This window comes from Melitaea cinxia, chromosome 8 (assembly GCF_905220565.1).
Source record: "Melitaea cinxia chromosome 8, ilMelCinx1.1, whole genome shotgun sequence".
NCBI classification, from domain to species: domain Eukaryota; kingdom Metazoa; phylum Arthropoda; class Insecta; order Lepidoptera; family Nymphalidae; genus Melitaea; species Melitaea cinxia.
The window spans coordinates 15,701,829-15,822,827 of record NC_059401.1 but is presented as its reverse complement, the minus strand read 5'-3'; the positions used below and the strand labels follow the sequence as shown (position 1 = coordinate 15,822,827).

The 120,999-nt window shown below is 35.5% G+C and overlaps 4 protein-coding genes and 1 long non-coding RNA gene across 5 annotated transcripts; 2 read left to right on the top strand and 3 right to left on the bottom strand.

Moving 5' to 3' along the window:
* The first annotated feature begins 4,387 nt into the window (after positions 1-4,387).
* Positions 4,388-44,832, top strand: LOC123656077. The gene is made up of 28 exons (XM_045591801.1): positions 4,388-4,752; positions 4,832-5,019; positions 5,626-5,822; positions 6,577-6,697; positions 6,810-8,632; positions 8,709-8,779; positions 9,181-9,383; positions 10,032-10,182; positions 12,015-12,113; positions 12,764-12,921; positions 13,260-13,434; positions 14,040-14,149; positions 19,133-19,252; positions 20,378-20,499; positions 20,782-20,891; positions 21,317-21,419; positions 22,109-22,280; positions 24,918-25,161; positions 30,896-30,977; positions 31,660-31,739; positions 31,967-32,010; positions 32,177-32,485; positions 33,620-33,753; positions 35,714-36,165; positions 36,600-36,794; positions 36,876-38,528; positions 39,745-39,916; positions 41,582-44,832. Exons 1-28 carry the CDS (start codon positions 4,608-4,610, stop codon positions 44,553-44,555), a joined length of 10,407 nt encoding a protein of 3,468 aa, XP_045447757.1. The 5' UTR covers positions 4,388-4,607; the 3' UTR covers positions 44,556-44,832.
* Positions 44,833-44,909: 77 nt separating this feature from the next.
* LOC123655913 (retinoblastoma-binding protein 5 homolog) lies at positions 44,910-58,040 on the bottom strand. The gene is made up of 11 exons (XM_045591657.1): positions 58,022-58,040; positions 57,927-57,952; positions 57,656-57,850; positions 56,769-56,975; positions 56,215-56,396; positions 50,967-51,086; positions 47,760-47,953; positions 46,761-46,936; positions 46,279-46,392; positions 45,084-45,204; positions 44,910-45,002 (listed from the first exon to the last, which is right to left on the bottom strand). The coding sequence occupies exons 1-11, from the start codon at positions 58,038-58,040 to the stop codon at positions 44,926-44,928; spliced, it is 1,431 nt and encodes a 476-aa protein (XP_045447613.1). The 3' UTR covers positions 44,910-44,925.
* On the top strand, positions 50,474-59,686 carry LOC123655914. The gene is made up of 3 exons (XR_006743467.1): positions 50,474-50,867; positions 57,384-57,389; positions 59,675-59,686. It is a non-coding gene; the product is annotated as an uncharacterized LOC123655914 (long non-coding RNA).
* A 6,877-nt stretch (positions 59,687-66,563) lies between these two features.
* LOC123656076 (phospholipid-transporting ATPase IF-like) lies at positions 66,564-96,907 on the bottom strand. Its single transcript, XM_045591799.1, has 17 exons — positions 96,899-96,907; positions 96,557-96,755; positions 95,094-95,219; positions 92,057-92,278; positions 90,207-90,386; positions 89,215-89,520; positions 88,635-88,882; positions 79,224-79,640; positions 78,389-78,560; positions 75,276-75,466; positions 73,147-73,428; positions 72,863-72,999; positions 69,949-70,084; positions 69,336-69,481; positions 68,775-68,942; positions 67,833-67,991; positions 66,564-66,756 (listed from the first exon to the last, which is right to left on the bottom strand). The coding sequence occupies exons 1-17, from the start codon at positions 96,905-96,907 to the stop codon at positions 66,564-66,566; spliced, it is 3,291 nt and encodes a 1,096-aa protein (XP_045447755.1).
* A 22,131-nt stretch (positions 96,908-119,038) lies between these two features.
* LOC123655659 (ubiquitin-like-conjugating enzyme ATG10) lies at positions 119,039-119,988 on the bottom strand. The gene is made up of 2 exons (XM_045591418.1): positions 119,448-119,988; positions 119,039-119,266 (listed from the first exon to the last, which is right to left on the bottom strand). The coding sequence occupies exons 1-2, from the start codon at positions 119,750-119,752 to the stop codon at positions 119,065-119,067; spliced, it is 507 nt and encodes a 168-aa protein (XP_045447374.1). The 5' UTR covers positions 119,753-119,988; the 3' UTR covers positions 119,039-119,064.
* Between the last annotated feature and the right edge of the window lie 1,011 nt (positions 119,989-120,999).

Genomic DNA, 120,999 nt, shown 5'->3' with positions numbered 1-120,999 from the left:
TATTTCCGAAAAGTCACTGTCGCCGAGCGATAGTGTTATTACCGGTTTGTTTGTAGATAGTTATCGATAAAAACGGCAAAGGCAAAAGAGGTGACAGACATTTTTGAGATTTTGATTTATTTAAAATATTATATTGCTAGCTTTTTTTAATAAACATAGTTATATAATAAAATTGCATTAAATTAAATATAATACAATACTCACGAGTATTAACACATTTTACTAGAATTACTTAATGTGAACTTCGACCATAATGTTTTATATAAAAATTTGGCAGGTTTTCTAGAAATCCAAATTTAAGGGATACATGGAAAAAAAATGTAATAACAGATTAACCTGGAGGCCCAAAAAAAAATAGTTTAATTTGTTCAGATATATCAATACCACTAACTTTCAAGTGTTGGCGAACAATAGAAGGATTAGTCGAGGGCACCAAATCAACACTAACGCCACACTGTTTTTGTCCCGTAAGATTTTTTTGGTCTCATGTACAAGGTAATCAAGATATGGTTCACCTTAGTCATAGTAGTGAAATGAAGCTTAGATTTATCAACTTGGAAAATTCACAATGTCCATCCTTTCAGAGTCATCAACAAATCATTCAATCTAGCAGATGACAAGCTATCATCTTATGATGCCATTAGTACTACGCTCCCTATTTCCGATCCGTTGACATCACCGTGTACATCGTCAACTCCTCAAAATGTATGTTAACTTTAAATCATTTATTGTAGACTGTCATTGTTTGGCACAACAACGTTGCACCAAACGTATTGTGACATAATTATAATAGTTACACATATGCTGTCGCGACACTTTTTAACCGACTTCCAAAAAGGGAGGAGGTTCTCAATTCGACTGTGTTTTTTTATAATGTGACTTCAGAACTTTTGACTGGGTGGACCGATTTTAAAGATTTTTAATTTCATAGAAAGCTGATGTTTATCATCTTGTCGTGTTCAAATTTCATCGAGATCTGATAATAGCTTTTTGAGTAACCTTTGATAACGCGTATATATTACGTATATTGTATTACTTGTCGATGTAATTGAAGGCAGTTTTTTTTTCGTTTGCAAGCAAATACAATAATTGTAGATAGTATTAGTTATTGCAGCGCACGCAATGTAAGGAATTTTTTAAGTTATTTTTTTATCCCTTGGGTTACATTATTGGAGTTTTAGTAAGGATCTCTAATATTTTTGAAAATATAGTATAACCAATGTCGCTCAAGGATGGTGTAGCTTCTCAATGGTGACATATTTTTTAAATCGGTCCAGTAGTTTCGGAGCCTATTCAATGCTAATAAACAAACAATCAAATCTTTACTCTTTATAATCGTTTATTTTACATGAAGATGTTTGATTTGTAGTATATAATAAATTAAGTCTATTTTTATAATAACATCTTACCTTTGTATCACTTTAAAAACGTTATTGCCCTAACCAAGTACTTGAATTTATCGATAATGCATATCGACAGTTGGTACAACCACGGCTGTAAGCAACTTGTCAGTGTAGTTGCGGCGTGTCATTATACTGTAATGACACAGAATGTATCTATGTGTGTGTGAAAAATTTAAATGTGATTTTAATTTAGTATGTGTGAGTTTCGTAGTGACAGACGATTATTTTTGTGTGGGAATTAGATAAAGTGTGCATGTGTGTAATTTCCCCCCGCAAAAAATGACAGACAGTTTTGTATCGGTTACAAACGCAATAGCTACTCCCCTCCGTGTTGCTCTATGGTCATAAATTGGCATGAAAATTTTTAAATTGTTAAATTAAAAGCTTCAAAATTTTATATATAATATTTATTTCAAAATTTTACAATATAATACATATTTACAACTCACAACATAAGAACTAAATAAAATCCGCGTGGAATGGTGCCAAGAATGCTAGCAGCATTTCCTCGTTCAATCGATATACCGATTCTCTGGGCAAAATGCAAAAAATGCACCAGCCCTCTTGGCTCTTGTCACCAGTGGAGGCAGCATGGAGCACAGATGCTCCATGGGAGGCAGTAAGACGAGGAGTTAATAAAAAAAATTGCACTACTTCTCCAAGGTCCATGTGTTTCGACTATAACGACACAAAGATAAAATTTAGAATTAATGACAAATATTTGTCTCGTTATTCGTTTAGTCATTTCAGCTTTTTCCACCGTGGCTACCACTGTTTCCCTGACATGGAACGGAGCAAGTATGTCAGTGCAGGTTGCGTCCCACAAAAATATTATTTAATATACAAATTATTTAACGACAATTACACGAACATATACCGTAAAATTATTTTGGTTACATATTATTACTTTTTGTTTGAACTTGTTTCTTTGAAAACATTATTAGTAGCTTGTTTGTAGCTTACTTTCGCCGACGAACTTTCAAAAAAAGAGGAGCTTCTCAATTCGATTGTATTTTTTTATGTATGTTATAAAACTTTGGATTGACTGATCAAATCTACCTCGAAAGGTGGTGTGTGTCTTGTGGTGACTATTTGACTATTTTTTCGTCGACCTATGTATATTTTTTATTGCACTTAAAAAAAAAGAAACAAGTAAAAATCATATTTACAAAGAAATTTGCCAAGGACGAACTTATATCTAGAGGAAATCTCTACCAGTCTACCCATTGTGGTTAGAATTACTGTTATCGCGGGGCACAGAAGTGCAAGAGTGATTGATAATAATGATTATAAATCTATAAACTTATTCAGAATTAATAATATATAATTGTGTTTGCAGACAAACGAAGGAAAACCGACTTCAATTATATCGACAAGTAACACAACGTAGGTAGATGAAAAAATAGTCAAGTAAATACGCAATATCAAAGATTACTCCAAAAGTTGTAATCAGATCTCCAATAAAAAGTTATGCGGTATAATACAACTTAGGTCGAGGAAAAAATAGTTAAGTGAAAACGCATTATTAGATATAACTCGAAGAGTAGTTGTTAGATCTCAGATAAATTTAAATGGGACTAAATGACACGCACCAATTTTCGAGAATTTTTTTTTTTTGTCGAAAGTGGTCCATCCAGTCAAAAGTTTTTAAATAAATTACATCAAAAAAAAAAACAGTCGATTTGAAAACCTCCTCCTCCTTTTTTGGAAATCGGTTAAAAAACCTCCAGATCTTTTTCTCTATGATTTTGCGATAAAAAATTCTTGTTGTGTGATACTCAGAATAATGGTCCGAATTAATAATTTCAATTAAAGGTTAGCTGTCCCTTAGATCTTGTATGTAATAGAAGTTATTCTCACTAAATATTAATCATAAACGGGGAATTCCCACAAGTAAAGACGTTGCCAGTGGCTACAAAATATCATTCAAAGAAAAGCGATTCCTCGATTTCGCTATAAAATAAGTAAATAAAAATTCCGTGCTCCTTTCAATTGGTTCGAATTTGTAGTTGCGATAAAAATAATATAACATGGTTCAAAAATGTACAAAATATTTTTATTTTTTAAGTATAGTTAAATTTTGCCGCCACCTAAAAAGTGCCACCCGGAACGAGCCGCCCCCGCCGCCCCCGCTACGCTACGCCACTGATGAGAGGTTCCTGATTTCGGAGAAAAGATAATTTCTTAGCTTGTCCTTAAAAGCATAAATTGAAGTGCTTCTTGGATCACTTTGGTAAACGATTCCAAAGCGTTGCAGCACATATAGTGAAGGAATTGAGTAAGAAGTTGGTGTTATGTCTGGGGACTTCGAGCATCGATGTGATGTAAGACCTCCTAGAACGTGTTGGGGTAGGAAGAAGATGGAAACGGGACCGAAGATAGGAGGGATAATTTTGATCATGGAGTATGTTATAGAGAAAATAAACCATGTGCATATCACGGCGACGGTGAATTGGGAGCCACCTAAGTTGACTACGAAATTGAGAGATCTCTGTGTCACATCTAAATAGCATACATCTGCATAGTCGAGAATAGGTAAAAGAAGGGTTTGCGCAAGCAGAATTTTAGTTTTATGTGCATGTACCTAGTATTATATAGGTGGATAATTAATGGGAAATTACATCACGTAACAATTACTTTACGTGCTCTGTGAGGCATTGTGGTAAGACCCACAGACATTAGTGATATATATATATATATATATATATATATATATATATATATATATATATGTATATATATATCTTAATTGAGAGCCTAATAAGCGACCACAAGCGTATAAACGGTTACACACCACTACATCAAAACGGTTGCTAGATTATTGATGATTGATTCATGACAGATAATTTACTAAGTTCTTTAGCGAATAAATTTCAAAAACATAATAGTATTTATTAATTAGATAATATGCTTACTTACAAAGTTATACAGTATAGACAATAAGTTGGATAAGTGGCAGCTTTTGATTTAGTTTGCTTAGTTTGAAAAAAAAAATCTTGTCTATGTGGCGATGGCTGTCATCGAGTTTTATTTTATTATTTTAGGAAAATAGTAAAGAAGCTTTCAGTGATCGTAGAATGATGATATTTTCGTGAATCATGTACATGTTTTCTAATAATCTAATAGTTGTAAGTGAAATTGTTATATACCGGTAGTGAAAAACAGTTAGCGATGATAAGTAAAAAAGCTTAATAATTGACGACGATGGCGTCTGATGGAGAAATTTCTTGTACGAATGATCCAAATTTCGCCGTTATTTACTCGTTCTTAAAAGTTTTCGGTGAACTGTACAGTATAGAAGTACCTACGATAGCTAAATTACAAGAATCGATTGAAAACACGCAGGAAGGTGAGCTAACGGTGTCATTTTGTCACGTAAAATATAAACAAACTAGGCAAACATGTTGGTGATTGTTTTGTACTTTTAGTGTTGGATCCGTTAAAAGAGCTCCACTTGAGATTGTTGCGTCGTGCTCTCAAGTCCGTACAAAGCAATAGATGGGAGAGGTGCTTGATTAAATTTTGTCATCAGCAATCACATCATCAGGAGGCTTGGGAAATAGAAAGGTTTTCGTATAAAAAAGCTAGTACTCAAGTTAAGTTGCGAATATTGAAAGTAAGTGACCCAGTGATTCTTGGTATTATTGATTATTTCTTGGTGCATTTCTTTTAAGTGGTGACACATTTTGATAAGTATCTAATAATTAGTTGTAATATTTAATCTTTACATGTTTAGTTTTTCACAAATGGTTTTTTTGTTTATATTTTTATGATACCATTCTATTTAAATTAAAGTAACTCTTACTCATAAATTAGTTATTATTAAATATTAAAAGTACATATGTCAGAAGTGAAACTTCAAACTAATTTATAAGTCTGACAAAAACGTTGCCCTTTTGTCAAAACATTGCTGTTTCATGTGTAAATATTTTATCCTCATGTGCCTAAAGAACTTTTACTTCAATAATGTTCAAATTTATTTTGTAGTTTTTTAACACTTCACTTCACAAATGTTTTTCTTATAAATAAAGTCATAATGACTCATACTAAGATACTTCTAATATTTCTGATAATTTGGATTAGCTGTTATAAACTGTACCTATATTAAGTAATCTATCAAATTTTTAATAAAAATTCTAACAGAGGTATGAAAGCTTAAATATAAAAAAAAAAAACACATTTTGCAAAGCTAAATATTAATAAGTTTTTGTTATTCTTTCAGTTATTATTAGAATATCAGTTTACATGTCATCCTAAATTCAAATCAGCGGTAAATGCTATATCATGCAAGGATTTGAGATTAGACCCCATTGGACGGGACAAGAACGGGTGTGTGTACTGGCTTCAAGTAGACCATGAGGCCAATCTGTGTCTGTACAAGGAAGATCAAGATGAAGAGACTTGGCAGCTAATAGCGAGGTACATGTTAATACATAAATGAACAATGTAATATGTTGTGTTATATTAATCATTGTAATAGTTGTGCAAACTAATTACTGTTAGTAAAGTGTCTGGACTGGAAACAATTCAAAGTTAACAAACCACCCTGGCTCCTCACAGCAAAGAATAAGACAGTTGAAAAGAAAAAGGGCAAGTTTAAAATTATCATTGATCTTTGAAAAAGACGTTAGCCAGTTTTTTTGTTAGGTTATAATGCAAAAACTACTGAACCAATCAGAATAATACTTATATCATAAGATGCAGCATGTTACGGATGTAGTATACGATATGTTGATGAATACTTATTGTGTAAATAAATATGGATGGACAGAGGTAGTTAGTAAAGTCATAATTGCTTTGTTCCATGTCATTAATGATAACTTGGCTTACCCTAAATTTCTGACTTTACTGGTTATTATTAAAGTTTATGGAATAATTTTTGCTACATGATCACTACCCCTAGACTATATGTATATGAGTCTATGTGTGTCTTCTTAAAACAGTCTGAAAAAAAATAGGTAACCTAATTAACTAACTGACTTTGTTTTTATAACTTATTTAATTTTATTTTATTGTACATGATATGGAAACTATTATAAAAGAAATAATATCTATACAGCCTCGATGGAAACAATACTGTCTAAATCTCTGCATGTGTTAGGTTGAAGATTTTCATAAACTAAAGTTGTAATATATAGAAAACATATGTACAGGTTATTTATTACAATTTTAGCAATCGAGAAGAACTAGTGAAAATTATAGGACAACTGAAAAGTGGTGAAGAGATTACTTCATCTGTTGTTTCAAATAACAATGAAGATTCCAGTAGTACAGAAATACCACCGCAGGCAAAGGTAAAAGCAACTGTAAGATCCAAAATATTTTTGTTGTGTTTGCATTATATTTAATATTTTATTGTATTATTATTACTATTACTATACCAATGTGTATATTTCAAAATTTCAGCCCGATAAATCATCAGGTGCAGATGATGAAAATGAAGAAGAGTTCCTAAGTCCAGAGTCTGAATCTGAACATGATAGTGATGATCAAAAAGAACAAAACAAATCAGTAAAGTCTCCTGATAGTGTTTTAAATAAACTAGAAGAAGTATTGGACGAAAATGTAAATAATGTAGATAATAATGATAATGTAGAAACCACTGAAATTGATGAAGATGTAAAAACTACTAATACTAGTAATGACGTAGAAAGTAAAACGGACGAAGGCGTAGAAAGTTCTAAACATTGTGAAAATGTAGATAAAAATGAAAACGACTTAGACCATACTGAAACTGGATCTAATAAAGACCTAGACGAAACACAAACTGTTAAACACATAGAAACTGGTAATAGTGTAGACCATTCAGAAGTCAGTAATGCAAATGACTCAAAAGATGGTAATGTAGATAAGACAGAAGAAGGTAATGATTTGGATAATATTGAACCCACTACTAGTACTGAAGTTAGTAAGGATTTAGGTGATAAGAGTAAGAAAAAAGACATTGGATTAAATTGGATGGATAGTAAAAGCGTTAAAGATGAAAATACGGAAACAACTGAAAACAATACCAAGAGTACACAAGAATTTGAATCTGCAACTGAAATCATCGAAGAAAAAGATGGAGAAGCAGTAAAAGAAATAACCGAAGAATCAATAGAAGAAGCAGTTGGAGAAGCAATCGAAGAACCATTAATGATTGTAACAGGTGAAGGAAATGGTGCAGATTGTGAGAGTTCTTATTTTATAGGGGAAGAAATATGTGAACCAGTCATGTATTTTTACGGAGAAGGTTGGGGGGCCGATAACGATACTGGTAATCCAGATGCATTACAATCAAATAGTAATAAGAGTAACGAGGAAAATCCTCCTGGAGAATGCAATGGTGAGAATCACGATGTGTCAAATACTACCCAAAAAACCAAAACAAGTAAAAGTATTAAGTTAAAAAATAAATCAATAATAAAGAGATCATTCAAAAAACAATCAAATGACAGTACAGACAATCTGAAATCAGATTGCAAGAAGCATTGCATAAGAGAGTTAGATAAATCAAATGGATCAAACTCTAATTCTTTTACTGAAAGTGACACACGAAGAGAAAGCATTGTTAATGATAAAAGCGCAACTGACTGTGAAAATTTAAAAAAGGTCGGTAAAAAGAAAATTAGAAGTAAAGTGAAAAAGAAACAGCTGTTACGAAAAGTTAAAAAGGACGATAAGAAAGAGGCAATCAATTCTGTATCAGAACCAGAAAATTGCCAAAGTAACAAAACCAGTATTATAGAGAAGAGAAAAAGTAGTCTCTCTTCCGACCAGAGCGAAGACAACGGTGAAGAAGACGAAGGCAAGGTTTCTGACGAGGAAGTTAAGGCGGAAAATGATTTACCTCCTAAGAAAATACGTTTAGAGACACCTGAACCAGAAACAGTATCACATTCCAATGAAATGGGTGACAATAAAGATGAAACAATATCAAATGAAAATAACGAAAACGATAATTCGAATACAAACGTACAAAACGATTCTATAACTGGTAGGAAAAAAATTAAAGCAAGGAAAGGCAAATTGAAAGCAAAGAAAGTTTCGCAGAAGCCTTTAGAAGAAGAGAGTAAAGATGACAAGGTCAATAATGATAAGAAGGAAAGTAAAGGACTTAAAAGGTCGCTGTTAAATGCAAATGCAAGTGATAAAAATAATGAATCTCAGAGTGAAAGTGAGGAAGACGAACCTGCAACCCTTGGGAAGAGATTGAAAATAAAACCTAAAAAGATAAATACATCAACTAGGTACTATTTTTTAGTACTCTTTAAGTAGAATCGATTTGTATTTAGAATAATAATAAAATTGTTTTTTTTTTTTTAGGAAAAAAGTGGAGGCAAAACACATGACCAAAAGTTCTAGTGAATCTGAAGAAGAAACTCTCTATAGTATTGGTATGTGCCTAAATCATTTACATAGTACTACTAATACATACTATACATAGTATACATACATGTTATAATTTTCTTTATATACACTATTTTAGTTCAATTTATGATTTAGGATAATGTAGGTAAGTAAAATTCTAGAAGAAATAATTCATCAAATCGATATATTTAATAATTGAAATCTCATTAAGTAGTAATTAATTTCAATATTAAGTTTCCTTTTTATGTGTGGGATGTCTGGAAGAAATGGCTAATTAGCCATAAGTCTGCCCATTGTCTCTTCTGTCTGTAACTATCTTTATGCTTTGTTTGTAATGTATTAGTCTACTGAAATAATAAGTAAAAGCACAACTCCTAAAATACATTGCCATAACAAAATAAAATATTTTTTATTTTATTCTTAACAGGTAAGAAATCAACAAAGAAAGTATTAAAAAAGAAAACAAAAAGCAAAGAAAAGCAGAAAATACAGTCACAGACCGAAGACCCCGACATTACGCCCGTGCGACAGTCGCGTCGCATCGCTCAAATGAAGATTAAAGAAGAAGCCGAGAGGAGGCATATGGAAGAAGTGGCTCTGCGGGAAATGAAAATGATACATAAGAAAAAAGTAATTATATTTTTCTATTCTTCGATTGTTCGTTATAAGCGTATTTGAGAACAAATTAAAATAATTGTAAACAAATCGCTAAACGTATCGCTAAGTTCATGAGTTGAGAATTGCTGAACCAACTCCGCTAGTTTCTTAGTTTCACCTTTGTTTTTTTTATACATTTTTACTCGAAATATGTTATGTAATAATATTTAGGTTCGATTGTTACTAACATCGAAAATATCAGTATTTTTACCCGTCCCCATCATGTGGAATACCCTTTACGAAATTGAGTGTAGAGCTAAATAATTTGACAACCGAAGAGATGTATAAACAGTCGTTCGGGCGCCGCCAACGGCAGCTCGCAGGAGCGCAATCTAGCTATGATATCGACACCAACAATTTATACTACGCCAATTTGACTTTTCGATAAGTTTGTTTTTTTAATGCGAACTTGATAAAATGTGTTTTTATATGTAATAAAAAAAAGTGAAATTGCAATGAATAAATTAACTATTAAAGATATCAAATTTCAAAAAAGGTTTCTTAATTGATATAAAAGGTATCACGTTTTTCCCTTTTATAAGGCTCTATTGTAAAGTTCACTTTTAAGAGTTAGCTTAGTGTAAATTGCTGGTGTCGCTATGTCCTGCCCAGGGCGCGGAGGAGGCGGAGGATGAGGACGAGGAGTGGGCGGCCAGCGGCAGCAGCGAAGGCCCACCTCGCCGCCGCCCCGCCACCTGGCGCGCCGCCGACTCCACCGGGCCCGAGGACTCCGACTCCGACGAGCCGCTCTTCGAGCCCGACGAGCCCGACCGTGAGTACCGTCCTGGCATCATCACCTCTGGCAACCCTCGACCGCTGTTCACTTGACGACTGCTATGACTCCCACTTTCAATCTTGCATATTCCTTGACCACTGTTAACTTGACGAGTGCTATGACTCCCACTTTCATTCTTGCATATTCCTCGACCGCTGTTCACTTGACGACTGCTATGACTCCCACTTTCAATCTTGCATATTCCTCGACCGCTGTTCACTTGACGACTGCTATGACTCCCACTTTCAATCTTGCATATTCCTTGACCGCTGTTAACTTGACGACTGCTATGACTCCCACTTTCAATCTTGCATATTCCTTGACCGCTGTTAACTTGACGACTGCTGTGACTCCCACTTTCAATCTCACATATTCCACACATAAAGAGTCCATTATTCTCTTCCGACGAGCGTGACTGAGTCTTTATTTATTCGCATTCAAAAAAGTATTCTATCATTGCCATCTAAACCATTTTCATCAAGTTTACCGACCACATAACTGCTGTTTGAGCGTGATGAGCCTGACGGTGAGTTTACTGTTAGACACACTAAAAGATTTATTGTTGTATCCATTTCATTAACACCACAAATTGGATACTTTACCAATCTTACAGCCAGCATAAGTCTAATTGTATTAATCGTAATGGAGTGTTTAATTATGCAATACCCAGAAGTGTAAGAGTTCTATAATTTTCTTCACAAATTACCAACTTTACCAACCCTATACCTTGTACCTTACCAACCCGAAGGCTATGGCTTGATTGGGTTCTAATGTTATACAAATAAAAAAAAAAAATTGAATTCCTTTTATTTATTTCTTGTACACTACAAATTAGCAACTCTACCAACCATATAGTTAACATAATTCTAATTATCTTGAATGAGTCTCTCGAGGAGTCTTAAAGTTCCATCCATTTGTTCTACTTCACAAATTACTCACTTCACTAATATATATGTAGAAGCCAAAAGTATCTGTGTTCCAACTTTTTCTTCAATACAATATACCAACTTTACCTTAATCGCTGTTCTATATATCTGTTGTTTTGTTGTTGTTGAGTCTTGTATTCTTAAAATAGGATTATATTGTAAAAGTAGTAAGTATTCACACCTCTACATCTAAAGAATCAGTGTTTTATTCATTCCTTCTTTACAAACAGAATTTCTACATTATTTCCTCAACACCACAAATAACTCGCTAATCAACTTAACTTCTTCAACCTTTTTCCTGCATGCAGAACGAGATCTGTGTGTAGCAGTGAGATGTTACAGGCTGAATCAGTCAATCAAAAAAACCAACCTTTTTTTTTGAAACGTGGGGAAAATCCTCATGGAAACCTTCCGGCGAGGGGGCACCGGAGGGGAGTCAGATTCTTAGTGAATAAAAACCATTCACGTGTGAGCAGACCTCCGCCAAAGTAGGGCGAGATGGGGTCGCGCTAGCATGCACCACCATGCATGCATGAATGAAAACATCCGGGCCCAGGCACCCAGAGAGGGGCGGCACCCACAAGACCACCCCTCCCGACGACGCGAGAGGACTCAAGCCAGCTGAAGGTCCCCCAACCCCTCAGCCGGCCACCCCACGTAAAAACCAACCCAACTTAACCCTCCACCCTAAAGTGTCTTCGTCCCAATATTTTCTTCGCCACGAATTAGCCACTTAACCGCTGTTCGAGTCTGAGTGCTAGTCTTTAGTTTCCAATAAGCATCCTTATATTGTAATATAAAATTAATTGAAAATTAAATTTAGAATTTATTTTACAATTGTTTTCTTTATTTTGATTGATATTCTATTCAAAAAAAAAAATGCAAATAATAATTTGTTTACAGTGGATTTCAATAAATCCGATCACGAATTTTCACCGGAATCCGATTTGGAGACCGGCGAACCCGTGGAGCCTCTGAAGCGAGCAAGGACTTTACAAGAAGGTAGTACTTAATTGTTTTCCTAAGTCATAAATTCAAGGTAATTAAAGTTATTAACTAGATGTCATGACATAAATATTTTGTTTCAGTAGGATGTTTTATTGTAATATGCTTATCAAATAGCTACAACGCAATTCTTATGGCACTACGTCTTAGAACTAAATAGATATTTACATAAAATTATATTACATTTTTTTGTTAGCAATAACAAGCTCTAATTGGATTAAGGTCCATCTACATAGAGAAAAAAGTCTACGTCCAGCATTGGGATTTTAAAATCTGAGTCAACCCATCAAAAACTATCCTATAACAATTTACATAACACTTTAATTTACCAATTGCTCAAAAACATTAAATTTTTTTAGTTTAATCTTTAATTGTTAAATTAAGATCTGATCTTTGTCCTACGTTGGGAAAGAGGCCAATGCTCGGTGTATAAGTCTATTCAAAATTTGCAACTCTATAGCTTGACTTGAATTATAAGGAAAAGACGTTATATAAGTTATATATATATATATATATATATATATATATATATATTTTTTTTTTTTTTTTTTTTTTTTTTTCTAGGTAAATCTACCTTTTTAGACAAAGAATATAATAATATGTATACAATTACAAAATGTCACATGTTACTCATATATCTTTTCCAGGCAAAGACGAGGGCTTCTGCAAACGTTGTGGTAGTGGCGAGCAGCCGGAGTGGATTCTGTTATGTGACTCTTGCGACTCCGGATACCACGCGAGTTGCCTCAAACCCATGCTGTTCTTGGTGCCCGAGGGGGACTGGTTCTGTCCGCCTTGTAACCATGTGAGTCCTTTAAATATTGCTGTGTGCATTGGCGCTGTCAGCGCTCGCGGTCGGGAAATCAATTTCCACAAATAGCAAGTTTTTGTATTTGGGGTCGACCCTTAATCATGTGATGTTTTTTTTTTTTTTATAAACTTTCTAATCACCGGTGATAAGTGGTGAGATTTTGGAGTAAACCCCATACCTAGAAAACACAAGTATTTTTTTGTGCAAAGTATATTAAAATTATCATAATCCTTAAAGCCCTTGAGTGTAAGGCGTTTTATTTTTTGATGTGTGCGATTAAATGCGCTTACGTATATGTACTTGCTACTATCAAAAAAAAAATTTTTTTACAGGAAATGCTTATAACCGCTCTGGAGAAAGAACTGACTAAGTATGACGAGCTCTTAGCTAGTGTGGAAGCTGAAAGAGCTCGTAGAAAGCTTGAGGAGCCAGAACCAGTTAGTGAAGAAGAAGAAAAACCTTCCACTGAGGAGAAGCAGGAGGAGGAAAATTCAGAAGACAATTCAGGTTAGAATTACATATAAGTGTATAAAGGAGATTTTATTTTTTAAATAATTAGTCAATAATTGCGTTTATTTAATTATCTTATAAAAATGTTATGTCGCAATATTTGTAACCGAACTGCTCCGAAATGGTTTTAACAGATTTTCATAAAAATTTTCGTGTACATCTTGGAGGTCTATGTAGAAGGTAGTAGGCTATTTTTTATACTCCTAGGTGGTAAGGATGTACGTATCCAGATGATAATCTTGTTTTTAAAAATGATTAGTTTAACACATTCAACAAGGTTTCAACGATTATTATTAATAGTTGATGCTGTTGAATTTGGAACAAGTCTTTTTCGAAATTTAACGGTTCGTAAGCAAAACGGTTGTTATTATTAAACGGTTCCGGTTGTTATCGTGTACACCTGATATCGCTATCAGGTGTCGTCACTCATAGTAGGGAATATATCCGCCGACCCGCATCGGAGCAACGTGGTGGATTAAGCTCTGATCCTTCTCCTACATGGGGAAAGAGGCCTATGCCCAGTAGTGGGATATTACAGGCTGAAGCGTAAAAGTAAAACGGAACCGTTTTCTGATGATAATAGGCATAACCCCCCCCCCCAGGCTCTGGCTGGTCGTCGGAGGGCGCGGTGTACCGCCTGCGCGCGCGCCGCCAGCTGCCCGTGTCGTACCGCGCGCGCGAGTTCGACCGCCTCATCAGCTCCGCCATCAAGGTCACTGTCTACTTGGACACGCGGCCTCTTCCTTGACTCGAGTGACCTAAGGAAGAACGCTTCACCAAACCACACAAGTTAAATGACAAAACTTCCTCCAAAACCCTCTGCTCGCCAACTGCACGACCACCTGACACACTTGACTTAAGTGACCCCCGTTGAGCCAAGTTACCCCCTAAGGAAGAACACCGAAAGACACCACACAAGTTTAATGACAAAACTTAGGCCGAATAACGTCGTAATAACATTTCACAGACTGTACTTTGGGAAGTGTGCCCTCCAGCTGCACGAGCTCATACCCCCATCTCCTTTCTTCCATCGGACTTCCAGACGTACTGCAGACTTTCATCCCTACCAGATTAATATACCCCTCATACGTACAAAGCGCTTCGAATCATCTTTTTAAATGCACACAGCCAAGGAATGGAATTCCCTGCCTGCGTCTGTATTTCCGAGTTCATACAACCCGAACATGTTTAAAGCGCGAGTGAACAGGCTTCTTCTAGGCGAGCTCGCTCCATCTTGGACTTCGTCTCTGCTCTAGAGCTAGACTGGGGTCAAGAGTAAGCCCATTATATAATATTTAAAAAAAAAACAAAAAACAACCCCCGAGTGGAAAATGCTACAGCAAAACATAACACTTTCCGATTCAAGTCTAGGACATTGGGAATTTCGGATGCTATTGTCTGTTAAGTTATCTTTCACTGTGGAAAAATTCTTATTGTACAGAATATTTTCGTATTCACAAAATCGTGTCTACTTATGAACTTGTTTCTAATATGTATCATCGTAATTTCAAGTTTAAAAAGTTAAAAACCCTAAAAAAACAAGTAATACTGGCCAGTATTACTTGTTTTTTAGGGTTCCGTACCTCAAAAGGAAAAAACGGAACCCTTATAAGAACACTTTGTTGTCCGCCTGTCTGTCACCCTTTTTCTTAGGAACGCGTGAAGGTATCGAGCTGAAATTCATATCAAATACTTAAGTCTACTGTCCCTTGGAGTTGAGAAATAATCAAATTTCTAAACCAAAGCAAACAAAACATTTTGTCGCAAAATTAATTTTTGATGAATTTTGGTATAAAGATAGATATTGAGAAGATAATAAGCCACTCGAAGTACTTACTAATCCTGCGCAGACGAAGTCGCGGTTACCAGCTAGTTCATGTATAAATTTCAAATTATTCATACGATTTACGAAGCTCAATATTGCTAAAATCAAATTCGTTCACACATTCGTAACACAATGGTTTAAAAACATATATATCGCACCCTTAATAAAACAAAGATGTAACTCAAAAATCGCAATTTGTGGGAATTGGCGTTTGAAGTTTAGCACTTTTTCCGCATTGTGTTTGATTAAAAATTACCAATTATTTGTAATGCTTTTAATGACTTTTATTATTGATATCAGTAGTTTAAAGTACAGAGATTAATAGAATAATAGAAAAACAACTGTGTTAAAATCTATAATAGCTGTAAAATGGAGATGAAAAAAAAGTTCCGACTTAAATCTCTTTATGCCAAAAATTACTTAATATTTTAGGTAGTATTTCAAAAAAATTCTCTTTAGTATTAAAACATAACAAAAAGTTTTAAAAATAAATCACAATGTTTCGTTTTATGATTATTTAATTGTAATTATGATGTTGTATGTACTAATGCATCATTTTTTTATAAAACGAAAACTGAAATTTATCACCTTTTTTTTAAATTAAACAAATTTTTATTAATCTTTCGATATTTATATATCTCTTTATGGCTACAAATATTGTTTTTTAAACAAAACAAAAACTATACACTATTATAAGAATTAGGTACAATTAGTCTCTAGTACTGTGTGGCTACGGGTACTGTGTGGCTACGGTACCAAAGAATATAGCCACCCCCTCTCTTCCCGTAGGTGTCGTAAGAGGCGACTAAGGGATAACACAGTTCCACTACCACCTTGGAACTTAAAAAGCCGACCGGTGGCGGGATAACCACCCAACTGCTGGCTTTGAAATACACAGGCCGAAGACGGGCAGCAGCGTCTTCGGTGCGACAAAGCCAGTACTGCGGTCACCAACCCGCCTGCCCAGCGTGGTGACTATGGGCAAAACACATAAGTTCACGCTATTTTTGGCGAAAGCTTATGGAGGCCTATGTCCAGCAGTGGACTGTATAGGTTGTAATGATACACTATTATGTTTATCTTATAACTTTTACGCTCGATACGCTGAAACTTAACAAAAATTGTCCAGGACCAGAGAACAAGACCTATTTCCTTGCGGCGTGGGGTAAGACAGCAAGATGTAATATCACCGAAACTGTTTACCACTGCGCTGGAAGATATCTTTAAGACTTTGAACAAGGCATCAATGTCAACGGTGAATACATCTCACCTTCATTTCGCCGACGATATCGTCATCTTTGCGGACACGCTAGATGAGTTAGGCCAAATGCTAGCCGGTCTAAACGAGTCCTCCCGACGTGTCGTTCTCTGTATGAACTTGGACAAAACGAAAGTTATGTCTAACAACCAAGTCATACCGAGACAGGTATCGGTCGATGGTACCCTTCTCTAAGTTGTTCAGGATTATATTTACTTAGGCCATACTATTAAACTAGGCCGCAACAACTTTGACAAGGAGGCCGATAGGAGAATTCGGTGGGGCTGGGCGGCATTTGGCAGGCTTCGTCGAGTCTTCACTTCGAAGATTCCGCAATGCTTGAAGACAAAAGTTTTCGAGCAATACGTCCTGCCTGTGTTAACATTACCGAGCCGAGACATGGACACTGACGAAGGGACTGGTCCACAAATATAAAGTCCCTCAACGTGCAATGGAACTGGCCATGCTTGGGGTTTCCCTCAAAGATAGGATTAGAAACGAGACTACCGCGAGAGAATGAAAGTAACCGATATAGCCCACAGAATTAGCAAGTTGAAGTGGCAGTGGGCTGGTCATCTGTGGCGCAGGACCGGTGGCTGTTGGAGCAGACGCGTCCTGGAGAAGAGATCGCGTCTTGGCAAACACAGTGTGTGACGTCCTCTGGCCCGTTGGACCGACGATCTACCTAAAATTGCCGGTGTAAGCTGGATGAGGATTGCGGAAAACCGGGATGTCTAGCGCGAACTTGGGGAGGCCTATGTCCAGCAGTGCATTGCAATAGTCAGCCTACTGACTGACAAATATTTGGTTTATTATTGCAGTCAGAGTCAGAAGAACTTTGATTTTCAAACATAAAATTTCTTCTGTTGACAGGCTTATTAAACAACGTATTAAAATCTACAGTGCATCGTCGTCACTCAGGTCGACGTCACTTAGATCTGTGTATTATACTGAAGAAATATTGTAACTGGCCACACTATTGTAATTTCGTCGCTCTCTCAGCTGAATTTGCTCATATTTTGCTCAGTATTTTGTGGTGAATTGGTGTAAGACGTCTTTTCTTCACAATCCGTTTTAAAGTTTTGTGGGGCAGGGTTTTGGGTAGGCATTGAACTATTGGAGCTTGAAAAACTGGATGAAGATGAGCTAGAAGAGCTTGACGATGATGAGCTAGATGAATCGGAACTAGATTAAGATGATCTTGAAGACGAACTAGAGGACTGTAAATGGCTAGTATTATTTAGGTGTCATTTTTCTCGTCAACTCATAAGTGACAGTAAAATATTGAGTCGGTGTCATCATTTTCGTCAGCTCTGCAGTTACATTTTTGGCCTCTGGAGATATATGTATTTTGTTGATTTTCCTCTTCAACCTGCATAACTTCTTTAGTCTAAAATAACAATAATTCATAACACTGTAGTATATTTTAAGGATGAATAATAATCATAATTATTTAACGTCAAAATAGCAGCATTGTTGAATGACAATGATCTATTCAGTCGTTTTGCCATAAAAGAGTAACAATCATCCATCCATACGTCATCCTCATAAACTTTCACATTAATTACAGTAATCAGATGAAAAAAATTTATAACTTATTACACTATTATTATATTACTTAAAAAGCCGACCGGTGGCGGGATAACCATCCAACTGCTGGCTTTGAAATACACAGGCCGAAGACGGGCAGCAGCGTCTTCGGAACGACAAAGCCAGCCCTGCGGTCACCAACCCGCCTGCCCAGCGTGGTGACTATGGGCAAAACACATAAGTTCACGCTATTTTTGGCGAAAGCTTATGGAGGCCTATGTCCAGCAGTGGACTGTATAGGTTGTAATGATACACTATTATGTTTATCTTATAACTTTTACGCTCGATACGCTGAAACTTAACAAAAATTGTGAGCTCTAAGACGACTCCGTTTTCAAAACCTATACAAATAAGCACAACAGTTACAAGTTATTCTTAACTTTTACACGAAAAGGGAATTAATGTTGAAAGTTTTTACTTATCTTTCGTCATTCTAAATAATAAAAAGAAGTAAACAAAAGTGACTTTTATAAATAGCCTTATTTATTACAATAAAGTGATACTTAACCAATTACTCCAACAACTAAGGCATATATTTCAATATAAAACTGAAGTGTTAGGCGTTAACTTTGTAAAATTTGTAAATTTTTAAAACAAAACCGAAGTAAATCCAAATGTTACACATCATTATCAAATGCGTTTTCTGAGAGAATGAAGTATAACAAAAATCATCTTTTTATTTTAAATCCCTTTTAATCTAATATCGAATTATTTGATGTTACTCAAAACGGCAGCACTTTAATCTCCGCTCACTGCCGGTGCATCTCTGAATCACGCCACTTTATAAGAACTGACTTGTCAGTTCCAGTTCATAGAAAAGAGAGCAACAGTCGCGTATCTCTCTGTATCTTATAGTTAAAACGCCGGAGTCGAAGTCTACCTATTCTTTACGCGACGAAGACGGGTTTTCTTGTAAAATCTCCAAATCCACAAATTTTGAGTTACATCTTTGTTTTATTAAAGGTGCGATATTTACAACTATATTTGTTACACAATCTTATACCAAAGACACTATTCAACAGGAAGAGTATGTGGAACCGACAACGAGCGCGGGTAACCAGGGACGCGGGAAGGACATATCGACTATAATAGAGGCGGCCGAGGAAGAGAAGTTGAAAGCCGAACGAGAGGCTGTTGAACAGGTATTTGATTTACAAAAATATTCATAAATGGCATAAAAATATATACAAACATTAAGGTTTAACTGTCTTTAATACAACTAGCACCACCTGTTGGTATTATCGTAGCCTAGCGCGGTGCCTACCCTTTTTTTTTAAGTGGTGAAAATCCCTAATGGATACATCCGGCGCGGGGGCGCCAGAGGTTTATGTCAGACTCCTACTGACTAAAAAAACCACCACGTGTGAGCAGTTTCCATCTGGGTGGGGTGAGATGGGGTCGCGCCGTGTTGTGCGGGGGTGCTGGGGCCCGGACCAAACCTCCGGGCCCCGTACGATGGTGGGGGTGGTCTCGCTCACAACAAGGCCACCCCTCAGACATGTGGGGTCGTGTCGTCCGGCCGGCCGAAGTACCCCCGACTATCGGTCGGCGACCTCTGTTACGAGGGGGGAGGAGGTGGGCAAACCGCCTCCCCCTTGCCCCCGTACGTCTGCAAGGGAGTGGGTCAGCGGAGTCGTCATCCTCCCGGCCCTCTCCGCGGCCACCTTCTGCGAAGAGGTGATGACGTGAGAGCGCCGCCTGCCACGCCCTCGCCACGCAGCCTCCAGCGTGTGGAGCGCCGTATGCTCTGGCGCCTTGCCTACCCTTTTTTTTTTACTTGGGGAAAATCCATCATGGATACCCTCCAGCGCGGGGGTGCCAGAGGGCTATGTCAGACTCCTACTGACTAAAAACCACCACGTGTTAGCAGTCATCCGCCTAGGTGGGGCGAGAGGGGTCGCGCTAGCATTCGCCACCTACGCCTTGCCTACCCTACCCCAACACTCCCCAGGAGCTCTGGTTACGTTACTCACAGAAACACAACACCGCTTGAGCGCAGTATTATTTAGCCGTGATCTTCTGTAAGGTCGAAGTACTTCCCCCTCACGGCTGCTCCAGGTTTTGAGCATTATATATCCTGCTGTGCCCTACTTCAATATTACTTCGCTAAGCACATATGTAGTGTAATATTTTTTGGCGTCAAAGAAACGATTCTTAAGCATTACAACTTCTACCCATAGTAGTATAATGAAGTGCTATTAAAAAATAGTAAGACCAAAGAGTTTAAGCTTTATAGTCTTTCATTTCATTGGTGTGTTTTATTTCAGGGGAAGCAGATAGAAGTGAAAAGGGTTAGGAAGAAACAGCGCAAGAAACAGCGCAAACTGAATTCGCTTGAGGTTCCCTCTGAAGATGATGATGAGACTGACGAAGACTTCAAGGACACAGGGTAAGAGTTTAATTTTATCACACTGGTAGAGTCCTTTGTCCTGTCAGTAACTTTATCCCGTTGGTTAAGTGTTTTACCCTTTTTATTGTTTTCTGTTTTCCGTGCAGAAATCGATAGAACTTAATTTTAAATGTCACTAACTCACTAATGCCGAGAGAAACCAAACCGTATAATAGATTCATGTATATTATCTAATGTTGGCTCATATTTATTAGGATACTTTATAATATATTATATATTATACTACTGTTATTAATTTGTTAATTCATTATTTTGTTTCAGAATGGAATCGTCTTCAGAGGACATATCTTCATCAGCGGAACGAGACAGTTCAACATCTCGCTCATCCGACTCACTGCCTATTCGACGTGCGTGTAGACCAGATAAAAAAGGTACTATAATTATATTTATAAATTAGTATTATCTGTATTTATCTACCACTGGTTTAAAAAAAAAAACACGTTTTAATGTTTTTGATCGAATTTCAACAGATAAAAAAATAATCATACAACCAAACTTTTTGATGTTTCAAGAAATGAATTCTTTTAATTGTATCGCTGGCTAATAATAATTGTTTTTATTTTCTAATAAGAGGGCAAAAGTGTTTCGCATTCAAGCAGTAAAAGGAGCTGGCTACATATCCTCCTCACGAATAATCCGGTTATTCAAAACATTGCGACGACTGTGACAATCCGCGCATTTTCATTTTTAGATAAGCTAATTGTTTCTATTCTTCATTTTAATATACACCAGCACTCATGCTAAATATAATTATGTGACTTAAAGATAAAATTAATTTGATTTGATATTTTTGTAGACCGTCAAAAGTTAGTGGAATCTTCGCCAGAAGTTAAAAAGAAGAAGAAAGGTGTGTTCGATGATAGTTCAAGCGACGCTGAGGCTAAACAGAAACCTAAAAAGTAAGTCCAAATCGTTCGTTTTTCTTGTTCCATTCTTTTAGCTTGCTCCAGGGATGCTAAACTTTTTATTTTAATTTTTACTTCGATTAAAAATTCATTATTTTATCTACTTTGTGACGTAAAGGTTATCATTGATGCGAATAGAATTCGTAATTGTATGGAGAGATATATGAGTACTAAATACTAAAATTTTATGTATTTATTGTAATTTTCGTACTGAATAAAATTACTTACTTTTATTCACTATTTGTGTTTAATATTGAATAAAAAAAAATATATATATATGCATCATACATGAATCGTAAATTAAAATGTTTGCAACCCCTGCATGATGTGTAAAGCGATTCGGACTCTGTCGTCGTCGGCAGTGCGACCTTAATTTGTTTTTCGCGCCCGGTTGCTTGAGCCTCATCGGTACACTGATTGTATTTCTGATAAATCTACCTTAAAATAAGGGCATTTGTACAGTGTTTTTCGCAACTTTTGAACCCCCTACTCTCCCCTGGTAAAGTGTGGTGAGGTTTTACACTAAAATATTATAAAAAAAAACGTCTTAATTTTTTTGTGAAAAGTAAATTGAAATTTTATAGAATATTATCTAGTATTTCTAGACGGACATCAAGGTTGTAGGATGTTTGTTTGTTGTTTTCTGGTTTTATCACGATGTGACATCTCACTCCCCCCCGCAGGTGGCGCAGGCGCGGCCTGTCGCAGTACGACGCGCTCGGGAACGTGGTGCGCGCGCGCGTCACGTACGGCGGCCTCAGCGACGAGCCCAACGACTGGTCGCCGGCGCGCAACCCGCGCACGCGCCGCCGCAAGATCGACTACACCGAGATGCCCAACACCGAGTCCGAGGACGTGAGTCTTGTATTGTTACGGTGTACAGTACCTGTAGTACCTGTCGCAGTACGACGAGCCCAACGACTGGTCGCCGGCGCGCAACCCGCGCACGCGCCGCCGCAAGATCGACTACACCGAGATGCCCAACACCGAGTCCGAGGACGTGAGTCTTGTATTGTTACGGTGTACAGTACCTGTAGTACCTGTCGCAGTACGACGAGCCCAACGACTGGTCGCCGGCGCGCAACCCGCGCACGCGCCGCCGCAAGATCGACTACACCGAGATGCCCAACACCGAGTCCGAGGACGTGAGTCTTGTATTGTTACGGTGTACAGTACCTGTAGTACCTGTCGCAGTACGACGAGCCCAACGACTGGTCGCCGGCGCGCAACCCGCGCACGCGCCGCCGCAAGATCGACTACACCGAGATGCCCAACACCGAGTCCGAGGACGTGAGTCTTGTATTGTTACGGTGTACAGTACCTGTAGTACCTGTCGCAGTACGACGAGCCCAACGACTGGTCGCCGGCGCGCAACCCGCGCACGCGCCGCCGCAAGATCGACTACACCGAGATGCCCAACACCGAGTCCGAGGACGTGAGTCTTGTATTGTTACGGTGTACAGTACCTGTAGTACCTGTCGCAGTACGACGAGCCCAACGACTGGTCGCCGGCGCGCAACCCGCGCACGCGCCGCCGCAAGATCGACTACACCGAGATGCCCAACACCGAGTCCGAGGACGTGAGTCTTGTATTGTTACGGTGTACAGTACCTGTAGTACCTGTCGCAGTACGACGAGCCCAACGACTGGTCGCCGGCGCGCAACCCGCGCACGCGCCGCCGCAAGATCGACTACACCGAGATGCCCAACACCGAGTCCGAGGACGTGAGTCTTGTATTGTTACGGTGTACAGTACCTGTAGTACCTGTCGCAGTACGACGAGCCCAACGACTGGTCGCCGGCGCGCAACCCGCGCACGCGCCGCCGCAAGATCGACTACACCGAGATGCCCAACACCGAGTCCGAGGACGTGAGTCTTGTATTGTTACGGTGTACAGTACCTGTAGTACCTGTCGCAGTACGACGAGCCCAACGACTGGTCGCCGGCGCGCAACCCGCGCACGCGCCGCCGCAAGATCGACTACACCGAGATGCCCAACACCGAGTCCGAGGACGTGAGTCTTGTATTGTTACGGTGTACAGTACCTGTAGTACCTGTCGCAGTACGACGAGCCCAACGACTGGTCGCCGGCGCGCAACCCGCGCACGCGCCGCCGCAAGATCGACTACACCGAGATGCCCAACACCGAGTCCGAGGACGTGAGTCTTGTATTGTTACGGTGTACAGTACCTGTAGTACCTGTCGCAGTACGACGAGCCCAACGACTGGTCGCCGGCGCGCAACCCGCGCACGCGCCGCCGCAAGATCGACTACACCGAGATGCCCAACACCGAGTCCGAGGACGTGAGTCTTGTATTGTTACGGTGTACAGTACCTGTAGTACCTGTCGCAGTACGACGAGCCCAACGACTGGTCGCCGGCGCGCAACCCGCGCACGCGCCGCCGCAAGATCGACTACACCGAGATGCCCAACACCGAGTCCGAGGACGTGAGTCTTGTATTGTTACGGTGTACAGTACCTGTAGTACCTGTCGCAGTACGACGAGCCCAACGACTGGTCGCCGGCGCGCAACCCGCGCACGCGCCGCCGCAAGATCGACTACACCGAGATGCCCAACACCGAGTCCGAGGACGTGAGTCTTGTATTGTTACGGTGTACAGTACCTGTAGTACCTGTCGCAGTACGACGAGCCCAACGACTGGTCGCCGGCGCGCAACCCGCGCACGCGCCGCCGCAAGATCGACTACACCGAGATGCCCAACACCGAGTCCGAGGACGTGAGTCTTGTATTGTTACGGTGTACAGTACCTGTAGTACCTGTCGCAGTACGACGAGCCCAACGACTGGTCGCCGGCGCGCAACCCGCGCACGCGCCGCCGCAAGATCGACTACACCGAGATGCCCAACACCGAGTCCGAGGACGTGAGTCTTGTATTGTTACGGTGTACAGTACCTGTAGTACCTGTCGCAGTACGACGCGCTTCTCATCATCAATCATTTCGCACCTAACGGCCCCGGGACACGACGGTAAGATGGGAATCATGTATCGGAGGCCCGGACACACACAATACACAGACATAAAACCCTGATCACAGGGAACATCTTCTTGGCCGAATGCTAGAGGATCAATACCCCGACCGCTAAAGCAACAGCTAGTTGCTGGGACCAATCGATTGTGATCGATTTGTGACGGTTGCATGCATGCGGTGCATTTCACTCACTCTACCATATTGGACTTCATTTTAATAAGGTATCTTAACTTATCTCAGCCTAAGTAATGACTTTCATAACTTTTTAAATTAAATCATTATTCTATTCGAATGTACCAAATGTGTAAAATAAATTGATACTTATTTGGACTTTCGAAATCTTGATAGTTGAAAAGATGTGTTGACGAATACGATGAATAAAACCTTGATATATTTTCGATAAAACTATCGTTAATTATTTAGGACTAACAAAGTAACAAATATTAACGAACCTTTCGTACACAAGCCAAATTCATGTTAAAATTTCTTTTATTTAACAGGAAATGCACAAATCGAGCGGTAAACACATGCCAGATAGCTCTGACGAGTTCAAAGTTGACGATTCCGACATAACGTCAGACTCGGACTCGGACCGCGCGAAGAGACGCAAGGAAGAGGCACAGTCCAGCGAGGAGAAGAAAAAGGCTCTCTCTGACTTGATCAGCAAGGAAGCCGTCGTGCCTTTGCAAAAGTTGCCCGATGACGTCACTAAGATCAAGACCGAGGAGTTGCAGGCGGCACTTGGTAAGTGATACGGACCCGGAGAATGCTTAAAGGCACTGATACCACAATCCGGTGATGAGAGGAAGGGGCTCTCCGTAGCCAAAATTCCAAAGTCTGTATTTACCAATTGACACTATCAAAATAAAAACTATGTATGTATAAAGGCGATACTACACTTGTACGTTAGCCTTACAATCTTATGAAATAGAGATTTATTTTCTAAATATTTCTTACTATATGGAGTTTTGTTATCAAATTTGTTGATATTTGTTGGTGACTGCTCTGATTTAATCTAAACTACATATATCCTGTTAGATGGATCCTGAAATAAGAGCGACCAAACAAATTGTTTCGCTTTGTTTTACTAGTAGAGGTTTTTAAATAATCATGAACTATATCGCACCCTTAATAAAACAAAGATGTAACTCAAAAATCGCAATTTGTGGGAATTGGCGATTGAAGTTTAGCACTTTTTCCGCATTGTGTTTGATTAAAAATTACCAATTATTTGTAATGCTTTTAATGACTTTTATTATTGATATCAGTAGTTTAAAGTACAGAGATTAATAGAATAATAGAAAAACAACTGTGTTAAAATCTATAATAGCTGTAAAATGGAGATGAAAAAAAAGTTCCGACTTAAATCTCTTTATGCCAAAAATTACTTAATATTTTAGGTAGTATTTCAAAAAAATTCTCTTTAGTATTAAAACATAACAAAAAGTTTTAAAAATAAATCACAATGTTTCGTTTTATGATTATTTAATTGTAATTATGATGTTGTATGTACTAATCCATCATTTTTTTATAAAACGAAAACTGAAATTTATCACCTTTTTTTTAAATTAAACAAATTTTTATTAATCATCCGATATTTATATATCTCTTTATGGCTACAAATATTGTTTTTTAAACAAAACAAAAACTATACACTATTATATAAGAATTAGGTACAATTAGTCTCTAGTACTGTGTGGCTACGGGTACTGTGTGGCTACGGTACCAAAGAATATAGCCACCCCCTCTCTTCCCGTGGGTGTCGTAAGAGGCGACTAAGGGATAACACAGTTCCACTACCACCTTGGAACTTAAAAAGCCGACCGGTGGCGGGATAACCACCCAACTGCTGGCTTTGAAATACACAGGCCGAAGACGGGCAGCAGCGTCTTCGGTGCGACAAAGCCAGTATTGCGGTCACCAACCCGCCTGCCCAGCGTGGTGACTATGGGCAAAAAACATGAGTTCACGCTATTTTTGGCGTAAACTTGTGGAGGCCTATGTCCAGCAGTGGACTGTATAGGCTGTAATGATGATGATGAGTCTCTAGTAAATATCTCCTAAAATCACAAATAATTACTAACCACAAATAATCTAATATATAAAATTCTCGTGTCGCGGTGTTTGTAGTTAAACTCCTCCGAAACGGCTAGACCGATTCACACGAAATTTTGTGTGCATATCGGGTAGGTCTGAGAATCAAACAACATCTATTTTTCATACCCCTAAGTTATCATATATGGCAAAACAACGTTTGCGTGGTCAGCTAGTAAATAGTATAAAAATCAGCAGTCTCTTCTTTCTTATATTGTCTATCATCTTGTTTTTGCTCATTGTTTGAATTATCATAATTATGATACACATATATCACACTGACCTTTTTTTGGTTGGTGAAACCCTAAGTTAAATACCGTCGGAATCAATATTTTCTGCACATTTGAATCGTCTCGCCATAAGACTCGACGAATTCCAACCACCAGAGCAGGTTGGGTTTCGAAATGACTACAACACTGTAGACCACGTCCATACTGTTCGACAGATTATTCAAAAGACAGAGACATATAATCAGCCGCTGTGTATGGAATTTGTGGACTGCGAGAAAGCCTTCAACTGTGTCGAGACCTGGGCTGTCCTGGACTCTCTGCAGAGATGTCATATCGACTGGCGATATATCGTGGTACTGAGATGTATGTACGACGCAACGACGATGACCGTTCATGTCCAGGACCAGAGAACAAGACCTATTTCCCTGCGACGTGGGGTAAGACAGTAAGATGTAATATCACCGAAACTGTTTACCACTGCGCTGGAGGATATCTTTAAGACCTTGAACAAGGCATCAATGTCAACGGTGAATACATCTCACCTTCATTTCGCCGACGATATCGTCATCTTTGCGGACACGTTAGACGAGTTAGGCCAAATGCTAGCTGGTCTAAACGAGTCCTCCCGACGTGTCGTTCTCTGTATGAACTTGGACAAAACGAAAGTTATGTCTAACAACCAAGTCATACCAAGACAGGTATCGGTCGATGGTACCCTTCTCTAAGTTGTTCAGGATTATACTTACTTAGGCCATACTATCCAACTAGGCCGCAACAACTTTGAGAAGGAGGCCGATAGGAGAATTCGGTGGGGCTGGGCGGCATTTGGCAGGCTCCGTCAAGTCTTCACTTCGAAGATTCCGCAATGCTTGAAGACAAAAATCTTCGAGCAATACGTCCTACCTGTGTTAACATTACCGAGCCGAGACATGGACACTGACGAAGGGACTGGTCCACAAATATAAAGTCCCTCAACGTGCAATGGAACTGGCCATGCTTGGGGTTTCCCTCAAAGATAGGATTAGAAACGAGACTACCGCGAGAGAACGAAAGTAACCGATATAGCCCACAGAATTAGCAAGTTGAAGTGGCAGTGGGCTGGTCATCTGTGGCGCAGGACCGGTGGCTGTTGGAGCAGACGCGTCCTGGAGAAGAGATCGCGTCTTGGCAAACACAGTGTGTGACGTCCTCTGGCCCGTTGGACCGACGATCTACCTAAGATTGCCGGTGTAAGCTGGATGAGGATTGCGGAAAACCGGGATGTCTAGCGCGAACTTGGGGAGGCCTATGTCCAGCAGTGCATTGCAATAGGCTGAACTGACTGACAAATATTTGGTTTATTATTGCAGTCAGAGTCAGAAGAACTTTGATTTTCAAACATAAAATTTCTTCTGTTGACAGGCTTATTAAACAACGTATTAAAATCTACAGTGCATCGTCGTCACTCAGGTCAACGTCACTTAGATCTGTGTATTATACTGGAGAAATATTGTAACTGGCCACACTATTGTAATTTCGTCGCTCTCTCAGCTGAATTTGCTCATATTTTGCTCAGTATTTTGTGGTGAATTGGTGTAAGACGTCTTTTCTTCACAATCCGTTGTAATGTTTTGTGGGGCAGGGTTTTGGGTAGGCATTGAACTATTGGAGCTTGAAAAACTGGATAAAGATGAGCTAGAAGAGCTTGACGATGATGAGCTAGATGAATCGGAACTAGATTAAGATGATCTTGAAGACGAACTAGAGGACTGTAAATGGCTAGTATTATTTAGGTGTCATTTTTCTCGTCAACTCATAAGTGACAGTAAAATATTGAGTCGGTGTCATCATTTTCGTCAGCTCTGCAGTTACATTTTTGGGCTCTGGAGATATATGTATTTAGTTGATTTTCCTCTTCAACCTGCATAACTTCTTTAGTCTAAAATAACAATAATTCATAACACTGTAGTATATTTTAAGGATGAATAATAATCATAATTATTTAACGTCAAAATAGCAGCATTGTTGAATGACAATGATCTATTCAGTCGTTTTGCCATAAAAGAGTAACAATCATCCATCCATACGTCATCCTCATAAACTTTCACATTTATTACAGTAATCAGATGAAAAAAAATTATAACTTATTACACTATGATTATATTACTTAAAAAGCCGACCGGTGGCGGGATAACCATCCAACTGCTGGCTTTGAAATACACAGGCCGAAGACGGGCAGCAGCGTCTTCGGAGCGACAAAGCCAGCCCTGCGGTCACCAACCCGCCTGCCCAGCGTGGTGACTATGGGCAAAACACATAAGTTCACGCTATTTTTGGGGAAAGCTTATGGAGGCCTATGTCCAGCAGTGGACTGTATAGGTTGTAATGATACACTATTATGTTTATCTTATAACTTTTACGCTCGATACGCTGAAACTTAACAAAAATTGTGAGCTCTAAGACGACTCCGTTTTCAAAACCTATACAAATAAGCACAACAGTTACAAGTTATTCTTAACTTTTACACGAAAAGGGAATTAATGTTGAAAGTTTTTACTTATCTTTCGTCATTCTAAATAATAAAAAGAAGTAAACAAAAGAGACTTTTATAAATAGCCTTATTTATTACAATAAAGTGATACTTAACCAATTACTCCAACAACTAAGGCATATATTTCAATATAAAACTGAAGTGTTAGGCGTTAACTTTGTAAAATTTATCAATTTTTAAAACAAAACCGAAGTAAATCCAAATGTTACACATCATTATCAAATGCGTTTTCTGAGAGAATGAAGTATAACAAAAATCATCTTTTTATTTTAAATCCTTTTAATCTAATATCGAATTATTTGATGTTACTCAAAACGGCAGCACTTTAATCTCCGCTCACTGCCGGTGCATCTCTGAATCACGCCACTTTATAAGAACTGACTTGTCAGTTCCAGTTCATAGAAAAGAGTCGCGTATCTCTCTGTATCTTATAGTTAAAACGCCGGAGTCGAAGTCTACCTATTCTTTACGCGACGAAGACGGGTTTTCTTGTAAAATCTCCAAATCCACAAATTTTGAGTTACATCTTTGTTTTATTAAAGGTGCGATATGTCGATAATATATAAACCGCTTCACGGTTTTGTAAACATGAGGTTGCAAAAATTTTTAGACGTTAATTGGGTGTCAGAGTGACGGATCTGAATTGTTACATTAGGATATGTTTCTGTTGTTTAGAAGATATTTTAGCAAAGAGCTATTTAACGAAAGAATAATTATAATATATTTGTTATTTCCAGTTACTTTTTAATAAAGAATAATAAAATCAAAAACAACATGCACATAGCATATATAATAAAACGAATAGATTGTAAAAGATAAATTATACAGCAGAATTTACAATATAAATTCTTGCCATCTATCAAAAAATATTGTATGTATAAAAAATATATATAAAATAAGATTCTATAATTATTATTCTGATATGAAAAGTTTGTATATGTCTACGGGCGACAACATTTGGTAGAGCTAGACTAGTGCGGGACCTTGGCTGTGACCATTGTTGCGCTCTCCCATTCAGGTGCACGTCCGCTTCATGCCCTTGCTGATGATGAACCTGTCGTTAAACATATTAGCAATGTTTTTGCTCTTGATTTGTTGGTTGCTATGCGCTTGTTGAGACGAAAGGTTGTCAACCAGTTATCTTCGTCTTTGCTAGCCGAAGAGAAAGTTCTTTTTGAAGTTTGGCCATAGGGTAACAAGTGTTATGTAGATGTAATAATAATTTAGATGAAACAACAAATCAGAATATTACGTATTCAGATCTCGTCGAAGTCATCTATTTAGCTATTAGCTATAGTTATTTAACACCAATAACTAAAAAAACGTGAGAGACTGTTCTGGAGACCCCGATAAAAATCCCGCTATCAAAACCTCGATATATTTATAATGTATAAAAATCGCAAACGAAAAAACAAAGTCAAATCCGCCGTATACTACGGGTACCGTGCGGTTATGCTTGTTTAATAAATATATATAAATGATATTGTAATATTTTATAAATTAAATACTAGTATACTATGTTTTATGTTGATTGCTATATACGTATAATATACATAAATAAATAAATTGTGCGTAGTCCACGCTCAATTCACAACTTTTATACAATTCGATGTGTATATTTTAGCGTTCGAATCTCCCCAACCACAAATGAGCACCACGCCGAGGCCTCTTCGCGGTCGCGGCAGCAGAGGTGGTCGAGGAAGCAGGTATTAGGAAGATTTTTTTTTTTATTATTATTTATGAAGTATCTTTTAATGTGAAGAGTTGCCTAATAATGCAAAAAAATCAAATCAGTAAAACTCTAATGTAAAAAATTTCCATAGAAATTTTAAATAATGAAGGTTTAGAGGTCTATTTTACTTAATTGGATCAGTAAGTGCAAATTCATAATAATGGTAGATGTAAGTAAAACGTCTCCAGAATAATTTATTACTATTTTTATAAATATTTTGGGCATAGACAATTGTCTACCATTGATCAAGCGTGATTTTTCTTTAAAATCACGCTTGACAAAGATGGCTGAGTATTTTAAAATCTGGAACCGTTTTTTTAATCAAACTACTAATACAAAAACTTTAAGATAAAAACTAATTTTGCATTTTTTATAAAAAATAAAAAACCGAAATAGCAAAGCTATAAAGAATATTTTGTTAATACAATATCTAAAAAACAGCTTTGCATGGGATCCTAATGTCAGATTACGCTGAGAGACTTTCTTTTGTCTACTATTGTATGGTTTCCGTCAACTTTTTTTTTTGATTTTTTTAATGTATTTTTGTAATATAATAAATATATAAATATATTGTGACATAATAAATATATTGTGATATAATAAGATGAAAATATAAATGATATTTTTTTATAAAAAAAGTCTTGTTTGTGTCGCAGAGGGCCGCGCGGTCGTGGTCGCGGTATGGCTGCTGGAGGCGACGACGCACTCTCTAAACTCGTGGGTGTTAAGATTAAAGGTGATTTGACTGAATATTTTTTACCTATACCAAAAAAAAAAAAAAAACGTAGTATTTTCCAAATGTTCATATTTGCCGATTATTTTTTCTTAACCCTATATATAGTGAGAAAATCTTTAAAAAACGAAATTGCTCTAGCCTTCCTTAAGTATAATACTTAAATTCTAATAAACGTTTAGCATTTCATTCTGTCTACTATAGATGTAGCATAAATCTTTCATTTTCAGACTTGAAGCCAGATAGTGTCCTGGGACCTATGAGACCAAATCAAGTAAGTTTATAATGCTGTTTAGTCAAGTACTTCATATTTATTTGTTAACTGTAAAAATACACAAATATCTACTTAATTTTATTTCATTGCCATAACAATTTTTAAGCACAAACACTTATTTTTAGTAAAGAGATAATTATTATTAACAAAATTAAACGAATCTTAGATGGAACGTGAGAAGAAGAGACAAGAACGCGAAGCAAAGCTAGCTGAAAAAGAAGCAAGGAAACAAGAAAGAATACAAAAGAAAGAAGAGAAAGAGAAACTAAAGGAAATGAAAGCGAAGGAACGAGAAGAGAAGCGTCTTGCTCGACTAGCATTACAGGAGAGTAAGAGAGTTAAGAAAGAGAAGAGTGAGTTTGTTAGTCCTTCGGGATATGGGATGCCAAATAGACCGGAGAACTATGGCAGTCCCGGACCCCGCGCTCCACCTGATTATCAAGAACAAAGGTTTCCAGTCACTCCTCGCTTGCAGGTATATTTTTATTTATTGCTGTTATTGTCCAATTAATGTATTCATTTATTTAGCTAAAAAGCTGCTACGCTGAAAATTTTCGAAAAATTACGATTTCGAAAATTTTTTCTTCTTGCTTTTATGAAGTTTCGATTGTAGAAGTTTAGGTATAACTTTATACTAAATCTAAAAAAAACTATATGTCGACGCGAGACACTCTAATGTCAAAAACCGGTTTCTACGAGCTGTTTCTACTTCATTATTGTACTAGTGCCACATTACATTCGTGTTTAAACATGAGTATACGAGTCGATAAAGAACCACAAAAGTCGATTAAATAAAAATAAAAATCGATTTTTCTTTATTCAATATTATTCGATTTGTCAAAAATCGATTTTAATAAAAGTAATTAATCGATTTTTTCTTTTATTTAAAAATCTACAGGTTTTTCACATTTCAATAACTAATTTACGATATATGCATATTAACAATTTATCAGATCAAAAATCAAATAAATTGTGGGAATAAAAAATAACCAATTCAAACTAAAAATCAAAGCGATTGTTCCTTTAAACATTGAAGGTAAGGAATAAGGAAACCAAATATCGTTATTGATACAAATTTTCATTCATTCATTCAGATTAATGGCTTCCAACAGTGCCAAACTAGGATACAAAGTTTTACTACCATTAAACAATTTACTAGAGGTAGGGCACAGCAGGAATTTCCTGCTCAAAATATGGAGCAGCCCGACTGGGGTAGTACCTCGACCTTACAGAAGATCACAGCAAAATAATACTGTTTTCAAGCAGTATTGTGTTCCTGTTGGTGAGTAAGGTGACCAGAGCTCCTGGGGTGGATTGAGGATTTGGTCGGCAACGCGCTTGCGATGCTTCTGGTGTTGCAGGTGTCTATAAGCTACGGTAATCGCTTACCATCAGGTGAGCCGTACGCTTGTTTGCCGACATAGTGACATAAAAAAAAAGAATAAAAATGAAATGATGAGCATCACAACAAAATGACAATCTTATTGTCATACACTTGACCAGCCCTAATAGCGGGCCGCCTGTAGCTCGCTACAGCGCTCCGCACAGCGCTTTGCGCCATACCGCCTTGCAATCGTACAAACGCGCCCCATTCCGGCGCTGTGCGCAGGTGCGGCCGGAGCTGCGCGGCGTGGCGCGCGAGGGCGCGCTGTCGGTGGCGGGCTCGCCGCAGCCCTTCAAGCCCGCGCCCGACGAGCCCAGCGTCATCACGCGCATGCCGCACATGCTCAACCAGCAGTACAGGTGCGTTCTGACGACGCCTTTATTTCGTTTTTTTTTTTTTTTTTTATTTTTTATTTAACATGAACATTAGTAAATATAAGAATTTACATAAATTATATTTCAACTGTTTAATGGCTTTATTATTGTTTTTTTTTTTTTTTAAATTTGTCAAATACTTGTGTTGTTTTTACGTGAAAGCTTGATTGATTAATGTTATTCTTATATTTTTTTTTTTTGTTGAATGAGTGTTGTAATAATTAATAAAATTATTTATATTGAACGTATCTTGGTTGTGTATTCTTAAGGTAAGCAACTTAATACTTGTGGTATACATAACAGCTGACTGATATATTTATAAAGTATAAATAATACATACATACATATATAAATAAATATACATATTACAACGACTCGGAGCGGAATCGAACTTACAATCCCTAGATCAGAAAGCTAGGTCACTGCAAACTGCGCCACCTACCACACGAACACTTTCAAAGAGAACGTGTCGTGCAAATTGTGAATTTAAAGTAAAAGAGAGATATACAAAAATATACAAAAAGTATATTCATAAACGGGATTTTTACCATGTTTTTTATTTTCATTTTGCGGAGCTCGATATTTATCGATCTCCGAAATATATATTATAAATTATCTCGATCAATATTTCATCAATATTCGCTCAATATCTCATCTCGATATTATGAGATGATGATATGAGAGGGTAGGCGCAACAGTGCTGCGGTAAACATCAGCTCTGTAAATATTACTCGTTTTTGAAATAATTAAAGTGGAAACTTTGCTATATAAGAGTAAAATAGTGATAAAAAGCTGACAAGATAGGTGGAACATAAATAACCATTTGGATTAAGTGCAGTGTTTTGTAGATAAGTGAAAAATAAAGAAAACAAAGACTAAGTGCTAATTGACAATTTAACAACACACTAAAATTAAATTTCAAACAGTGCTCGTAATATTTTTGGATAACTAGAAAAACAGAACTCATCGTAAGTAAAATAGCAAAATTTTTAAATAAAGTAAAATCGACTAAAAGCAAAATAAAACACGATTCATCTTAACAACCAGCGACATCTATTTTTCGGTACTTATACTAAACCATCAAACAAAATTCCGGAAGTTTAAACACAACAATAACAGAGGGCGTTAACAATACCTAAAAAATGGATGAACTTTTAAAGATGATACAGGAATTAAAAACTGACATGAATAAGAAATTTGCCTCCATCGACTCTCAATTCTTGCAAATGGAAAAAAATATCACAACGAAAATTACCGAACACTTTGATACGAAGTTCCAGGAAATGAATAATGACTTAGGAAAACTACGTAATAAGCTGGAAGAACAGGAAAAAAGGATATATGCCTTAGAGAAAAATAATGTACAGAGAAACTTAGTTTTTTTTGGTATAGATGAGGAAGAAAAACACTATATACAGCTTCAAAAACAAATATTCGAGATTATTACCAATATTGTTAAAGTAGAAATACAAGAAACAGAACTTCAATCAATTCGGAGAATAGGGAAAAAAGGCGACCGCCCTAGGCCTATATCTGTCACCCTATCTACATTGGGTAAGAAAATTCAAATATTAAAAAATAAGAAAAACCTATCGAATACAAATATATATATAAAAGAAGAATTTCCTCCAAATATTTTAAAAATGAGAACAGAATTAAAAATTGAACAGCAAAAAGAAATTAAAAACGGAAATATAGCTTTTTTAAAATATGATAAGCTTATAATTAAGAACAAAAAGGAACACATTACTAACAAAAGACTCCTCAACTAACAGAAAATTCAGAACTATTGAAAACTAATAAAGAGAAAAAAAACACAGATACAAACAAATAAAAAATATAAAACTAACAGTAATTCAATGCTGTCTTTCATTTCAAAAAATAACGATGCATGAAGATCAGAGCCCCCTCTAAAACCAAACTCAAGCTTTACAATACTTAATAGAAAAAAACAAACTCCCCCAGAACGGCTCGTCACCGCGGGGGTTTTAGACGAAAACCCTTCAAACCAATTAAAATATTATATTGCAACATTCAATCTTCGGTCACTAGCAAATGAGATGAGAATAATTGAATTAGAATACGCTATATCACAAATTAAATGGGATATCATTGGATTAGCAGAAGTTAGAAGAGAGGGATATAGAATAGAAGATAGGGGCAGCTACCTACTTTATTATTTTGGTAAAACAAAAGGCGAAAAAGGAGTGGGATTTTTAGTAAAAAAACAAAGAGGGACAGAAGTACACGAGTTTATCGCTTTATCGGAGAGAGTTGCTCTACTTCAAGTTAATATCTACGGAACTATGTTTAGTCTTATACAAGCCTACGCCCCCACTACTGCAGCTTCCGAAGCAGAGATAGAGAATATGTACAATGATCTAGATGAAGCCATCAGTAAATGCACTAAAAATATAATATTTATGGGAGACATGAATGCTAAAATAGGAAAACCAGAGTTCCACAGCGCTTAGTAATGGGAGACTATGGCTACGGTAATAGGAACTGTAGAGGTACAATGTTTATACACTTCTGTCTTCAGAACAAATTAAAAATTGTTAATACAATGTTTAAAAAACCAAAAAAACTGAGGTGGACCTGGATGTCACCAGACGAAAAATCAAAGAACGAGATAGACTTTATAGCTACGAACATACCAAAAAATGTACAAAATCTAAACGTCATAAGTAAATTACATCATCCAAGTGATCATAGAATGGTTCGAATTACTCTAAATATAAAAAATAACAAACAATCCCGCGCTCACTATAAAAATATTCAAAACATAAAGTCAAAAGCTGTTATTAACAATATGTCTTTCGCGAATTTAGAAGACGAAGATGACGTACAAAAGTTGAATAGTAAACTAGAAACAATACTGCATAGTTGCCAGAGGAACCCCGAAAAAACTAGATCTAACTTAAAAAACCCAAATATCATTACACAAGAAATCAAAGACTTAAATATAGAGAAATATGCTCTCAAAAATAAGAAAAATAAAACTAAACAAGAAAAAATAGCACTGAGTAAGTTATACAGATTAATACATAAGAAAATAAAACAAAACTTAAAAAACTACAGAATACACAAAATAAGTAAACTTTTAGAAAAAACTGGCGGTATTAAAAAGGCCTATAGAGAGACAGATAATACAAAACAGCTAATGACACAGCTCTTTGACAGCTCCGGAACTATTGTCACGCATAGACGCGACTTGATGAAGGTGACTACCAATTTCTACAAAGATCTCTATAAAAACGCAAACAAGACTGAAGAAATCCCTCTACGCAAGATACACAATAATGACTCGGTACAACAAATTCTAGAAAGTGAAGTGGATTTATCTATAAAAAACTTAAAATTAGGAAAAAGTCCAGGTCCAGATGGAGTGACGAATGAGATGATCAAAACTGGAAAAAAAACATTAATAAAACCAATTACAAAGCTATTTAATCTAGTTCTATATAAAAAAGAACTACCAGAATCTTGGACTTTTTCCGAAATAGCTTTACTATACAAAAAAGGAGATCCAAAATTAGTATCAAATTATAGGCCCATCAGTCTCATCTCATGCTTATACAAAGTATTCGCGTCTATAATATTAAGGCGTCTAACAAAAAAAATTGATGAAAATCAATCGATAGAGCAGGCTGGTTTCATGAAAAATTACTCCACAATAGATCACATACTTACTCTGAAACTAATATTGGAAAAATACACAGAATATAACTTACCTCTTTATATCGCATTTGTTGACTATTCAAAAGCATTCGACTCTATATCACACAACTCTATCTGGAACGCATTAAACGAGCAAGGAATTGAAGGCGAATACATAGAACTTATAAAAAAGATCTACATGAAAAGTATGGCACGGGTACGGTTAGAAAAACCGGGACCTAAATTTCGAATAGAGCGAGGAGTAAAGCAAGGTGACCCGCTATCTCCAAAACTATTTATATCTGTTTTAGAATCTGTTTTTAGAAATCTCAACTGGGACAACCTTGGCATCAACATAAATGGTAGGTTCCTGTCACACCTTAGATTCGCAGATGACATCGTTCTACTTTCAGAAAACTCAACACAGCTAGAGTATATGCTAGAATCTCTTAACTACTACAGCGAAAAGGTCGGATTACAAATAAACAGAGAAAAAACTAAGGTCATGACAAATAGAAACGAAAACCCCATATTGATGCAAACAGTTAAAATTGATTATGTAGAAGAATATGTGTACCTGGGACATCTCATAGCGTTCAAGTCATGTGAGGACAAGGAAGTCGACCGAAGAATAAAATGCACGTGGAATAAATACTGGTCTATGAAAGAGATATTTAAAGGTTCCTTACCCATCAATTTAAAAACAAAAGCTATGAACATCTGCCTAGCCCCTACCTTAACATACGGATGTCAAACCTGGACACTGAAAAAAACCCACTTACATAAAATTAGAACATGTCAAAGAGCATTAGAAAGAAGTTACATGAATATAAAATTAAAAGATCGAATAAATAACACAATAATCAGGAAAAAATCTAAAGCCATGGACATCGTAAGGCGGATTATGACACTGAAATGGAGGTGGGCTGGTCACATTCTGAGAGTAACTGAAACGAGATGGTTACAAAGTATAATAGATTGGTACCCACGAGATAAGAAAAGAAGACGAGGTAGACCATACAAGCGATGGAGTGATGACTTGGTCGAAGCGGCTGGAACGCTGTGGACCAGACTGGCGCGGGACAGAGCTTACTGGAGTGGTTTGGAGGAGGCTTTTACCGCCATCGGCGGCCCTTACGACTAATCTTACACTAATATAGGAATTAAGATATTATACTAACCGTACTAATAAATATAATTATTTTAACTAATTATTATGTAAAAATATGTAAAACTTAAGGGATAATAAAGCTTTATTATTATTATTATTATTATCTCATCTCGATATTATATCGGCTTTAGCAATGTCTGAAATGAAAATATTAAGAAGATAGGGCAAATGTTGCGTTCACCTAAAGATCACTTTCCCCTGGAAAAACCCGTAGTTTACAAAATCAATTGTAGTTGTGGAAAATCCTATGTGGGCAGACGAAGCGTACGGTATCTTGTCGTATTAACGAACACATCAAGACGATGAAAAACAACGACACCAAGAAATCAGCCATCGCGGAACATCTTCTGGAAGCCGGACCAAATCATTGGATTGAGTTTCATAATGCTCAGATGCTCGAGACAGAACGCCATTATATACCCCGACTGGTACGAGAAGCCATTGAAATTACTAAACATAGTAATTTCAATAGAAAAGATGGGTTTCAACTTAGTTTATTAGAGGGAAACAACTCGATTGGTTTTATAATTATTTAAGTCGGCCTCGTCCGCGCTTACTGCATAAGCCCGCGGCACGCGCCCCAACAATACGCGCTCCGCATTTGATCAGCGATTTACTCAATCATTGTGAGGACATAGGCTTATTTGCCGATAAAATCTCTATTTTCTGTAAAAATAGCTATAAATATTACGTTATAAAATAATTTTATTATATAATTTAATCCTGACATTAGTAATATTTTATTTTTCTTATTTTGACTTTTTTTTCGTTTTGACATCGAATATACTGACACGAATGTATTTTATAAACAGAATTCTGAATTTTGACTAGATATTGTATTTTGACATTGTCGTAGGTATATTGTAATTTCTACATTTCTTAACCAAATTATTGATATTTAATTTTAATATTATCCACTGAGAGTAATGTATTTTTATTGACATTGTAAATTTTAATTATTCTATTTTGATAAGATCGTTTATTTTTAATTCTACATTTATCATTATTTTCTTCATTTGTCATACCTATGTTTTTGCGGTTTTTTATTTTGATTGACTTACTTGTGTCTGGAGCAAAGCTCTGTAAACTTGTATGTATGAAATAAATAAATAAGCAAAAGATAACAGTGTGTGGTTATAACGAAGGTCGTCAAAAATCGAAAACAAAATTTCTATTCGACCTATCGAGAAAATGGCTATGGACTATGTTGCTCCTCGCCGTGATAATAGATTGGGAGAAGAGTAAATATCTCGTGTTGTTCCTCGCCGCGGTGTCACATTGGGAGTGTCTCGCCGTGGCCGCCGCCTGCGTCGCTGGGCTCGTTCCCCGCCCCGCACTCCGCAGACCGCAGGCCGTCGATCGAAACGTTGTAGCGTAAACAGACTACCTCAGCGAAGTGTTCTGGGGCCTCTAATGAATACATAAATGATTTACTAGATGGGTTAGATCATGAGTGTATATTGTTTGCTGATGATACGACGATAAACATTAAAAGTGGTCATAGATCAAATATTATAAAGGTGACTAACTGGGTTTTGACAAAAGTCATTGACTGGCTTACTAAAAACAATTTAAAAATAAATCTTTCGAAAACAAAAATTATACAATTTCAAACTCATCAATTTCTCATCAATTCTTAGTGCAAATATAAATCATAATAACACGAAAATTTCAAATGTAGAATCGACATCTTTTTTAGGGATACAAGTAAACAAGTATTGCGATTGGAAGGTACATGTGAACGAAATGTGTGAGAAACTTGAAAAATTTGTTTCCGTCTTAAAACGGCTCAGGAATGTGGCAACTGAGAAAGCGGCAATGCTGGCTTAACATGGCTATGTTTCATCAAACCTTCGCTATGGTGTCATACTGTGGGGAAACTCTGTAGACGCAGATAAAATCTTTAAAGTTCAAAAAAAAAAATGTCTGAGATCATTATGTGGACCTGGTTACCTGGACAGCTGTAAGCCACTTTCTAAATCGCTCCGTGTCCTTCCCTTTCCTTGTTTATACATTTACGAAACAGGCATATTTGTAAAGAAAAACATACATTTATTTAAAATTAATGACGGTGTACTTCGGACCAATTCTCGACGTAAACACGAGCTATATATGCCAATACAAAAGTTAAATATTAATTTTTATTAAATATATAAAAAGAGTGCTTACTGTATGTCAATTCGAATATATACTAAAATACCAGGCTCTTATAAGGATTTACCACTGGTAGTATTCAGGAAAGTGTTTTATGAATTTCTGTTGAATAAATTATATTATAATGTTAAAGACTACTTAAATGACCATATTTGTTATGGATTTTGTTATTAATTAATTCATATTCATATATAATTTTTCTTATTGACATGATTTATTTCGTTTATTTGACAGTACAGACAAATAAAATGAATTATTTGTGTTACATTTAACTAATATTTGCACACCGAAAATCGGTAGAATATGTTGGCTAAACTTTTAAATTTGACAACCTGTATACCATATTCTGGCAAAATAAATAAATAAATACTAATAATAATAATAATTCCGGTGATTAGGTTATGCAAAGCCATGAAGAGTGAAATATTTTTTTCGCGATTGTTTATAAACAATTCGCGAATCGATACGGTGAGTGTCGTCTGTAAAATACGGGATCGAGTGTCGAGCGTGCGTAAAACAAATGACAAAATGGTAGGGGTGAAAGTAACGATGGTAATGGTGACCAGTATTTACGCAGTAAACGTGTGAGAAAGGAGGTAGTCCGGTATGAACATTGCTAAAGCCGTCAAAATCTACCCGCATATTTCAGTCTCGTGAACAAGACATTCGCAGTAAATGTCGAAATATCGAGCTGCGCAAAATGAAAATAAAAACATGGTAAATAACCCGTTTATGAATAGTGTTAGTAATAGAAGTAACCATGTTAATCTAAAATCTTATACAAAGCCTACTAACTAACTTCTAACATGCCTTTATTGTACTTCACAGGGGTTCCATGATGTACTCAGGTGGAAATCCTCCGTACGGGCCGCGTGGGCAAGGCGTGCCAATGTATCAGATGCACCCCGGCCTCAACCAGGGCGCGCGGCCGCAGTACCCGCAGTACTACTCGCATCTACAGGCGCTGCCCGGCTACCCGCGTGGCCCGCCCGCCTCCTCGCACGGGCCGCCCGCCTCTCCACACGGGCTCATGCACGGCCCGCCCCCTCCCTCCTCCCCACACGGGCACATGCACGGCCCACCCCCTCCCTCCTCTCCGCACGCGCATATGCATGCGCCACCCTCTTCCCCACACTCGCACATGCACGGCGCGCCGACTCCCTCCTCACCGCACGGGCCGCCGCACCGCCCTCCCGTGTCCTCCCCGCTCGGCCTGCCCTCGTCCCCGCAGGCACCTTACGGCCCGCCCGGTCCTCACCCGCACGGCCTCCCGCCCGGGTTGCGACCGTCAGTATCCGGCCCGCACGCAATGCTCCGACCACCCGCTCACCTCGTCAGGCCGGAGTTGCAGGGCGTGCACCCCCCCGGCCCCGGGCCCCACGTGTCGCCGCACGGCCCGGCTGGCCTGCCACACGGCCACTCCGGTCTCATGCACGGCCCTCCCGGTATGCGGCCGTCGCACCCCCTCGGTCCGGTCAGCATGCCGCACGGCCCGGCGTCGTCCCCGCACGCCCCGCCTGTGGGGCCGCATCAGAATTCTATACCACGAGCCCTAGTACCGGGCATGGTGGCAGGTATGCGCGCATCCGGTCCGGCGCCCCCCGGTAACGCAGTGCGAGTTCCTACTCCCGGAGCGCCATCGGTGTCGCCGGCGTCGGTGCCGTCTGGACAGAAATCACCGACAACAAGTTCCTCGTCGGACGTCGGTGGAGAACCACCTGTCACTATCAAAGCGGAAGTTAAAACTGAACCCGAGTATCAATCTCCGCCAGTTTCGCCTACGGGACGCTCGGTATCACCAGAACCTCCTAGAAATCACCCAAAAATTAAGCACACAGAAAACAAGGATGGAAGACCTCGCTACCCGTTGGGACCATACGCGCCTCAATATGGTCCCTATGGACCCTATGCACCGCATTCCCAATCTAACCCGCCTTCTCAAGAGACCCTGCTAAATCTTCAGACAAAAATACATCAGAATCCCATGCAACAACGTATGCCCTCCAACATCCGGCCGTTTATGACGAGTAATATGAGTGATATGAAGCCGGGCGATTCTATTCCTAGGCCAGGTTTGGAACGACCTCAGTTTAGCGAAATTCGACCAACAGGTCCCGAAAGACAATTAATGCCTCACGATCCTTCGAGAATGTCACATCTTGACAGACCATTGATGCTTAATGAAATGCTTCGTCCTCCGGGACCCAATCAAAGTGTCCACGACTTGCCAAGGCCGCCGTCGTCTGAGAGAGTAACCCATGACATAATCAGACAACCTAGTTTCGAAAGACCTATGCAAGATATGCTTAGACATCCCGGTCCAGATAGATCGCCGATACATGACATGTCTAGATCGCAAGTACTCGATCGACCATCATCACAAGATATGGCAAGACCGCCTGGAGCCGATAGACCACCGATTCAAGATGCATCAAGACCTCAAGGTGATCGTCAGCTAATGCATGATATTCAAAGAGCGCCTGATAGACCTATGACTCATGAAATGTCGAGACCTCCAGGTCTAGATAGACCATTGACACATGAGATGCCAAGATCGCCAGGACTTGATCGACCATTGACACATGACATTGTGAGGCCGCCCGGTCTGGATCGACCTATGACGCACAACTTGCCGAGGCCGTCAGTTCCAGACCGATCTATGATGCACGATATTCCGAGACCGCCCGGTCCAGATCGACCTTTGATACATGACGGTTCGAGACCTGATCGATCTTTGATGCATGATATGACGAGACCTCCCGGTTCAGATCGACCCTTGATACACGAAATGATACGACCTCCAGGGTCAGAACGTCAGTTTGTTCACGAAATGCCTAGACCTCCGGGGCCGGATCCGGACCGACCAATGATGCACGACATACCGAGAGTTCCCGGTCCGGACCGGATAATAATGCACGATATGCCGAGAGCTCCCGGTTTGGACAGGTCTACGATGCGCGACATGCCAAGAGTGCCCGGTCCAGACAGGCTCATGATACACGACATGCCGAGAACTCCCGGACCGGACAGGCCCATGATGCACGACATGCCGAGAGCACCCGGTCCTGATAGGCCCATGATGCACGACATACCGAGAGCGCCCGGTTCGGATAGGCCCACGATGCACGACATACCGAGAGCCGCGGGTCCGGAAAGGCCCATGATGCACGACACGCCGAGAGCTCCCGGTCCGGACAGACCCCTGATGCAGGATATACCAAGAGCTCCCGGTCCAGACGGATCCATGATGCACGACATGCCTAGGGTACCTGGTCCAAATCGCCCTATGATACATGACATGCCGGGGGCCCCCGGTCCGGACCGGTCCATAATGCACGATATGCCGAGGCCCCAAGCCCCTGAAAGACTGATGGGGCACGATCTATCTCCACATTACTCGTACATGCGACCGCAGGGACGACCGTATGGAATGCCTATGCGGGCACCGCTCCCCGGCCGCGCTAGCCCCCACTACGGCCCTTTTCAGGACATGCATAGAGTAGAGAAGCAACAGATACCCATCCGGGACTCCGTTTTAACCCCCACCAGAACTGAAAACGAAGACAAAGAGACCGAGCGAGAGAGCGAAGCGGAATCGCCGAATGACGACGACCGGGCCTCGCCTCCCGAAACCAAGCCGCAGTTCCTCAAAATACCAGAAGCTGTAAATAAGTTCCCGGATGGTAAAATGGTGGCCGTGAAGGTGGAGGGCGAAGAGCGAGATGGGCGCGAAGAGGGCAGCGTGTTCGGGGGCCTCGTAAGCTACTTCTCCAGCCAGCGGGAAGACGACTTAGACGCGTAGTGACCACTTGTACATATAATATAGATAATTTTATTTATACCGATGGCTCTAGCTGCCTAGTGACGTACGCTATGTATGATATTTTATGAAGTAAAAAATATTTAGTTCGACGATGTTTTATGAGTCTTTTTGGTCTCGAATAAAAGCGATGTATTATTTTGTTTACGTTTAAGTGAGATTTATTTATACAGAGAACGATAAGTACTTACGGTATACTCCAAATACGAATTCTATTAAAGATCGATAATTTCTTTTTGCAAATAAATGTTTTCTCCTATTTGTTATTTTTATTTACAAACGTTGTTTAAGGAAAAAAATGGTACGGAATCGCATTAAATGAAATACTCATAAGACTGTATTTTTAAAAAATTTATTTACGAGGTCTGCCTGCAACTTTTTTGCTTCCCGCCGTTTGTTTATTTTTACCGCCAAACGACAATGTTTGCTCTGTAAACAAAATTGTATTATTATTTCTGCAGCTTAACTGTATATTATAATTATACACGTTTTAATATTTCAAGTACAAACCGGGAGGAGCGATTTTCAGAGAAATATCGTAAGTTTTGCTCTTCGATCGTTTAACAACAGGTTCTAATTTCTCCGGTGTTGCACTCGGTGTCACGGTTTCTTGTGTTGCCGCCCACCCATCCTAGAAAAAAAAATATTAGAATCAACAACTAATAATTTACTCGACCTCAAAAGGAAATTTAATGCCTAGCAAACATTTGTGTGCCTCAATAGACAAATTAATATTTGGTCCAAATAACTGAACTAATTAGACAAGTGCTTATCATAATTGCGACACAATTTTAATATTTATAATATTTCACTCAGTCGCATTTTACTTTTTATGTTACACTATCACTCAAAACCAGGTATTCTTATCTATACTAATACTAACCGGCCTGGCGAGCGTCGTACCGTTTTATTTATAACGAAATAAAATTTAGCATATCTTTCAAGCTGGATCAAACTGCACACGGTGTGCAAATTTGATTAAAATCGGTTAAGTATTTTACGAGTCCATCGCGGGCAAACAACGTGACGCGTAATATATGCCTTAGAAAAAAGTGTAATTTTAGTTTTTATAGTTAGCTTTGGGTGGGAGGTATAATTTCTAGTGATTTAATTGATAAGTGTGTGATGTGAGAACTATTCTTGTGTAGTGGTGCGATAATCGCTTTAACACCAGAAGTAAAATTAAATGAAATAAAAAAAAAATGCCGTAAGATACTTATATACGTGTATGATATACAGTGCATTATACACACTTCTCAAACGTTGAAACAAATCTACATTCTCAAAAAATATAAATACAATGTCAGCAAAAACAACAATTGATTAAAAAAAGCTACATCTTAGATTGTGTACACAGTGCTTTCCAGCAATTTTAACTCATTATCAGTTACAATATTTCATGAACTCTCTCTGGGCACAAATTTGTGTTTATACAAATATTTAATTCTAGCCTGGACGTACGTTCTTGCGGGAACCGTGAATATATATTAAGATTATTAAGTTGAAGAGTTTGTTCAAATGTGCTAATCTCCAAAATTACTGGTTCGAATTAAAAACTTATTTTTGTATTGGATAGTCCATTTACTGATGAAGGCTACATAAAAGCTGTATAACCATAGGGCACAGCTACTAAAAAAAAAACGGCTTTGTTCACAATCGACAAACAATATCATCAAACGGTATAACTAAATAGCAGTGACGTCACCTCCGGGTCCTCGATCTCGGGCGCTATGGGTAGGAAGGAGAGCATGTTCTCGTCCTCGCCCTCCTCGTCGGAGCTGCAGAAGGCGGCCACCGGCTCGCACGTCGTCACGTCCACCTTGACAGTGTTATAGTTCAATTTATTCAAAAATACGTGAAAAATCAAATAAGTATTATTAGGCTATGGTACTTTTGATTATACCATGCCGCCATGGTTGCGGAGGACATAATGACCGTGATGGTTTAAAACCTTATATAATTACTAGCTGACCCCGCAAATGTTGTTTTGCCATATATGTTATTAATTCGTACGATTTATGTTATTAACCCCCCTCTTCCACCCTTGTAACTAAGGGGTATGAAAAATAGATGTTGGCCGATTCTCAGATCTACCTGATATACACACAAAATTTCATAAAAATCAGTACAGCCGTTTTTTTTGGTAAAAATTCCTTAATCTAAAAAGTAAGGGAGGGCGCTGGTCACCTCAACTTCCTCATGGTCGCGACAGTCAGCTGCCAGGTCCACAGAGCGGTCCTCATCTTCCACATCGAATTCACTCTCTCTCTCCTCATATTCCACGTTCTCATCAAGCTCCTTGAAGTCTGGCGCGAAAGCCGACCAGTTCTCCACTTGATTTTGGGCCCAGATGGATACTACGCCTGTTGTAACAGTAAAAATTACATTTTTATATGATAATATTATAATTAATATATACAATATTATTGTCAGCAAAACTATCAGACTGTAATGTTATTTTAATTCGTAATTTTTTAATATCTGCTGCAAATTTCCAGTATATACTTTTTCTTTTAACTGATAATAATATCATTGGTTTAACTATTAATTAGAAATTTATTATTGTGCTGTGTGGTAACAGCGTAAAGAATATAACCATCCCCTTTTTTTCCCATGAGTGTCGTAAGAGGCAACTAAGGGATAACACAGTTTCACTACCACCTTGAAACTTATAAAGCTGACCCATAGCGGGTTAACCATCACACTGCTGGCTTTCAATACACAGGACGAAAATGGGTAGCAGCGTCTTCGGTGCGACAAAGCCAGCCCTGCGGTCACCAAACAATCTGCCTAGCGTGGTGACTATGGGCAAATCACATGAGTTCGCACCAGACATTATGGCGTACAGCTTGGGGAGGCGTATGTCCAGCAGTGGACTGCCGTAGGCTGATGTGTGTCTGTATTATTTTATTAATCATATTCAATCAAAGATGAACATAATGTTAATCATATTTTCTGTAATTTAAACCCAAAATATATAATACAGATTGTTATAAGTGTTATTATTACACAAATCATTCCTCTGAATACTGAGTACATGAAAGTTCTTATTTACCATTAGCTTTACTCGTGTTATTGATTAGTTTGCAATATTTCGACTATAAACTAAAAACTTATGTCATAATGCAGAAAAAAACATTACTTTTAAAATAAAATAAAAAATTTTGTTAACAAAAATTATTTTACCTGCACTAATACTAGCTATAATAGGCCGTATTGGATGCCAAACAACATCAAGGAGCAGTTCACCCTTTGTCCCGTGAAGGATCTTCACCAGGTTTCCTATAGACTTCTCCCAGATGTAAAGAGCGTGTTGTCTCGCAGACCCCGCACATATGTACTCTCCATCACCAGAAAAACAACATTTTTTCCATGTAGTCCTGTAAAAATATTATTCCAGTACTTTTCTTTATTTTATATCGAATCAAAATTAATTTATTACAACAGTTAAGTATAATAGCTGAATCATACCCAAAAATTAAAGCTAATGTAATCAAACATTAAATGCAATATTAAAGTATGCTTATTCCTATACATACACACGTTACTTAAGCAGTTGGTAAGTTTAAAATTTAAATATATTTTAAACTATGTTTTAAAATTCATTAAATTGATTTTACTAGTGATTTTTGTTTCTTTTCAGTAAACAGTTGTACTTAATTATACATAGTTCTCGAAAGAATAGCTGTACTAAACATAAAATTAAATGGATATAAAGATGAATGGTCCATTGTGCAAATTTACGCCCCGACTGAATCAGCAGAAGAAAAAACGAAAGACGAATTCTACGATCTATTAGCAACAACATTAGAGACAACCTATAAGAATATCATCGTGATGGGTGATTTTAATGGGAAAATAGGCAAAAGGAAACAAGGTGAAGAATCGATCATAGGAAAATACGGCATAGGCAAAAGAAATAAAAATGGTGAGAGAGTCATAAACATGGCCCTCCAAAACAATGTAACCATATTGAACAGCCTCTTTAAGAAAAAATCATCCAGGAAATGGACATGGATGTCACCTGATGGAAGATATCACAACGAGATAGACTTTATAATGAGCAACCAACCTAGATTATTCCGAAATGTCGATGTAATAAACAACTTCAACTACAACACAAACTATCGCATGGTTAGAGCAACATTATTCCCAAAAAAAACAAAAGAAACAGAGAAAGTGCTTTAACTTATTTGCAGCAGCCACAAAAATACACGAAACGACACGTAAAAAAGAAACCGCCAATCAAACAAATGAGACGCAAGAAATCTACAACTCAGAGATAAGTGATATGTATAGATCAGGGACAGAGGCAAAACCAAAGAGGAACACACTAACACCTAAGACACTCGACCTCATCAGTGAAAGAAAGCAACTACTTAAGAACAGGAAAGATAGAGCAGTGCTACAAAAAATAACAGATCTCAGCAAAGAAATTAGTCGCAATATAAAACAGGATAGGTCGTGCAGAAGATTCAAATGTATGATACACCACATTAACAAAACAGGAGGTATAAACAAGGCGTTGAAAGAATTAAGAGAAGAAACACTTTGGATTCCAAAAATAAAAGATAATAAAAACAAACATGAAACAAGGAGACAGTCTATTCTAGAACTTGCAACAGAATATTATCAAAAACTGTATTCATCTAAAAATACCCCGGAAATGAACGTAGACATCGAAGGTGACCCTGAAGAAATACCCCAAATTCTAGAAAGAGAAGTTCAGTACGCAATAATGTCACAGAAAAACGAGAAGGCCCCAGGAACTGACAACATAACCAACGAGATGATGAAAGCGAATCTGCCAAAAACAATAACTAGACTGACCAACTTATTCAACCTTATCCTAGACACTGAAAATATACCAATGCAATGGACAACAAGCTCTATAATTCTTATTCACAAGAAAGGAGATAGAGCAGAAATAAACAACTATCGCCCTATAAGCTTAATGTCGAACATATACAAAGTGTTTTCAAAAATAATACTTAAACGCATTACTAAAACCTTGGACGAATCACAACCACGAGAACAGGCTGGCTTTAGAGCGAGTTATTCCACAATTGATCATATACATGTACTAAGACAGCTCATAGAAAAATGTCAAGAGTATAATGGACCACTGTATATGGCATTTGTGGATTTTAACAAGGCATTTGACTCCGTAGAACACCATTGCATATGGGAAGCTCTAAAAACTCAAGGAGTTGATAATAAATATATAAGGCTTATAAAAAATGTATACTCAAACAGTATAGGAAGAATAAAGCTAGAAACAGAAGGGAAGATGTTCCCTATACGCAGAGGCGTGAGACAGGGAGACCCACTCTCACCAAAGCTTTTCTCGTCTGTATTAGAGGAGGTCTTCAGGAAGCTAGAATGGGACCATTTTGGAATTAACATCAGTGGAACGTACTTGAACCACCTAAGATTCGCTGATGACATAGTACTCATAAGTGATAACCCAGAAAATCTGCAGACCATGCTCCGAGATCTGGCCCAAGAGAGTAAAAAGGTGGGACTAACAATGAATAAAACAAAGACCAAAATAATATCAAATAGATCCCGAATAAACATCAAAATAGAGGAGGAAGAAATAGAATATGTAAATTCCTATATTTACTTGGGCCAAATTATTGCATTTAACGACCAAATGGACTCTGAGATAGAAAGACGGATTGCCAACTCATGGAAGAGATTCTGGACCTTGAAAGAAGTGTTGAAAGGCAAACAGTATAACATGGCCATAAAAAGAAAAATATACAACATCTGTATACTACCAATACTCACTTACGGGTGCCAAACATGGGCAACAACACAAAAACAAGGTCAAAAACTCGTTACTTGTCAGAGGGCTATGGAACGAAGCATAATGGGTTACACTAAACGAGTCGCAAAAGGGCGGAGGATATAAGAAAAACAACAAAGGTGGAAGATGTCATATTAAAAACAAAAACCCTGAAATGGAGGTGGGTAGGCCACATGCTCAGAGACACTGGAGATAAATGGACGAGGGATGTGTCCCTGTGGACCCCTCGATTTCACACCAGAAGAAAGAGAGGAAGACAAAGGAAGCGATGGTCAGACGAGATCAGAAGGGTTGCAGGCCCATTATGGCAGAGGACTGCATTGTCCCGAGAGAAGTGGAAGGAGTTGGAGGAGGCCTTTGTATCCCAAAGACACGCGGATATACGTTAGCATGTACCCTTTTTGTAATATTGTCGATCAACATAAATTGTAAAAAACATTGTTAACTATATCCGCAATAAAGGTTTAATAATAAAATACATAGTTCTGTGTTATATCATTATAAGTGCATCACTCTTGGTCAACCACTTTGTCAACAGAAAGAGATTCACGATTTTGATATGTATATTTGTATAATCTTACTTGTTGACAAGATCCTGTAGTTTTTGTATAGGCTCTGGCTCACCATTCACACCAGACTTTAATACTGTATTTGTGTCATACACTCTAATTACTCTGTCCGATGTGTTTACTAAAAAACAACTGAAAAATTTAAAAAGTTATATTAAGCTGTCAAAATTCACTGTCACATATTTAAAAACTCTCAAAAAACTACACTGTCAGATATAATATGTCTAAATAATTAGGATATAACGAGCTTTTGGTAATAATATCTGTATATATTTCCAGCCATTGGCATTTTCTAATATAAAAACCAGCTCTGCCTGTGTAGATTACATTGCTTCGGAGTTTTTTACCATTAAATACAGCCTATATTATTGAGGGATAACATAGTATTATCCAGATTAATTTATTTTTAAAATGAGTCCAGTAGTGTTTGAGTTCATCAATTACAAACAAACAAAAAGTTAAATTTTTTCTCTTTATAATATTAGGATAGAAATATAGATTTTTATATTGTAATAGATATATGTATATCAGTATATATATGTTCTGGGAGAGGGCGCTACAGTGCCAACGTTTACTTCGGCTCCGTACTATTAGTGATCTCAAAACAAAAACAAGTGCATTGACTTAGTGGGAAAAGGTAAAAGTGAAGAAATAAACAAGTGCTTTACACCATACATTGTGGAAAACATCTACCATCGAGTGAAAACTACGTAATCAGTGAAAACATCGTAACTGTGAATTGGTCGTATTACGTATTTTATAGACATTTATCCTCGACACTGTAGACATTTGAAGTGAAAGAACAACTAAAACTGAAGTAAATTGTGCTTTCATAATCCCGCCAATTTGTCTTTTGAAAAATAAAATTGTGTGATAAGTTGTTTGAATAAATAGTTTACCCTACTTTTTATTTATAACAAGTGAGCAAGAACTGCACAAAGACACTGGTGACATCTGTCGAAAGTTACCCGTATTACTAATACAAGTCCGAACCATCTTTGATCTACGATCGATCTGTCAGAGCTAGCTATCTTAGCAGTTCGGAACAATAATACAAGAGGGCGTTAGTAGTAACAGAACAATCACTTCAACATTGTTACACATTTTACAAAATAATCTAGAAAGTATAAGAAATGGAGGAAATTATGCAAGAGCTTCGAAAAATACGAAGAGACTTAGATGAACAAAAAATCGCAATAGAAAAAAGTGGAGAGAAAGTGACAGAAAAAGTTACACAAAATATAAACTGTATACTGGAAGACAAGTTTTAACTGTTCAATGAAAAATACGAGCATCTAAGGGAAAAATGTGAAAACCAAGAAAAACGATTATATTTTCTAGAAAAACAGACAAGAAAAAACAACATCGTCTTTTTCGGAATAAAAGAAACAGAAACATCATATTCTAACCTAGAGAGCCTTATAGTGAACTTCATTAAAGAACACTTATCTCAAGAACTGGACCGCAGGGATATTCAAGAAGTTAAGAGAATAGGGAAGAAAGGGGAAAGACCTCGACCAATAATTGTGACTTGTTGTACGCTCGGCACAAAAATTAACTTGTTTAAAAATAGAAAGGCACTAAAAAATACCAGCTACTACATGACGGAAGATTTCCCACAAAATATACTAGAGAAGAGGAAAGAGCTACAAGAACAGGCAAGAATCGAAAGGGAAAAGGGAAACCTTGTAAAAATAAAATACGACAAGCTAGTCATAAGTAAAAGAAACAAAACAGCTGTAAATAACAAAAGAATGCTTTCAACTTCACCTGACAACCAAACCATAAAAGGAGCCGAAACAATTACACAGACTTACAAGAAAAATAAATCACAAACACTAATAAGAAGAACTTCAAGCCTATCAGAAGGTACTTCAAAACCGGGCATGCTGAATTACCTAATTAACAGAAACACAAACAACTCATCAGATCTGCAGCAAAATAATATCGTTAATATATAGCAATCGTCGCCCCCCTCTCGCAACGTCAACATACAACAAACATCATCAGAACACCAAATTCATCTTCCAAGCCGGCTGGTCACCGTGGAAGATCACGACCATAACCCTCCAAACAACCCTCCGAAAAATGAAAAAATCTCACAAAAAACGCTATACATTCTGACGTATAACGTTAAAACACTTTCATCATATGAACGTTTGTTAGAGCTAAACGAAGCTCTCAAAGAAATTAAATATGACATATTAGGATTAGCTGAAACAAGGTGCCTAGGAAACAAAATTGAAGAGCATGAAAACTTTATTTTCTGCTATACAGGACACACACCTGGAAGACATGGCGTAGGTTTTATAGTAAAATACCATCTTAAAAACAATATAGAAGGATACCTCGGTCTTTCTGAAAGAGTAGCTATATTGAACCTGAAATTCGAGTATACCAGCTTATCCATCATCCAAGTATACGCCCCTACTGCACAAGCAAGTGATGACGAAATCGATAGCTTTTATGCGACAGTAAGTAGGGCAATAGAACTAGCACACAAAGACTTCATACTGATGGGGGACCTAAATGCTAAAATTGGGATACCAAAAAACGAGGAGCATTTGATTATGAAAGCACACGGATACGGAATCAGAAATGAGAGAGGACAAAGACTAATCGAATATGCCAGGGAAAACAAACTGTCTATTTTGAATACTTTCTTCAAAAAAAAAGCAAAAAATAAATGGACCTGGCGATCACCGGATGGAGCCAACAAAAATGAAATCGACTTTGTTCTCTCAAATCGACCTCGTCTGTTTAAAAACATAGAAGTACTAAACATAAACTACCCTTCTGATCATAGGCCAATAAGAGCTACAATATCATATGACACACATTTAAAAAAAAGCAGAACAAAGTTTACTAACTGTCAACATAATACACTAACAAGCGAAGAAGATATCACCAAGTTCAAAGAATATCTAAACTCCTACATATCGAAAGATAAAATGTTCGCTGAGACTATTATCCCAGTTCAGAAGTATTACGATAACTTAATCAGAATCATCACCTTAAGCTTGCAAAACGCCTGAGTAGCACAAAACCCAAAGAAAGGCCACAAAATAATTTCAGAGCGTACATTAAAACTTTTCAAAAGAAGACAATACCTGCAAAAAAGTTCGAATAAAACCAGAGCAACTAGAAATGAAATCTCGGCGCTTTACAAGCTTGTCAACAAATACATAAAAAAAGACTACGACAACTACAGATATAAAACTATTGAAAAACACCTAAGACAAACTGGTAGCACAAAAAAGGCATACAAAGAGCTGAAACCAAATAATACTTGGATCGAAGAGCTAAAACGAGGTGATTTAACTAAAAACAACCGCGGTGACATTATAAGTATAGCGACAGATTTTTACAGGGATCTTTACAACAGAAAAGAGCCAGAGGACACAGACCACGAAAACCAAAATAACAGCAGCAATGATAACATACTAAAAATACCCCAAATTGAAGAAAATGACGTCATCGAGGCATTTAACAAACTGAAATTAGACAAAAGCCCGGGCTCGGACAACTTAACAAACGAGACTCTAAAGATATCTGCCCCAATACTAGCTACACCCTTTACAAATTTATTCAACGCTATCCTCGAATCTGGAGAGACACCCACCCAATGGTCTGAATCTAACATAATTCTGGTATACAAAAAAGGCGACCCTAAAGACATTGGGAACTACAGACCTATAAGTCTGCTACCGAGTACATATAAGCTTTTTTCTTCAATCTTGACCAAAAAAATTAGCTCTACATTAGAAACAAGACAACCTGTTGAACAGGCAGGATTCAGAAAAGGATTCTCTACCATCGACCATATTCACACACTCGAACTTCTCATTAAGAAATATCAAGAGAGTAATAGATCACTGTACTTGGCATATGTCGATTACAAAAAAGCATTCGATTCAGTCTCACACAACTATATCTGGGAAACTTTAACAACACAGAATGTGGAAAACGAATACTTACGAGTAATCAAAAGCATATACAGGAACAGCAAAAGTAGAGTTAAACTAGAAACCGCAGGTCCCTGGTTCCCTATAAAGAGAGGCGTAAGACAAGGGGACCCGCTTTCACCTATATTATTTATAGCCACGTTAGAGTCGATAATAAGCAAGCTGGACTGGAACGAATGCGGAATAAAAGTAAAAAATAAGTATTTGAACCACCTACGTTTTGCCGACGACTTGGTACTGATATCAGAGAATGGAAAAGAACTGCAGTACATGGTAGAATCACTAAACAAAGCTAGCAAGCTCGCCGGGCTAGAGATGAACCTCTCAAAAACTATGGTAATGACCAACAACACCCAGGTACAAATATACGTCGACAACGAGCTGCTCCAATACACTGATAAATACATCTACCTAGGCAAACAAATAAGCTTCGACAGACTGAATCACTATCAAGAGATTGAGCGCAGAGCCCAGCTAACATGGAATAAGTACTGGAGCCTAAAAGAAATATTTAAGAGCAACATGCCAATCAAACTGAAGACAAAGGTTATGAATTCATGCCTTCTACCATGCCTGACCTATGCTTGTCAGACATGGAAGTTTAACAAGAATGTTAAAAATAAAATTATAACGTGCCAACGAGGAATGGAGCGGAGTATGCTAAACATAAAAAGAATAAATAAAATAAGGCATACAAAAATACGCAACACCACAAAAGCAACAGATGGTTTAGCACAAGCTCTTGCATTAAAATGGAAGTGGGCCGGACACATAGCACGCCTGCAAGATCAAAGGTGGACAAAAAAGGTGACAGAATGGAAGGGGCCAGTGGGCAAAAGAAAGAAAGGGAGACCTTACACCAGATGGGAGGACGAAATCAAACGCATAGCCGGTCCAAACTGGACACAAACAGCACAATCCAGAGAAAACTGGTTAAATTTGGAGGAGGCCTTTACCTGCAGAGGGGTTCTTGCAGAATAATTTGACTAAACAAATTAACAGTTACATAAAACATCTATTATAATAATGTATCTAAATATTTCTTATATTAAGCTGTAATTAAACTAACCATTATATAAAAAAAAAAAGAGAGAAAGTAAATAAATAACAAAAAATATTAGATAGATAAAAAAAAAATAAAAAAAAAAAAGATACTAACAAACCAATTTAACTTGCTAACTATTGTTTTCTGGAAGAAATAAAAGGCTTTTTTATTTTTTATTTATTTATATATATGTTCTACTGCACCTAGTTAGAAAAAGATTTAGATTAATTTTTTTAAGTATTTTACTTACTCTCCACGTCTTGCAAATTCTATACTTTTTATGCCTGTGGTACTTGATGTTCCGACTGTAATTTTGAAACTAGCTTTGACGGTTAATTTTTGTGAGTCCAGAATTAAAATCTTGCCTTTGGCATTGCCCGTATACACATAATCACCTCTTCTATCAAATGAAGCTATTACATTTATGTCACCCTGAAAAATAATAAGAAAAATGTCCTTGTACTCAGACCAGAGACTTAAAATTGAAGTTACACTAATGACATTTATTTAATTATTTTCTTTTTGTAGCTACTTTGTTTTTAATTTATTTTATTTATAAGGTTTTCAGAGTTTACATAGATAATATTAAATATTATACTAACAGCTCAAGTACTTTTTGACTGTAAGGTCTTTTTAAAAATAACACTAATAAGCAAAAAATATATATTATGACATAACATGCACCTAGGAATTCTGCAAGAAATAAAATAAAATGAAGTTTAAATAAATTCACTGACTACAGTAAATAAAAAAATTAAAAAGCTTATACTAACAAAAAGACACTTGATTAAATGGAAAACTCACATCTTCATCAATAGGAAGTATTTTATGTTCTCCATCAGTGTCAACTAGTAAAGCCGCATGTCTCATAGGACATACAAGGAAACGTTTGTCATTTCTAGGGTCAAACTGAACTCTGAGTATTGGTGTCGGAAACCTATAACGCTGTTCACATTCACCTGATAGTACATCCCATATACACACATTGTGGTCCGTTGACGCTGATAATAACTGAAATGTAGAAAAATAATCAGATAATTATCATTATTGAAATATAAACAACACCAAGTATAGTTATTGAGACATGTATCTATGTTATATATAGTAGTTATGTAATATTAATTCATATGTATGACCAATGATTTGTGTAGTTTAATGAAACATTTTTATCATCTTTTACTTTATAATATTATTCTAGAAATGCAGTGTAGAGTTAAATGTATTTTTTCCCATATCTATATAATTATACAGATATAAATAAAAATGAAAAAAAAAAAAAACTATCTGTGCACATTTGCTTTTAATACATACTAGCTGACCCGGCGAACTTTGTATCGCCTAACACAAACTTTATCGTATGGTATTAAAGTTCAAATTGACTTTTAAGTATTATCACAAATCTTTTGTATGGGAGTATAGAAAAGTGTTGTTTTTAGACTTTTTCAGGAAATTTAAATTTTTTTTTTAGAATTTTTCTCTCCGTAAGAACCATCCTCGTACTTCAAGGAATATTTTAAAAAAAGAATTAGCGAAATCGGTCCAACCATTCTCGAGTTTTGCGCTTAGCAACACATTCAGCGACTCATTTTTATATTATAGATATGAAATCATTATTCTTCCAATTGATCTGTTCTGTGTTGTTTATACTTTAGTAAGAAATTTGTTTCTGGCAAAAAATGCAGCATACTTACTTTCTTACAATTTCTAGACCAACTCAAGCTACACACAGGGTAGACATGAGCCGATATAGACTTGGCAATGCCTCGGGTCAGGAAATCCCAAATAAATATCCGGCCGTCATTACACCCTACTGCTAACAATGTACCGCGGCGATTAAACGCGCACGTAGCTGCTAGGGATATTGAGTCTAGTGTACCATCAAACTCCTAAAAAAATACCATAAATAAATATGCGTAACGCTTAAGCTTTGCTAAAACTCATACCGTAGTAAATCATACAAACCTCTGGATAGTTTTGACCAAATGATTCTGAAAATAAACAACGTATATTTAGTAAATAATTCTAAATAGAAAAAGATGCTTCCAATGTTTACTTACCAAGCAACTCTAAATTCATGATTATAGTATTTATACTAACTTATGTTGTATGTTAAAAACGTTGAACATTACTTGATGATGTAAAACTTTCTTTATTAAAATAAAAAACGGTTATAATATATAGATTAATTTTTTAAACAGAAATAACGCCGTAGTAAACAAGCGCCAGAAGCTTCCATGCTGACATAGGTCAATCAAAATTGACACTGTCAATGTCATACTGTTGTTTGACAATTACTTGTGTTGGAAACTTAAACGAAAATATTCAATTATCCACATTCTCATTATACTAAATTAATTATTAGTCTGGCAAAACTAATGCTAAGAATGGAATTGAATTAAAATAAATATTTTAAATAATAAAGAAAATTATTATTTTACAAGTGCAGTAGAAACTCATGATAGAGGAATAATACATATGTAGTATTTATTTAGTGCAAAAAAACTAAAGTCATACAAAGAGCAACACGGAGGGGAGTAGCCATGTACAGGCGTTCCCCTCTGTCAAGGTATAAGGCCAAATGGCCATATACAAACAATAAAACTAGTTGCCGCCGCACTGATCACTAGACTAAATCTAATCTAGTCCTTCAAAAAATGCCAAATTGTTCTGTTTTTTACTGCAAAAAAAGATCAGCCACGTCAAATTTACTAAAACATGGCGTTACCTTTCATACGTAAGTATTTTTTAATCACATTATTACTTGTATACTTCTTTTAAACCTTTTTTAAACTTAAAAATTACAAATATTATCGTTCGTGTTGACTCGATTTGTTTACCAACACAGGCCGCTCGCCCGCATACAATATGCGGATCAGTCGAGCGACTGATCGGAGTCTATTTCCGAGAAGTCACTGTCGCCGAGCGATAGTGCTGTTACCGGTTTGTTTGTAAATGGTTATCGATAAAAATGGCAAAGGCAAAAGAGGAGACAGACATTTTTAAGATTTTGATTTATATAAAATATTATGTTGCTAGCTTTTTTTAATAAACATAGTTATATAATAAAATTGCATTAAATAAAATATAATACACGTATTATGAGTATTAATACATTTCACTAGAATTACTTAATGTGAACTTCCACCATAATATTTTATATAAAAATTTGGCAGGTTTTCTAAAAATCCAAATTTAAGGGATACATGGAAAAAAATGGTAATAACAGATTAATCTGGACGCAAACAAAAAATAGTGTAATTTGTTCAGATCATATCAATACCACTAACTTTTAAGTGTTGGCGAACAATAGAAGGATTAGTCGAGGGCACTAAACCAACACTAATGCCACACTGTTTTTGTCCCGTAAGTTTTTTTTTTGTCTCATGTACAAGGTAATCAAGATATGGTTCACCTTAGTCATAGTAGTGAAATGAAGCTTAGATTTATCAACTTTGAAAATGAACAATGTCCATCCTTTCAGAGTCATCAACAAATCATTAAATCTAGCAGATGACAAGCTATCATCTTATGATGCCATTAGTGTTACGCTCCCTACTACAATGGCATTGTTTGGCACAATAACGTTGCACCAAACGTATTGTGACATAATTATAATAGTTAGACATAGGCTGTCGCGACACTTTTTAACTGACTTCCAAAAAGGGGAGGTTCTCAATTCGACTGTATTTTTTTTATGTATGTTACTTCAGAACTTTTGACTGGGTGAACCGATTTTGATGATTTTTAATTTAACAGAAAGCTAATGTTTATCATGTGGTCGCGTTTAAATTTCATCGAGATCTGATAACAACTTTTTGAGTAACTTTTGATAACGCGTATATATCACGTATATTGTATTACTTGTCGATGTAATTGAAGTCAGTTTTGTTTTCGTTTGCGAGCAAATACAATTATTGTAGATAATGATGTGTTGTACAAAGTCTTACTACATTATATATTTCTATTATCATTAGTTTTTGCAGCGCACGCAATGTAAGGAATTTTTTAGGTTATTTTTTTATCCCTTGGGTTACATTATTGGAGTTTTAGTAAGGATCCCTAATATTTTTGAAAATATAGTATAACCTTTGTCGCTCAAGGATTATGTAGCTTCTCAACGGTGGAATAATTTTTTGAATCGGTCCAGTAGTTTCGGCCTATTCTATGCTAACAAACAAACAATCAAATCTTTACTCTTTATAATCGTTTATTTTACATGAAGATGTTTGATTTGTAGTATATAATAAATTAAGCCTTCTTTTATAATAACATCTTACCTTTATATCAAATTAAAAAACCTTATTTCCCTAACCGAGTACTTGAATTTATCGATAATGGATATCGACAGTAGTTACAACCATGGCTGTAAGAAATTTGTCAGTGTAGTTGCGGCGTGTCATTATACTGTAATGACACAGAATGTATCTATGTGTGTGTAAAAAAGGTAAGTGTGATTTTAATTTAGTATGTGTGAGTTTCGTAGTGACAGACAATTATTTTTGTGTGGGAATTAGATAAGGTGTGCATGTGTGTAATTTCCCCCCGCAGAAAATGACAGACTATTTTGTATCGGTAGCAGACGCAATGGCTACTCCCCTCCGTGTTGCTCTATGAAAGTCATATACCGATGTACGCATTCAAGGTTCGATTTCCATACGGAATAAGTAATTGTATTTGTAGAAATACTTCTCTCCCGTTTGGGTGTCTGAGACCTCAGCAGTGATAGTAATCGTTACTCATAGTAGGGAATATATCCGCCAACCCGTATTGGAGCAGCGTGGTGGATGAAGCTTCGACCCTTCTACACGATGAAAGAAGCCTATGTATGGCAGTGGAATATCACAGACTGAATCAATCATTGAATTAATTAATAAAACAGAAAATATTATTGAACGTAAAATTTGTACGTAATAAATATAATATGTTCTGTTTAATTGATTTTTTTTTTACTTATCAGCTGCTATTTAAAAATTGATCGTTGGCTTTAGCTAGCAGCAGTAACGTAGCATACCTTGGGGCCCTGTATCAATATTAGTTTGGCGGCCCAAATGAAGGGTAAAGATTTCTCACAAAAGAAACAAAAACGCTTGCATTAAATTAAAAAAATATTAATTGATTATAAGTTATTATTTTCTCCTAGAATAGACAATAGTGACAAGTCTGATGTAGCTGTTCCTGTTCCATCGAAGTCCTTGGGTAATTTTTTATAGGTTTTTGTTTTGAAAAACTTCTTTCTAATTGAAATGGTCAAGAATAAAAGCAAGCAAAGCAAGCTGTTATTACCTGCGAAAAACTGGATGCAAGGCTATTGAATTTTATCAGCAATAATTCCACGAATTCCTTAAATGAATTTTTCGAAGAAAGAAGAAAGAGATCCAACGCTGCCTCCAGCTCTTACAGGAAGCAAATCGCTAGGGCAACGTTCAAATATTTTAGCAGAATTGGCGAAAGACAATTGGGCTTTCCAAATGGAACCCGTGCCTTTTTAATCTCTTGCCAAAGCTGTCGAAGGTAACTTCTTTTAGTCTTCACTTCCATCATTGCGCGAACCTGAAGGCTCTCTGGCACACCCTGAGAAGACAAAGCGAAAGTTCTTTGCACTCTTTTGCATTGTATTCAACTCGGCTAGGCTTTAGATTAAGAACTGCATTTTGAAGTTAGATAGGTTAGGGTTATTTTTTTTGTAACCAAATTATGTCGATAAACAGTCTAATTTGGTAGTTAGATAGGTAAGGGTTTTTTTGTTGTAACGAAATTATGCTGATAAACGGTCAAATTTTGAGCTTAGATAATTCGACGGTTCTTAATCTAAAGCCTTACCTTCAACTCTTGACGATGAGTGGAAAGCGCCATCGAGCATTCCACAGTGCGAGCACGCGAAGCGTAATGTACACTTTTAGCAAAGTGCAAGTGTCAAGAAGTCTAGTGGTCCTGATGGTATCCACACCTTTTGAATGCATGGCTTGCAACCGATGTGCGAGCTTCACGCGCATTCATTCCACGTATACGTGAATTCAAACTGTGTGACCAAATAACCTTCCTCACCCAGAGCATTATAATTTTGGGGTTTTCAAGCGTCTCGTGTATACATATTTTCTCTAAAGACCATGGACGACGGTTAAACACCAGACGGCTTCGTCTGCTCCTTTGTCCCCATTGTTTTAAATGAATTATAGTTTAAAAAACACTAAAAAACCACGCTTTTATAGTGGGGTGCATTTTACTATATTTTCATAACTTTTTACTATGTTTTTATAACTCTCCGCACATGATAGTTGCAAGTAGAATAATTGTTACATTTATTTATTTATTTTAATATATCAAGCACCCCATGCTATTTAATCTCAATTGAATTATTCTCTCAATAACTTAAATTTTATTATAATTTTATTTTGAAGTAATTAATTATGATTGATTGTTCGATCTTCTACTACTGTAATATAAACTCTTTGTAAATAAAAATTATTTTCTACTTTTTAGTTCGATTAGCTATAAAGGCGTGGTTTTTTATTTTTTGAAGTATAATTTATTTTTTATTTTTTTGTTAGATTTTTCAATTAATTATTTGCGGACATGTGATAGTTTTCCATTATTAATATAAACAATAAAAGAATAACAATTCCGTGCGGAGCGAAGCCACGAAATTACGCCCGCGAAGCGGACGGCAAACAGCTAGTAAGGAATAAACAAGGTAAAAATGCAAGTAGCCTAAAAAAGTATCTGCCTCTATTGTGCTGTGCCGAGTGCCCGAGCAAAAAAGTAAGTCCGAAACTGCAGGCATGCGCAGATCGCGCGCTTGCTTATCTCTTTTACTTCCTTACAGAGGATCCACGAAAGAATTTATTAATCCTGCTTCAGCCTGTAATATCCCACTACTGGGCATAGGCCTTTTTCCCCATGTAGGAGAAGATCAGAGCTTAATCCACCACGCTGTTCCAATGCGGGTTGGTGGATATATTCCGGGACCGGCGGCTTAACGTGTTCTCCGAGGCACAACGGGAAGACTGCACAAGCACCCAGACCATGACAAACAACTGTATGGCCAATACAAATGTTTGTCATGTGCGGGGATCGAACCCGTAACAGCCAGCGCTTCAGGTACAATCCATGGCTGTGACCGTTGCGCCAACGCGCCGTCATTATTATTCATTTATTATTCCTAGCGGTCCTAATAAGGATGTAGGGAAACTGTTATTGAATTATTGCATTGTCATCGGTAATTGATATGTGTACAAAGTTTCAAATTAATCAAACTTCTGGAAGTTGGTAAAAATTAAGCTCAAAGATTCCATTACATACATACAACCCAAGCTAATAAAAGCATGAGAAAAAAGATTAACTAATTGTTCATAATGATTAACTGAATCCCGAAATAAACGATGCAGGGTGTTATCAACTTTTGGACATCGTGACATTGACATTTTACTAATTTTTGCTTACACACGTTAGGGGCCCCTGTAGATAGGAGGCCCCGTATCATTGATACGGCTAATTCGGCGGTAGCTACGCCCCTGGTTAGTAGGTACCTATGTATGCATTCAATAAGTACACTACTACTACTATATTTTATACATTTTCTCAAACAGAAAATAAGAAAGGTCTCATGGGTCTAGGATCTTGGACCACTATAAGTAGCATACAACGAGTATAAATAAAAGGCATGCGAATGTTAAAATATATTATATTTCATATAGTTTTCTCACTCATAGTGTACTATTTATATTACTTAATCTAAAAAATATTTTATCTTAACATTATTTATAAACATATTTTTGTACGTAATGTCATTGGAACATTATTCCTTAATTTACTAAGTAAGCTTTGTTTTATTATTTTATTCAAATTTGTATTTCTAAATTAAACTAAAATTCATATTTATTCTATAATCTCGATACATATTTTTTTATCTAATCGTTAGAATACTATTAAAACCTAAAAGCTACTTTTTATGGGTGTTTAAAGTGTTATAGGTATATCATACACGTGTTCAATACAAACGTAAAAATAAATAAAATGTAATAATATTATTTTAAAATTTTTATACATTAAAAATTGTTATATAATTATTTTAAAATATTAAAAATTGTGCCGTTAACCATAACATGCACCACAATAACATATATAAAACATACTAAGGTCAGCGTTGTTATGTTCTATATCTATAATCTATAATATATATAAAATCGAAAGGTCACTCACTCATCACGAAATCTCCGAAACTATAACACCTATAAACACTTACAACTTGAAATTTGGCAGGTAAGCTCCTTATAAAACGTAGACATCCACAAAGAACGGATTTTACAAAACTCGACCTCTAAAGGGATAAAACGGGGGTTGGAAGTTTGTATGAAAGTCCTATGTTTTTGAAGTAAGAGACTTGAAATAGTATGTAGTATGTAAGAATCGTGGCAAGTGGAAAGAAGTGGTCTCTACCTACCTCTACGGGAAAGAGGCGTGATTATATGTATGTATGTATGTACTTGAAATTTAAAATGTATGCTCTATAGATGGTGAGGAGGTGTCCAAATAATGCATCGTAATCTATATACATATAAAATAGAAAGGTCACTGACTCACTCATCACGAGAACTCAAAAACCGCTGGATGGTCCATCCATCCAAGATGGACAAAGATGAAATTTGGCAGGGAAGTAGATTATAGTTAGTAGACGTCCGCTAAGAATGGATTTTGCGATATTCCACCGCTAAGGGGGTTTAATTGGTGTTGATAATTTATATGAAATTATAAAGCAGCTATAAGTTCGCCTGATAGGTTATTTAAGCAGCCTTAAAATAAAACTAAAAATGTAGTGTATAGAGAGGTTTTATAAAAATAACTATTAAATTATACTAAATTGTGCCTTTGAAAAAGTTACTCAGAGTGATAAGCATTTCAAGTGACTGAAATAAAAAAATAATTTGCGTTAAACATCTTAATAGTAATGCATATCTTCATAACCACGCAGACGTAGTCGCGGGCAACAGTTAGTGTATTATAAAACAAAGTCCCCATAATTGTGTTGGCAGGCAAACGAAGAAAAACCGACTTCAATTATATCGACAAGTAATACAACGTAGGTAGACGAAAAAATAGTCAAACAAATACGCATTATCAAAGATTACTCCAAAAGTTGTAATCAGATCTCGATGAAATTTAAATGTGACGACATGATAAACACCGGCTTTCGATTAAATTAAAATTCATAAAAATCGGTACACCCAGTAAAAAGTTATGCGGATTTTCGAGAGTTTCCATCATCAGATCCTGGTTTCCTTATCATGGTACCAAATTAGGGATATCTCCTTTCCAACAAAAACCTTTCATAAACGACGGAGTTATCCCCGAACATACATATAAAAAAAAAACATATATACGGTCGAATTGAGTAACCTCCCCCTTCTTTTAAAGTCGGTTAAAAAGCGTATGTGATCGATTCCCTCAAAATCTACTGGACGGATTTTCATGCGGTTTCACAAATGGAGAGGGCGTCAAGAGGAAGGTTTACGGAATGGCTAAGCCAATTTTGATGACAGTTTCACTGGAATTTTGGTTTGCCGGGAAAACTTTGTGACAAACTGATTTCAACGCGGGCGAAGCCGCGGGCACAGCTAGTCATTTTATAAATGTTTCCTGTAAAGGAGTAATACAAGGTGAATTTCGTAGATAAGCTTAGTACTTTTAACGTCATAGGTATTCTGATTAGTTCATTACTATCCGGTATTTACATGTTCCGTTTACGTCATTGTCTTTATTACATATTGTGAAGGCATTTGATAAAGAAACACTACTTATTTGCAAGACTGCAATATTTATTTACAAGATTTGTTTTATAAAAATACAATGTTTATTTTTTTTAACATTTAAAGCAGTTTTCGAGGCATGTATTGATTGTATCCGGTTGTTACTGTAGCCTAGGAAACGTCATATTAATAAAAATTGTAATTACTACTTATTGTATACAGTAAAATACTTTGTCGTAATTCATGTAAAATATCACAATATTTAATATATATACGTTAATTAATTATTACTAACATATAAATTTAAGACTATTAATATACTTAACTATCACATGAAAATACAGTCACATGACTAGATAAAGAAATTTAAATTATTTTAAATGCTGTGTATAATTATAATTTAGTTAATTGGTTACTATTAAAGGCACAAATACAACCTCTGTCTTAAAATAACTTAATAAAATAATTTCATTTAATTTTATCTACAAATTTTAGTAAGAAAACAAACACAAGTAGCTTGTCATTTTAGTTTTGATGATTTCTTGATCATTATAGGCGCCTATTTGCATTCGCATTTTTTAAGCGAAGGGTAGATTTAAATTCGAAAGCATTTGTGTACAAAAAGCTGTATCAATTTTTTTTATTGTAACCGAATTATATATGGCTGGTCGCAGATATATTGGGAGAATATCTTGCATCATAGTGGTTAATATTAAAAATGCTGTTTTGCGAAGGCGGTTTGTTCGATAACAATCATCATAGCTTCGAGACTGTAACACCAACTTTATTTTATCAATATTCTTGATCACAAGCTATGGCATTCTTTTTTGTGGCATTGGGTTTCCAATTATTTTTTTTATAATCTAGTTGCGAATACAGATGGATTCTCAACGTCTGACCAAACTCTTCTTCTACCCCATCTGTCAGAAATTAGTGCAACGCAAAAGTCTGGAATTAGACTGCCGATAACAACGAGGATGTTCAAGAACCAGAAGGATGGCGACATTAAAAGCCTTATGTACGTTCCTAGAACATCTCCATCGGTTTGCCTGTAAAATAATATATATATATTTTAATTTATTGTAAGTAAAAAAAATATGATTATATAGCATAGGTATATCGTATATAAATTCGACGTAAAAGATTTATTTTAGTGTTTTGATCAAAAACTCTTAAACTAATTTAGCTATGATTAAACGATAATTTAATAGTAATAAAGAAAGTCCTGATAATCTTTGCAAATAAATCTTTATATATATATATATTCCATATATATTCCTAGACGGCTGGACGGATTTTGATGAAATTTTTGTGTGAGTTCAAGGGGATTCGAGGATGGTTTAGATTCACAATTTGGTCCACTGGAAAATGTTTATTTAACTAATTTTTCATTTATAAGTAGTTGTTAATTTTGGAATGTTTTACATTGGATCCGATAGACTGCGCTACAATCGCAGCATCAATTATTAAATATTATTCTATTTTAATTTCAGTTTGTCCCGATAGTTGGTGCTGCGATCAAATTGAGAAAAATATTTGGAATTTTGTATTATGGCAAAACAACGTTTGCGGGGTCAGCTAGTCTTAAATATAAAATTCTCGTGTCACAGTGTTAGTTAAAATACTCCTCTGAAACGTCTAAACTGATTTTCATGAAATTTTGTGTGCATATCGGGTAGGTCTGAGAATCGGCCAACATCTACTTTTCAAAATCCCTAAATTGATTTATATAGGTTTTTAAAACATATGGCAAAGCAACGTTTGCGGGCTCAGCTAGTAGCAGTCAGCTATAGGTATATGGCTGAGAAACAACGAGTGATATTCAGTTAGATTTTTATTGAAATTTAAAGCACGACTTCGATATTCACTTTTTTTTCAGTTAATTTACATTTAATTAAACAAAATTGTCATATAAGTATTATACAACGTAATTATATACGCTTTTGATAGAAGTTGCAATAAAATTTAGTGTCTATTATAGTTCATCGAAATTTAACATCGTAAATCGAAATTTCGAAAGATCTAAATGGAACGAAACAAAACAGAACTTCTACATAACCGAACTCCCACAGAACAGAACAGAAACGGTTCGAATAGTCAATAAGAGCACGAGATAGATACTTACACGCCTTCAAGTATCGTGTAGGCGCTGTTGAAGGCGACGAAGGCGAGCACGGAGAGCAGCGCCGAGGCCGCGAACACGAGCGTGTGGTAGCGCGCCTGCAGGCACAGCTTCAGCGTCACCAACACCGTTATGAGGTGGAACAGCGTCACGCCGAACGACCTGCCACATTGTGAACATTAAATAATAATGATTAAAAACGAGTGGACGTCACGACTGAAGTAAAACTCCATCTAACGTATATCTCCCTCTCAACTTCCGTTCGCTTCGCCCGATCGGACTCTTCGTAACGCTCTCGTCACGCATTCACCAGCTTACTCCCCAAGTCAAACGTATGTAAAGAAGTTTTACTTCAATAAATATCTTTAATAATATTAATAATAAATTGTTCGATCCCGGTTACCATCTGAGTCAATTGAGGATGCGGGATAGTAAGCTCACAGCTAGCATGCAGCTAGGTACTACTCGACTCGTCTAGGATGTTCACCGATTTCTCAGTCTACAGCTCTAACCCCAAACCGTTTGATTTCTATGCCGAAACGTGTAATCCGCCCCCAGTTCATATTTGTTTATGTAAGTAAAAGTATTTATTATACTGAAGGTATCTATTATATTTTAAACGGGTGGAGTCACATCGAGAATAATAATAATTTTTATAAATAAATATCTTTACCATACACACACGGTCGTCTGTTCCCAATGTAAATAACAGCCGACTGAAATTGCATTTTTTTTCGAATAACTTATATATAAATATTACATATATAAATAAATGTATAAATACATAGATTACACCCAGACTCGGGGCGGGAATCGAAACCATAACGCGCAGTTCAGAAACCAAGGTCACTGTATGCTGTCCGATCATGCTAGTCAAAAAAGATAATTCTTTGCTGTTCTTTCACGCAAAAGTTATTGAATTGATCTCTTAGGTAGTACACTCACCATAGATCGACGGTATTTCCATCCAGACTAATCAACGAAGCTTTGAACGTCATTCTAGAGAAGTAGTAGATAACAACAGAGTGATATGAAGCGGAGATGAACCACGCCGCGAAGTATGGCCAAGTTAGAAGCTTGTTCTTTCTTATATCTCTGTACAGCGTTGGGTTTCTGGCAAAAGAAGACAAATTAAAGGCTGATGAATGTGAGGGAATTATTATTTATTTTTGAAAGAGGAGATTCTGCTGCCCGTTTAAAAGAAAATTTACTGAGGTAAGGCACAGTATAGGAACTATCCTGCTCAAAATCTGGAGCAGCTCGACTGGGAAAGTACCTCGACCTTACAAAATATCAAAGCTAAATAATACTGCTTTCAAGCAGTGTTGTGTTCCTGTGGTGAGTAAGATGACCAGAACTCCTGGGGGATTATGGGATAGGTTCGGCAACGTGCTTGCAATGATTCAGATGAGCCGAACGCTTGTTTGCCGAATTAGTTGTATAAAAAAGCGAGCTTTATTCACAATGCGACGAAACAGGCTGATATAATACGGAATTGTAACTGACCTGAGCAATAGATCCGCCGGCCATCTCTGGTCGGTGACGGAAAGTACGAAGACCGGGACTGACGTGAAGAGGAGATTGAAGAATGTGAGGTACATCGAGTCTAATATCGACTGCGTTGAGAACATTGAATCTGTTTGGAATAAAAACTGAAATAGAAACAAAATGTCCCCTTTAGACAAAGCTGTCGATTCATTTATGGCTAAAAAGAAGTTCGAATGTATGACAAATTATTATAAGAATCTATTTTATTGTTTAATAAATTTCGTTTATTTTCTTTTTTAATTTTAAAGGATGATCTACGAAAGGTTGCCGGTGTAGGCTGGCCGAGGATTGCAAAAAATGCGGAATGTCTGGTGCGAACTTGGGAAAGTCTGTGTTATGACTGACTAATTTTGAAATAATTATTATAAAATAATAAATAAAAGAGATATTCCAATTTAGAAAGCCTTTTATTTTCTATTTTAGTCTCATAAAATTAACTTCACCTTAAAAATTATAAGCATGTATTACACGAGAAAGGAATCCTAGGAAGAGATAAAACAAAAGAATCCATGCAATTTTCGACTGAAATTATTATTATTGTAGTCGTTAGGTAATATAAAAATAAACTAACCATTATATTTACAAGAACAAGATTCTTGTAAAAAAAGTAATGTATGAGCGTAGCAAGCCGCTGGTAGTACCAATGACCCAGCACGAGTAAAACTTTCTTAATCATAGCAAACTTTGTGAAGGCAAAATCTGCTGACCTGAAATTAATTTTACCTATGTTTTTATTTTATATATACCTACTAAATAAATAATAAATATTTCAGTATACAAATATATATTATTTTTTACGAAAAAAATATTTTTGTTTTTATTTGAAACAGTTATTTTATGTGATGTGGGCTGGCAACACGCGGCAATAGGCGGAAGCGCAATAGTAACCAAAAATATTTTAGCTCATTTTAAAACATGACTCATTCATTTAACACAAAAAAATCATTTCCGGTTGACAAGTTACACGCATACCTAATCATCGATAAAATTATCCATATTAAGCGCAATAATCTGATAAGATTTGTAGGTTTCGATAATATTCTCTAAAGCTTTATCCTTTTTAGATAAGCAAATAGATTTTACGATATTTTTAAAAAATACATAATTGTGTTTGCTCGCAAACGAAAAAAAAACCGACTTCAATTACATCGAAGAGTAATACAACGTAGATCGACGAAAAAATAGTAATACTTTGTTCGTATTCCATATAACGCGACATTATAAAATTGTAGAATTATATAATGTTCTACTGTTATTTCTAACATTTTGTTAGCGATTGTAGGCAGAAATTTCATAAAAGGCCCGTCGTCGATTCGCGCGAAGCGCTGACATCCCTTATTACGGCGGGTTTTTTAGTTGAAGCGGATTTATATTGAATTACGGTTTATGTCTTTTTTATTAAAAATATGTAATGTTAATGTTTTCACACAGCTCCGATGCACGACTGGAGTTTACCCCTTCAGATCAACTGTCTAAATAGGCACAAAAAGGCTTACTAGTCTAAGAAATATATTATTACTATATCAAATTGTAAATAAATGAATGCAATAACGCCATCTATCGGAACCTAATTGCGTTATTAGAAAACGTCTGAACGCCATCTCTAACAAGGTCATTCGTTCAGTAGATTTTACTGTTCAATTTTTTCATTCCGGGGCCTTAAATGAAAATCGATTCTTAAGGAGAAAACTCCAAAAACAGTCAAGTAAATACGCCATATCAGATATAGTTCAAAAAGTTCGAGTCAAATCTCAATTATATTTAAATGGGACCACATGACAAGCACCACCTATCGATTAAAAAAAGAATCATCGATATCGGTCCACCCAGTAAAATAGTAATGAGGTTAATATAACGTTGGTCGACGTAAAATAGCCAAGTAAATACCCAGTATTAGCGATAATTCAAAAATTAAAAGCTCAAATATATTTATAACGAATAAACTGCTACTTTCTACTCTAGTGGAATATTGTAATTTGATCGATAGTGAACGAAGTAATTTCATAACATTTTGATAGATGGCGTTGTGGCAAAGTATTGAACATGACCACAGTCGTCTTAACATCGTCATGTAAATACGTGTCATCAAAGATTACTCAAAAATTGCTCATTATATCTCAATCATATTTAAAACGGACGACATGACAAGTATTAGCTTTTGATTTATACAAAAAAGATCAAAATCAGTGCACCCAGTAAAAAGATATAACGTATAATACAACGTAGGATGACGAAAAAACCGTCAAGTAAATACGCAATATTAGATATAACTCACAAATTACGAATCAAATCTCAATTAAATTTGAATGGGACCACGTGACGAATAGTAGCTTTTAATTTATATAAGAAACGTCAAAATCGGTGCACCCAGTAAAAAGTTATGAGGTATAATACAACGTAAGGTGACGAAAATAATGTCAAGTAAATACGCGTTATCAAAGATTAATCAAAAAGTAGTTATCAGATCTCGATAAAATTTATATGTGACCACATGATAAACATCAGCTTTCGATTAAAGTAAAAATTATCAAAATCGATACACCCAATAAAAAGTTATTGTGGATTTTCAAGAGTTTCTCTCGATTTCTCTGGGATCCCATTATCAGATCCTGGTTTCCTTATCATGGTACCAAACTAGGGATATCCCCTTTCCAACAAAAAAAGAATTATCAAAATCGGTACACCCAGTAGAAAGTTATGTGGTATAATACAACGTAGGTCGACGAAAAAAGCGTCAAGTAAAAACGCATTATTAGATATAATTCGAAAAGTAGTTGTTAGATCTCAAATAAATTTAAATGGGCCCAATCGGCACACACCACCTTTCGATTAAAACAAAATTTGTCGAAATCGGTCTACCTGGTCAAAAGTTCTGATGTAACATACATAAAAAAAAAAAAAAAAAAAAAAAAAAATGCAGTCGAATTGAGAACCTCCTCCTTTTTTGGAAGTCGGTTAAAAATAGTAGTGAGTTCTTTGGAAAGTCTGCGAAACATATACCTGTTGCATTGCAGAATGTTTTGTTTGCAAGTAAAAGGCACTCCATAATATTTATATCACGTCATATGTTGTACACAGTAGACCATTACTTTTTTAATTAAATTTCCTCATTATTAAGAAATTTGCGTGTTAGAAGCTACTTTTAAATTGTCTTACTATCCTATGCTCGACATTTTATGCCACACCAGAAAAAAAATACATTCTGTACCGGAGACTATTACTACTATTACTTGGCACCGACTTCAAAATTATAAAATATATATTTAATCATTTCTGATTAACTAAATCAAAATACGAATTATTTTGTACTAAGTAAATTTATTTTTCACTTTTTAGTTTCCTGTTTGAAGTCGGTTTTTTTTTTGTTAAAAATTATTTTGTTATATGGTTTCTTTTGGTCTCCTGATACAGGATTTTATCCTACTTAATGCTGTTTTAATTTTTTAATATAAATATTAAGCCTTCAAAATTTAAAGTCAACTTACCGCGCTGCTTGGTGTCCTTCTTTACCATATATTCCAAACCCAACATGCGCTTCTTGTATCATAGATATATCATTGGCGCCATCCCCTATCGCAGCTGTGATAGGTTTTTCTGGACTTTCTTTTATTAATTTAACTATCTGAAATGTCATTACAAAATTGGTATGTCATTATTGCATTATTGAAAATTTTTATAATTCATAAAATTTATTGTAAGATTACAAATTTGTGTACAACAACAGAATCGGGTAGAACTTTTAAATAGAGACTTATAAGATCTAACTCACAGCAGCCTTTTGTATCGGTGATAATCGACAGCACAGCACCGCGTTACATTTCAATGATATATCCACAAAAACGCTCTCATAGGTCGTGCCCAGAATGTTGCTCACAGTTGTCCCATCGATTATAAGCGTTAAATCCTTATAACTCGGTTCTGCTAGCGTTTGAAGGCAGACAGCAAAGTTAGCTTCCAAATCTTCGTTGTTCTCAATACCCACGAGAAACAACCGTTTGTCATTTTCGGAAATGTGTGCACAAGATTGGGCAACGTTGACAGCTGTTTCGACCTGTAGGTTAGGGATTTAGAAAAGACATTGATAATAATTTAAGTAACATTAACTAAGTTCTTGGATTATTTTAGCTGATTTTGGTAACATAAAGTAATTGTGTTTTGCATTATTCACTTGTGTAGTTAATCATTTTTAAATTCAATACCTATTACGCTTGTGGTAAACGACTAAATTTTTGTAGGCTGTGTTAGATTATAAGCATACTCTCTCAAAATTATAGTTTTACTATGTAGTTTGCAAAATACATAAAATAACACTGCAAGATGTCGAATTTACAATAAGATGATACACGATGATCAAAACAAAAATACATAAATAATACTAATAATATTTAAATGTTTGCACGGAATGCGACAGTTCGTTGCTATGAATGCTTCCTGTTTTTAACCGACTTCCAAAAAAGGAGGAGGTTCTCAATTCGACTGTATTTTTTTTTTTTTTTTTATGTATGTTACATCAGAACTTTTGACCGGGTGGACCGATTTCGACAAATTTTGTTTTAATCGAAAGGTGGTGTGTGCCAATTGGTCCCATTTAAATTTATTTGAGATCTAACAACTACTTTTCGGGTTATATCTAATAATGCGTTTTTACTTGAAGCTTTTTTCGTCGACCTACGTTGTATTATACCGCATAACTTTCTACTGGATGTACCGATTTTGATAATTCTTTTTTTGTTGGAAAGGAGATATCCCAAATTTAGTACCATGATAAGAAAACCAGGATCTGATGATGCGATCCTAGAGAAATCGAAGGAACTTCTTGAAAATCCGCAATAACTTTTTATTGGGTGTACCGATTCTAATAATTTTTAATTTAATCGATAGCTGATGTTTGTCATGTGGTCACATATAAATTTTATTGAGATCTGATAACTACTTTTTGAGTAATCTTTGATAACGCGTAGTTACTTGACTATTTTTGCGTCGATCTACGTTGTATTACTCGGCGATGTAATTGAAGTCGGTTTTTTTCGTTTGCGAGCAAACACAATTATATATTTTACACATCTTTATGTAATACTTCTAATTTTACTGAGTTGAAACACAGCAGGAACTTTCTTGCTTAAAATTTGAAACAGTCTACTATAATAACATTGCTCTCAATTAGTGTCAGATTCCTGTGCTTAGGTAACCACAGCTCCTTAGCAGGGTCAATAGTAGAGTCTGCGACGCGCTTGCAATGCTCTTGGTTACCATCGGGCGGACCGTACGCTTGTTTTCAACCTTTGTAATATATAAAATAATTGTGTTCGCTCGCAAACGAAATACCTAGAACATACTTCGATTACATCGACAAGTAATACAACGTAAGTTAGACGCTAAATAGTCAGGTAAATCTGCGTTATCGAAGATTACTCAAAACGTAGTCATCAGATCTCGACCTTTAAATGGAACCTTATGACACCATTTGATTAAAAAAAAAGTATCATCGAAACCTGCCCACCCAGTAAAAAGTTCTGAGGTATCATACATAAATAAAATAATAATTAAAAAAAAAAAACAAAAAACCCGCCTGCGTGAAGAACAACTAATAGAAAATCAACTGAAAAATCTGGAACAAGATAAAAATTCAATATGCACACAAAGTCAGCGAAATAAATAGAAACAATATCAAACATTTTGTGCTGTACATTTAAAATATATTAATACGGTAGTCCTTCGAAACTTTATGCAACGTCGTACATAACATGCAGTCGGAGACATGCACAAAGAGAGAATGATTTGACTTATCCTTCAATTTCATGCCTGCGAAAAACATAACCCTTCCTTGGCAGTCAGGTAAAAATACAGTCGAATTGAGGAGCTCCTTTTGTGGAAGTCAGCTAAAAAGAATGAGCTCACCTTGTCCCCCGTGAGCACCCAGACGCGCAGGCCGGCGCGGCGCAGCGCGGCGATGGTGCCGGCGACGTCGTCCTGCAGCGTGTCCTCCACCGCCGTGGCGCCGAGCAGCGCCAGCCCCGCCTCCAGCGCGCGGAACTGCTGCGCGAGCGACGCCAGCCCCGCCGCGCTCGCGCCGTCCAACCGCTTGATGGCTGGACAGTTTTTGGACATTCATTTTGTTTGTTTATAGCATAAAAACTTATATCTAACATAACGGGGAACCCAATGCGTTAGTTTAGTTGATAACGAGGCAGATTTTTGTCAGAATTCTACAGATTTTTGTATATAAATAACATTAAATTTAACAATTCAAATACAAACTAAATTAAATAATTCAATAAAATCAATTAATCGTAATAATAACAATTCTAAGTATAATTAATCAAATAGTCAAATTTTAAAAATACACATTTATATTATACTAGCTGTGCCTGCGACTTCGTCCGCGTTTTGGGTAATTTACATGTTTAACGTGATTCTTTAAATTGGCATAACTTTTTTATTTATGAACCGATTAACATGAAACAAACACTAAATGTTAAGTGAAGTTTATCAAAATATATTAGTGAATACCAAATCTAAATCGGATAAGCCGTTTCTGCGATTAGCGTGCACAAACAAACAGACAAAAATTCTAACAAACATTGTTTTGGGTGCTATTTACATTGATAAAGGTCCCAATAATATTTTTTCTCATATATCTTCCATGTACAGACAGCGATCCGTTACATTTTTATTATATGTATTGATTTCATAGATCAAGTAAAAAAAAGTAGATAATGCGCGGCCTTTGTTGTTACTGAAGCCACAAAACTCGGCTCCTTCAAGTAAACACACGCGCTCACGCACACATTTGCATCAAACTACGCTCATTTTCGTTAGTATCTCACGGGGCCTCGTACAGTAACTTTGCCTTCAAAATGCCGTTCATAAGTAATTAAATGGTGCAAAAACAATACCAAAGTGAATAAAAAGTCTGAAGAAATATCGTTTCACACGTAAGTACATACAAAACTTTATATTTCTTGTTATTCCAAAATAATATTGAGGTTATTCGGAACTTATAATTTCGATGTCCCGAAATGACGTACCGAGGGAGTGTTACCAGTAATTTTTATTTCCATTAGCCCAAAATGCGGGTAAGTAAATTGTAGGCAATCATAGAAAAATAATTAAGTAGAAAGTGGAAAACATTATTGTTTTTTTTTATCGTGTGATTTCTATGTTTTTCCTAATTTGAAATCAAGTTAAATATGAATTTTTAACTCGTTTGTTTCTGTTTAAATTTGTGAATTAACTACTCATATTTGACTACTAAATATCATCGTTTTAGGTTTCCAACGAATATTTTAATAGGAGATGAATGGAAAGCTGCTTTACGACTGACCCGAAATGAACTACAACGACAGCCATCCTCATCTAGTTGGTTTGTTCAAACCATTTTGATAAAGCTGACATGTACACTACAAAACGTGGACTTCGTAGAGTACCATCAAGTACATACTGCTACTTACTACTACGTATTTTAATGTTATATTTTTTGTTCTAGGACCTACCGGATGAGTCTAAATCAGTCGTTAACCAAGATTCAATCTTTGATACACCTAGAAAACATAAACTAATAGAAAATTTAAAAAAACAGGAACTTAATTTAAAAAAAAATGTAAAAATAAAATCAATTTATTACAGCAAAGAGTTAGACGTCTTTAAAGCAGGAACTTGCCCCTCAGAGGAATCATCAATTACTTAAAAACGCAAGTTTTCATTGACACAGATTTATATAATTAAATAAATCAAAACACGGCTACAATAGTATTATGTAATAATTTGAATCGAAAAAAGGAGTAAATGTATTTAAAACTATAAACAGATTTTTATTTCCACATACCCATTTTACCTATATTAAATTAATTGCTTAATAAAAATTTTAGGGACTTTTTTTAAAAAGTGTCAACACTTCACTCACTCACACATCTTTAAAAACGTGGCTTCACTTTTCTGTTCTAGGTGCGTTATCTATATTTTTTACTTTATCTATGATTGATTTAAAATCAATTTCAATATGTCAGATTGAATAATGTCATAACCAAAATAATAAAATGTCGTACTTAATTTAATTTAATTAAGAATACTTGGGGTGGTCGCTATAGAATGGTGAATGATGATTAATAATGTTGCACATACTAGCAGGAGTGGCTCAAGCCCATATAGCACCCGGGTACAAACAGTACCGTGGTACCCAAAAGAAAACTGTCATAAAACGAATTATATTTATTGACTAAAATCTAAAAAGATTTAACATAATGTTATACGCGTTTCGATCGAACATTATATAATTAATTAGTAAATAATATATACAAAGCTACCAACAACGACGCCGCGTTGGCGTAACGGTTTTTTTTACAAGTGATATACATCCACGGGCTTATGAACCCATGTCCTTTTTTATTCCAAAAACATGCAATTTTTAGTTTTATTTTTTTTTATTTCAAGGTAGGCGTTGGCGTAACGGTTACAACCATGGATTGTACCTGTTGCGCTGTCAGTTGCGGGTTCGATCCCCGCACATGACAAACATTTGTATTGGCCATACAGGTGTTTGCCGTGGTCTGGGTGTTTGTGCAGTCCTTGTGTCTCTCCACCGTGCCTCGGAGAGCACGTTAGACCGTCGGTCCCGGTTGTTATCATGTACACCTGATAGCGATCGTTACTCATAGTAGGGAATATATCTGCCAAGCCGCATTGGAGCAGCGTGATGGATTAAGCTCTGATTCTTCTCCTACATGGGGAAAGAGGTCTATGCCCAGTGGTGGGATATTACAGGCTGAAGCGCGCAACAACGAAACGGTTAGAAGACTTAAAATAAAAAAAACGACCGCGTGATCCAAACGACACGACTGCAGTAAAACTTCTTTAGCTCCATCTAACTTATATCTCCCTCTCAACTTCCGTTCGCCTCGCCCGATCACACTTCGTAACGCTCTCGTACGCATTCACCAGATTAGATACTCCTCAAGTAAAGCGTGTATAAAAAAGTTTTACTTCAAAAAAGTCGAAAACAATTGTTAACTCACATTCAGCTACCCTTTCATATTCCTCCAGCGGTATTTCTCTATAAGCAATCGCCAATGTCCTCAGACCTTTATTTGCAAAATAATTTATGTCTCTATCTGTTTCTTCAATCAATGCTGTATCTTTACAAATTGGAAACACTGACGACTCCGCACCTTTACAAAACAACCATATCTAGAACAAAAAAAAAAAAAACAGAAATATTACTATTTAATTTTTAACCTGAAAACGTATTTCAACGCTACAAATGATTCTTGCGCTAACAATCATGGATGTAATATTCAACCTCCGATTATTATTGATTGTCAATTTATTTGAGTTGAAATTACTCAATAGTTGAAACAAGTGTAATATTCAGTAAGGTCTCGAGGTTCATTTTGTCGATAATGAAAATAACCAAAAGGTAATCTGCATATCATGAAAAAACTTCCGTCAGTATCGCGCAGTAGAGCATGTTAAAACATGGCGTAAGTATAGTAGGATAAAGCGCCGATTCTCACTTTTGTATTTAGAGTACCCTTTCAAGACAAAGTTTAATTATAACTAGCTGTGCCTGCGACTTCGTTCGCGTAGAATTTAACAAAAAAAATATTGTTTAGTTCGCAGAGTTATAGTTAATACTAATAAATTTCTAAAATAAATCGGCCCAGCCGTTTCAGAAATTAGCCGAAACAAACTGACAGACAGACAAAAAATGTTAATTTGGTATATGTATGTATCGTGCATAGATCTATATGCATTTAGTAAAAATCGGTTATGTTAATATTACAAACACACACTCCAATTTTATTTATTCGTATAGAGTGTAGATGAGACAAAATATCAAATTATTATTACCTTTCCATCTTTATCTCTTACAATAATTGACATCCTCTTCCTCTCTGACGTGAATTCAATAAGCTGCAATCGTTCAAACATTTCTGTATGGTTACCAAATCTGACCAACAAATTATTGCCTTCTTCTCCCATAAACGTTACACCAAATCTTTCAGCCGCCTCGACTAGAGCCTTCTCATCAGGACTGCTTCCCTGGTAGTCCATTTTATTTCCCTCTTGATTCATGAGTGCATTCCAATTAACGCTATCAAGTTCGACATTACCCAAAACTTTGCTCTGTTTTTTTCTTCGAAATATATTCATAAATTGTAAATTATCATTACCAGACAATCTTACGCTCAACTTCTTCAAATCTTCGTTAGATACTTGCACCGTATGACAAAGAGCAGCTATTGTGAAAAAAAATTTGATATCTGTCTGAAATAGAAAATATATGCTGTACTTAGTAAATTTATTACAGTTTCGATTTAATTACCTTTATTATTAAAACAAATTCGAAAAACTTGTTGCTTAGTTGGTAAAGGGACCACTGATCATGATAATATTAAATAGAATTATAGCTCCAGTGATTTTTAGTCCATAACTATAAATTATTGTAATGTTAAGATAAAAAAAAAATATTAAAAACAAATTTTAGGAGTACTCATGTACGTTATTTACTAGTAGGTTTTTTATTTCATTTTTTAATCATAATTTTTGTCAATCCGTTATTTGAATATTTTGATTACAATTTTTATCAAACATTCAATAAATACACTATGTTGTTCAGGGCAATGACAGAGTTCTTTGTATCGATAAAGAAAATTTACATTTAAATTTATCGATTTAGTCACGACACTCTATTTTGTTATCGTAAGACAAAAAAAAAATCAATTTAAAACTGATTGACAGTATCTTTTTTTTACATCTTGTTGATAATGACATAAAATGCAAAAGTTTCTATTTTATCGCGATAAATTATGGAGTGACACGTATATGATGACATATTTGATTTCAAAGAAATATATAAAACCGTATTTAGATAAAGCAAATTCATATAAAATCGATGACCTTATAGTTTAAAAAATAAAAATGTGTGCGTGTACTAGTGTACACACGTAAGAAGTAAAACTTCTTTATGACCTTATTTTTTGAAAAATGATCTACTATATGCATCTTTACAGAAATTGGTTATTAAAGTTAAATTAGATAAAGTTTAACAAAAGGGTTTTATTATCATAGACATGAATACAAATAATACAATTATTTCATTTTACCTTATTACTACTAATATTATTACAGCATTTCATTAATTGTAATAGAATTATTACTATCATTGTTATCGTTATTATATATTTTTGTTATTAATGGCTTATGGTAAATGAACTATGAAATATATTGTTTACATTCCACAATATTTAGTAACCGAGTAAAAACTCCATCAATTGTAGTGCCGGTGCCATCTTGTGTTGACGTTTGAGGACTGTTTTTCATGACTAAATTCAATTCAAAAATTCAACTAGCTTCAAAGATTTTTCTGATACAAAATTTACATTAAAATCTCCACTTAAAATCATCGGTATTTTATCATTATTGTTACCGAGTAAAGAGGCACCTGCACTGGTGTATGACAACAATGAATGGTAAAGAAAATTAATAATATCGTCCAAATGCTAATTAGGAGATATATATAGTGCAACAATCAAAATTTTCATCCCATTTTCCATTTGGCATGAGCCATACATAAATCACCAACTGCTGAAGCTAGTGACCCATGAAAGTCAGGAGTAAGAACAGAAAAATCTATCGATGAAGTTACAATGACAACATCATTAGAATTATGATATATTCCTACAACTCCTGCTCTCGTGTTCAGCCGTTTAAATTTTGCGATGCATTTGAAGTTAGTGATGTTTATTTCACTGTCATTGTTCACCCATGTTTCTGATAGAAAAATGGCACGTAACGGAAAAATGTGACGCGTAACCGAAAAATGTGACGATGATTTTTTTTCCAACGCTGATGAAGAAGCTTCACTTCAAAAATACAATGGAATTGAGAACCTCATCCTTTTTTGGGAGTTGGTTAAAAAAGAGGTTATCCAGGCAACTATTTTAGGCAGGCATTTTCTTCAAACTCAACAATAAACAAGTAATTCATAATTATCTATAATATATATAAAAGCGAAAGGTCACTCACTCATCACGAAATCTCCGAAACTATAACACCTACAAACTTGAAATTTGGCAAGTAGGTTCCTTATAAGACGTAAGCATCCGCTAAGAACGGATTTTACGAAATTCGCCCCCTAAGGGGGTAAAACGGGGGATGGAAGTTTGTATGAAAGTCCTATGTTTTTGAAGTAAGAGACTTGAAATTTAAAATGTAAGCTCTATAGATGGTGAAAAGGTGTCCAAATAACATATCTTTAGAAATCAACCCCCTTTTGGGGTTAAAACGGGGGATGGACGCTGACTCACTCATCGCGAAATCTCCGAAACTATAATAGCTACAAACTTGAAATTTAGCAGGTAGGCTCCTTATAGGTTGTAGACATTCGCTGAGAACGGATTTTACGAAACTCGACCTCTAAGGGGGTAAAACGGGGGTTGGAAGTTTGTGTGAAAGTCCCATGTTTTTGAAGTAAGAGACTTGAAATTTAAAATGTATGCCTTATAGATGATGAGAAGGTGTCCAAATAATGTGTCTTTAGAAATCAACTCCCTTTTGGTGTTAAAACGGGGGATGGTAGGTTTACTCACTCATCACGAAATCTCCGAAACTATAACACCTACAAACTTGAAATTTGGCAGATAGGCTTCTTTTAGGGCGTAAACCTTCGCTAAGAATGGGCTTTACGAAATTCGACCCCTAAGGGGGTAAAACGGGGGTTGGAAGTTTGTATGAAAGTCCTGTTTTTGAAGTAAGAGACTTGAAATTTAAAATGTATGCTCTATAGATGGTAGAAAGGTGACCAAATAATGTATCTATAGAAATCAACTCTCTTTTGGAGTTAAAACGGGAGATGGTAGGTTGACTCACTCATCACGAAACCTCCGAAACTATGACAGCTACAAACTTGAAATTTGGCAGGTAGTTTCCTTATGGGGTGTAAACATCCGCTAAGAACTGATTTTACGAAAATCGACCCCTAAGGGGACAAAACGGGGGTCGGAAGTTTGAATGAAAGTCTTATGTTTTTGAAGTAAAAGACTTGAAATTTAAAATATATCGCTGTCCCCGGGCAATAAAGCGGTAATATCAAAAATCAAATTTTACAGGAGAAATAAAAGAAGCTAATTTGTTTATAGTGCAGTGTACAGTGATCCAAAACAGACGTTCAATATGTCAAATGAAAGCTATTTTTTTTACCAATTTAAGCTTTTAAAAATAATTTTTTAAAAACAAATCGTATAATTTTTTAATGAAATAATTAAAAAAATGTATAATACAATTCATAGATGATACTATTTTAATTGCAAGATAATTAACAATTACTGTAAAGATGTTCACCGGTTTTTTGTGTTATTTTTCGTACAGTAATGCAATAATACATAGCTTAGTCGTAAGATAATTATCCATGCAATAAAACGGTTATTGTCATTTATTCTAACGAAATATTAATAAAAAAAAACTGAAAAAAATAAGAGTGATAGATTGATACTCAGAGAAGCCAAAAATTAAATAACATTAAAAAGGGTGTAACCGGCGTATACCGCTTTATTGCCCGGGGCCAGCGATATGCTCTATAGATGGTGAGGAGGTGTCCAAATAATGCATCGTAATCTATATATATATAAAAGAGAAAGGTCAGTGATTCACTCATCACGAGAACTCAAAAACTGCTGGATGGTCTATCCATCCAGGTTGGACAAAGATAAAGTTTGGCAGGGATGTAGATTATAGTTAGCAGACGTCCGCTAAGAACGGATTTTACGATATTCCATCGCTAAGGGGGTTTAATTGGGGTTGATAGTTTGTATGAAACATATACAGCCTGAAAATAAAACCAAAAATGTGGTGTATGAGGTGAGATGTGGTGAGAGGTTTTATAAAAATAACTATTAAATTATTCTAAATTGTGCCTTTTAAAAAGTTACTCAGTTTGATAAGCATTTCAAGTGACTGAAATAAAAAAATAATTTGCGTTAAACATCTTAATAGTAATACATATCTTCATAACCACGAGGACGTAATCGCGGGCAACAGTTAGTGTATTATAAGTCCCCAAAAGTGTATGTAATCGATTCGCTCAAAATTTACTGAACTGATTTTCATGCGGTTTCAACATTGTAGAGAGGGCTCCACCATTGGCAAGAGGAAGGTTTACGGAACGGCTAAGCCGATTTTGATGAGAGTTTCACTGGAAGTTTGCCGGCAAAACTTTGTGACACACTAATTTCAACGCGGGCGAAGCCGCGGGCACCGCTAGTAATGTATATATGTATTTATATGTATGTATGCATGTACGTGGGTATATATGTATAAATGTCAGAATGTATGAATGTATTTATGTATGTATGTATGTATATGTGTAATTATTTAAATATTTATGGTAAATTTGTTGTAACTTGTACACTTATGCTGACGCTAGACCATTTCCTTTGCCCTAAGGTTGCCTGCAAGAGATCGCTTTTTAGCGATAAGGCCGCCATTTGTACCTAATGAATATATTGTTAATATTTTTCTCTTTGCTATGTATCATTTCTGTTTTTGGTGTACAATAAAGTGTATTATTATTATTATTATTATTTTGTCTGATCGCAAGGATTATAAGGGCTGATTTCATTGACTGTTAATAATTCAGATAGCTATCTGACACATACAACATCCAACAGATAATAGATTCTGATATAAATTTTCTGATTCACCAACAAACTAGCTATTTTTATATATAAGGCATTTGTGCAAATTGTGACTAAACTATACTTTAATACTCAAAAGCAGTATTTTAGTAGGTAGTTGAGTAAAACAAAATGTCTGACAACAAAAGATCTTATGAATACAGATACCAAGTACCGGTTTGACCTTTAATAGCCTATCAGTAACTTATTTGAACGATAATATAAATTAGGTAATAAATAAATAAATAAAATAAATAAATAAACAGTATTAACAATTGGTGAAATTGACCTCCACAAAAAAAAAATAAGCAGCAAAATTGCTAACCATTTCAAAAACTAAAAATGTGTATATCATCACGTGTTGATACGCGTGATAAACAGATAATAAATAATAATTTAAAGATTACAGTAAATACAAATAACATCAAATGAAACGTAATACCACTAATAACACATCTATTTAAAAACAAATATAGTAACTTAAATAAAAAAGGAAGAAAAGTTATGGGAGAAGGAATGTAGATCATTGCAAATTATTTATTTTCGTAAAAAATAAAATAATCTTGTTTGCTCACAAACGAGAAGTCCGACTCCAATTATATCGACGAGTTTACAACGTAGGTAGACGAAAAATTGTCAATTAAAGACGCGTTATCAAAGATTACGCAAAAAGTAGTCATCAGATCTCGAGCAAATTTAAACAGCACTACAAGACAAGCATCAGCTTTTAATTAAAATAAGAATCATCAAAATCACCACCCAGTAAAAGGATGTAAAGTGTAATACTACTTTGGTCAACGAAAACATAGTCGAGTAAATACGCATTATTAGATATACCTCGAAAAACACTGATTTGACATTACATTTAAATGGTACCACATGACAAGCACCGCCCTTAGATTAAAAATAAAAACTTTTTAACAAAAAATTAAACTGCCGAAAATACTGAAAAGCAAAAAATAATAAACCTTTTTTATTTAACCTTAATAACTAACTTCTTAAAGTAATGAAACTATATATCTAAGTTATATTTTTGTAAATAGTTGAGTTTTTAAATAACCTTAATAACTAAGTTCTTAAACGAATGTAAGTATAGCTAAGTAATTTTGAGTCGGCGTTAAACAAGCTATGTAATTGCTTAATTACTACGTAAAGCGGCGGCGTAGGCGGCGGCGCGGCGCGACATACCCCTTCGCCGGAAAATGGCGAGCGTTCAAGCGAGACAACAACCCGAATTGGCGCACACGTGAACGTATGGACGTATGTCGTTGCGAGTGGTCGTGCCGGATAGCGTATTTTTTAACCGACTTCCAAAAAAGGAGGAGGTTCTCAATTCGACTGTATTTTTTTTTATGTATGTTACATCAGAACTTTTGACCGTGTGGACGTGGATTTAGACATTTTTTTTAATCGAAAGGTGGTGTGTGCCAATGGGATCCCAGAGAAATCGAGGGAAACTCTTGAAAATCCGCAATAACTTTTTACTGGGTGTACCGATTTTGATAATTCTTTTTTTTGTTGGAAAGGAGATATCCCTAGTTTAGTATCATGATAAGGAAACCAGGATCTGATGATGGGATTCCAGAGAAATCGAGGGAAACTCTTGAAAATCCGCAATAACTTTTTACCGGGTGTATCGATTTTAATAATTTTTAATTTAATCGAAAGCTGATCTTTGTCATGTAGTCACATATAAATTTTATTGAGATCTGATAACTACTTTTTGAGTAATCTTTGATAACGCGTAGTTACTTGACTATTTTTTCGTCGATCTACGTTTATTACTCGTCGATGTAATTGAAGTCGGTTTTTTTTTAGTTTGTGAGCAAACACAATTATTGGAATGTTAATGCTTATCGCTGGAGATTTCATGTTGCATTGTTAATTACGCTTCAGCCTGTAATATCCCACTACTGGGCATAGGCCTCTTTCCCCATGTAGGGGAAGGATCAGAGCTTAATCCACCACGCTGCTTCAATGTGGGTTGGCGGATCATTGTTAATTAGATTTGATTACTTCTTTGACTCAACGATAAACTAACTTCTTATCATTCGATGGATTTACCGTACGAGTGCCGGGTCCATCGTGTAGCAGAGGAAGAAACTCAGAGCATTTCCTAGGACTTGCGACCTAGGTGAAGGTTTAAGGAGGCCCCCTTTGAGATGTACATCAACGCTGACCTTCACTGCTCGAGTTGCCCGCCCTGTCTAGCTAAATTATAGATCGTAATATAATATCTAACAATTAATTCGTTTGCACAAATTATTTAGTGAAAGAGTCTAAGTTAAGCTACAACAAGTGCATCGTGCCAAGCAAGAGCAAAGACTGCCTTAACTGCGGTTGTACCGATCGTTTTATACACGTCAGAATGACTCAAGTAATAGAACGAGTGAGAATCGAACACCTAGCATATCGAACGATGTGCTAGGTGGCGTGATCGGTGCATCTATTGCTTATAAATCTTTTTCTATTTGCCTACGACAGCAGAGTTGCCGACACATACATAAAAAATACAGTCGACTTGAGAACCTTCTCAGTGACCCGTACGCTTGTTTGGCGACCTAGTTGTATAAGTAAAAACCTATAAAATTATTCTTATACTAAAGCGCTATTTGTAGTAAAAAATAGTAAAGCAAAGAAAGAGAGTATTCAGAGACTACTGTAAAGTAATCTGTAATTTTTATTAAAATAAATACTTTGATTTCTTGAACAAACAAAAAAAAAACGCACTCGAAAGCAAAATCACTATCTAAACTTATGTACAAAAATAGTTTCCAAGATTTTTGTTCAGATAGTTATGATATCATTGTCACAAACATCATAAAGATAGCAATTTATATATAAAAAAATATTTTTCATTTAAGCGTAATAAAATATTTATATAGGAATATATTCAATAATATATTCAAATTTTACAAAAAGTTTGTTTTATGATTCTTGTTACGTTTTATTACTTTAACATAGAACGGAAAATAGATTCTGTCTTTGGAAGCAAGCAACAGGTTAACATAGAAGTAAAAAAAAAGTTATTGTAGGGTCGCGGTTTTGATTTGAGCTGATGAGTAAAATTTTTAGAAAGTCTTTTGTTGCTTTTTTTTATCATCTATCTTTGGAAGTTTTTCATCTATCTGCTGATGAGAAATATTGTTACAGGTATTACAAAAACATTGATTTTGTCATATATCCCTAAGTTTGTCATCTGCCTCCAGAATTTAGTAATCTTCTGTAGAAGTTTGTAATGGTCTCACCGTTTATGTTTGTGTTGTATAACAAACATACGGATTATTCATACCTAATTTTTACAGTATTTTATTAAATTAAAAAAAAATTGCGTAAATCTGTAACGACACGATTACATTAATATTTTTATGTTTTATTACAATTAGCGTTTTTGTCAATTGATTAAAAGTTAGATAAATAAAGAAAAAAATGTTAATTCTTACTATAGAAAAAATGAATGTACCTATTCTGTGCATAGCCTGCTTCTCCCTTATAAGTGATATAAGACGAAATCAGTAATTAAATTTTATTAATAACTAATATTTGACAAATCTGTACTAACATTAACCTTACAGAAGATCACAGCAAAATAATACTGTTTTCAAGCAGTATTGTGTTCCTGTTGGTGAGTAAGGTGACGAGAGCCCCTGCGGGGATTGGGGATTGGGTCGGCAACGCGCTTGCGATGCTTCTGGTGTTGCAGGTGTCTATAAGCTACGGTAATCGCTTACCATCAGGTGAGCCGTACGCTTGTTTGTCGACCTAGTGACATTAACAAAAAAAAAAAACCATAAAGTTTCACCCCCAACAAGTTTTACAAATATATTTAAACTTGAGTGAATGAATAAAAGTATTTTATTGCGATTGAAATTTTTAACAAGCCATAATATAATATACGTACGTACGTAGTAACGCAACTATAGAAAATATGTGAGCGAGTAGTAATAATTGAATAAAAATGCTGTATACAGTTCGTATTTTGGGCTATATTTTCTGTATAGTTGTGGAATAAAATTGAATCTTTTAATATGTTACAAAAGTCTTGTATTTGTTTTCAAACTCTTCCGAGATAGTTTTAACGACTTATATTAAGCTTTTTGTATATATTTGGTTGGTCTGAGAAAAGGTCGTATTAGACTATTTTTAAATACCTTGGCAATAGCATAGCTGGCCCTATGTATACAGTAGAACAATGTTTACCGATCAACTAGTAAACAAATAAAAATATCACACACACACACACATACACATCAGCCTATCGCAGTCCACTGCTGGACATAGGCCTCCAGTTTGCGCCAAAAATGGCGTGAGCTCATGTGTTGTGCCCATAGTCACCACGCTGAGCAGGCGGGTTGGTGACCGCAGGGCTGGCTTTGTCGCACCGAAAACGCTGCTGCCCGTCTTCAGTCTGTGTATTTAAAAGTCAGCAGTTGGATGGTTATTCCGCCATCGGTTTTTAAGTTCCAAGGTGGTAGTGGAACTGTGTTATCCCTTGTCGCCTTTTACGACACCCACGAGATGGCTATATTTTTTGCTGCCAAAACCACACAGCCTATAAAATATAAAAAATAAAATTAAAAATATTGACCTGTGACATGTCAACAGGTTCGTTGAATCGCTCCGTGTCGTACAATTTCGAATCCCGCTCTTCATATAACCGGCCTTTAATAGAACACGCTTTGAACACCATAAGGTTCTTAGTCAATGTTCCCGTTTTATCAGAGAACAACACTTCGACTTGACCTAATTCTTCGTTAAGGTCAGACGTGTTCGCCATCGCTGGTCTACCAGTTTCATCACAGCGCAGATCCTCATCCCATCCGATAAATAGCGCTCCTAAAAGTTGACAAGTACGAAAAACAACAATAGGATATTTTAATTTTAATTTATTACAAATGTATTTAGTTCAAATTAATTAAAAATATATATTTACTAGTTTTTATTAAATTAAAACGATCACATTGTAAGAAACTAAAGTTTGATTATTATTTTTAAGAAACGGTAACTTTATTTTTAAAACAATTAAATAAGTACTAAAATTATATATTAAATGTATTAAATTTAATCTTTATGTACTCTATAGAGAATGTTTGCTCAAAAGATAGAAAAAAGGTATTAAGACGATACTTGTTAATGTTAATATGCTTACATAACTATGTAATACTTACCGATAAACTTATACAACTCGATCGTGACGTACAAAGACATTGGTACGATGTAGTAGTAGAGAAGTAAAAACGAAAACAAATCCTGTAAACTGCCCAAAAATGTCGGAATATAATCTGGTTCATAACCTAAATACTCTTTGCGTTCGTGATGAAGTGTATCTAATATAATTTTAGCCACGAAGGATGCCGTTATTTCTAGGATTAGAAGGTAGATGAACAGCATTAGGAATCGGTTTACCGCAGCTTCGCTCGATGAAAATTTGTTTCCAGCGTACTTTGAATTGAGTGCTAATTTTGTTTCTTCACCTAAAATATGCGAAAAAAAGAAGTATTTATCATAATACCAACTTTTCTTGTAATAGGCGCACTCTCCTATTCATCTTCAAAATTAGCGATAGATAAATAATTATAAAAAATTACTCATAAACACAAATATCATCACTCATCATCGTCATCATCACTTTAGCCTATCGCAGTCCACTGTTCGACATAGACCTCCACAAGTTCACGCCAAAAAATGGCGTGAACTCATGTGTGTTTCCCATAGTCACCACGCTTGGCAGGCGGGTTGGTGGCCGCAGGGCTGGCTTTGTCGTACCAAAGACGGGGCTGCCCGTTTTCGGCCTGCGTATTTCAAAGCCAGCAGTTGGATGGTTATCCCGCCATCGGTCGGCTTTATATTTATAAGGTGGTAGGAACTGTGTTAATAATAATAATAAACGCGCCACACTCGACGGATCCCCCAGTAGGATTTTCTCTTGTGTTAAGAGTCCGGAAACACACACAATACACAAACACAACGCCCAGACCACGAATAACATCTATATGGTCGATACAAATGTCTGTCGTGAGCGGGAATCGAACCCGCGACCGTCAGCGCAACAGCCAGTGCTATTACCGCTGCGCCAACGCGTCGCCAAGTGCTATCTCATACGACATCCACGGGAAGAGAGGTGGTGGCTATATTCTTTATATTCTAAATTTTAATTTACCTGTATATACGGCGCAACCAATCGCCCACTCTGTGTTTTTAACTCTAGATCCTCTCAGCATGATGTTATCTGTGGAAAGCACGATGCTCTCCAAGCCCGGTATCTCGAGTCGTCCATAGAACGTGTACAAATCTGCCACTGGATGTGGGACCTCGATACACATGCCTTTAGGTAATATGTCTGTGTGAAAATAGTTTTTAAATATATTTGCATTATCATGTTAAGAAAGTAGCTGTGTCCACGGCTTCGTCCGCGTGGAATTTAACAAAAAAGTTATTTTTCAGTTCGCAGAGGTATAAAATAATTAAATTTCTAAAATAAAAGTAGCCTAAATCGGTCCAGCCGTTTCGAAGATTACCCGGAACAAACAGACAGACAGAAAGACAAATAAAAATTGTAAAAAATGCTATTTTGGTATATGTATCGTGTAAACATTCATATGCACTTAGTAAAAACTTGTTATATTAATATTACAAACATACACTTCAATTTTATTTATTTGTATAGATTACCTCGGAAATGATAATGAAAATCATAATTTATACTAATATTATCTAATATATAAAATTCTCGTTTCGCGGTGTTTGTAGTTAAACTCCTCCGAAACGGCTTGATCGTTTTTCATCAAATTTTGTGTGCATGTTAGGTAGGTCTGAGAATCGAACAACATCTATTTTTCATCCACCTAAATGTTATGGGTAGTCCACCCCTAAATATATATTTTTTAATTTTTAGGTAAATTATTTATTTTTTAATTTTTTTATGATACAACATTAAAAAATACATACAACCCTAAATTTTCATCCCTCTATGATCAACCCCTATTTTTAAATAGTGTTTAGTGGAAAGACAACGTTTGCTGAGTCAACTACTAAAGAGATAAAGTTTCTAACATTGTTTGTTTGTAGGGGGTAATCTCCGCAAATACTGATCCGATCATGAAAATTCTTTTACTAATAGATATACTATAGATAGCTACATTATTTGGGAGTGATATAGGCTAAATTTTATTGTTATTGAACAAAGTTCAGTGAAAAATAATAGTATATGTAAATAAAGTCGAGTTCGATCGAGAGAGATGAAAATTTTATTATATATTTGCATTACAAAAATAATTAACGCCCAACGAAGTGGGCGCGGGTCGGCTAGTATTATATAATGACGCTATATTATAATGATATTTGTGCAAGCTAGTTTGTCAATCATTTTTAAATCTTCTATTTGTTATCTTAATGGAGAGCTGGTTTTGTTGTTCGATTATACTGCGAAAACGTCTGATCCGATGGGAATAATACTTATATCATAAGATGAAACGTGTTTCGGAGAAGGTATAAATACATGATATGTTGGTGATTACTTATTGGGTAAAAATATGAATGGACAGAGGTCGCTAGTGTAAACAAAAGTGAATCGCCGAAGTGTGTGTTCGACCATAACTTTCGAACCACCCATCATCAAAATCATCATATCAGCCTTTCGCAGTCCACTACTAGACATAGGCCTCCGAAGAAGACGCTGCTGCCCGTCTTCAGCCTGTGTATTTCAAAACCAGTAGTCGGATAGTTATCCCGCCATCGGTCGGCTTTTTAAGTTCCAAGGTAGTAGTGGAACTGTGTTATCCCTTAGTCGCCTCTTACGACACCCATGGGAAGAGAGGGGGTCGCAATATTCTTTAATGCCGTAACTTTGGAACAACAGCACCAAATTGGCCAATTCTTTTTTTATTGGGTTAGTTTTTGTCAGAACAAGGACGTAAATGAAAATAAAAAAAATGATGATGCAAAGTCCGCCATATGAAATTATCAAGATACAACAAATTTTCGTAAATATATTAAGAAATAAACTATTACCTGGTGTATATCCTACAAAAGGCGGAGGAACCCTAAGGGTCTTGAGGTTAGTCTCTCCATCTAAATTGGCGGTAGTGATGAAACATTTTCCCTTTTCCCCTTCCGAGCACAGGAGTACCAGGTCAGCTGGAACTTCTTGACCTCGTTTAACACGAACTAGTGTGCCGGGCGCAATCAACGAATTACGCACCTCTTTTATTACACCTTTGTGCACGATTTCAACTACAAAATATAGAACTTTTTAGTGAGGTAGGGGCACAGCAGGAATTTCCTGCTCAAAATATGGAGCAGCCCGATTATTATTATGATTGGGGTAGTACCTCGACCTTACAGAAGATCACAGCTAAATAATACTGTTTTCAAGTAGTCTTGTGTTCCTGTTGGTAAGTAAGGTGACCAGAGCTTCCGGGGGGGAAAATTAAAAAAAATTAACATTAAAAAACATATCGATTTATTTAGTGTATAAGTATTAAATCAAATATCAAATAATGATACATAGCTTAGTTAAATAATATCTGGTAAATATACAAGATTAACGAAAGTTAAACAAAGGAGTTCTCAGACTTGTTATCTTTACGATTATGTATGTATTATTTCAGAACCGATACTGAAGTTTGCTTAGAATGTTTGTTGGCATTTTAAAAAAAGAAGGAAGTCATTCTTATTACATTTATAAGAAAAATTACTGATACATGTAAATCCTTAAAATTTAAATATATATTTGGTTTTTTAGCCGACTTTAAAAAATGGAGGAGGTTACTCAATTCGACCGTATATATATATATATATTTTTTATGTATGTTCGGGAATATTTCGGTCGTTTATGGACCGATTTTGATAATTCTTTTCTTGTTGGAAAGGAGATATCCCTAGCTTGGTACCATAATAAGGAAACCAGGATCTGATGATGGGATCCCAGAGAAATCGAGGGAAACTCTCGAAAATCCGCATAACTTTTTATTGGGTGTACCGATTTTGATGATTTTTAATTCAATCGAAAGTCAATGCTTGTCATGTATTCACATTTAAATTTCATCGAGATCTGATTACAACTATTGGAGTAATCTTTGATAATGTGTATTTACTTGACTATTTTTTCGTCTACCTACGTTGCATTACTTGACGATGTAACTGAAGTCGATTTTTATTTCGTTTCCAGCAAACACAATTATTATAATGTATTTTCTGGAAAGATTTGCCTCAAAATTCGGAGGAGTCCGACTGCGAAAGTACCTCAGCCTTACAGAAGGTCTCACCTAAATATTACTACTCTAGCTAAAGCTCCCGTGTTTCTGTACAAACAATGCCACAAATAATTTCACTGATATAATCTGATATTAAATAATACGAAATGGACTTATCAGTGCTGTCGAGATTACGTCCTTAATTTGGAAGAAAAAAATTAATACGAATTTAGTTAACTCTTAAAAAAACTTGGAGACATAAAAACAGATCGATCGATTGACTAATTCAGCCTAACATCCCACTGCTGGGCATAGACCTTTTTTTCTATGTTGAAGAAGGAAAAACAGTTTGACAGACAGCAAACTGGTCATGGTATACACACATACACACCAGCCTATCGCAGTCCACTGCTAGGTCTGCACAAGTTCACGCCAATGGCGTGAGCTCGTGTGTTTTGCTCATAGTCACCACACTGGGCAGGCGGGTTGGTGACCGCAGGGCTGGCTTTGTCGCACCGAAGACGCTGCTTCCGTCTTCGGTCTGTGTTTTTCTAAGCCAGAGCTTGGATGGTTATTCTGCCATCGGCTTTTTAAGTTTCAAGGCGGTAGTAGTACTGTGTTATCTCTTAGTCACCTCTTACGACACCCACGGGAAGAGAGGAGGTGGTTATATTCTTTATAATAACCGATAATAATAATTGTAGAAAATAAACTAAATATATGTTACGAGTAATATATAGTTAGTATTTTGATATTATCTGCACTGGTGTCGATAGGGAATCTGTATACGATAAGGTTAACTTGATTTCGTCAAGTCTATGCTCACAAGGTCAATAAGGAATTACCACAAATAATAGAATATTTGATGGAACAAAAAAATAACATATGCTACTCTACTACTCTACTCATGCATAGTGGTAATTTACGGTACCACCTGATGGTAAGCGGTTACCATAGCCTATAGACTCCTACAATACCAAAAGCATATATACATACCCAAGCAATATGTACCTACCAAAGTTTTTAATTAATTTTATAATTTAATAAATGATTATTTATTATAGCTACATATCTACATTTATTTCTTAACCCCTTTATGCAATTTAACGTAATTAGGTAAATTACAACGTAACTAGAAGATTAGTGAATTAGATGGACCTATAAGCTTGTTTCCAAACCTAGTTGTATACAAAAATAAATTACTTCACGTTTTAGCCTGCTCTTTCATAATAGTTCTCAATATCAGAGGTTGGCTGCGAGAGATCTTTTCTAGAGATAAGTCCACATTGCTAACTAAATTTATACACATATAATATATACATATAAATAATATAAGTAATTATGTAAATACAAGTATCCTTTATGAGTGTGAATGTGTGATCTCCCCAAGTTCACGCCAAAAATTGCGCGAACCCATATGTTTTGCCCAAAGTCACCATGCTGGGCAGGCGGGTTGGTGACTCAGCGCTGGCTTTGTCGCACCGAACATGAGTGTGAAAGGAATTTTTTAACATATTTAGAATTAAAGATAAAAAAGATAAATAAAGCTGTGAGTATTTTTTTGTATGTATGTATGTCGAATGAATTTCATTTACTTTACTTTCAAGTAATGTATGTATGTATTATTGTTTAAATAGTTTATTCCCATACTTTATTGTTTAGTTTATCAATATTTTTTCTATCACTAGAGTTGTCTTTAAGAGATCACTATTAGCGGTAAGTAAGCGGCTGCATATGCACTTTTTTTAAGTTAGGTATAATGTTGTTATTTTCCTTATGTAATTTCAGATTTGCAATAAACTATTAAATAATTTAAAAAAAATAAGAAATTCTCTAAATTAAATAAAACTTACCAATCTTATTATTGACCTTGTTATCGGCTCTATGTCGCAACCAGTCCTCATAGCCCTGCTTAACAGCCGTCACTAATACCATGAAACTTAGTGGGGCGATACTCGTAAATGGTGATACGGGACTATCTAACAAATAAAATTAAAAAATTGTTAAAAAAATAGAATCAAAAAACAAAAATTATTAAAAAAAATAGCAGACGGAATACATTCTATTTATATATTTTTTACATTCTAAAAGAAGTACATAAAATGATATCATGTGTATCATTTGTATAGTTACATATATCATCTATTGTTCAAGTAGCTATATTTATTATTATTATCTGGGGGATTGGCAATGCATGTCGTAATACAGGTTTTCCTAGTATGGCAGGGCTGAGGCATCCTAAATATAATTGCTGTGAAATTGCTTTGTAGCTACATATAAGCACAAATTATAAATCTTTTATTCGGAAAAAGAAAGTATTATTATTTTGGGCAATTTGTGGGATTTTAATTAAGTTTTTGTCAGTCATCTTAAGTGTTGCTCTTTGTTACTCATTAGATAGGCCAGGATAAATATCAAACTTATGATGACGGAAGAAATATGTTTGCGTTTCAAATTCAAATGATAAAATATCACACTTCGTGTGAGAATTTTTGCTTAAATTTAAAAATATATATACGTAGCCACATTCATAAGAACGTACAAAAACGCACACACATACAAGCTACACACATATAAATGCTATCTGCATTTATTATATTAAAATATATATGTACATCCGAAAATCATTTTTATAAGGCAATAGTTTTAAAAAGTTATCTTGAAGTAACACAGTCATTTTTAGATAACGTGTAATAGGAAACTTCCTGAAATAGTTGTAATCGATGAAAATAGTAAAATACTATTACGTTTATCCACTCGAGACCTGTTTTATTATTTATATTAAAGCGTTCTAAGTGGAATAATAAGTGCTTCCAAAATATAAATGAGGTATTTGTTACCTATGTCTTCGCCTACTTAATATTATTTACTAAAACTAACAGTACCAAAATCAAATTTCAATTAGTGAAAATCAATAGGCACATTACTATTTTTTTCACGTTTTCCTTTAATATACCTATATACCTGGCAAAACTTGTAATAACTTTAATAATAACATTTTTATTTTACTAACAGATACTCATTTTTTTTTCATTTAAGTGTTTGCTAGTAAGTATTAGTTCCGTTTTCTCCCGTTGAAATATAGCCTATGGTAGTAGTATAGCATTCTCCTGGAAAGAAGACCTGTCCAGTAATTTTGTTCAGTACTTTTGAGTTTATCTCTTGCAAGTTTTCAAAAATACAAAACTACAAATCTTTTAACTTTATAATCTTAGTAATAGTATAAGTGTAGCCATAAGTTAATATAAGATTTTATGAAGTATATACTACGTAAATAACTATCACTACCGCTAGTAGTAACTACCAAAACGCTCACCTATGACCACGGCGATTACAGTCACAATAAGGAAGTAGAAGTTGACCACTCTCCGGAATTGCTCTGACAGATTCTTCGGTAAAAACATGAGGATAGTGTATTTCGATGTCTTGATCTTGTTATGTTTCTTTTTTCCATTTTCTTCGACCACGCCGACGTTGATTTGACGTGTTTCTGACGCCGCATGTACTTTGTTCGGCTGTTGAATAAAATAATAATTAAATTTATCTATACTTAGAAAAAGCACTTTATAGGGAACAGCAGAAATATCTTGCTTAAAATTTGCTGTAAACAATCAGGGGAAGCACCTGAACCTTACAGCACATCACTTCCAAATAATACCGCTCTCATATTGTGATGCTCTTGTGAGCTAGGCAGCCAGAGCTCCTGAGGAGTGCTCCCGGTGTTGCAAGTTCCATAGACTTATTTGCTACATTTGTCGTGTAAAACGAAAACTGTTGCAGTATGTACATTGATGATAAGTATTTCAAAAACAGTCTTTGGAGATACTTTATAGACGATACAAATGTTAACGTTTTTTTAAATCTTGTTTATCTGTCTTTCTGTACCTTGGCTACTAGTCGCTTCAGCCTGTAATATCCCACTACTGGGCATAGGCCTCTTTCCCCATGTAGGAGAAGGATCAGAGCTTAATCCACCACTTCGCTACTAGTTTTATTTTAATTATATTGGGCACGATTATAGTTTGAGCTACGAGCTGTGATAATTAATATCCTGAAATGCAACAAACAACACTTAGGATAGAAGATTAAAAGAAAAGTCAAAATATGTATCTACTTTATTGTAATTCATCAAAATGGTGTCTAATACGATTAATTATTTCTTTGAGTATATTTTAAAGTTCCTGTAAATAATTCAAGATAGTTTAAAGATATTTGGCCTGTTGTTTTGATTACTATCATCATAACCCTAAGCCCTAAAAACTGTGAAATCGGAAATACACAGGAACCTTTGAACACATGGCTCATCTGAAACTATAACAGTATCCATAATTCTATAACACATAGATTTAATGAAAGGAATGCCCATCGCCAATGATATCACTGGAACACTTAGTTTAATGAATAAAATAAAATAAAACAGTTTATTCTTTTACTTGAAGTAAACGCCCTTTTATGTAACACAATGATGAATCATGTGACCGTAAGAGACGATGAAATCATATTTACGAAAAACCGAGAAAATTCACAGAATTGACAGTAATTAGACAGTTGATCGATAGGCAAAATGATATGTGAACATTTATTCATAATCATTTAGCTTCGTTTATTATCTTTTTAATGTGAATAAAATACAAAATAATTACGTTAAGTAAATCCTTAATCTTAGATTATTAAGACATAAAAAAAACGATAAAATTTAAAAATTTATTATTTTTATACTAAAATAATTAATTACAAAGAAATGATAATCAAAAAATATAAAATGTGTTGAGAATATTTCGAAAAAGAAAATTACCACCTCCTGTTGATAACTATGGCAATCAAAAATACATATCGATATGTTATTGTATTATTATTTATCTTCTATTTTATAATTGTGTTTGCTCGCCAACGAAAAAAAAAACCGACTTCAATTATATCGACAAGTAATACAAGGTAGGTAGACGAAAAAACAGGCAAGTGATTACGCATTATAAGAAATAACTCAAAAATTACTATTCAGATAACAATCACATTTAAATGGCACCACATGAGAAGCACTATTTTTTGATTAGAAAAATAATCTTCAAAATCGGTCAAACCAGTAAAAAGTTATGAGGTATAATAGAACGTAGGTCGAAGAAAAAGTAGTCAAGTAAATACGTGTTATTAGAAATAAATTTTAATTTAAATGGAACCACATGACGGGCATGTCATCGTCCTTTACGAATCTTTAATTTTTTTTTTCTTATATAAATCCATGGCTGTACAATAGACTCAAAGACACGTGCTAAACGCTGCTGCATACAATTTTAAGGTTTCAACTAAATTTAACCCTAAAAGCAAAAGCATAATACGAAAAAAATTAAAATTTAATTAGGAATGAAAAGTACTTCAGCCTGGTGAGTGACTCATACTTTTTGAGTACCTATCGGATAGTAATTTGTGGAAAGGTTATTTTTCTTTACAAATTATGATATTTATGTAATTATATACTAACTAGCTGTGCCCGCGACTTCGTTCGCGTGGAATTTAATAAAAAAGTTATCGTTCAGTTCGCAGAGTTATAAAATAGATAAGTAAATTTCTAAAATAAAATTAGCCTAAGTTACTCCTTATTACATCAGCTAAAAGTCCCGTCGAAATCGGTCCAGCCGTTTCAGAGATTAGCCGGAATAAACAGACAGACAGACAGACAAAAATTGAAAAAAAAAAACGTTATTTTTGTATATGTATCGTGTATATATCCATATGCATTTAGTAAAAAGCGGTTCTTTTAATATTACAAACAGACACTCCAATTTTATTTATTTGTATAGATATTAACATTATAAAGTTCAAGAGATAGATATAGAGTCTACTAAAAATAATCATGTATGCTCGAAACATGTTCCAACGAAATAGTTAAAAACTCTTTTAAAAATAAGCTTTTATTTTAAATGCGCCAAATGGAATTAAATTGATTTTTATTTAAAAGTTTTAACTATCAACATTTAACGTCATCAAACAATTTACACGATAAAAAAGCTTGTCGCAATAATCGAAATCGATCCACCTAGTTTAAACTTCTATGGTAATAATACAGATAAGAAATAGACTAATTGCTAACCTACTTTAAAGTTCCCTTAGAAATAGATATAAATAAATTATAAAAAAATAACAAAATATAAATTATAACTATACATAAATAAATATATTAGAAATAAAAAAAAAAAATAAAAAAAAAACTTTTACTAAGAGTAACATAGGTTTAGTGTATATTGTAAGTAGAACGTAAGTGTACATATATGGTAACTAGGAAAGAAGTGTACATATATGATAACTAGCAAATAAATGTAAATAAAGACATAGATAAGAAAAATAATAATATTTTCGAAATTACAAATGTGAATGTCAAAAATGTCAAAACAGTTATACAACGTAGATCGACGAAAAAATAGTCAAGTAACTACGCGTTATCAAAGATTACTCAAAAAGTAGTTATCAGAGCCAGATCCACCAGCTTTCGATTAAATTAAAAATTATTAAAATCGGTACACCCAGTAAAATGTTATTGCGGATTTTCAAGAGTTTCCCTCGATTTGTCTGGAATCCCATCACCAGGTCCTGATTTCCTTATCATGGTACTAAACTAGGGATATCTCCTTTCCAACAAAAAAAGAATTATCAAAATCGGTACATCCAGTAGAAAGTTATGCGGTATAATACAACGTAGGTCGACGAAAAAAGCGTCAAGTAAAAACGCATTATTAGATATAGCTCGAAAAGTAGTTGTTAGATCTCAAATAAATTTAAATGGGACCAATAGACACACACCACCTTTCGATTAAAAAATAATTGTCGAAATCGGTCCACACGGTCAAAAGTTCTGATGTAACATACATTAAAAAAAAAATACAGTCGAATTGAGAACCTCCTCCTTTTTTGGAAGTCGGTTAAAAACCGTCAGCGTCGGACCACGTCCTAGTTTTACTAGGCAGTCACAGGACTGTCGATCTGTAGTTTGTATGACAAATCGCCTGTGGTATTCATATAATTATAATACATTTTTAATAAAAGGCATGGGCATTTGGAACCCGTGGATGTAAATTTTAAATAATAAAAAAAAAAACCTACTCCTTTTTAACCGAATCCTGAAAAAGGAGGAGATTCTCAAATCAAATGTATTCCTTTTTATGTATGTTACCTCAGAACTTTTGACTGGGTGGACTGATTTCGATTATTTATTTTTTTTAATCGAAAGGTGTTGCATGTCATGTGGTCCCATTTAAATTTAATTGAGGTCTGACAAGTATTTTTCGAGCTATATCTGATAATGCGTTTTTACTTGACTATTTTTTCGTCGACCTACGTTGTATTATACCGCATAACTTTTTACTGGGTTTACCGATTTTGATGATTCTTACTTAAATCAAAGTTAATGCTTGTCATGTAGTCTCATTTAATTTGATCGAAATCTGATTACCGCTTTTTTAGTAATCTTTGTTAACGCGTATTTGACTGTGTTTTCGTCACCCTACTTTGTATTATACTTCATAACTTTTACTGAGTGCACCGATTATTAAATTTCTTCTTTAAATTAAAAGTTAATACTTGTCATGTGGTCAGATTTAAATATGATCGAGATATAATGAGTACCTGGTAGATATAATCTTTGATGACACGTATTTATGAGTCGGTGCATACTCTGTGGCAATTACATCTATCGGAATCCAGTAAAACTACTTCGGTGAATATCGATCGAATGATATTAAATGGCAAAATCTACTATAACGTCGTGAGCTGTGTGTGTGTGTGTGTGTGTGTGTGTGTATGTGAGTGTTGTATTTAGTATATTTCTAGATAATTACTTCAAGTGAAGACTCAGTCTCCTCATAATTTTGTTTTGTGAAAATAATAAAACAAAGTCTTTTCTCGCTGTATGTATGGTTAGATCTTTAAAACTACGCCACGGATTTTGATGTGGTTTTCTTTGGTAAATAGAATGATTCTAGAGGAAGGTTTTTATGTATAATACATGCAAAATATAATAGAGGAACACTGATAGTTTTTGCACCCTTGCTCTTTATAAATAATTTTGATGATTCTTGTTTAAATCGAAAGCCGAAATACTTGTTTTGTTGTCCCATTTAAGTTTTGATCGAGATGTAATGACTACTTTTTGAGTAATCTTTGATAACGCGTATTTACTTGACTGTTTTTCGTCTACTTACGTTGTATTACTTGTCGATGTAATTGAAGTCGGTTTTGTATTTCGTTTGCGAGCAAACACAATTATTTGAAGTCGGTTCACAAATTAAAAAACGCTAACGACAAGAAAAGCTAAGAGCGCTACAAATGCATAGCAACGTAGCACTGTGATTTCGTAGACGCTCTACGTAAGTACAATTTTCCGACCTAGCTGTATAAAAAAAAAATATTTGCAGTTAAGTATACAACTTTAAATCGATGACATAGGTTACCACTTTACCAGTTGCTAGTCTTTTCTTCAGTTTTTTTTTTAAGTTCGAGAGAATGTGCTATATTGTTGAGATCGTTGATTTGTTTTGGATTTTTATCCGTTCTTCGAACGCGCAAGACGTGAGCTCTTTAGTGCTCTTACTTTAATTCAATATTCAATCAAAGTCTAGTATTAGCGTACCGATAATTCCAAATGTCATAACGACCCTGAACTTCTGTAAAATTACGTGTAAAAATGATGACACACAGTATTTTTTACTTATATCTATAACCGTGAGACATATATTGAAGAAAAGTGTGATTTCAAGGCTTATGAACAATCGATATTATATACCAATTTGCATCGTTACATAATAATTAATTAATATCATCGTCCTACCTAATTATATATTAAGTATGTACCGACGATTATTAAGTATTCAAGTCTTCAATATTTCAAAGAAATAACTGTTTCAATTAAAGATAGCTACATCGATTTGTCTGTAAAAAGTGCATAATTGTATTTTTTTTATTTACTTAACTGTCATTTTTCATTTTTTTACTATTCAAATTGTCGCTATAAATTTTATTCTGTTAAGTACACATATTATTGGTTTCTCGGCTTATAGTTTATTAGTATTATATACTCATACAGAGATATTTATTTTAAAATATAAATATTAATAAACATTGAGTTCGTCAACCTACCATTAGTACACTTTTTCGCAATAATTTTTGGTGTATCACTGTTAACATTTTTAAACAATGGTATAATCAAGGACATATTTATAGTAATTGTTTTATAAACATGGTTAAGGCAACCTGTTTACTTCTGTGCCGTTTTTGAACGTGGAAATCAACTTATCATTGTAAATTGTATTTTTGTTTATAATTAGGCCAAAGTTAAAAATGTTTCAGAGCCTTTGAAAGTTATAAAAATTGAAAAAAAACACGATGATAGGCCTTTGGAAAAGAAGAAAATATAGCAAAAATAAAAGGGAATATAATTTACGAGCCATTTGATGAGCGAAGCTTTTTACTCCGGTGAGTAATATTACAAGAAGGTTAGGAACCGAAAATCGTGTGTGTTATTGTATTTTTGACATTACATTTCATTGGAATCATTGAATTTGAGTCTAGTACTCGTGGCGTGTTTTATTAATAAAAAATGCATGAATTACTTTCCTAAAAGTATCAATAAATTCAAGAAAAATATGCGAATGTGGACGCGTATCAATACAGGGGCTTGTAACAAATACAATAATTATAAGCAAATAATATTCTTAAATTATCTTAATTACATTAATTAACTAAAAACGTAATCGCAACAACGGCTAATGAACTCTCACACATTTCTGTTTATTTCGTACTATAAAACCTCCTTTCATATTTTTTGGAGTTTCTTTTTTTCTTTTTTTTTTAATATTACGGTATTTGTTATTTAGGAGTTAAGTCCAGATGACTATCGAAGCTGCCACACAATTTTTTGTATAATTTTGTAAGATTTAACCTGAGTACAAACTTAATTTAATGTAAAATTGATTAATATATGTATTGTCTCTTTATTTATACTAGTGGTCGCCCAGCGGTCGAAATTTGGCTATAATTAATTTAAATTATAAGTTTGAAACTTAGAACATTATTAAGGCTCTGTTGTCAAAAACTGATCTATAAACAAAAGAGTATACTTATATGTGTCATCATCATCATCATTTCAGCCTATCATAGTCCACTGCTGGACATAGGCATCCACAAATTCACGCCAAAAATGGCGTGAACTCATGTGTTTTGTCCATAGTTAGTTACCACGCTAGGCAGGCGGGTTGGTGACCGCAGCGCTGGCTTTGTCGCACCGAACCGAAGACGCTGCTGCCCGTGTTCGGCCTGTGTATTTCAAAGCTAGCAGTTGGATGGTTATCCCGCCATCGATCGGCTTTTTAAGTTCTAAGGTGGTAGTGAAACTGTATTATCCCTTAGTTGCCTCTTACGACACCCACGGGAAGAGAGGGAGTGGCTATACTCTTTACTACCGTAGCCACACAGCGTACACAAACTTACATATATGTGTGTGTGTCAAATACAAGGTAGTGTGTGTATTTTTTGTTTGTTTATTAATTTAAGATGTTTTTGGTATGCATAATTAAAAAAAAAAAAATAGTATTTTGCACTCTTTCTCTTTATAAACTATAAGTGTGCGAAATTCCATACTTCACCGTCCGCGCAATTTTCGTAAAAAGGGGTACAATGTTTTTGCTTTACGTATAGTAGATAGATCTATCTAAATAATTATTTGGTTGCTAAGTACATTCTTACGATTACGTTTTATATTCATTATGATAAATCAATTTTTAATTAATTGTATTAGTGACGTTTCAAGCTTATCAATTTCAAAATAAATTATTTAACGAAATTTAATAAAATAGAAATAGACATCAACGGCTGATTCTGTATTTTCTAATAAAATAAAAAAAAAAAAACTAAGAAATTTTAAACATATTAATTTACAACAAAGTTCTTTATTAAAAAGAAAAATGATTTATTTAAAAAAAATATCTTAAAACACATATATAAAAAAATTAGCACGTTTTAATAAATAACTAAAAAAAAAAAAATAGTAAGCTGAAAATTTTTTATCAAATTACCTTCATCTGTGTATTGTTGTACAAAATGAATCTTGAAAGAGATGCGACATAGTAGAACACTAGGCACACATAACATGAGGAACTATTCCAATGTCAAGTAACGTCGACATCGTGAGATTTTTTCCAACTGACATTCGCAAATGATTACTTTCCCTGGGCCTTAATGGGTAATGATAATATGAACTGAACTCGATAAAAATATTAACATCATGATATTTTAAGGAATTTATATTTAATATATATATATAATTTGTTATATGCATGTTAATTTGAATTTTTATAACTCAACTAGAGAAACTGGCAAACTTCGTATCACCATTTATTTTGCACTTTTCGTGAATTTATTTTTTTATTATTGAACTAAAACTTCTTCACGCATGCTCAACTTGGGGACTAAGCTGGTGAATGCGTGACGAGGGTGTTGCGAAACGTGTGATCGGGCGAGGCGAACGGAAGTTGAGAGGGAGATATAAGTTAGTGAATATAGAAAAATAATTTTTCATAATGAATAATGATAATGCATAAAAAGCTTAACGTATTTACGTATTTATAACTAAGTAAATCACAAATGCATGACATTTAGTATAAGATTAAAAATGTTTAATTGCCTTTAAAATATAGTTTGTTTTACGTTAGTAATTGTACTTGTCTGTTAAAAGCTTATTGTCAGGCAGTGTTATGCGATAAACCTATAAAACAATAATTTACATTTGATGCCACTATTTAACGCAATAAATGGGTTGTCTGGAAGAAATGGCTAATTAGCCATAAGTCCGCCCATTGTACTTTACTGTCTGAGGCTATCTTTGTGCTTTGTTTGTAATATATTTGTGGTGTACAATAAAGTATAAAATCAATAAATAAATAAATGTTAGTTCCGTTTATTATTATTATCTGATTATAAGTTGAAAATTCTTTCCTAATCTAAAACGTTCTAAAGTTGATAAATTTGTGATTAAGTCGTGAATGAGCCGTGTGTACTTTTGTAAGTAGTTGCCCTGACTGGACCACGCCAGACTATCACTTCATACGAATCAATTCATACGAATGGGACACGTTTTTCCTATAACGAAATTATTTATTAAAAACAAAAATTTCTACAATAAATATATCTTTTTGAATAATTGATGATCTACAACGTGTGAAAAGACCCTACAAAACTCTTCAAAAATTAATGACTTAACATCACGTCCGCATATTTGAAGCCTTATTAAGGTATAATTTAAAGGCCAATAATTGAATCGTAATAAAAATCAAAAAATCCTTTAACCAAGTACGCTCCACAAGGACCTGGTGTCGTCATTTGTGACGAGCGGTATCTGATATTTCCGGGGTTTTATAACGCATTAAATGTAGTGTAGCTGTAAGTGTTCACGACAAAATTGGCATAAACGATTGACATTCTAAATATTTATTTTATTCTTAAATTATCATATATGTATATAGATATATGTATAAACATTGTGTAATTTTTACACGTGATAACACTCCTTTTCGCATGTTGCTTAGAAATTTGATAAAGTTATTCATATTTTGATTGCTCGAGGCAAAATTTGAAATGAATCAGTAGCTAGCTAACTCAGCTAGACTTTTTACGACAATGGATTAATTAAACTAATTTCAGTGTCTCGTAAATTATAAGTGGAATGGAGAATAAAATAAATAAAATCATATGTTTCAATTGTGCAATAATTTTGATATACTCGTACGTAAATAAAAGGTATCGTTATCGAAACTGATAAAATTAGATTGGCTAAAATTACAAATATCAACGGATATTCCTTTATATAAAGCGAAGAAATCAACTAAATACTCTTTATAATGATCAAGAGATAGCTTTTAACTTTTTTTGATATGAACGAAAGAGCTAAATGAAATCTTTCTGAGTTTTGATTCGAATCAATTCATAAAAATTTTTAGAAACACATTATTTTATTTTTTGAAGCTTGACACACTATATTCCTACTCTAAATGCAGCGTAATGAAAAAAGTAAAACAATTTTATTTTTAAGATTGATGAAAGTAATTTACAGTATTGGCTTCTTACTTAATATTTTTAACGTTGACACCACATAAGTGTTCAGCTTGACCGTTAGCTACGCGGGAAACTCCAGGTGTTTTCCATTATAAGACACCTTTTAATAATAAAGTAATATATACTATTTTACTTTATAGTAATGTTATCAATTTACGATAGACGAAAAAAGACTATAGACGAATTACCTACTATAGACGAAAAAACGGAAGAGGTTCTCAAGTCGACGCGTATGTTTTTTTATGTATGACCAGAGTCCTATTTTAATAATTCTTTTTTTATTGAAAAAAGTACACTTCGAAATTGGTCTCATATAAATTTGAAAATAAAAATCCAACCCTAAGGGTAGGAAAACAGGGAATGGTTGATTGTTCACTCACTGATTGTAAGGTAAGGCCACGCATAACTTTTTAAAGAGAAGTCTGATTTACATTATTCTTTTTTTATTGTAGGCCTATTCATGTTGGTATATAAAGCCTGTTTTTTTAAGTATTTATATTATACAACAAATAATGTTCAAAGAAGTATTATATGAAAGTTAATAGCTTAAGTAGCTAAAAAAAGTAATTAAAAATTAAGCATGTAGTAATTAGAGGATTATAATTAGTTTCATTACTTTAAGAAGTTAGTTATTAAGGTTAAATAAAAAAGGTTTATTATTTTTTGCTTTTCAGTTTTTTCGGCGGCTTAAAAAAATTTTTGTTAAAAAGTTTTTATTACTATTAATATTTCAATATACACTATATTGAAATATTTATATTTTTCCTAATAACCTAGTGCCCATAATTTCTCTTCATATCGTCGGTATATAACTTGACTATCCTTCAGTTCTGGACCTACTATATATTTGTATTTAGGTTCATTTTTAAAATTAATGTACATATCTATCTATTTCTGGAAAAAAATTGCAATAGAATCATTTCACACTTACGAAAAAGGATTAGATAAGTTCAGCCTACTATAGCTTTTGTTTATTAAGTAATTCGTAGGTGGCACTTCTATCATGTAAAATTATTATTAAAATCTGATAATATTACCAGACGTCACGACAGGCCATACATTATTTCCAGGATTTTGTGTATTATTTTCATTATTATATCTTATAACAACGATCTATCAATTTTATGAAGATAAATAAGTAGATTTATAAGTTTATTACCTATATTATAAGTTTAAATACGCATTATTGGAGATAAATTAAAGAAATAGTTATATTATATCGTTAGATTTCAATCAAATTTAAATGAGTGGTCCCAAAACTATCATTAACTTTTGATTTAAGAAAATGACTCTTTTAATCAGTCAGAAAGGCTTATAGCATCTTCAACTGTTTAATATACCCATATAGGTAGGGGAGCGAGGGGCTTGTTGTAACAGGGGTAAGTAGTAACAGGCTCTTTTCACTAGGATCTTAAACTTTATCAACGCATTTCTTTGACTCGATTTAACCTATAAACCGCGCTGCATCATGTTGCCATAGCCAGTATCCCGCCAGCCGGCGCAGTGAGCGAAAATGTGCACGCGCATCATTTTTGCCAGGTAATATAAAATTGTAATGTCGTAAAATTTTGGTTTGCATCATTAATATCGACCAATTTCAGACTTTCTATATCTTATTTACATACAAATTTATCTATCTTTGATAATGTGTAACAGTTTTTGAGGTTGCTAAATTGTTTAAATAGTTATGTTGATAAATGTTAAAAATCATACCATGGGGTTAGTTGTAACAAAAACCTGGGGCTAGTTGTAACAAAATTCCAGGCTTGATGTAACGTGTTACAACATGCCCCAAGTTATGTTCTTCTAGAATTAGGGTGTCTAGTGTGAGGGTGAAAAGAAAGTCAACACAAAGCCAAGAAGTGTACGAGTTAGCGGCAGCTGAAGTTTTAGAAAAAAAATGCAGTATTCGGAAAGCTAGGCAGACTTTCGGATTATGTCACGTCTCTCTTTATAGATACATATTGTTTGGTATGTGGTGAAGCTTACACAGATTTAAATAAAGAAGATTAGGTAGAGTGTATCATTTGTAAGATCACAGATGTGTGGGCACATTTAGGATGTGTTACAAGAGACACTATTTCTTTTATTTGTATTAATTGTTGCTCAGATGAAGACTGAATTTAATTATAATGAAACCTACCAAATGTTGATTCTTATATAAGTACAATACTTTGTTAGATATTAAAAAGAGATAATTACGAAGCATACCTTAGATATAAATAATTTAATTACTTACTGTGATATAAAAGTGCAATGATGATTATAAGTAGTGTTTAAGTACATAAAACAGTTTATTATTTAATTTTTAGACATTGATTATTTAAAAGTCTATTTGAGTTGATTTTTGATAAGAATTACATACCTACTTTAAAAAGGTGTCAATTTTATTAAAAATAAACAAAGAATAAATGATTACAGGTATTAGTGTCGTTTTTTTTTGTCGTTACTACTTGCCCCGGTAGATGTTACAACTTGCCCCAAGCACGAGGTAAGTTGTAACACCGCACTTCTTCTAGAAAATAATTGATTGTAAAATAATGACTAATAGTTATGGTATTATTTTTACTTTGTTGGGTAGAGGAAGAGTTACAGCATCCATCCATCTTTATTTAGTAGCAATATAATCAACATATTTCAAGATATATTAGTTTTCATGAAAAATGTTACAACAAGCCCCTCGCTCCCCTATATTATTGCGCCTGGTAGTACGTGTCAACACTGCCAATGAATACTACACCAATTTCATTAATGGTGTGTGGATTTTTCTTTGGACTCATGTAAACTATTACATGAGTCCAAAGAAAAATTGTCTAAATCAATTTAAAAATTTACAAATTTTAGCAGCTCACAATTTTAGTAGGAACATTACTTACATTAAAAATATATATGAGTAGTTATAGTAGTAGTTAAAAACAGAAAAAAACCGTTAATGACGTCGGTAGTATTTCACGGAGTTAGGTGTCGATATGATCTACTTCTGCAAAAGATACGTTTCAATATTTATAAAAATAACCTTTCAGATCTATCAATTTTTATTGCTTGTTTCAGACACATCATAATAGTCGTCACTATCACAAGCCGATTCTGTCGATAATGGACTCTCACTTTAGGATCACAATAATTTCATTACTTCGAGAATTTCACGATCAGAATTTTTCTGAAATATTTTCGTCCGCTATCAACGCCAGAGTAGTCACGTTGAGAAGTATACCGATGTATCACACATTCGGTATTTACGTCTGGAGATCATTATATTACAGATACAATCAGATTGAGATACTTCGAGAATAACTTTTTACCTCGCCCAATATTCCAACCCCTTATATATATATCTAATTATGTTAAGTACTGAGAGACATTAAACGAGAAGTTGTCATGAAGTTTTCTGAATGCCCAGTTGAACTGGACCACTGGAGCCAACCGCTTCCTTGATATGCGAGCAATCTAGGTACTTTTCAATGATTTCAAGAGAAGATATCTGAACAATAAACTGGTGGTTATAATTATGCATATATATATACTAGCTGACTCGGCAAACGTTGTCTTGCCGCTAATCGCTATTTAAAAATAGGGGTTGGTGGTAGAAGTGTGAAAATTTAGAGTTGTACGTATTTTTCAACGCCAAATCATAATAAAATAAAAAATAAATAATTTATCTAAAAATTAAAAAAATAAAATTTAGGGATGGACTACCCGTAACATTTAGGGGGATGAAAAATAGATGTTGTTCGATTCTCAGACCTACTCGATATGCGCAGAAAATTTCATGAGATTCGGTCAAGCTGTTTTGGAGGAGTTTAACTACAAACACCGCGACACGAGAATTTTATATATTAGATATAACACATGGATTACATTAGACATGGATTACATTAGATATAACAAATAGTAGAATACTATAAGGTCTAATCTGATACTGCTGCATAGTAGTAAAAATTTCCTTTGTCGTCACGGCTTTTGTTTTAAAGTTATTAAATTGTTATAGAAAATGTAACATACGATATATCATCAATACATGTAATAAAAATGTAACGTATCGCTGTCTGTACATGGAAGATATACCTATAAGAAAAAAAGTTATTAGGACCAAATATATTTGCGAATGATTGTTAGAATTTTTGTCTATTTGTCTGTTCGTATGTGCACGCTAATCTCAGAAATGGCTTATCCGATTGAGATTTGGTTTTCACTAATATATTGTAATAAACTTTACTTAACATTAACGGTCACCAACCCGCCTGCCCAGCGTGGTGACTATGGGCAAAACACATGAGTTCACGTTATTTTTGGCGTAAACTTGTGGAGGCCTATGTCCAGCAGTGGACTGTATAGGCTGTAATGATAACATTTAGTGTTTGTTTCATGTCAATCGGTTCATAAGTGAAAAAGTTATGCCAATGTAAATAATCACGTTGATCATGTAAATACCCAAGACGCGGACGAAGTCGTAGGCACAGTAAGTAAATAATATATCACAATTAGATTGTGTCTGTAGTATCTTCAAAGAACGTACTTCATTTATTACAACAACATTATCATAGTGTCGGCAAAATAAAAGTCATGCAAATAGTAACAAAATAGAAATTAATCGCCTAAACAACGATCGATAAAAATCGTTAAATTATAAGACACGTACTTTAATTTGTTATCAAATATGTAACGTAATAATATAAGTGATATAAGATAAACAAAGAAAATGTTTTAGTATAAGTATATACATATATGGACGACCTACGTAAGATTGCCGGTGTAGGCTGGATGAGAATTGCGGAAAACCGGGATGTCGCGCGAACTTGGGGAGGCCTATGTCCAGCAGTGGATTGCCATAGGCTGAAATGATGATGATATACATACATATATATATACATATGTACCACCCAGCTATGTTCACTAATTAATTGATGCGCGTTGACGAGTTAACATCTCTGAAGAAAATAGAATTATAAATTATTTATTTATTATTAAATGAGGTTTCGTTAAACTTATGTCAGTTTCCTTGAAATTCAAACAGATTTGAATTATTGTTGTTATGATAAATAATATTGCAATAACTACATGTATAAAATTATTTCATGTTGTTTCATATTGCCATCATCTTACCTCATTTTTTATTTGTGTAATAATATATTACTTACCCTTACCTACTCTACAAAATAAAAGTGAAAAATCGCTTTATGCAAGTGGGCTTTAAAAGCGCTATTGTGTCGTCATTTTACTATGCCTTTTATTAGTGTTTTTTTTTTTTAAATAGGTAAGGTTAGTAACAAAGTACCAAATTTGCATCAATCTGCTAGAACAATAAACTCAACGGTACTCTTTTTTAAATCGTCAATAAATTTCTCAACTACTAAAAACTCTTTCCTAAGTCCTGGTTGAAATCCAACGTTATTGCATCTATATATCTTTATTTTCACTTATATCATTTTGTACCAAATTGTTTATATTTTGCCTAAAAACAAAATACAATTTCATCATTCAATGTTGTATTTATACAACGTTTTTATTGGTATGGGTACACATAATATTGGTAACCTTTTTTTTGGTGTCGCAAGGGAACCCATTTACGGGTGATATCCAGAATACCCGGGTAGGCATTTCTAGACCGTATGTCGGCTTCAGCACTTGGGGGTATAATACCGACCAAAACATTCATTGGAGGGTCCCGGATCTGCAGGCAACAAGATCCCTCCAGCGACTTCTCCTCCACGGGGACTGTCCAGCTCACCTCTGAACAATCCCGACGACGCCGTGTCTAGCAGGACCGGGTTCCCATCCCGGCCCGACACGGGCACAGGGGCGTTACTGGAGGCGCATTAAGTAGGGCCTCCTACGCACCCCCGTATTATTAGTATAAGTACCTACATATGTTTTGACTTTTAACCATAGTCCCCACGCTGGACAGGCAGGACTGGTGACCGCGGGGCTGGCTTTATCACACCGAAAATTATGATTGCGGAAGACCGCGATGTCTAGCGAGAACTTGGGGAGGCCTACTTCCAGCAGTAGACTGCGATAGGCTGAAGTGATAATAATGAAGATGATGATTAATATATATTCGAAAACTATCTACTTTCAGTATACCACTACACTTAATTAAATTTTTTACATTAACCACACGGTATCCAGACAAGTATATAACAAAACTAAACAACTGTCATAACTCATCTTTTAATATCTTTAAATATGTTAATTTTGAATCAAACTCAGCGAATAAAGTCGTAGTATGTCCAGTTTTTTTTTTTTTTTTTTTTGACAAGGAAGTGAACAGTGATAACGTCGCGTAAGTACGATAAATGCAAACTATTTTTAATATTTACTTACTCTCCACCAACAGCATATTAGAATGCAAAACGCTCCAATACAGTCACGAAGCCTCCCCACAAAATTATTCACAGTAACACTAAACTCCCTCATTACATTACTCTGAATGCACGAATTAAACAGTCGGTAAACACCGCTGTGGATGAAGAACTGAAGTAACGTCGTTAGTTATCTTATCATGCCAATTCGATATCAATAAAACGCCACGACTCACCTGATATACAATCATATCGACAGGCCTAGACCTTTATATGCTATTTAAAATGGACAAATTATTATCATAAAGCAAATGTCACTAATTCCATGTTGAGTTAATTTTGTCACAAACCTGTCTTTTAGTGATATTAGTTAGACAAAGAAATGTATGCACATATTTGTTTAATTATATTTTTAATTGAACTTTCAATCGATATAAAAATAGCTATTTATAAACATTTAAACTTTTTGCATCGACAGGCTGTAACTGTAACATTACGTTACCACTCATTAGATTTGCAGGAAAAGTCCATTAAAACATGACTACGATAATTAAAAATTCCGTAGTTAATCTTCAGGATAGGTAGGTACAATAGAAAACATTTGTAGATATCCTGTTTTATACCTGCCTGCAACTTCGTTCAAAATTACCTAATGATATTGATTTCTTCTTATTCGTTAGGGTCAGTCAGTCAGTCAGCCTATTGCAGTCCACTGCATAGCCACATAGGTATCCCCAAGTTTGCGCCAGACATCCCTGTTTTCCGCAATTAAATATAATATATACAAATAAATAAAATTGGAGTGTCTGTTTGTAATATTTAAAATAACCGCTTTTTAATAAATGCATATGAATGTATAAATGGTACATATACCAAAATAACATTTTTTACAATTTTTCTCTGTCTGTCTGTCTGTTTGTTTGTTCCGGCTAATCTCTGAAACAGCTGGACCGATTTTGACGGACTTTCACTAGCAGATAGCTGTTGTAATAAAGAATAACTTACCGAGATGCTCGGCGACGACGAATACTGGAAGGCGATGATCTCCTTCTGCGAGACAGTAATGTCCCGGAAGGAGATTGACGAGCGGATGAGAGAGGAGGCCGCCGACGAGGCTTCCGTCCGCAGGCGACGAACGGAGGTGCGTAGGAGGCGCTACTTAATGCGCCTCCAGTAACGCCCCTGCGCCTGTTTCGGGCCGGGATGGGAACCAGGTCCTGTTAGCCACAGCGTCGTCGGAATTGTTCAGAGAAGAGCCGGACAGTCCCCATGGAGGAGAAGTCTGGCCTTTTCGCCGAGGCCAGCCTGTCGCTGGAGGGATCCTGTTGCCTGCAGATCCGGGACCCACCGATTAAAGCGGCTGAACACTCGCGCAGGGGTTTTGGTCGGTATTGTACCCCCAAGTGCTGAAGCCGACATACGGTCTAGGAATGTCTATCCAGGAATCCTTAATATCACCCATAAATGGGTTCCCCTGCTATACCAAAAAAAAAAAGGAATAACTGCTACTTTTATTTCAGAAGTTTATTTATTTTATAACTCTGCGAACTGAAAAATAACTTTTTTGTTAAATTCCACGCGCACGAAGACTAGAGCATAGCTAGTAATTAAATATTAATTTGTTGTGGGATCGATACTAAATTTTAGGTCCTTATTTAGTATTCTAGATTGTTGTATGTAATTAAATCGAACCAAGTTTTACTCAAATCCATTTAGTAACTTCTGTATTATACTGAAAGTTTTAAGCGCGGTAAAGATACTAACAAACAGACAGACAAATGAAAAAATACTGTTTTGGTTTTAATGCCGATTATACTGTAGAATACATTCTTACATCCGAACATCCTCAAAGAGACGCGGAGAGACAGGGATAAAAAAAAAATATTTCAATTTTTTTTTCATCTACAAACAATGTTATGTATGTATCTTACGCTTCAGCCTGTAATATCCCACTGCTGGGCATAGGCCTCTTTTTCTATGTAGGAAAAGGATTAGAGCTTAATCCACCACGCTGCTCCAATGCGTGTTGGCGGATTAAATAACGTTAATATTTAATGGTGTAAAGTAATAATGATAGAACGTTTGGTGCTAAGGTCGTGACGCTGTGATTAGAGGTAATCGCGGAATCGCCGACAGTCCCCCACTCACTTAACTTGTATCTTGCAGTAGGTATTTATAATTACCTCGCAACGGCACTAAAAATATGTGCTACGGTTAATTTCGTTCTACACGTTAATCTGAATAAAGATTTTTTTATCGTTGAATTTAAAACAATTTACTCATTAATAAGAATTTCAATATACCTAAGTGTCATTGATATCTTTTTTAGAATTATTGGCTATGATGTACATCACAGGTAGATTAATTTATGGGAGGTTAAATTATTGTTATTTCTGACTCTACCTTAATTCCGGTGCTGTGGGAAGTGTACTCATGCTCGGTTCTGCGAGTATCACGCGTTATTTTAACGACTGACAAATATACACTTTTAAACAAAATAACGCGTCAGATATAATATTCTAATAAAATTTGTAACATTGTGTGCCGACCGAATCGGAGCACCCCACTGCCCACGTGGTCTTGGTCTGCCCTACCCCTAGTGTTTTTTTTTTGAGCTGGAGGCGCGGAGGGAGGGCAGCCGTACCAGAACGGAGCATGAGTGAGCGTGCTTTCGCACGCAAGGGCGGAAGGGCTGCACTTCCCGCAGCGCCGGAGCCCAGCGTTATTCTAACCTCAAAGGTAAAGGTAGGTTAATTTTTTCCGATTTAAAAATTGAACCTCAAAACTTCAACCACGATATCTCTATACAACGGGGTTTACACGAAAATAGTTGTCGGGGGGGGGGGGGGGGTGAAAAACCCACACTGACTCCCACCCCACCCCCCTTTTCACACAACCCCATAAATTTCTTGCCGGCGATGTACATAATTACCGAATTATTTAATTGTATAAACAAGTCTTGTAAAAAAAAAACTATCACATACCTATGCCAATTATATTCAACAATTGGAAATTTCTGATCGGTCTTAAGGAAAAAAGAAAAAAGAAATAAAATATTTTTTTTTAGTTTCTGAGTACTTTTAGTAGGTAACGAATATTATTGTACATATGTAATTATTTTGACACAATATACATTACAAATGAATGAGATCAACATTTCCCTGCTGAAAGTTCCAAATAAAAAACGACGATTGTATGGGAAGTTATTGTAAACTATTGTGTGTTTGAAACAGGGATTCCAAAATTTTCATATAATTTTCATACAATTTTTTTCTATCTGGATTCCAGATATATAGATTTTTATTTAGAAATTTCAGCAAGGTTGATTATCCATTAATGTTAAATAAATACATAAATACTCCTGTATTGTAATATATGTCCTCCTCTTCAAATATATATATATATATATATATATATATATATATATATATATATATATATATATATATATATATATATATTATAAAAATGTATATCCACGGGCTTATAGTGCCTGCTCTTTTGTTATTCCATTTATTTATGTTTGTTACTAATCGATACGTTGGTACTTACAGCTGCAACTTTACACAAAGAAAACTAATTGGTTTACTAAACTAAGCTTAGTCTAGTCTAACTATTTATTCATGCAATTAATGTAGAGATGTCTTCAACATATCGAGCGCACTCTCAATGACGGCGGCACCTCTATGATGAATCGCCATCTTGAGACTGTGCTCGAGTATTTTCTTATCCGTCGTCTCCGCCACCCTCGCCACAAAGTGACCAATTGCGTCGACACGGTCGTCGGTGTAATAGACACAGGTGTTGGTGTGTCTAGTCACCGCGACTACAGCATGCGAAACGCTGTCGTGGATCTTGAGCCTCCTTGTCTTCGTCTGGAGGACAATGACGTCCTCATAGGTCTGGCCCTGCGCCTCGTGGATGGTTAAGACGCGCGATCCCTCCCCAGATCCGTATCCCTGGTCAGTCAGCAATCTCTTCTCCTCTTGCGTAATGACCAGGTATAAGGTTCAGTCCCTTCCTGCAGGAATACGCGCGCCCGTGAGGCTCTCCACTCGCAAAGATCGGATCTTTGAGCTTGAGCTGTACACAGTCTTATAAACTTCGCTGATGGCAAGGGCGACGTCTTTGGGGTTACGATATATACGGTTAATTTTTGAGCCCTCGCGGAAACCATTAACTAGAACGGAGGCCATAGTGCGTGCCATAGCGGTGCGCCAGTTTTTCTTTAAGGTCTTTGGCCACCACGGCTGTGGTAGTAATCACGACCTCCGTGTCCTCATCGAAGTCCCCGACTATGCGAGTTATCTTGCCGCATCCTGGTACCCAGTTTATCCACTCCAGCGATGGTAATCCCCAGGGCACGGTCGGTAAGCCTTCCCGGTCGCCCGAGATAGTTTTCGCCATCCGTAGCATCCTACATATATCATCCTCTTCATATATTTAAAAAATATCCAAATTGTTTTAAAAGATCTAAACAAGATCATAAAAAAATACTTTCATTCATTAAAGCTAAATAAACGTGTGTGTATCAGAAAATTATCTTGTCTTTTTTTACTACTCGATTTTTGTAAGAGTTTTTTAATTGAAATGCACCAAGTCAAGATTACCTTAAATTATAATTTATAGTAGCTTAAAATTAAACAACGAACAATATTATAGTCATAAATAATTTATAAAATCAAAACAAGAATCAAACAAATGTTACATTTCGGAGTAAACTGTCTTTTGATATACAATAAAGTGATTTTTCAAACAATTTACTAGCTTATTTACAAGCTCATGAAAATAAAAATAAAAAACTGACTTCAATGGCATTAATATTTAAGTAATATTTTTTATTTTTTGTTATAAAGTATAGCTCAAAAGCACTCGTCAGATCTTGATCAAACTTAAATAGTACCACATGGCAAGCACCACCTTTCGATAAAAAAAATCATCAAAATCCGTAGGTATATCTGGTAAAAAGTTATAAGGTTACATAATAAAAAGTTAGAATAAAAGCTCCTCTTTGTTTAAAGTTGCGGCTATGATGTACAATACAGGTAGATTTTTTTTAATGGAGGTTAAATTTTTGTTATTTCTGACTCTACCTTAATTCCGGTGCTGCGGTAAGTGTACTCATGCTCCGTACTACGACTATCACGCGTTATTTTCGAACAAATTTACGTAAAAACGATCTTTACTGCAAGATCAAAATACGATACTAACTGACCTTTAACGACTGACAAATAGACACTTTTAAACAAAATAACGCGTCAGACATAATATTCTAATAAAATTAGTAAAATTGCGTGCTAGAATATAGGTTTAGAAATTCGAAAAATACCCAAAACCGAATCGGAGCACCCCACTATCCACGTGTTCTTGGTCTGCCCTACCCCTAGAGTTTTTTAGGCCGGAGGCGCGGAGGAAGGGCTGCACTTCCCGCAGCGCCGGAGCCAAGTGTTACTCTAACCTTAAAGGTGGTAGGTTAATTTCAACCTCAAAACTTCAACCATGATATCTCTGTAACAGCAGGGCTTACACGAAAATAGTTGTCCGGAGGGGTGAAAAACCCACACTACCTCCCACTCCCCACCCCCCCTTTCCCCCCAAGCCCATAAATTTCTCGCCGGGATTGTACATGATTACCAAAGTTGCTTAAAAAAGTAATTAACAAATAAGAAAATATTAGTGAGTGCCGATACCACATCCACTTTCTAGCAACACAAACACAGGTAGCTAAATGGCACTTATTTTGTTTGGTAAATAATTATATAATTATGGAATATTAAACTTTATATTTTTAATGCTTTCAACCTTGCGATAAGAGGCAAAAGCAGTTTTAAGTAATATGTAAATTTTGTTACTTGTGACAGCTATCTATGATAATGATTTTTTTTAATGATTTTGCTAAAAAAAGGCTATTTAAAATGTACAAATAATAGTGGTTTACAAGAGCAAACAACAAAGTAGTAAAACAAAATTTTAAAATAAATGCACTTTTTCCTCAGATTATTCAGAACCCACAGTACTATATATGTTTAAATTTGTGTTTTCTATTAATCATTCCATTGAGAATTATTTTGATTTATTTTAACATTATAGTAAACTACTGCACGCTAGAATCAAACCTATCAATTAGGTTTTGTTGCAGTAAGTTGAAGAGGTATGACCTCAAATTTAAGCTTTACTTTTTTTCATATATCAATGCCAATTATTCTTTATTTTCGTCTTCAGGATTAATGGCTTATTATTCCAAAAAAAGTACAACATATATAAAATATAAACACAATACCTATTTAGGTATTAATTACAACTTATACTAGGTATATGATTTTTTTGTTTTTGTATAAAAATGTGTAATAAATGTTCCACATGATCTTGAGCCACAGAGTACTCCGTTTTACAAAATTTAATTTAAGTTTCAATTTAGGTTTATTAATCATAAGCCATATTCTAAAGGTAAATTTAATTTAATCAAAGGCATTATAAGACCCAAGAATGTTACTATGAGGTTCTTCGTTTTGTGTCTAAAAACCAATAGGATATTTTCTGTGTGACACGGATGAATTATGAAGTAGGGTCGATGCATCACCGGATGCTCTTGCTGTGTTATCACGGAATAGAAATCTTCTTTGCTTATCCTGAAACAAAATTATAATTATTAGGCAGGTGGTAGGCTAAAATCTCATATATATAATCATTAAAATAACAGAAATTATAGAATGCCATGAATGAATGCGGCCACCAACCCACCACCACCAAGTTTACTGTAAATAAAAGATAACATGAATTGTACACATATATCTTAAATTAAAAGCTTACTTCATCAGTGAGATCTGTCTCACTTCCTCCAAAGTTAACAATTTTCCAGAACTATCCCAAATGTTGAAGCTGAACGAAGGAACTCCATAGCTGAGATTGTAAAAAATAATGTATTCTGCTTTGAATATGAATACTTTTTCATCATCATCACGATGACTGACGAATTCCTCTTTTTTTATATACGTATTTAATATTTCGTTTTCCTTTTGATGAATTGCCCAGCTATCGAAATATTTATCGGATAACTCAATAAACTTTTTTGCTGCATTTACAAATTCTTCTGGTGTAATAGTATTACTATGCATTCTTTTAAACAAAATTACAAAACCGATTCTTATTTGTTTAGTCAGTAATTTGCTTAATGTACCAAATATACTCTTTGGCTTAATTTGTTGGTGGCTTTTACTTTTAGTTGTGTTGTCTTCTTCTTCTTTTATAATTGAACTCCCATAGGAATTGCCAAAGTAGTTGTGTTGTGTTCTTGTTTGTTTAGTAAGAAACACAACTACCGTCAAAATTCGATGACTTCAAAACGTCTTTATTGGCTACGTTCCACTTCACGTCCGCAACGCCCGCACCGCCTATTCTATCGGTCCATCTAAGGTCCGTGGTCGTCGCGAGCGATCGCTCGACGTCATAGTTGACGTCACTGCTCGCGACCACATCGCCCTTAAAATATAGGTGGATCAAAGTTGACTTTCATCAAAATGTGGAGAGAATTAAAAAAAAACACTGTCAATGTCAAATCGTGAATGTTATCTCTCATTCGATTCATTGAATTAAGTTTTACTCCAATCCATGCGAAATATTCACTTACAACCCCCACAGTTGCATGTTTTTTCACCATGCCGCCATTTTCACCGAGCACACAGCTGATTAGCTGATACCTTACATCACCCAAATATGTGTTCCATTTAAAAACTTCACCTACTAGTATAACACCTGCGGCGTTTTTTATCTTTGTGCCTGAGAGATTAGTACGATAATGTCTTAACTTTTCGTTCGCGTCAACACCGCTGTTCATCGCTGCTATCGATGTGTGCGGTCACGTGGTACGGTGCGCACTGCACATGCCGGTTGAGTGATGCTTAAGTGTAATTGGTTAAATTGAGTGACGTTCAATTATAATTGGTTATATTTTAAAACATAAATGGGTGATGTGTGGTGAAATGATGAAAAAGAGAGAGAATGCTATTCTGTCTTCCTCGCACAGCACACTCAGCGCTCATCATGCCTCTGGCGGCTGTAAACCATTAAGCCGACGTATCCCTTGCGTACCCCCACCACTGTAGTTGCCCGATCTGAGTATAAGACCGCGAGCGTGAAAGTGAATGTGATCACTGATGTCAACTTAGGGGTTTTCCCTACAAATTTAGGGGAAAAAAGTGGGATGGAGTTTTTTAGGGGTGTCATATTTGTAGAAGTATTTGTAGGGATTTTTATAATTTCAAATATTTTTTTTTTTGTTTAACTGGCATTCGTCACAGTACCAATCTCAAATGCAAGTGTTGAACGTGCGTTCTCGATATATAAACATTGTGAAGAATAAGTT

Excerpts from the sequence above, each read along its gene's own strand:
- LOC123656077 (XM_045591801.1), top strand. The coding sequence starts at position 4,608 with ATGGCGTCTGATGGAGAAATTTCTTGTACGAATGATCCAAATTTCGCC. Across the intron at positions 12,922-13,259 it reads TCTGTCCGCCTTGTAACCAT|GAAATGCTTATAACCGCTCT; the intron begins GTGAGTCCTTTA and ends ATTTTTTTACAG. Across the intron at positions 20,892-21,316 it reads GTGTAGACCAGATAAAAAAG|ACCGTCAAAAGTTAGTGGAA; the intron begins GTACTATAATTA and ends ATATTTTTGTAG.
- LOC123655913 (XM_045591657.1), bottom strand. Across the intron at positions 57,851-57,926 it reads TTGGTCAAAACTATCCAGAG|GAGTTTGATGGTACACTAGA; the intron begins GTTTGTATGATT and ends GTATTTTTTTAG. Across the intron at positions 46,937-47,759 it reads TATAGCTAGTATTAGTGCAG|GCGTAGTATCCATCTGGGCC; the intron begins GTAAAATAATTT and ends CTGTTACAACAG.
- LOC123656076 (XM_045591799.1), bottom strand. Across the intron at positions 78,561-79,223 it reads TAAGAGATAAAGATGGAAAG|ATATGGTTGTTTTGTAAAGG; the intron begins GTAATAATAATT and ends TTTTTGTTCTAG. Across the intron at positions 68,943-69,335 it reads CCGGCGGATCTATTGCTCAG|AAACCCAACGCTGTACAGAG; the intron begins GTCAGTTACAAT and ends TTCTTTTGCCAG.
- LOC123655659 (XM_045591418.1), bottom strand. The coding sequence starts at position 119,752 with ATGCATAGTAATACTATTACACCAGAAGAATTTGTAAATGCAGCAAAA. Across the intron at positions 119,267-119,447 it reads AGACAGATCTCACTGATGAA|GATAAGCAAAGAAGATTTCT; the intron begins GTAAGCTTTTAA and ends ATTTTGTTTCAG.